Source organism: Hyaena hyaena, unplaced genomic scaffold (assembly GCF_003009895.1).
Source record: "Hyaena hyaena isolate Hyena2069 unplaced genomic scaffold, ASM300989v1 scaffold_103, whole genome shotgun sequence".
Classification (NCBI taxonomy): Eukaryota; Metazoa; Chordata; class Mammalia; order Carnivora; family Hyaenidae; genus Hyaena; species Hyaena hyaena.
In genome coordinates this window covers 493,100-623,923 of record NW_024080735.1, presented here as the reverse complement: position 1 = coordinate 623,923, position 130,824 = coordinate 493,100, and the positions used below count along the sequence as shown (strand labels likewise).

Sequence of the window (130,824 nt, the reverse complement as noted above, 5' to 3'; positions counted from 1 at the left end):
TTTGTAATCTCTTCTTGGTATCTGGTGTGACCGATCTCATTTGTTTGTTTTCCCAAAATTGGTCCTGGCTCTTGTTTTGAATTTCAGAATAATCTTGTCAAACTCCATGAAAAATCCTACTGGGACATTGACAGGGACTATATTACATTTATGAAATCACTTGGGAAGGGAGGACTTCCATTTTTGTAATCGTCTTCTCCTTCACGAACACATAACATCCCATTAATGAGACTTTTGTTAATCAGGAAAGATTGATCCCAGTCTCTTTTTTTTTTTTAATTTTAATTTTTTTTTTCTAGGAGAGAGAGAGAGAGAGAGACAGCGTGAGCAGGGGAGGGTCAGAGAGAGAGGGAGTCACAGACTGAAACAGGCTCCAGGCTCTGAGCTGGCAGTCAGCGCAGAGCCCGACGCGGGGCTCGAACCCATGAACCGCGAGATCATGACTTAAGTGAAAGTCGGATGCTTAACCAACTAAGCCACCCAGGCGCCCCTGATCCCAGTCTCTTTACCTGCTTCTTTTTAAGTTTCATTGCTACCCAAACTTAAATTTCCTATTGCATCTTTTTGGGTATGTCTACCATCTGTCTATTTTGCTCTCATTTATAAATGGTATACAAACTTCTTCTTAGAATTCTCTAGGATGCATTGTATTCTACGCTGTATACTATCTTTCTGATCCTTGTAGTTCTTGTTGTGTGTGTTCTAGCCACCAGAACAAGCCTGAAAAATAGTGATCCCAGGAACCTTTGTACCTAATGTGTACAAAATTCTACTGAGGGCCCATTTTAAAGCTATTCAGTTCCATTGATTGGAAGGTTAATTCTTAGGTTGACCTCCCACTGCCCAATCTATTGCAGCTTTGTATTGTGTTTTCATGTGATGGTTTAGACCCCACTTGTTATTGTTTTTCTTTGGTATTGCCTTAATCTTCCAATAATGTCTTTTCATCTGCTTTACACACAAATAACAGCTTGCCTGTGTGTCAATTGTAACTCATGGCTTCTCTCAAAATCCTTCAGATTTTTATGTTATTCTTAATTTTTCTTGGAGAAAACCCTGTGGTTTATTGTGGTTAGCCTTTATGTTATCTTCCTGGATGTTCCCAGACTTTAGCCTTCTAACCTAGAAACTTGAAGAACACTTTCGATGCCAAATAATTGCCTCAGCTAGTAGTGTTTTAGTTTCTTGGGAAAACCATCCATTCTAGGACCCATCTAATTTCTTCTCTTCCTTGTTATCTTCTTTGCTTTCTGGCCTTTGGCCGTTTGCTCTTTGTTGGATAAATGAACAGTCTAACACCAACTCTGATGGTGACCATGATGCTATGGGTTCACTGAACCCCTTCAATTCCCCTCTGCTGTAAGGAGGGGCTCTCCAGGCATGGCTCTATTTAGGCAAGAAATATTGAAGGTCTTCTTCAGTGCCACAAACTTTAAAAAACTAAGATTGAGGACTGACTGTGGAGTCTATTCGTACAACTCTAATGGTTTGAGGGCTCTGTGCTACATCTGCCAAGTCACCATGGTCCTACATTGAAGGAGTCCCCTCTCTGTTTACAGGAGGTGAACTAAGGATCGTCTGTAGTGTCTGGAGATGTGACTACTCCAAGGTGAAGGCAGAGGCTAGGTTTCTTAACTCCTGGTTCTCAAATCGGCTGATCACTTAGGAAAGTGACTGGACTTTTCAAAGTATCCTTGCTGGGGAACATTCCTCCAGTGTGCTTACAGGAAGCGCACTGGTACCTGGGGAAGGCAGGATTACCTGGCAGCCAGGAGCACAGGCTCTGGACCCTGAGTACCCACTGTGTACCCCAAGCCTCCACTTCCATACCTCTGAGACATAAAATAATAATCCCTCCCCATGAGATGGTGAGGAGTAGATGAATCCATGTGCTGTGGACCTAACAGTCTTCCCCACAATAGAAATTCTTAACCCCCCATGTGACCATATTTGGAGACAGACCTTTAAGGTGGTACTTACAGTTATGTGAGGTCCTGAAGGTGTGGCCCCAATCAATACAACTGCTGTCTCTCTAAGAATAAAGTAGGACCACACCACAATGCACAAGGGAAGGGCCATGTGAGCACACAGTGCTTCTCTAGGAAGCAGCTCTCTGGCACCTTGACCTTAGCCTTGCAGCCTCCAGGACAACGAGAACCTGAATACTGTAGGTGCCTAATACATTTGGGCCACTTTTAGTTATTCTAGCTATTGTCATTATTTATTCCATCTTTCAGGCCAAAAATTAGTAAATCACATTTGGACCACTTACCCCCTTTTTCCAGTCCTTCTCTGTTGAGTAACTTGAGTATCTCCCATTGGATAACCTCCCACATGGATTGTGTGAAGTTACTTATCTGTGTTAGATAACTTGGTTTGTTGGTGATGAATACCATGGTTGTGGACTGTTTCCTAATAGAAAGAGGCAAAGTTGGCCAGGAAATGTGCACTGTGTCCCTGAGAAACTGGGGCTCACACATCGGCAGATCTTAATGCACGCTGTTAAACACACATGAGATTTCAGAATCTGGGTTCTCGTGCATCTGCGGTTACAGACTGGTATTTCACAAGCTTGCCACAACCCATGTGTGTGCCCCAGAAGAAAACTGATGAGTGCGGCTGCACCTTTGCTCCTGAGGCACCACGATGCTTTGAAGTCTCTGTGGATCGGGTACACCAGACACAGTGGCCACAGGGAAGTTTCTCATGAGCCAGCAGCGGTGTGGGGTGTAGAAAGAATATGAGCAAGGATCCTGTCTGTCCTCGAGGTCAAGGGCACAGGCACCCAAGAGCATGCTAGGTTACAGAACAAACCCCTGCTGGTCTACACTGTTCCCCTTGAGAGAATGACATTCCTGGTTTCCTGCATCTCTGGCTTCCCTTGATCTTCACCAAAAGGCCCAGAAGCAATCTTGTCTCTCTGACATAAGGGTGATGTTGCTCTAAGTTACAACTTGTATTCTAATGATCAAATCTCAAGGTTAAGAGACTTGAACCCCAAGCACCATCTAGTCAGTGACTTTTGGGGGAGCTCCCTGAGTCTGTCCATTCCCACCTCCACTACACATACCCCCTTGTCAACCTCAAATATTGTGGTGTGGACTCTGAAGTCAGCTGGAGGTCTTCTTGCCTTCTAAGATCTAGACAAGATGGATTTTTTAAAAACCCCTGTTCCATGTTTGGAAGTTCAAATTACCATACAAAGTCAAAAGACAGCTGGAGTAGCCATACTTCTATCAGACCAGATTTTAAACTAAAAGGCTGTAACAAGAGATGCAAGGCATTATATAATAATTATGGGGTCTATCCAAGAAGAGCTAATGATCATAAATGTTTATGCACCAAATTCGATGGCACCCAAAAAACAATCACAACTGAAGTAATCTGATTGGTAAGAATATACTAACCACAGGGAACTTGAATACTCCACTCACAGCAATAGACAGATCATGTAGACAGAAAATCAATAAGGAACCAATGGCCCTGAATGATACACTGGACCAGATGGACTTGGCGGATATATGTAGAACTTTTGGTCCTAAAGCAGCAGAATACACATTCTTTTCCAGTAAGAAAAGAATGAATTCATGCCACTTGTAACAACGTGGATGGAACTGGAAGTTCCTGAGTGAAATAAGTCAGTCAGAGAAAGACAGATATCATATGTTTTCACTCATACGTGGATCTTGAGAAACTTAACAGAAGACCATAGGGGAGGAGAAGGGGAAAAATAATTTCAAATGGAGGGAGGGAGGCAAACCACAAGAGACTCCTCAATACAGAGAATAAAATGAGGGTGAATGGAGGGGCTGGGGGAGGTAAAATGGGTGATGGGCACTACGAAGGGCACTTGTTGGGAGGAGCACTGGGCGTTGCATGTAAACCAATTTGACAATAAATTATCTTAAAAACAAAACAGCAAAAAAAAGTACCCTACAAAGCTTCCCTATACCTCCAGAGGTTTCCTATGGGTGCGTGATGGCCTCTTCTGATTCTTGAGTCTCTATCCCAGCCTTACTGGGCTGACTTTTTCAGCAGCCAGGGGGGGCTACCTCGCGTTTCCTGTTCTAGTGGGTCTGTGCCCTCACTGGCCAGCAGGGACCTATCAGGTTTGTCTCCATGCTATGTAATCATGGGCAGATTCTTCCTGAGCCTCTTTTCTTCTCACCTGGAAAATAGGAGTTAAAACCTTCCCGAGTGACTTGGACCCCAGGTTAAAGGTAGACTGTCTTCCTTCTCCTGTCTTCACAGAGTTTGTTTTTTACAGGAAGGAGGAAGAATGTGAGTCACCTCCTCTGGCATCTGCTATCCACCCCCAAGCCTATAGCTGTCTTCCAGTAAATTGTTTATAGCATGTGGGGGTCAGCAAACTTCTGCCTGTGGCCCCAATCTGGCCTGCCTCCTGTTGTGTAAATTTTAATTTGAACACAGCCATGGCCTGGCACCAGAGGGGAGTAGCTGAAGTGAAGATCGGTCCTGTGAGGCCAAGAGTATTTCCTAACCAGTCCTGTAGAGGAAAAGCTTGCCAACCACTGGCCAATGACCATTTCTTTGTGAGCTGGGATTTGTGCGATGGGCCTATTCAATCTGAGCTGGAACAATTTCAATGGACCAACTTGGCCAACAAGGATTAAATGCTGTGGGCTCAGCGTTCAGGGAGAAGGTGCACATGTGGGTTGTCCTGGAGCTGTTACCCGCAGCTCTGCTCCCAGAAAGCCTGCAGTCTGTGTGGGTAAGCCATGCATGAGCCACAGCCTGGAACTTGAGTTTAGGTTTGTATGCGGACTGGTTCTGACCTTTTGATCTCCCTGGGCCTCGGTTTCCCCATCTTCCAAATGGCCATAATAGAACTTCTACCTTCATAGCATTATTAAAGACTTAAATGAGCTACAAGAGTGAACTTCTACAGTGTTGGGGATACATGAGCCCTTTCCTCCCAACTGTGGCTGGAAATGGTGTTCATCTTCTGAAGCCTCCCCCTCCTGAATCCATGTGACCTGGGGCCAGCTTCCCCTCCTTCACTTCCCCATACATACTGTCTTCTCTAGCCAGCAGACACCTTGTTGCACTGACACACCCCTCCTTGATCAAGGTCCCTGCCCAGAAGCCCTTCCCTTGGCCCCCCAGTGCAGACAGACCATGGCAGGTAGCCTCGCTCAGTGAGCGGGCCCAAGGCAGTTTTCCAGGTGGGGACCACAAGCTGACAGCATAAGGGCATTGCCAACGACACTGGGGTCCCTTAAGCTCCATCCTCATGACTGCTTTTCTTCCAACTAATTCGGGGTCACCAAGTCCATGTCCTTGTCCTTGTCCTGCCCCTTCCCCCAAAGCACCAGAGCAGATGGTGGTCTTTTTCTCCCTCACCTGTGCCCCTCTTAATGAACATACCTCTTCCCTCACTGGTGCCTCACTCCACAGGTGGTAAATGACAACCCTCTGCCCTGTCATATGTGCCTCTGGGGACAGGGACATGCAGCAGCTTCAAGGAGTACAGAACAGCTTTTGGAGGCTCTGGGTAGGACCTGGTAAAGCAACTGTGGTGAAAGGGATGTGCCACGAACCTCAAACAAGACCCCACCTGCCTCTTTCATTCCTCCAAAGCCTTTGTGAGCAGCCACCACAACCGCCGTGAATCGACACTGTCAGCTGTCAATCATAGTACATTTCCCAAGTTCCAGTCAGTCCCCTACTGTCTAGATGACAGCTCACACCATTCCCTCTCTCCTCAGACTTCCAGTATCTTCTTCCCTGCCCTCAGTCTTAACTGATAACATTGTTTGCTATTTCACTGAGAAAATAGAAGCCATCAAATGAAGATTTCTACAAAGTCCCACCTCTTGATCTTCCCCTTACCGTATACTTTTCATTTCCTTTTATTACCATGGATGCACTGTGTGTCTGTGTTCTAAGACCAGCCCTTTCACATGGCTTTGAATATAATCTGCTCTTGTCAACCAGGGCCATTACTCCAGCAATTCCCTTCCTTCTTTTCTTCTCTTCTATCAAGTCCTCCATCTTAGAGGAATCAGTCTATCATCATTTAAACATCCTGTGTTTCATTTTTTCCCCAGCTTAGGAAACCATTCCCCAAATCCCACCTCTCCCAGCTATCACCTTATTTCTCCATTCCTCAGACTAGTCGTATAGTTGCTCTCCTCTTGATTTCTTTTGAACATACTCCATTTATGCTTTCATTTCAATCACAGTCATTCCACCAAAACTGCTCCTATTAACATCACCGCTGACCTCCATGTTGCTAAATTCAGTGGCACTTATCTTACTTGGCCAACCTACAGCATTTGACACTGGCAATCTCTCTCTCCACTCACCTGTCCATTTCCAAGATATATTCCCCTGCTTTCCCACTAATCTCTCTAACATACTCTCCCAATCTCAGGCTTTTTTATAGGCTTGAAGGTGGTGTATTACATTTTGCTGCCTAGTGAATGATGGCAGGCAATGGTCACTTAAGACAATAAGTGGTCAGTTCCTTTTTAGCATAAAGGGGATTTCTTTCCCAACACAGGGCGTATTTGTATTTCCAATGTGATTCTCCTATGTTATCCTTCATATTCTTGGCTGTTTCCTTTACATCAGTTGGTCTACCATGAAAGAAAGTGGACAAACATTGGCATTGGTATAAACAAACATAGTTGGACTTTTGGCCTGAGTCTTAACTGGATTCACCACAAGACAACTATGAAGGACTGAGGAGTCCCTTGGGAGTAGGTTTATTAGAAGTAGCAAGTATAAACACAGGACGTACAGTTAAATTTAAATATCAGATAAACAATAAATTCTTTTTTAGTGTATATATGTCCAGTATAATACTTGTATTTTATCTGACAAGTCTACCTGGGATAGGACTAGTCCATTTTCAAGAAAGAGCTTGATTCTGTAGCAAACCCTTAGGTGATGGGAAGAAGATTTGTTTTCTCATTATGACAACTTCCTCACAGTTTTGTACCTGCCCATACGTGTAATGAACTCCTAACAGAGTCCAGAAGAAGTGGAGGTGAATGCCTTGCTAGAGGAAAGAAAAAATTCTAAATACACCGGAAGAAGCTTTTGCACTAACAGAATATAGTCAAAAAGTGGGGGCAGGGCAGAAAGTTCTGTGTGCATTCACATAAGAACAGCTTTGGTATCTTGGAACTGTGCCCTGTGGAAAGCATTGGTGCTTGGTAAGAGATACTAGAACCAGTGGTGCCCACCGGGCACTGTCAGTACCCACTAAGGAGAGCAAGGCTTAAAGGAAACAATGGTGCCTAGTAAGTGATGGCAGCTCCTTAAAGAGGCAGGGTTTTATTTGATTCAGCATAAAATAACAGTAAAGGGACATCATGAAGAATAGGCCAGATGTCCTTTGTTTCAAGTTTGGAAATATCTTCTGAGAACTGACAGTGAAAAGAGCGTGTGGATGGTCTATATCAAGCACAACTGACTAATCTGAGGGTATATACATACGAAGGAAACAAAATCACTATGTCAAAGAGATATCTGTACCCACATATTTGCTGCAGCATTATTTACAATAGCTAAGATATGGAAACAACTTAAGTGTCCATCAACAGATAATAGAAGAAAATGTGCTGTCTGCGCTGCATGCGTGGGTATGCGTGTGCGCGCACACACACACACACATGCAATGGAATACTATGCAGCCACAAAATAGAAAGGAAATCCTTCTATTATGACAACATGGATGGACCTTAAGGGCATCATGCTAAGGGAAATAAGTTAGACAGGAAAATGCAAGTACTATATGATATCATATGTGGAATCAAAAAAATACCTCATAGAAAAACAGATCAGATTTGTAGGGAGTGAGAGAATTGGATGAAGAAGGTCGAAAGGTACAAATTTCTAGTTATAAGATAAATAAATACTGGGTATGTCATATACAACATGATACTATAGTTAATTCTGATATATGGTATGTTTAAAAGTTGCTAAGAGCATAAATCCTAAAAGTTCTCATCACAAGAAAAATACACTTTTTCTTTTTTTCTTCCTTTTCTTGTATCTATGTGAGATGATGAATGTTGACTATACTTGTGACAATCATTTTACAAGGCATGTGAGTCAAGTCATACTGTATACCTTAAACTTACGCAGTGCTTTATGTCAATTATATCTCAATAAAAAGAAAAAATAAAATTAATAAGAGTGAAAAGAAGAGCAGGTAGTCACAATGAGGTGAGTAAACTTTGATAATGAAAGATTGCTTTGGGTGGAAAAATTATATCAATATTTTAGAGACAGGATAGAAATGGTAGTTTTGGCTACATTAAGGAGAGTCTTGAATGCAGACTAAGTGATTAGAACTCTATCCTTGAGATAATAGAGAGCTACTAAAATTGTTTAGATAAAGGGGTGATGTAATAAGACACTGGCTCCCTTTACAGGCACTCAGATCTTTTTCCAGAAGTCTGTTGGGCAGGCTGCCCTGGGAATAATCAATAAACCTTGCCGTGGTACCATGGCAAGTCATTCTTAAAATTTCCCCTGGAAAGTCTTTTGTGATGACCTCACTTTTATTCTTCTTTATGAAGACTTCATGAGTCCTCTTTCTTATAGACATCGTCTTCATGGTCCTAATGTTTTATAAAGACAGAGACAGTTATTAGGGGAGTATTCAGAGATGGCACTAACCTCCTGGTGTTTCTTATGCCATGGAGACATGTCAAGAATTAATTTCTTCTTGGGCACCTGGGTGGTTCAGTCGGTGGGGCATCTGACTTCAGCTCGGGTCATGATCTCACAGTTCGTGGGTTCGGGCCCCACATCGGGCTCTGTGCTGACAGCTCAGAGCCTGGAGTCTGCTTCAGATTCTGTGTCTCCCTCTCTCTCTGCTCCTCCCCCACTCATATTCTGTCTCTGTCTCTTTCGCAAAAAGAAATAAACTAAAAAAAAAAAAAAAAAAAAAAAAAAAGAATTAATTTCTTCTTGTGTTTTAGATAAAGAAACAAATACAAGTGTATGGTCCAGTATTCCCTCTACATTAAATTTTAGTTTCTTATATCCCCCCTTTGGAGATCAGGTCTTTGAAAATGGGAAGCTATTAAGGATTTTAATCAAGGAAGAGATGAGATGAAATTGGTGTGCTATGAAAACTATTGTGCTGTGGTATGGGTTGAAAGAATTAGCATTGGTTGAATATGTGTTAGGTGAATTGGGGAATCCTTGATTACAGAGAGAGATAAACAAAGGAAGCAATTAACTAGATAAAGGCAGTGGCAGCACTAGAAGGGTTTGTTTTAGTCAAATATGAGAACAATAAGGAAACATGAATCAAGACCAGACCTTTTAAAGAAGATGAAGGTTACAAATTTACAGGAAATTTTAATATGCAATATTACATTTGAAACTCATAACTCAGTGGGGATAAACAGAACAAATACCAGTAGCTGATTGAGGAGAAAAATATTAGAGAGCTCTTAGTCATTTGATGAAGGGCATGCCCACTATTACCAAGGGCACGAGTCAGGTCTAGGACTCAGGTCTGTCTGACTTCAATTCCAGTGGCCTTTCTAACCACACTACATAACCTGCTCTTTCTTGGATACTTATCTTGACTCTGTGCTGCTGGTTCTGAGATGTGCTTAGTGATTAAGAAATAATAGAGTCACAACACCCTGGTGTGAAGATGTCAGTAAGGTTTCTGTTGCTTTCCCTGAGAGTTTTATAGACATAGCAACCTCTCAGTCAACCAGACTAAAATAAGAGCGTGAGCCTAAGTTTCACTCAGAATACATCACAGTCACCTCCTTGCAGGAAATAAACACATTCTACAGACTGATCATTACTTGTGGCAAATGAAACCCAAAGGTTTATGATCAGAGATCTGTTATTGTCTTAACAGATAGGAAGGGTGGCATTTTCCTTGAATGTTGGGTGTAGGTTTTAAAAGACTGAACTCACTCTTTAGAAAATTCATTCTTAATCATACAATTTAAAACTAAAGTACTAACCTGTGTGAGATTATTTTAAAAGGATGCCATCTTTTAAAAGTGCCCATAGAACATATGGTCTACATTGGTAAGATGAAGTTTCAAAGAAATTTAATTGATGACAAATTTTAACAGGAAAAAAATGGACTTTAGAAGCTTTTATCAGTTTTTGAGCCAGCTTCACATCTGGCTAAGTCACGTAGCTCCATGATTTGGAGTTCTGCTTCTTGGGGTACCATCCACAATCTAGCAGCATCAGCATCACCTGAGGCTTGTTAGAAATGCAGACTCTTGGGGTGCCTACGTGGCTCAGTCGGTTAAGCATCCGACTTTGGCTCAGGTCATGATTTCACGGTTCATGGGTTTGAGCCCAGCATCAGGCTTTGTGCTGACAGCTCAAAGCCTAAAGCCTGCTTCAGATTCTGTGTCTCCCTCTCTCTCTGCCCCTCCCTGACTCATGCTCTGTTTATGTCTGTCTCAATAATAAATAAACATAAAAAATTTTTATAAAGGAAATGCAGACTCTTCTCCTGCCCCAGCACGTAGAAATGACAGAGCAGGTGCTCAATAAATATTCAATGAATTAATGAATTAATATGCTCCCAGTGCTTTTTCACAGACTAGTCCTGCCTGTTAGCACTCAGCTTTCTGCAATTCCAACCCCATTCTTCTATCAGTCTGATGAAAATCCACTTATATTTGAGTCTGAGGTCAAATGTTATCTCTTATGAGAAGCTTTACCTCACTAGGCCAAAAGAATTTCTCCACTATGCTGGCACTATTTCAACACCAACTGTCATGATTGCTATTCTCCTTTGGCATGTGAATAGTATGCTTGCATATTTATGTAAGGGAACTAGTAATTCCCCCTAATAAAATAAAACCCCTAGCCTTTATGATTGGCAGTGAGAGGAAGACTCTAACTAGAGAGAGGAGGAGAGTGTTGTCCTTGCATTCTCCTTATTAGATATATAGATTACTCATCTTCTGCCTGTGGTTCCCCATAGCCTAACTCGACTTGGCAGAGGTCATCTGTCCCTTCAGGACTATCTTATTCCTGAAGTTCAGAGTCAAAAGAAGAAAAGACAAATTTTCTAGCTCTGTGATCAATGTTCCAACTTCTGCTTCCATCTGAAAATCTACCAAGTTGCCACCAACTTGCCAACCAATGATTGATAGTGAGAAATAACCAGTATCCATCCTCTTCTGGTTCCATCGTCTCCCGTGTACACCCCATTGCAGACATACGGTCTTCCTCTATAGCTCAAAGGACAACACAGAAGCCTACACGGAATGTATAACATCTACACAAGAGGTTCAGTAATTGTGTCACTATTTTCACCCTAGATTGGAAGCTCGCTAAAAGCATGTAACATGTCATTTTAACTCATTTTCAAGCTCAGTGCCATTTTCAAGCTTAATGCCTAACACATAATTGGAGGTTCATACTTACTGAGTGATTTTTCCTTCAATTACAACTTATTCCACATAATTGCAAAGTTAAGGACAGTGTTGCAGTGGGTTGAAATAAATGGGTTCACCATATAATTATCATCCAAATTGGTAAACTTTTGAGAGTGCTGGAATTTTAAGCCAGACAGGACAATAGGCATAACCCAGGTCTGCCTCAAACATCCTGGAATGTATGGTCATTCTGTGTATAAAGCTCAGCAGTGTAATCCCATAAACCAACAGTGACTACGATGAAATGCTATGGTCACTGCAAGGTCATTTGGGCTGGCACTCAATGCTTTTCATTGGCTTCTAACCGTAGTCCCACAACTTTGTCCCTTGAGTGGCTCCTCTGCCATGAGTAGCTAGCAATTGCTCCTCTAGTCATTCATTTAAAAGTTCAGCTACTGAGCAAATTCCAGGCAACTCTTGATTCTCTGATTGTCTGGTCTTTTTCCTTGAGTTCCGCCATCTTAACTTTACCAGAACTCTTTTGGCTACTCTAAATTTTTATTAATATAATTCCCTGTGTGTCTCATTATCATTCTTAATTTCTCTCCTCTCCTTCCTACCTTCCCAGGCTTTGTTTGCTTATTTGCTTGCCTGCTGTCATACATCTCTTCTTCTGAGGCTTGAGTCCAAAGCTATCAGTTATCTTTTGTTCTGTGTCCTGTTAGCTAATCTCTGACCCCTTATTAAGTAAATTTGACAAAGCCCTTCAATTAACAAAGGAAATGCACAAGTCACGGTAAAGGGGTACACAGAAGTCAAATATATTTCATCGCATCACTTCTATAAAGATCCAGGAGAAATGGGGTGTAAACTGGAATGTGTTCAGTTACTACACAACATAACATGAAACTTTTCTTACAAGTATTGCATTTCTTGAACAGGGATTATTAAAGACACAAATTGTCTCCTCTATACAAAGTTAAGTACTTGGTGAATTCTTGTTGGAATGAGAACATATTAAGGCTTTAGAGTTTAGGGCAGAATTCTCTGTGATATGCAAGTGTGGGAGAAAATTCGACATGAAGGGATTGGCACCAGGGAGGAGCTCAATTCTTCCTATTACTAAAATATTTCCAAGAGATAGAAAACTTTTGCATGAATGTTTATATATGACCAAATAATGGGCCCATCCAGGATGTCTCTTTAAACCATTTTGGGTAAACTAATTTATCTTTAGGCTCTCACTTTTGGCTTTGTCATTTATTTTAAGCAATTGAGTAAAATGTCTATGTGATAAAATGGATGATAGCAAGGTAAAATTACTAGAGCCATAAAAATCTCTAAATGATTTTCACTTTAACTCAGGTTATTTCTCTTTATGCTAAACTTCAGGGATACAGGAGACAGGGAGGAAGAGTTTCTGAAGTATTTTGTTGGGAGGTCACAGAATATGATCTTTTTCCCACTCTGGAAAAATAAAGGACAATCACAAAATGAAGAGAGTGGTGGCTTTGTGTTTAAAATACAGGTTTGAACATATTCCCTATCAAAGGAACTAAAATTGAGAGCATTAGAAACATCTGTACCACTCCTCCTAGAAAATGTTCTCTGAGGTAGTTTCCTCAGAACAGAGAATCTTTCTGGTTCTTACTGTAAAAATCCTGGAGAAGCTTGAAAACAGCAAAGGAAACAGGAAACACAGTTCAATTTGTGGAAAGCTCTGGAGAGAAAATCAAATCACTGAAAATGCGACTCCATCTGAAGATTCTTAAAACACAGAGGCTGGGTAAAAAAAAAAAAAAAAAAAAAAAAAAAAANGAAAAAAAAAAAAAAAAAAAAAAAAAAAAAAGCTGGCATAGGGATGGGTTAATGAGAATGTGGTGTGCCAGTGACCAACTGGGTATGTTTTGAGTTTGTAGGCTTTATTCTATCTTTTCGCACAAATTCTCCCAAAAAATGCCCCCTACCCTGAACAGTCTTCTTCATGCTATTTAAAACAAGTTCAGAATCAAGTTGAGAGAAATCCGCCAGAAGTTATTTAGCATAGGCTAGCAGGGACCTAGAAGAATTTTGAGTTCTAGGACATTTTATTTTATTTTTTACTTTTTAAAATGTTTATTATTTTGTTTTTGAGAGAGGGAGACAGAGGGTGAGAGGGGGAGGGGCAGAGAGAGAGGGAGACACAGATCAGAGGCAGGCTCCAGGCTCTGATCTGTCAGCATACAGGGCTCCAACTCACCAATGGTGAGATCATGACCTGAGCTGAAGTCAGACGCTTAATCAACTGAGCCACCCAGGCGCCCCAAGTTCTAGGACATTTTAGACACAAATAAAGAATTTGAATGAGCCTAGACCTTTCCTGCCTCAGATTTCCACAAACAGAATGAGGATAATATTTTTTTCTATGTATCTCGTTGACTAAGTAAATTTCTCAGAGCAGTGAGTTTATTGTCTTGTTCTAAGGCATGTGACTTGTTCTTATAGCCTCAGATTGAGAGATGGCTGAATGATGAATATCTATTATATTGGGAGCAGGAGTTGTCCCTCCCTGGTGGGAGCCTGATGGAGATGCCCACTGCTAGAGCTATTGCCCTTTTCGGCTAGCTGGAGATATTAGGTTTCCAGAATTGTGCGGTAGGGCAATAGGGTCGGGTTTTAGTAGCCACCTGACTGCAATGCCCCTTTGATGCCCAGAGCGCTGCGGTGTGCAGTGAAGCAGGGGTGGGTGTGGGGGGTTAAATGGGAATACTTGCCCCTGTAATACTAACCGCCAGTTCAAACATTTCAGATTCTGAGCATGGGCTGAAAGCCATCTGTGCCATTATAGGAATGGAGCTGAGGATCCAGGCACATCTGAGAAATGGGAAATTTAAAGGCAGACACAAATTATGTGGATCTGAGTTTTTAGAAACAACTGTACAAAATGTATTTTTCTTTATCCTTAAAGATCTGTAGTGCCAAAGCATCCAAAGACAGGAACTTGGAAACTGCGAGGTGAAGGGAGTGAGGGGGTAAAGGGAGGGAATGGAGGTTGGAGCTGGGCAGTGTAAGGTCTGGAGTTTTCTTGTTTCTCCAAGTTCTGAACTGGGATTTGTAAACTGTAAAGGCACAAACTCAGTTTAAAAAAAAGAACAAGGCCTCATATTTGAGAAAACAGGATGACTAAATATTATGAGAATTCTTGGAAATAATGGTCTCCATTTATACAAAGGAACCATTTGGAAGGAACCACGATAAGGGCTCAATATTAACTGTTGTTTTTAAAAAGAACTCTGTTAGGGAGACACTGTTATAAACCCTGTTTTACAGATGGGGAAACTGAATTTTAGCCCAAGGTATTGGACTCCAAAACTCATTGGTTTAACATATATTCCTCTTTAAACGGTTAAGTTAAACTATTTACATGAGAAAGTTTATTATGCATCCTTCTCCTGGATTTGTAGCCATAACCCATATCTTAAGTCTTTTTGTTGTGGTATTTACAGTAATGGTACCCTAGGCACCAGTACCATTGTCTACTACAATGGTACTTCTGTAGTAGAAGATAATGTCTACTACATGTCTTCTCTGTCACTACACCTGTGCATTGACCTGGTAAGATAAAAATCATTTATGACTTCCTTCACTATTGTTTTATATACATACATATGTATATATATATATATGATAGACATATGATTACATATACGTAGTGATTTACATACAATTTATTTGTTTGTTTATTTATTTATATACATTCAAGTTAGGTAACATATAGTGTAGTATTGGTTTCAGGAGTAGATTCAGTGATTCAGCTCTTACATATGACACCCAGTGCTCATCCTTAATGCCCTCCTTAATGCCCATCAGCCATCTAGCCCATCCCCCATCCAACAGTCTTCCAGCAACCCTGTTTATTCTCTGTATTTGAGAGTCTTAATTTTTCATGATGTGTGTAATGTGTTTCTTTAACTATGACTTCTGTTTCAGAATAATACAAGGGTGCTAAGGAATATTTGTAATGAAAAACAGACATTGGGAAGGTTAAGAGCACTGGGTTGGGGACAAGAGAAAAGCTTTGAAGAAGATTTTAGTTTGGGGGTGCCTGGGTGGCTTAGTTGGTTGAGTGACAAACTCTTGATTTCAGCTCAGGTCATGATCTCAGGGTTGTGAGATCGAGCTCCCAGTTGGGCTCTGTGCTGAGCATGGAACCTGCTTAAGATTCTCTCTCTCCCTCTCTCTCTGCCCCTCCCTTGCTTGTGCTGTCTCTAGCTCTTTCAAAAAAAATAAATAAATAAAAATAAAAAGATTTAAGTTCAGATTCTGGTTCAAGGTGAGGTATAATTGGGATCAAATCACCTACTTCCTTGAGTCTTGATTTCTTTATAAAATGCAGATAGTAATTATAACCTAATTCAAGGACTTTATGAATACTAAGTGTTGGTCTATGTAAAGCTCTTCAGCTCAGCCTACAGTAAGTGCTGAAAACTGTTCGCTCTTATGATCTTACCAAACTGGGGATGATAATACACTTTACAAGGAAGCAAGGATACAACACTTTATATGAAGCAAGATGCTATATAAAGTGCCTATCTGATGTCCAGTAAATATCAGGCTTCATTGAATCCAAGTTGTAGTGTTATTTTAGGTACCTCTAAGGAAAAAAAAAATCCAATTATGGTATAGTTATAGATAGGAAGGCAGATCCCAACTTCAGGAATGTCAAATATGAAAATTTTCACACTAGAAACAAAACATGTTTCTCTCTTCTTTCCTATTTAACAAGTAAGGAGACTATGCTCCCCAGAATCTGGGGATTTCCTTTGCTAGTCTTTTTCCCTAGGGTCTCCTGCTTATTTGGCTATAATGGGTTAATCATAAGCATTATAAGGTTTTTTTTTTTTTAAACACTATTCAACAACAAAAAGGAAAAGAAAGGAACAAATTATTGATGCATGCAATGGCCTGCATGAATCTATAGAGTATTATATTGGTTGAAATAAAGCCAGTTCTAAAAGGTTACATACTGTGTGGTTCTATTTGCATGACATTATTTAAATGACAAGTTACACAGATGGACAAGAGGTCAGTGGTTTCAAGAAGTTGAAGGAACCAGAGAGGAAAGTGGGTGTGGCTTAGAAAGGGCAAACAGAAGGTATCTCTGTGGTGATGATACTCCTTTATATCTTGACAATATCAATATCAATTTTCTAGTTTCAATATTGTACTATAGTTTTGCAAGATGTTACTACTGGGAGAAAATTGGTGAACAGGTGAAGGTTCTACAAGATCTCTTTGTATTATTTTTCACATGTATTTCTTGCATATGGATACATAGTTATCAAAATTAAAAAGTTTGATTTTCAAAATCTTGCTTTAACACTGTGATACAGAGATACAAAGGCCTAATTCCAAGTTCAATATATCTCTTTTTTTAATGTTTATTTATTTTTGAGAGAGAGCGAGAGAGCAAGGGGGGAAGAGGTAGAGACAGAGGGGGACAGAGGATCTGAAGTGGGCTCAGTGCTGACAACAGAGAGCGGGATGTGGGGCTTGAACTCACAAACTGTGAGATCATGACCTGAGCTGAAGTTGGACACTTAACCAACTGAACCACCCAGGTACCCCTCTAAGTTCAGTATATTTCAATATGTATTTTTATGCCTTTTAAGGTTGTAAGATACTTTGCAAATGTATGGATGCTCACATGTTAGAGTGGCTATCATGAAAAAGACAAGAGATAACAAAAGGTGGTAAGTGTGTTGGTGAGTGTTTGTTAGTGATTATATTGAATTGTATTGATCAATTTGGGGAATTAACAATAGTATGTCTCCCAACCCTGAACACAGTGTTTTTTTTTCAGTTAGATCTTGTGTAATTTCTTTAAAAACTATTTCATTTCTAGAAGGTCATTAGTAATGTCCCTTAATTATGGATTTTTTTTTAAACGTTTTATTTATTTCTAGGAGAGAGAGAGACAGCATGAACAGGGGAGGGTCAGAGAGAGAGGGAGTCACAGACTGAAACAGGCTCCAGGCTCTGAGCTGGCAGTCAGCACAGAGCCCGACGCGGGGCTCGAACCCACGAACCGCGAGATCATGACCTAAGCGAAAGTCGGACGCTTAACCGACTAAGCCACCCAAGCGCCCCTTTCTGGTTTCTTAAGGTGAAAATTTTGGTTATCAACTTGTGATTTTTGTGTTTTTAATTTTTTTTTAGTTTTCTGTATCACTTTTATACTACCATGATTCCCCTTTATTTCCTCCACATTAGCGTAAATTCAACTGCTCAGCATTGTTACTCTTGTTATATGAGATAAATGAATACAAAAATAAAACAAAACAAAAACTTCTTCCTAGTTACCTAAGGCCTTCAATCTAATATTTAGGTCCACTAGAATTTAGTGATGTGTATGTATGCCCTTAGAATGAAAGGCATGGTGATCTGACCAGGCACTTCATGGAAACAGACACTAATGACGCCTGGGAAGAAATTCAAACTTGAAATAAGAAGTGTCAGTTTTCTCCAAGAACAAATGTATGTAATGTGAAAGGTGGTAGAAAGTTCAAATAGAATGAAGGTGGGAACAGAAAATTTTCCCACAAAATAATCTCCTAGATCTCGTCAAATGCTCAGGACACTATTTCTTGTTTCACTTAGTGAGTGTAGTTAGTATATAGCTGGTATATTATTTGGATAAGCAAACAAATATTATACTTTTAGAAAAAATAATAGCAAAGCAGAAATCAAACATTCAAGAAAGTTTTTGATTATTCTCTTTAATTTACTTAGGACATTCAGTGGATATTAACTGGGTTACTTAAAAGTTATTTCAATTAGGTATCTCTTTAGTCCTTCTTCAATTATTTCGAGTGTTCTAGTCTCAAATACATTCCTTTCTTCTACAAATTTCTGAAAGAGATGAATACCTCCACCTACACCAAAATAATGTGCTTTGCTGGCCAAAAGCACCCGTCCATTTTTATCTAACAATCTGAGGAATGTCTGGTGCAATGTACCATAATAATCTGGGTTGTAAATGGTTTCTGAGGTGAGAATGAGATCATATTTTTCAAAGAATTCTTCACTACTTAGTACAAGTTTACAAAACTCAGACCACTCCCCCGAAAAGAACCGGCATTTACATAATTCTTGTGCTATTTTTGATTTCCTGCATCTTTTCACATCTGGTTCACTGATATCATTTCCTTCATCTTCCAAAGCAGAGTTAGCAACTACGTTGGGTAAGGTTACTTCATCAATCACCATACTGTTATAATCTTGAAAATGAATTTCTTTGGCCCCTCCCTTGAGTGCACTTATGCCCAGCAACCCTGATCCACAGCCAAGATCCAACACTTTTTTCCCAGAAAATTTCACTTGGGCCTTTGTGAAATAAGCCAGCAGGTCAAAGGTACATTCCCAGATTTTTAAGCCTCCTTCGTAAACACCTGCAATCAGATCAGAGTGCGAAGAACAGCTTTGTGAAACTATGTTTTCTCCAGGGAAGTTCTCTTTCAAAAAGACGGTTTTCACTACTGATACATTAACATGCTGGGGACCCGATAACATTTCTATGACTTTATTTTCTAACACTTTCTGGCAATCTTTGGGCACAGCATGCTCTTTGGTGAGTCTCATGCAGGGATGTTTTTCACGTGGCTCCAAGTTACCTGAACTGTTAGCTGCACTGAGTGAGTTCTTTGTGTCTTGAGAAGGAGCTGCATTTCCCACTGGCTCATTTTCCAAAAAGTGATCTTGAGGCAAGTCAAGCTGTTCTGTAGAACCTTTTTTGTCCCTATGTTTACCTTTTTCACTTTCTGAGACCGAAGACTCTTTGGAGGAATCCAGGCGCAACGCTCCATCTCCAAGGGGTGTTAATTCACTTTCCAGATGGTCTTCTATAGTGAAATTAAATTGAAAAGTCATTTTCTCATTAACTGTACACAATCCTTAAATTCAAAGGAAGATTCTTCAGCTTCTGGATAGAACTAACAACACATACATAAACCTGCCTCAATTATTCAATGAGGTTTTTTGAGGGTTAATTTTCCTTTTGCTGCTTATACACAGTTACAAATATTTACAGGTATTTCCAAATGACTTCTTAGAGGTCTCTCCTCTTCTTTTGAATTAGCTCTGCAGAAAAAAAGAAAACTGTTATTAAAAAAATAAAATGAGGGATGCCTGGCTGGCTCAGTCCATAGAGCATGTGACTCTTGATATTGGGATCCTGGGTTCAAACCCCACACTGAGCTTGTTTACGTTAAAGTAAACAAAATAAAAAGGTTAAGAAAAGGTAAAATGCCATATTTCACTAAAATTTAACATTCAACAGCCCCCCTCTCCACCAAACAGCTGCTTTTTCTGTAAAAGCTGTGATGGGTGAGGGAGAAAAAGTGATTTGGAAACACAGGGGTGCCTGGGTGGCTCAGTCGGTTAAGGAGGGACTTCAGCTCAGGTAATGATCTCACCCTTCCTGAATTCGAGCCCTGCGTGGGGGGCTCTGTGCTGACAGCTTGGAACCTCCTTCAGATTCTGTGTCTCCCTCTCTCTCTCTGCCCCTGCCTGGCTTGAGCTCTGTCTCTCCCCAAAAAATAAAATAAAAAAGAGATTTGGAAACACAGACACACACCCTTCAGGGTTCAAAAAAATGTAGAAGAGGATAAACTGTAAAAACAAACAAAGGGACAATAGAACAATTAGGAAATAAAAAACATTAAGTCCAAAAGTCTCAGGCAGGAAACGACACCCCTGACTTAGCCTTTCACTTATCATGATCCTGCCCGAACATGTTTATCTCCTAAACCGCCAGAAACTCTCCACTTCAGTCTGTAACTGTTTCAAGCAACAGGTCTTCAAGATTTTACTTTGGCAAATGAGCATCCCTTTAAAAACACGCACAGGTATGCTCTCGCGTGTGTAAATTCATCCAAATGAGCTCACCTACAAACACTTAGTGAAGACCAGCAGCCCTGGGTGTATGGGAGTAGAATGCTGGAGTGCTTAGTAAAGATGAGTTTGGTGTTAGCGAAGCACAAAGTAAGGGTAGGGACTGAAGAGGCCCCTAGAAAAGTGGAAGCAACTTACTGAGACTCTTCACAGCATTTACCGTGCTAGATACTTGATAACGTCATCCGCTTCAATTTGCACAACCCTGGCAGGCGGGGTCTGTATTCCCCTAACCCAAGATGTAAATAAAGTCGGGTTGCCCAGTGAAGTGGGTAAAAAGGTGCCTATTTCTGACCCACCGCCCCCTGGGGCTTGGATTCATTTCTGACTGGAGGTCCCACGTCCACCCCGACCGCAGGTGTGCAGTCTCCAAGCCCCCACGGGACACACGGGACCAAATCTGGGGACTTCTGCCCCCACCTCCCCAAAGTGCTACAGTGCAACGTTTCCGGCATCCAGACCTGACAAGGCTCGCAGCCCTGGAAGGGCCCGCTGGCCGCGCTGAGAAAGCGGGCGCCACGCCAGACACTAGGGTCGGAAAGCGGGTACCTGTGAGTCGGGTCCTCCGCCGGCCAGACAAACCCGGCTCTCTCCCCCGCCGCGCGCCGCCGGAGCTCACCGAGGAACGCAGCCCGCCTCCTCTCTATGGTACTGGTGCCAGCGGAGAGCTCGCAAGGCCTGCCGGGACGGCGGGAGTTTCCGGTCTTGGGGCTTGGCGGGACTGGTTTGAAGCTGCGCTCCTGGGAGAAAGATGTCTCAGGAACGCGCGGTGCCGGCGAGCGCCGTTCCCCTGGAAGAATTACGTAGCTGGTCGGAGGAGCTATGCCGCCGGGAACTGCCGTCTGTCCTGCCCCGGCTCCTTATATCCTTCTTTGTCACCACCTGGAGCGGGGTGTGGGGCAGCCTTTCTGCGGCCTCGTCACATTCGCCGCCGGGCCGTGTTGTGTTCCTGTGGCCTGAACCCTCTCCCTTCCTCGTTGGTGAGAGACAGGAGTAAAGGAGGGAAAAATAGGGCGAGCGAGGACCATGGCTGCCCTGACCAAAGGCACGCCTCCCTCGGCACTGGAAGGGCTCGCAGTGGTGTTCCACGTATGATTTTTGCAGTGGACGTGGAGGGTTTTTTTTCCGTGCCTTTGGGTTTTTCTGTACTCGGCACGTGCAGTTAAATGTAAATACCTTCCCTTGGGGTAGCGGGGGAGGCAGGTGCTCGGACCTGAGCTGTAAAGTGAGCTCTGACTCCTAATAGCTGGATGCGGTGAAGAGGAAGATATTCTTTTTTTTTTTTTTTTAAATGTTTTATTTATTTCTAGGAGAGAGAGAGACAGCGTGAGCAGGGGAGGGTCAGAGAGAGAGAGGGAGTCACAGACCGAAACAGGCTCCAGGCTCTGAGCTGGCAGTCAGCACAGAGCCCGACGCGGGGCTCGAACCCACGAACCGCGAGATCATGACTTTAGCGAAAGTCGGACGCTTAACCGACTAAGCCACCCAGGCGCCCCAGAAGATATTCTGATCTCCTGTGTCTTAAATGGGTGGGGAATCGGAATACCTTCCTCAGTATTAGAATGAAAGGATGTAGGTTCGGCCATGGTGTCAAGTCTGTAAAAAAGTTCCAGTCATTAAAAATGTTACTCCTCTTCTCAGAACTCTGTTCCAATTTTGCTGGTTAGAAGGAGCTGCTTCGTTTTGTAATTGGCTTTCACCTGCTGGGTTTGAATTAAATGTCTCCGTTGTCCAGGGGCGTACTGTTTTGTAGTCGCCCTGTGGTTGGTTGTAAATGCGCCTGGAATCCTACCCTTCCATGTTAAAGGGTAAGTTTTTTAAACATCTTTGAGTCCACTTTCAACATAAAGCCATACTTAAATGAAAAAAATGACTGTCACTTTAGAGAGTCTCAATTTTTTACAGCTAAGTCCAAATATAATGTGTTACCATTACGTAGAAGTCGTTCACATAGGCAATGGCAAAATCCCACTTAGGTACCAAAGCCCTTTCTTAGTCATTGTGCATTGTGGTCCTCAATGATTTTGTCTTGGGAAACACAGCCATCCCCCAGAACATGTACTGGGCACATAATACCTACCAGCCAGGGGTAATGCTTTGGGGGAACAAAGATAAGGAACAGGGCCCTTCTTTTCCCCCTCAAGTTTATGGATGATATCAGTAGTTGAAAGTCAGCATTCCCACTTGGTTTTGCATCTCAAACTTAGCATTCAAAAGAACCCAAAGCTGTTCTTCCTTCAATTTTCAGTACTGTTCAGCAAATGAAAGTTGTTTTTAATCTATAGTCCCATCACCCATACCTAATTATTTTCATGTTTTGCATTTTACATTATTATTTTCCAGTGTTTACCTGCATGTCCAGGTAATCATAACTTATGGTTAATTTTGGAAGAGGCTAGAACTTTCTGACCTTTGCTGAAATTTTTCCATAAAACAGATTCAACCCTACTGAGCTAAAATGAGTTAGAGAGCGCTTGGGGTGGGGGGTGGGGGGTGGGGGCTCAGTTAGTTGAGCATCTGACTCTTGGTTTCAGCTCAGGTCATGATCTCGTGGTTTGTGAATTTGAGCCCCACATCAGGCTGCGCTGACAGTGCCTGCTTGGATTCTCTGTCTCCCTCTCTCTCTGTCCCCCCCCACCCCCCCGCTTGCTCTCTTTCAAAACAAATAGATTAAAGAAAGATTTAAAATGAGTTATGCCTCATTTTGATTGCAGCTGTAAAATTCATATACGCCAAGTAAGATGTCAGAAGGATCCATTCTGGTATTAGTGTGATGGGATTATAGTTTATTCATTTTTCTTGCTGACACATTCTTTAATTTTTATTATGCAGTGAAACATTTCTGACGATTCTTGATGGTAGACAAGTGTACAGTTTACGATTACTGTTAACTTTTATAATGAACATAGGATAATTTTTGGTCACATATTTTGTAAGCATCTGCTATGTGCTAAAGAATCTCAGTCTGATAAGATTGGTAAGACAGGTCCATAAGTAATGTGAAAAGAAGATAGAAGGTGTTGAGTGGCTTTAGACAGGTGTAAATAAAGTACTGGAGAGGTGCTCAGGAGGAAGAAACTTCTTTCCTGTGTTGGAAACCAGAAACCCCTGGATTATAATACTACTGTTCCTCATCTGTCAAAAGTATGTTGACTACACATAGTTGGAAAAGACAGTTTTATCCCTGAGCAATTTTGAAAATATTTCCTTGGGTATTTTCATTATATTATAGTTTGTTTACCTGATAACATTACATTTTTAAAAGCAAAGGTAAGCCAGTAGTTTGAGTCTAATTTCAGTTTCTTACTGATCATTGTTTAAACTTCAAGATTGTTTAGATTGATCTTAGTAGTGAGTATTCTATTACTGTGATACAGCATCTTCCTTAATATTTTACTCTATGTATCAGCATTCTGAGAGTTGGATCGAGCATATTCGTAAGTAAAATCATCTTGTTTGATTTACCTTGATGTCATTAAGGTCTGGGTCCTATATATCTCTAACAATTTTAGATTCCCTTCAAATGTATTCTTGTAGTGCTTACAGCCTCTGTAAATTTCAGTTACTTAAAATGACCAAATTCCTTCCAATTATTTAAATTCTTTTTGGGTGGATACCAAATCTGTTGGTAATGCACATATAAGCACATTGTAAAATTTAAGTGTTAGTTGTTACACTGGTTAGACTTACACAAAACATAATTTGCAGTCTGCTTTCAGGGTGACTTTCTCATCTTCTTCTCTGTTCTTCATCTTAACTTGGCTTATTTACTTATTTAGTTGGGAGAAGGAATGAATAACTTCACAGTTTACTCATAAATTTTGAGTTTATTTACATTTCACTTGGTTGTGGAATATTTATAATTTTCAATCTGTGTTGTCTGTTGGGTTTAAGTTTTTTAAGTAAGAATTATTTTTTATCCCGAATGTAAGAGCTCTACATATTCATTGTAGAAAATTTGAAACGTACAGAAAAACGGAAAAGATAATGGAACACCCATTAATTTGAAATGATTAATAAGATTTTGGCATAGAACATTCTCATCTTGATTCCGTATATTCTTCCCAGGCTGTTATTCATGTTTATATGTATTAGGGTTAGAATTATAATATTTGGGAAACTTTTCACCTACCCTTAAAGTATTGTGAATTTTTTTATGGTTTTAAATGATCTCTAATAATAGTTTTGTTTTATCTATTTATTTATTATAATTTAATGATAGCAAATCCCATTCAGTTAGATGTACCCACATCTATTAAGTGGTCCTCAATGACTGGATATACAGGTTTTTATTTTCCTGAGTTTTTGTTTCTGTTTTATTATTTCGATACTTAATAGTTTCCTACATAGAATGTGACATTCTGAAACTGCACAGAGTTCCAGGTTAGTACATATTCTTGGATTTGGGGAAGGGGCAGTGATCTTTGTTGGCTGATGACTTAGTTTTCTTACAATTATGTTACTGTTTTGCTTTACAGAAATTCTAAAAATTATTGTGGAAATGTTTTTACCTCATATGAACCACCTGACTTTGGAACAGACTTTCTTCTCACAAGTGTTGCCAAAGGTATAGTACTATTATTATTTTAATCAATGTTTACATGTTATAAAGGCTATTTAAATCGAGTCTCAGTTTTAGATAATTTATTCTTAACTGTGGTTCCTTTTTTCCAAATGTGTCACACATATTTGAAATACACATAAGGTAGTAAGAAATAGATCTCACGTGAGAACATGATGGTGTTAGTGTGATCATTAGGTGATAAAAAGCGATTACATTTTCAAATAGTATAGATCTTTTATTAATTGAATTTATATTATTTGTAGCTAGTTTAAATGCTCTTGTATTTTAAAGCTACTCAGTGAAAATTTGAGATGAGTGATGAAGTTAACGAAGTATCTTCTCTATAGAGTTTATTAATAATTGTTAAGTTTTATTGTCTAGAAAAATGGAGCCCAGTTTTATTAAGGAAGGCTTAGAATAACCAAGAATGAACACTAAGCTCACCATCTGCATTATTACCTTTTAGATATGCACATAGTATACTTTTTCTTTGAAAAGCACAGGCAATTTTCTTTTTTTTTTAAATTTAGGGAACTAAAGGTATTTTGCTGCCAAAATGAAACAGTTTTTTTTTTTTTTTACAAATAGTTTATTGTCAAATTAGTTTCCACATAACACTCAGTTTTTGTCAGCATTCAAGAGTCTCTCATGGTTTGCCTCTCTCCCTTTCCCCCACCATTTCCACCCTTCTTCTCCCCCTTGTTCCTCCGTCAAGTTCCTCCTAATCCTCCTATACGTGCAAACATATGATATTTGTCCTTCTCTGCCTGACTTATTTCGCTCAGCATAACACCCTCAAGGTCCATCCATGTTGCTACACATGGCCAGATTTCATTGTTTCTCATTGCCATGTAGTATTCCATGGTATAGATAAACCACATCTTCTTGATCCATTCATCTGTTGATGGACACTTAGGCTCTTTCCATGTTTTAGCTATTGTGGAGAGTGCTGCTATGAACATTGGGGTACATGTGCTCCTATGCCTCAGCATTTCTGTATCCCTTGGGTAAATTCCTAGCAGTGCTATTGCTGGGTCATAGGGGAGTTCTATTGTTAGTTTCCTGAGGAACCTCCACACTGTTTTCCAGAGGGGCTGTACCAGTTTACATTCCCACCAACAGTGTAGGAGGGTGCCCGTTTCTCCACATCCTCGCCAGCATCTCGAGTTCTCTGATTTGCTCATTTTAGCCACTCTGACTGGCGTGAGGTGGTATCTCAGTGTGGTTTTGATTTGTATTTCCCTGATGAGGAGGGATGCTGAGCATCGAAAATGAAACAGTTTTTGAATGGTACCTTATCTCTTACTGGAATGAATTTCTAAATTTAGCTTTGAAGCACATTATCATCAAAATTCCTATTATTCATATTCACTTGATTGTTCTCTATCTAACAGTTTCTTAGAATTTGTTCTTGGTCACAGAAAAAGATCCAGCTGTTATATAGATTAAAATAACGATGTTGGATGTTAACTTGCCTTTAGGAAATAATATCCTCTTTAATTTCATTGTGTTGTTGTTATTGCAATGTTTAGGCCATTTAAATTGTTTAGAAAAATCTGAGTATTAAGATCTTAGGGTAGCTGACTTTTCACAGACAAAAACACATAGTTCTGAGGTCATGTACCATAGTCCTAACCCAGGAATGGTATTTTGAGTTGATCAAAAAGGAGAACTGGTTAGAATACAAGTGAATAGGTAATTCAGCACAAATTCATCATCACTACCAGAAAATAAAGAAAATAACCCTTGTAAATACACTATGAGTGTTGATTGGTTAAGACCATCAAGTTTTACTGTGTAGAGGAGTACTTACCTTTGTTAATAACCAAAAACTGAACTTTGAGTGGGTTTTTTTTTTTTTAATATGTATTTTTTTAAATTTATTTCTAGGAGAGAGGGAGACAGCGTGAGCAGGGGAGGGTCAGAGAGAGAGGGAGATACAGACTCTGAAATAGGCTCCAGGCTCTGAGCTGGCAGTCAGCACAGAGCCCGACGCGGGGCTCGAACCCACGAACTGCGAGATCATGACCCAAGCGAAAGTCGGACGCTTAACCGACTAAGCCACCCAGGCGCCCCTTGAGTGGTTTTTTTAATGGATGTTATTAAATAGATTCAAGCCACAGAAATGGAAAATCAATTTGTCTGAGGCTTTTTTAAAGAGATTGTATTATATGAATACTTTATATATATATATATATATAAACATATTTTTACTTTAGTTAAGTACAGTTGGTAAGCTAGATCATATCCCATGGCTATTAGTAGTGAAAATTGTGTTTTATTTTTTTAACTTTTAAAACGTCTTTCCGTTTCTTGTGTTTTCTGTTACTCCTGTTTATAATGTGCTTTGTTTTCACAGACTGTGAAATTATTTGATGACATGATGTATGAGTTAACCAGTCAAGCCAGAGGACTCTCAAGCCATAATTTAGAAATCCAGACCACTCTAAGGAGTATTTTACAAGTATGTCAAATATATTAGAAATTACACTTAAAGAGTGTAAGAATTTTTATGCTGATATTAATTAGTGATATATCCTTTGTGTAGTGGTCCAATGCTGGAATTAAATTTATAGAATTAAAGATATGAATGCAAAAAATTTTTTTGAATTTTTTAATAGTTTCATGATGAGTAAACATCAAACTTGTATAAGATGACAAATAAGATCGCATGCCCTACCTGTAATTTCAGAGTATATATGGAGGACACCTGTCATATGCTTGGATGTGTGGGTTAGGTTCCAACTTTTTTTTTTTTAACCAAATGGCTAGCCAGTTGTCCCAGTATTCATAGACTGAAGTTCAGCAAAAGGAGAAGCAGAGTGTTCATTGTGTTCACTGGTGTATCCCTAGTACCCAACATATTGTCTGATACCTTTATATGTTTGTGCACAAAAACATACTGTGAATGAAACCTCTTTCCATATTTCCAGACAATGGTGCAGCTCTTAGCAGCTCTTACAGGATGTGTTCAGCATGTTTGTGCCACACAGGAGTCCATCATTCTAGATAATATTCATAGTCTTCCTTCCTCAGTCCTACATGTAATCAAAAGTACATTTGTACATTGTAAGGTGAGTAATGAGTCTAAGTATACTTTAAATGGCCTAGAATCCACAGGCAAAAGGGCTAAGGAAAACAGTGTTTGTAAATAGGATTTTACATGTTAGCCTATATTATTGGAATAAACTCCATAGAACAAAGAACCATGAACAGACACACTTCATTTTATTGCACTTTGCTGATAGTGTGTGTTTTCGCAAATTGAAGGCTTGCGATGACCCTATGTCCAGCAAGTCTGTTGGTACCATTTTTCTAACATTTGCTTGCTTCGTGTCTCTGTGTCACATTCTGGTAATTTTTGCAATATTATTACAAATGTTTTCATTATATATGTTGATGTGTGATTAGTGATTATGACTTGCTGAAAGCTCAGATGATGGTTAGCATTTTTTAGTGATAAATATATATATTTTAAAAATATTTTTATTTATTTCTAGGAGAGAGAGACAGTGTGAGCAGGGGAGGGTCAGAGAGAGAGAGTCACAGACCGAAACAGGCTCCAGGCTGGCAGTCAGCACAGAGCCCAACGCGGGGCTCGTACCCACAAACCGTGAGATCATGACCTAAGCGAAAGTCGGACGCTTAACCCACTAAGCCACCCAGGCGCCCCTAGCGATAAATATTTTTTGATTAAGGTACATACATTGGGGTTTTTTTTTTTTTTTTTTTAGACATAATACTATTGCACACTTAATAGACTAGAATGTAGTGTAAACATAACTTTTATATCCACTGGGAAACCAAAAACTCATTTTATTGCAGTGGTCTGGAATTGAACCTGCAATATTTCTGAAATATGCCTGTATGTAAATATTTGTTTCAAAATAAGTGGTTATAAGGAAGTGAGATTAAAAATTGGCTTTTGTGGTTTTATGTTTGTTGTTTTATTCTATTTCCTTACTATAAAGAAAGAATAGATGCAGATTTGTGTTGAATCACAGGAATCCTGAAATTATACTGTCATGGCATTGGTGGATTAGATGAATTCCTTAATGATTGGGTACGTAATAAAGGACACCAGCCCTTTTTCAGTCCATCACTACATTCCTCAGGCAGCTTTAAAGCACAAAAGCTGGCCTAGGATTTGTGGGTTTCCGACAGTTTTGATACTGGTATCGTTGGGTGAATATTGGTAACATTGGGTGAATAAAAATCACTAGTTTAATGCTTCTATTTGGTGACAGGGTGCTAAAAGTCTGCATCTGACTGAATGTCGTGTATCTCCCTTTTATTAGTAGTTTTTTATTTGCAAGTTCTTGGAAATCAGAAATCCTATTTTAGGGGTACCTGGTGGCTCAGTTGGTTCAGTGTCCAACATCAGCTCAGATCATGATCTCACGGTCCATGAGTTTGAGCCCTGCGTTGGGGTCTGTGCTGACGGCTCAGAGCTTGAAGTCTGCTTCAGATTCTGTGTCTCCCTCTCTCTCTGCCCCTCCTCTGCTTGCACTCTCTCAAAAGTGAATAAATGTTTAGAAAAAAAAAAAAGAAATCCTATGTTATACATGTCTGTATCTCTTGAAGCACGCTATTTATAATGGATGGTCACTAAACATTTGTTTAATGAATAAATGTATGATTCAATAAAAAGCACTAAAATTATGAGCTGTGATAAAATGCGTTAAAGTAAATTTGGCTCTTGAGCTTTTTATGATTTGCTGTTTCTTTTATTTTTATTTGTGATCAGGATAGTGAATCTGTCTATTCTGGGCATTTACACCTAGTTTCAGACCTTCTCCAGGCTCTTTTCAAGGAGGCCTATTCTCTTCAAAAGCAGCTAATGGAACTACTGGATATGGTTTGCATGGACCCTTTATTAGATGAAAATGATGATATTTTGAATATGGTGATAGGTAAGTGAAGAAAACTTCCTACTTAGTATATGATATATATTGACTATACTGTATATCCATTCAGTTATTGAACCTAATTTGTTTCGAATGATTCATGGTGTCTTATTCATAAAAAAAGCTGAATACTACCAGATAAGTGTTTAATCTTCTAACTTTTAGAACTTATAAGATTGGTATGTGATGCCTTAACATAGATTTGTACATTTTGTCAGTGTTTGCCATACATGATTTTTCCACAGCGAGTAACAAAGTTGTACAACGTTATACCTTCTAACGTAGTTTAGATTTTGAGGCAGTAGCTTTTAGAGTTTTTAAAGCATTAACTCCGTAGGAAATGAAGTTTGCATTTCTTCCCAGAACACCTCTAGTTACATAAGTATGTGTATGTTTGTAAATATGTATGTGTGCACATTATTTATTATACGTAAAATAATTCCTGTTTTACGTGTTTCATTTACAAAATTTTTTTAAAATGTTTTATTTATTTCTGAGAGAGAGAGACAGCGTGAGCAGGGGAGGGTCTCTGAGAGAGAGAGGTAGACACAGAATCTGAAACAGGCTCCAGGCTCTGAGCTGTCAGCACAGAGCCTGACGCGGGCTCGAACCGATGAACTGTGAGATCATGACCTGAGCTGAAGTTGGACGCTTAACCGACTGAGCCACCCAGGCGTCCCTACATGTTTCATTTTTAAAGAATTGCTGATTGCTACCTCATAATTCTGTCACTAACTCAGAGTTTGAAAAACAGTAATATAAGGGCAAAGATTGCATGTATAGCTTCAATATAAAGATAAGTTGGTTTTGTGCAGTATATCAGAAGGACCTCTTGGTCTATAACAGACCGCCCCCAAATGTAGTGGATTAAAGCAGCTACTGCTCTATTTATTCACGGTTCTGTGAGTCAACAGTTTAGGCTGAGTTCAGCTGCGACAGCTTTCTTTGCTCCATGTAGCACACCTGGCTCACCTGTGTTTTTGTGGTCAGTGACCTCACACACATCTGACTTTTGGCAGAGGTGGAAGTACTGTGCCATCATCTAGGAGGACAGCCCAGGCTCGGTCGTCAAGAGGGAACAAGCCCCAGTGTGCAAGCATTTTTTGTCTTTGCTGTCCTTATAGTTATTTTCCTATTGAACAAAGCAAGTCACGTGGCTAGGCCCCAGATCAGTGTAGAAAGAAACTGCCCAAGAGTGTTTCCTTCCCAGAAAGGGAAGTCACTGGCCATTTTTACAAATAAAATGCAAGAGTAGAAGCTTTCCTTAAATACTGTGCAGATTTGCTTTCCTTCTTCCCTGTTTGGTGTTCTTTCCTTTGCAGCTTATTTTGTCATTTTGGATTAAAATACCTAGAGAATATTTCAATTATAATAGGGCACAACTTTTATTCCACTGAACATTTTAGTTTTATTGAGATTATTTCATTTTATTTAGGTAGGTATAAAGGTCAAAAATTAATTTTCCATAATTTATAAAAACCATAAATTAGATGTGTGATACTTATTTTTATAAGTATTTTGAAACAGGTTTTTCTAACTGCATTACCTAATTTAAAAATGTCAGAATTGTTCAGTGGATGCATTTAAATATAGGAGAAACTCACCCTATATGACATTTGAATGTCCTAAGAGTTCTGTTATCTTTTTTTGTAGTTATTCATTCATTGTTGGATATCTGCTCTGTTATTTCCAGTATGGACCATGCATTTCATGCTAATACTTGGAAATTTATAATTAAGTAAGTTTTCTTTGCTTTTACTTTTTGTAATATATTTTCCATATCCCAAATCTTAATTATTCATAAATTTTTTTAGATTGCATTTTAAAACATTTTTCTATGAGTATGTATAAATAATGTTTACTGACACAGCTGTCTGATAATTCACATATTGTACATGTAGCTCCCAAACCAAATTGGACTTCTCTGTTCTGCTGCTTCTAAAATTAGAAAAATATTTAGACTTTGTTACTAGTACTTATGAAATAATGGGCCATGGGCCTTAACCACTTGACTACTGCTACTGTTATTTAACCCATCAAGTGTTTTATTTCCAGGCTTAGATAAATAGTTTTTTTTTTTTTAATTTTTTTTTTTTAATTTATTTCTAGGACAGAGAGAGAGAGACAGCGTGAGCAGGGGAGGGTCAGAGAGAGAGGGAGACACAGACTCTGAAATAGGCTCCAGGCTCTGAGCTGGCANCATCCTCATTGCTTGGATAATATTCCGGCAGGCTCCTGCCCATCAGTGCAATGCTTTGAAATGGGCAAATGATCCTCCTTCACATCAGATCTGGGCACATTTCAAAGGCTACTCCTGTGTGAGTCCCTTAGGAGCTATTTCTTGTTTTGCCACAGACCCTTGGGTCCCTTAGGTGTGAGCATGGTTGTTTTTCAAAGTTAGAGTATTTGGGTGCTCATATCTCAGTTGCAGGTCTTAACATTTGTGGGGGCTTTGGGGGATTAACATTGCTTTGGGGGATGAGCTTTTCATTCCTCAGACAGAAACTTTGGGTTTTGAGTTCCCTCCCGTTTGTGGGTCGCCATGTGGGTTAGGTAGGTGAAGAGGTCAACCAGGGAGGAGTTGTGGCAGAATTGCATCTCGGCCTTCTTTTTTTTAATATTTTTTTTATTTCTAGGAGAGACAGAGACAGCGTGAGCAGGGGAGGGTCAGAGAGAGAGGGAGTCACAGACTGAAATAGGCTCCAGGCTCTGAGCTGGCAGTCAGCACAGAGCCCGATGCGGGGCTCGAACCCACGAACCGCGAGATCATGACCTAAGCGAAAGTTGGACGCTTAACCGACTAAGCCACCCAGGCGCCCCAACATAAACAATTTTTAAAAGTAATTTTAGTTAGAGTGTTATGAAGGGTTACCAGGGAGAGTACCCATCAGATTCTCGGGGGATGGAGGCGGAGGGGGGTGGCGGAGGAGATAGAATTGAGATGTAAAAGTGGCTAAGAATCTCTACTTTATACACATGCATAAAACATGAAACGTCATTGTAGAATTTTTAGGTCTTGGATGCTTCTCTTGTACCACCAGGAGGTTACTGATTTGCCAACAATTAAAGGTACAGTGGTTAAAGTGTCAACCCAGAGCCATACTGCCTGTGTTTGAATCCATTCTGAAATCATTTCTTCTTCCTGAACACTTGGGCACCATAGTTAACTTCTCTGAGCCTTACTTTGCTCATATGAAAATGGGAGTAATAACAATAGCACCTTCTTGGTGGGTTTACAGTGAGAATTAATTTGAGTTTATTGATATGAAATGCTTACAACTCTGCATGACACATAGTGAGTGCCCAGTGAATTACCACATCACCATCATTATCATCAAATATCTTCTACTCTTGTACCCTTCCAGTTCATTTGCTAGCCAGTGTTTGGTGTGATCTTTTGAAAATGTAAATTTGATCATGTCACTCTACTGCTTTAAATCCATCCCATTTTACTAAGAGATACAACTTAATCCTCTCTGGCCTCTGCCTTCTTCACCAGCTCATTTCTGCTGCTCTCTCTCTGCTCTTAGTCCCTCATAACAAACTCTCCCATCCCAAGGCCTCCTCATACCCTTCCTTCTGCCTGGGATGCTCCTCTCCCATACTGCACACCTAGCTGACTCCTGCTTATCTTTTATTTAGTTTATTGTCAAGTTGGTTTCCATATAACACCCAGTGCTCATCCCCACAAGTGCCCTCCTCCATGCCCATCACCCCCCTTAACCCCCCCCGCCATCTGCCCTCAGTTTGTTCTCGGCATTCAGGAGTCTCTCATGGTTTGCCTCCCTCCCTCTCCTCAACTATTTTTCCCCTTCTCCCCCATGGCCCTCCGTTAAGTTCCTCCTAATCCGCCTATACATGCAAACATATGGTATCTGTCCTCTGCCTGACTTATTTCGCTCAGCATAACACCCTCAAGTTCCATCCATGTTGCTACACATGGCCAGATTTCATTGTTTCTCATTGCCATGTAGTATTCCATGGTATAGATAAACCACATCTTCTTGGTCCATTCCTCCGTTGATGGACACTTAGGCTCTTTCCATGTTTTGGCTATTGTTGAGAGTGCTGCTATGAACACTGGGGTACATGTGCCCCTGTGTATCAGCACTCCTGTGTCCCTCGGGTAAATTCCTAGCAGTGCTATTGCTGGGTCATAGGGGAGTTCTATTGTTAGTTTCCTGAGGAACCTCCACACTGTTTTCCAGAGGGGCTACACCAGTTTACATTCCCACCAACAGTGTAGGAGGGTGCCCGTTTCTCCACATCCTCGCCAGCATCTAGAGTCCTCTGATTTGCTCATTTTAGCCACCCTGAGTGGTGTGAGGTGGTATCTCAGGGTGGTTTTGATTTGTGTCTCCCTGATGAGGAGGGATGCTGAGCATCGTTTCATGTGTCTGTTGGCCATCTGGATGTCCTCTTTGGAGAAGTGTCTGTTCATATCTTCTGCCCATTTCTTCACTGGATTGTTTGTTTTTTGGGTGTGGAGTTTGGTGAGTTCCTTATAGATATTGGATACTAGCCCTTTATCTGATATGTCATTTGCCACTATCTTTTCCCATTCCATCGGTTGCCTATTAGTTTTATGGATTATTTCCTTTTCCGTGCAGAAGCTTTTAATCTTGATGAGGTCCCAGTAGTTCATTTTTGCTCTTGATTCCCTTGCCTTTGGGGATGTGTCAAGTAAGAAATTGCTGCGGTTGAGGTCAAGGAGGTTGTTTCCTGCTTTCTCCTCTAGGGTTTTGATGGTTTCCTGTCTCACATTCAGGTCCTTTATCCATTTTGAGTTTATTTTTGTGTATGGTGTGAGAAATTGATCTAGTTTCATTCTTCTGCATGTTGCTGTCCAGTTCTCCCAGCACCATCTGTTAAAGAGGCTGTCTTTTTTCCATTGGATACTCTTTCCTGCTTTGTCAAAGATTAGTTGGCTGTATATTTTTGGGTCCAATTCTTGAGTTCTCCATTCTGTTCCATTCGTCTGTGTCTATGTTTTTGTGCCAATACCATACTGTATTGATGATGACAGCTTTGTAGTAGAGGCTGAAGTCTGGGATGGTGATGCCTCTCATTTTGGTTTTCTTCTTCAATATTACTTTGGCTACTCAGGGTCTTTTGTGGTTCCATACAAATTTTAGGATAGTTTGTTCTAGTTTTGAGAAGAATGCTGGTGCAATTTTGATGGGGATTGCATTGAAGGTGTAGATTGCTTTGGGTAGTAATGACATTTTAACAATATTTATTTTTCTGATTTATTTATTTATATTTATTTATATATTTATTCATGAGCATGGAATGTTTTTCCATTTCTTTGTGTCTTCTTCCATTTCCTTCATAAGTTTTCTATAGTTTTCATCATACAGATCTCTTATATCTTCGGTTAGGTTTATTCCTAGGTATTTTATGGTTTTTTGTGCAATTGTGAATGGGATCAATTTCTTGATTTCTCTTTCTGTTGCCTCATTGTTGGTATATAAAAATGCAACTGATTTCTCTACGTTGATTTTGTATCCTACAACTTTGCTGAATTAATGGATCAGTTCTAGTAGGCTTCTGGTTGATTCCTGCTTATCTTTCAGTTCTTGGCGTAAGTGTTACATCCTCATGATAGCTTTGATATTCTCCTCCTAAGAATAAGTTATTTCAGGTCTCTGTTGTAGCACCCTGACTTCTCTATCTAAGCATTTATCACCACTGTAATTACTCTTGAAATTATGTAATGTCCTGTCTTTTGTTAGACCAGAAGTTCCATGTGCCTCCGTTTACTTCTCCACTCCCAGAACCTCGCAGAATACCTGGAACATTAGTTAGAGTTCAATTAACATTTTATAAGGAGCCATAAAAAATTATCTACTTACTAAGCTAACACAACAGCTTCAGAGGTAGTGTCAGCACATCTTAATTATGCCATGTCTAACATATATGATCCATTGTGATTTTTACATGTTACTTCAAGTCCTATTTCTATTGTCCTATGTTACTTGATGTATAACTTGTGATTGTTTCTTTTTACTCATTTAGGCAGAGCCTTAAACACCAGTCGGTTATAAAGAATCAGCTGAAACACAAAGTTGTAATTACCAGCTTGTGTGATGACATCCTTTTCTCCTTCCATTCGTGTTTACAGTTAGCTGAGCAGATGACGCAGTCAGATGCACAGGTAAAATGCAGTCTAACAGCACATTGAGCAGTAGCTCTTTTCCTTTGGCAGTTACTAAATCTCATTTGAATCTATGGATCAGTTTACCTTAAGGATTTTCATTTATTTTGTTTTTGTTTTTTTCAATCTAGGATTATTTACAGCCCATGATTACTTTTTGCCTCAAACGTTGCATTAGACTCCTGCCTGCTCTTTTCCCTCTAGAGACTAATCGTTCCCTTTATACATAATGACGGGTTGGTTGAGGCACTCCCCTCAGAATCCTTTCTTTTCTTCCCTAGGACAAAAACCTAACTCCTTGGTCCTATATTTATTTAAGGTTATCTTGATACAGTCACAGTCAGCCTTTTCTTCACCAATCCATTGCAACCTACAGTGATGTGATATATAACTTTCCTGTGCGTATGTGTGTTTTAGTGTTCTCAAATTGATGTGTGCTTACATTTATTTTGATTTCAGAAAGTTACAGCGTTGAATGGGCATCCCATTCATGAAACATACTGTACTCTAAAAATTTGTAATAAGCTTATTGGGAATCATAGTTCATTTTCCTAAAACGATTTTATACATAGTGCCTGTTGTTCTCAGACTAGCCCTTTAAATTTTATTTAACTCACAATGACCCTAAATTATAGGATTGATAGTAGTCAGGACCTAGGAGTTATATGTAATAATTTCAGTGGGAAAATGAGTTAAATATTTCTTCCCTAAAGTGACCGTAACCTCCTTTCCTGTTGTAGCCTTGCTAACTGATACAGGCATTTCCTTTGTACTTATGTTTTTTCCTGCACAACCTTCAGGCAGGTGGGCGTGTGAGGATTCATCCCTTTCCTTTGCACTGGTTGCAGTTCCTGGGGCAGAAATGATCTGGGTAGACAGACCCTAGGGGAGGGATGGATGTATGAAAAGGAGTTCTGAGGTTGGGAAGAAAGAACTGAGGAGTGGCTTTAGGAGGGGGCTGACCTTTTCCTTCTTGCTTCTCTTTCTCTTAACCATTCTCCCCTTACATCTGCTTTCCCCTTTTCTTTTCTGTCCTTCCTTCTGTCCTTCTAGTGCCCTTGCCAGTTTCCCTCACCTTTCTATGAGGAGGAGACATTTGGTTGGGTGTCCTGTGTCAGTGGCAGGAAGGTTGTTCTCTTCTCCACCTTTAATCCTCAGCTCCTACCTCCTCTTTTCCCAGTCTCCTACTTGATTAACTTGACCCCACAGATTCTACAGCTAGTGCTGGGAAAGTAAGATGAGACAGAGATTCCAGGACAGGGGAGAGACCGGGAAAGCCTGAGCAGCAGTATAGTGAAAGAGAAAAGTCCTGAGTTTTTTTTGGTGTTGAGTTGTAGGAGTTCTTTATGTATTTTAGATATTAACCACTTATTGGTAATATCACTTGCAACTATCTTCTCCCATTCAGTAGGTTGCTTTTCATTTTGTTGATAATAAACATGTACTTCTATATCTATATCCCAACGTTTACCTTTATTGTGTGCTGCATGTAGTATTTTTGTTTTATTTAAAGAAAGGATGCTCAGTATTTTGAAACACTGAAAATGACCTTCCTTGCTTATATTTTCACCCCTTCTTTGTGACATTGGGATGCAAACTTTTTGATTTAAACTATTCAGTAAATCAAGATGAGATAAGCAGTTGTGCACTTCTGAAAATGTCTAAATAAAAGCTCTAGATTTAATTAGTATGCTTAGTAATGAAGGAAAACTAGATCCTTCAACCAAACCTGCACAATTTCCCCTTGAATGAGAAAGAAAAACTGAAAGTAGGCAAATGTAATAAGTAGTGTGTTACTGGCCATTCATTTCATAAGCATTTCCAGAGTGCTTATTCTGTGTAAGTTAGACTTTCTGCCTTCAAGAATTTATAGTCTAAGTTGGGAGAAATATAAATAGTTAATTATAGAATAGTGTTATCTTTGGAGAACTGTGTGTTGGCTCGTGGGACTAAAGGTAGGAACCCGATCATGAAGTCAGGGAAGATTTCTTGCTATATGACATCAAAGGTTAACATTTCTTTTTGTTTTTTAATGTTTATTTTGAGAGAGAGAGAGAGAGAGCAAGTTGGGATGAGGGGCAGAGAGAAAGGGGGAGATAGAATCCCAAGCTGGCTCCACACTCAGTGTTGGGGGGGGAGGGGGAGAGAGATGGAGATGGAGAATCTTAAGCAGGCTCCATACTCATCGTGGAGCCTGGCAACGGGGCTCCATCCAACGACCCTGGGATCATGACCTGAACCGAAACTGAGAGTTGGGCACTCAACTGACTGAGCTGCACAGACACCCCTATGCAAGCTAGTATTTTTATAGGATCTATTTCTAGAAGTGGAACTGCTACTGTGTCAAGGAAATTCAACACTTTAGCTTTTAATAATAATAATGCAAAGACTATTTTATGCTCCCATGAATGGTAAAACAAAGTGCGTATTATCCCACTTCTTCAGCAACTTTGGGATATTATCAGTCTTTTTCATATTTGCTAGTAGCCCTCCCCCTTTGCCTTTAAAAGATATGTAATTAGTTGTAAATTGAATTTTTTCAGTATTAGTTTATTGGCAACTTGTATTTTCTTTGAACTGACAAGAGAAGTCTTCTACCTGTTTTCTTATATCATTCTTTTATTGTTTTGAGACTTTTTTTCTTTTGATCATCTGTTGCGCTCCATATCGCAAAGAATAATAAGTTATTTAAATTTTTTTAACTTTAAGATCAACCAGGAATGATCTATTATAAATTAAAATTTTTTGCTATCATAAATTAAAATTTATTTTCAATAGAGTTTAATTTTTTGAAGTATCTCTATCATTTAATGTTTATGTTGTTCCTAACAATTCAGAGAAAAATTATATTTACTTGGAAAACGTTTATGCTCTCTTTATTAAGAAATCTTCTTAGAAAAGATAGTCTCATTTACTAGTTTAGCTAATTTCTTATTTTCTTATTTATTCTTCTTTTTTCCTTTTTTGGAACAGGATAATGCTGACTATAGATTATTTCAAAAAACACTCAAATTGTGTCGTTTCTTTGCCAACTCCCTTTTGCACTATACTAAGGTAAGGCTTATTTTTTTTAATGTGTAAATGTGAAATCTACAATAAATTACAAATTGTCCTGTTTTTATCATTCCTACCCAAAAAAACCAATCTGTTGAAGTTATTTTGTGAAGAATATGTTTTATAGGTTTTTAAAAAATGTTGTTATTAAATGTTGAGCACCTGTTATATTAAGTTGCTACCATTATCATGTTATTATTTTTATTCAGTTATCTAGAAAAGTTATTTCTTTAAGCATAAATGCTAATAAAATTATTTCTATAAGCACAAGTCAATTTTCAGAAGATAATTCAATTTGGCTTTAAATATTGTTTATAAATAACTTCATTTCTAAATTTTTAAATTATTAAATTTGAAATGTTTAAAGCTGTAAAGCTGTATAATAATTTTAAGATGACTTGCATATTTGGGAGTCCTCAGGATAGCAGTGATAGTTGAAGATATTTGGATGGAGTAGGTAAGTTATCAAGGCAGATTATTTGGAGAGAGGAATAAAGAATGCTTATAGCACCCGGTCCAGGAATCTTCACTAATAATAAATATTGGTGATTAAAAAAAAAAAAAAACCTGTTATCTATGTTGAATTTGTCTTTAACTTTGTCTTCCTCTCTTTGGAGGAAAAGATGAGGGTCTCCAGTGACTTGATTATAGTTGGGGCTCCTCGGCAGGCACCCGGACCACCAGCGTGTCGCCCTCCTGTTGGGTGCGCTGCGCTGCCCGAGCTGGTCCTCTGGGCATGTGCCACTTCCTGGTTGGCTGCTCGAGCGCTGGGTTCCCTACAGCTGGCAGGCTGTGCACTAAAGTGGCAGGAGCCCGTGGTGGGACAGCCCTGGTACCAATGGCACTTGATGGGTTGTTACCATCTGGTAATTTGCTTGGTGTGTAGGAGGCAAAATTACACCTAATCATGCCATTTTTAATCATTTCTTTTCTGTTGAGAATTTTTAATTTTTAAAAATTAATCATCAGCCTTTTTCTTTATCCTATGATATACCAGGAAGTATTTATTTTACTTCCTGAGAGGTAGCCTAGCCATAGTGGGGCCGTCACAACTGGACTTGAATCCTAGCCATGCCGGTTTTTAGCTGTGTGACTTGATCAAGTTACTTGATACTTTAGCTTTAGCTTTCTGTTCTGTGAAATGGGGATAATGATATATCATAAGATTTTTGAGAAGACTGAATTAAAGTGATATACACAAAGTCACTTGCTACATGTCTTCTGAGCACTTAGTAGGTTCTCAGTAAGTGATCGCTGCTAATTGTGGTTGTAGTGAATGTTTTAATGGTAAATCAGGTGCTTATTAGCCTCATCCTCCTTGTCCTTATGCAAGACTGTTTTTTTTTCTTTAATGCAGCACATCCAGGATTTTATTTTACTTTGCATGTCTTTGTGAGGGGATATGTATTAGAAAAGCACAGTGCATACAGAGAATGAATAGCATTGTTTTATTTTAGGAATTTCTTCCTTTACTCTCTGATTCTTGCTGTACATTGCACCAGCTTTACCTTCAGATACACAGGTAAGAGTGCTATGTGATCATAAAAATGTAACTGTCATTTGAACCATGCAGAGGTCAAGCATATGCCATTTAAAAGAAAACATTCAGTAAATTTTTAACTGCTTGCTTAAAATAATTAGATGTGGAAACTTTTAAAGAATATATTCCGTGTGAGTTTTACTTACTCTTAACCAGTACCTTATCCATACCCAAGTGATGGATAATTGGTATGGTGATAAATACTAAAGGCAAAAAAACAAAAACAAAACCCCAAAATCTGTTTATACATGGATATATTGTTTTTTATCTTTGTAAATTTTTATTTTAACTTCTGTGAGATTTAAGAGGAGTTAACTCCATCTGAGGGAAAACACTGAATTATAGAAAAGTATCTTAATTTAGATAGGGGCTCAGTGATGTGTGAAAGTGACAGAACCTCTGAGGAGCCCTCAGTTTGACACTACAATACTCTGTCATCTCGTTTGTCCCACCGTCCTCTCTAGTCTCCTGTACAGCTTTTTCATACGTCTCCCTTGAATTCCCCACATCTCAGACACTTCCTCCCCACTCCCCGTTGCCAGGTACCATCCTCACTGCGTATGTCACTGAGAAGGCATGGCTTCTTGCGCATGGCCCGTGTGGCTGCTGTCCCCGTGCGTGAGTGTCCAGCCTGCCTGAAGCTGGCCTCTGCATGCTGGTCCCCTGCACTCAAGTGCTCAGGGACCTCTCTCTAGCAGCTGTTGCCTTCCTCCTTGCATCACCAGTCTTCCCTCCTACTAGGTCTTTCTCATCCGGATACTAGCACACTGTTACTTTCCCCGTGGCCGTCATCGTTAGAATACAGAACACCACCTCTCAGCTCCACAGCCCCCTCCAAATACCTTCCCATTTCTCTGCCTTGTTTACAGCAAAAGTCTCAGGAGTTGTCTGTCTATACCACTGTCTCTACTTTTTTTCTTGAGGATGTTCTAGTCAGGCTGTCCGTGCCACCACTTTACCAGAACAGCTCTTGTCAAGCTCTTCAGTGATGTCCATGTTGCTACATATGGTGGTCAGCTTTAAGCCTCCTCTTATGTAACCTGTCTGCAGTACTCGACCCTTCCTTTTGCACCGACTTCCATTGGGTTCTAGGCTACCTCTCCCTCTTGTTCTCTTCTAACCTCACTGGCTGCTCCTTCTCAGCAGGTCCTCTTCTCCCCAGCTTCAGCCGGTGTACCTGAGTGGCTAGTCCTCAGGCCTCTTCTCTCCCTGTGGTCATTTCATCTCAAGATACTAAATTTGTCATCCCCTTTACTGTCTAACTGCCATTCAGGGCATCTACACTTAAATTCACCCAAACTGATTCCTACCCATTCCATCTCCACCCCCCACAAGATCAGCTTCCCTTGTAGCTTCCTCATTTCAGTTTAAATGGCAACTTTGTTCTTCAAACTGATGAGGCCAAAAAACCTTGTCATCTCTGACACTTTTCCTTGTTTTCATATCCACATCTTGCTCAATAGCAAATTGTCAGTATCACCTTCATTATAACTAGATATATTCAGTATGTGTTCAGTATGTATGTATACAGAACCCAGCCATTTCTCACCACCAGAACTGCTCACATCTGATGCCACCCATTATTGTTTCTTCCCTGGGTTTCCACAGAGAGCATCCCACCCACTGTCTGCCTCCTCCCTTGCCTCTCTCTAGTCTGTCGTCCACACCGTAGTCAAAGTGAGTGATAAGACATAAAGGAGATCATGACACTTCTCTGTATAAACCTTCCAGTGATTAACATTTGTTATATTATGGATTTACTTGCTTGCTTGTTTGCTAACTGCCCTCTTTCATTAGCATAGGAACTTTGTAAAGGCAGTGATCTTATACATTCAGTTTACCATTGTATTACCTGCTCCCGGAACAGTGCATGGCATGTATACACAGGCATGTAATAAACAGTTTTCACATAAATCGATTTAATAATACACCATTTGATTGAAAAGCAAGTACTTGCTTTGATGCTTAGTAGCTGTAGTTCAAGTCTGTGGAGTTTCACTATCTGTCTTTTATTTATATATGTCTTTTACGTTACTTATAATTTAATCCTCACAGCCACTCTGCATCAGCACCACAAATGAAGAAACTGAGGTTCAGGGAGGTCAAATGAATGAACCAAACAGGCAACTAATAATTAACAGATTGTTGCTTTTTCCATCACACTACAGAGGCCTCAAATGTTTATCTTAAGTGCATCCCTTCAAATGCTATTATCCCCTACTAGACAGGGTTTTTTCAAGTACCCTCAAATTTGCCATAATTAAAATAACATGACAAAAAGTACTGAGTATACATCTTTTTTCACATAGGTTTGACTGAAGTTTCATGTCAACTCTACTTACTGAGATGTCTTCCATGAAAAAGTTTGCATATTCTCAGGACTAGTATACTGTTTAATTCTTACAAAACCCTCGTTTCTAGCATTATTTCCTAGTAAATTCAGTGTTCTGCATGATTTTAAAAGAACTTTTAATAGAAGTGTATAAGCCAGTATTTATCAGAAGTATCTTTCTATATATAGTGTTTTTACTGGTTATTTGATAATTCATATTTTCATGGTCTTTTTTTTTTCAAGGACACTGATGTCAAAATGGTATTAAAATGCATCCAAACAATACCAAAGATTTCTCTAAGATTGTAAAACTTTTAATTTTGTGGAATTACAGTCATTTAGTTTGGAGGTCCTCATAGAATTGTGGTATCCATTTAGTATATTGAATTTTTTTAAATAAAATACATCTACTTATTTTTTATATATTTTCACTGCTAGAAGATCAATTTGCAGTACTTATGTCTACCTAAAATTAGAAGAGACCTATTAATGGATGAATTGTTTTCCCTGCCTTTCCAGCAAGTTTCCTCCAAGCCTGTATGCTGCCAAGATTTCTAAAGCCCAGCAGGAGGAAGTAGTGGGGACTTTCCTGGTTACACTGGATCCACTCATCAGCCAGCTTCTCACCTTCCAGCCTTTTGTGCAGGCGGTTTTGGACAGTCAATTAGGTAAGCTTCAAAACAGATTTAATTTTAAACCCTTTAATAACTATGATGTTAGAGATAGGGTTATTTCTCTTACATAATCAATCATCCCTTTTAAAAATTTTGTTTAAAATTCCTTGTTTTTTTAAATGAAAAATACTTTCCAACAGTTCTGCCTCTAACTTCTTTATGCATCGCAATCAGATTCTGTTGAAATTTTGTAGGGTGTATTTTTACCAATTTGTTGTAACTTAATGTGTTTTTATTATGTGTGAGAGCTGCCATGCGAACTGCAGTTCCCACAGTGCCTCCTGCTGGTTGTTGTCATGGACAAGCTGCCCTCTCAGCCCGAGGATGTGCAGGCCCTGTGGTGCACGGAACGCCAGCTCCTGGGAGCGAAGCCCAGGTAGCTGACATGGTGGTGGTTACATTCAGTCACTGCAGATGGTTCCGAATGTTCTGTCGTTTGGAATGATTTTGAAATTAAGATCTTCTAGTTAATAATTCTTGTGTAGACTTCATATATATTGCTACTTATAAATATAGATTCAAAATATATAAATCTGGGATGCCTGGGTGGCTCATTCAGTTGAGCGTCCGACTTTGGCTCAGGTCATGACCTCACAGTTCGTGGGTTCAAGCCCCATGTCGGGCTCTGTGCTGACAGCTAGCTCAGAGCCTGGAGCCTGCTTCAGATTCAGTGTCTCCCTCTCTCTCTCTGACCCTCCCCTGCTTACGCTGTCTCTCTCTCTTAGAAATAAATAAAAACATTAAAAATATAAATCTGTAACAGATGCTAAACATATTTTCAGTGCTTTAGAAGATTATGCCTAATACTCAGTGTTATAAATGTTGAGTGTAATAGGCAGATGTGTTTACTAACATTTAAAACTGAGCTCTTATAAACAGAATGCTAGGTGCCCGCAAGTTCTCTCCCGGGAGATTTCACTCGTTTTTATCTTCCTTGCCACTGCCAGGCGGTAGTTTCCTACTCCATGTGTTATACCTACTGTATGTCCACCCTCTTCTCTAGCCTGTGCCATGTGCCACCTACCAGGGTCATCCACCTGAAGCTCAATTGTGAACCTTCTGTTCTCAAAAACAAGCGTGGTGGCAGAACTGCTCAGCTTTGCATCTAAAATCCATCCCAGTCTGCCTCCATCACCCATTTTTGCTGCTCATCCTGTCGCTTGCTCTGGTCATACTGGTCACTCACACCTGCTTTTCCTCATGCTTTGTCTTCTCTACCTGTTTACATTTTGCCTTTTCTAATTTGTTATTTAAATCCTCTATGAAGATGTCTTAAGCCATTTCAATCTTAAAATGACCCCTCTCTCTTTTTATTTTAATGTTTGTTTATTTTTGAGAGAGCGAGAGACAGAGTATGAGTGAGGAAGGGGCAGAGAGAGAGACACACACACAGAATCTGAAGCAGGCTCGAAGATCTGGGCTCAAACTCATGAACTGTGAGATCATGACCTGAGCCTAAGTTAGACACTTAATTGACTGAGCCATCCAGATGCTCCAAAATGACTCCTCTCTTATACATATTTTCTATTTTATATAGAGTATCTAATGTATATTTAAATTTAAGGTTCCTTGATAAATTTTGTCTGTGACTTTGTATAGTTCAATACTATGATAAACACTTGATTTAAAAAAAAGGAAAAAAAGGTACAGAAAATTCTTCTCCATTAAGAAGTTTGTCAAACAATGGTTATATTTTATTTTTATGGTTACAATATTCACACATATTGGAAACTGTTGATATATACCTCTTGAGACATTTTGCTTTGCTAAAAGAACCCCCCCTATGTTTTTATATTATTATTATATTTGCTAATTATTAAAATGTTAATAATGTTCCGTGTTCTCAATATCCCTGCAGGGTATCTCTGCTCAAAGCCATTTTCTACAGTTTTGAGCAGTGTTCTGGTGAACTCTCTCTCCCTGTTCATCTACAAGGAGTAAAGAGTAAAGGGCAAGCGGAGGTTGCTGTCACCTTGTATCAGCATGTTTGTGTTCATTTGTGCACATTTGTCGCTTCCTTTCATCCCTCACTGTTTCCTGAACTGGTAAGTTTGCTATCTGCTGGGCTAAATTGAGACCGCACTTCTACTTTCTTTTCACTGAAGTTTTGATTTATATACAGAAGACAGGAATAGTTATGTATATTCTTTTCAAATGTCATTCTCTGAGTTTGCACATTTCACCCTATAATTCAGTTGTGTTTTAGGAAATGGTAATCCTGGAGTCCTGTAATATTCAGATGTAGTGGTCAGCCAGAACATTTTAGGTGGCAAGATATGGAAAGATCAAGTGAAAAGGGGAAAAATGTTTGGATATTACCTAATTCAGTTCCATAAAGAGAAGAAGAAGCAAATAGCAGATTGTAGTACCAAGTCTGTAGATCTTAGGCAAAATGTTGATTTTCTTTAATGGAATTAAATTAGAAAAGATTTTGACAATTGTGGGGAAGAAATTCTTAGAATTTACATAGGGATCAGTATTCTTTAACATGTTTTACAGAGGTTAATATCTAGCACTAGAATCTTTGTGGATCCTAATGATTGAGTAACCACATATAAAATCACTTTTGAGTCTCCATAGCTCGGTATAATGCTTAATATACGGTAGGTGGTCAGGAAATGTTGAGGGAATGATATTTTAGGTTCTTTCAGATACTAGAGTTGAGCCTTCCCATTGAGTTTCCGTTATTTAGATTGTGATGGTGTTTTGTTGTTTTATTTTGAGAAATGTAATGCTAATAATAATTTATCATGAACTTTCTGTTTTTCATTAGGATGTTGCTCTGTTGAATGCTGTGCTTAGTGCTAATCTGATCACCTCTTTGTTAGCTATGGATGTATGGTGCTTCCTTTCCCGGTACAGTGTACTTTTTTGGTTTTTATATTGATGTACAGTAGTAACTGAGAGTAAATGATGTTCTAATGTAAGTTTGAAGAAAAATTCTGTCTCAATAACCCTTTACTGGCTCCCTGAAATGGTTTGGTTTCGTATCCTAGCATTAAATTAGGAACTAGGTTCCCTTTTTCGTTTCTGGGGTTCAAGCTGATAGATACCTGTTGCTTAGGTAGTTTTGTATATCGTGATGTTCCTTGACCATGGATAAAATTGCAATTTAGAATACTTAGTGCTTTTCAGAAGTTCATCTCATTACTTTTTTGAATAATTGTATAAATTATTTCATAAAGACTGTTTTCTCTTAAATCACAGATATGGGACTGCTGAACTCTGTGCACACCATGTCACCATAGTGGCGCATCTGGTGAGGAGAATAACAAGGCCTAAAACATGCAATTTTTTAAGGATATGATAATCTTAAAGAATGTGAATATCAAAAGGAGAAATAGTTTGGTTGCTAAATTGTTTTGACAGTTTCTTTGCTGTGCTTTAATTTTGATGTTATTGAGAAAGATGTACCAGAAACAGTGTAAAACTGGGGAAATTGTCTCATATTTTCAAAATCTTATAGAATTTCATTAATTGTACTGGGGAACAAAGACTAGGTTAACTGAGAATAAATTTAAAATTGAATGCAAAGTAGAAAATAAAAAGGTCGTAATATTGCTTACTGAGAGTTCTTTTTTCTTTCTCCCTTGAATATGACTTAGACAAGGTGCTTTTTAATTTTATTGTCTCTCAGAATGATTTGAGAGGAACTGATGTGACAGGGATTTATGCCTTTTGGGAAAGAAATCATGCTTTGTGAGTGGATATAAAGAGAAAATGATGTAGTGATGATTTAACCTTGTCAGTGTTGATCTTTTCTGTTTCCAGGTTTTGAGATGTTTGATATATTCCATATGATATGGTCATGACTTGTTTTTGTTTTCAGGTTTTTGTCCCTGGCATGTGATAAAGATCTTATGTCGGTCCATGTGTCTTTCATTTCTTAGTAGCTACTATGTCATATATTTCTTAGTTTACGGTTGAAAGATGTTGTAGATGAAATGCAGTGAGATGTCTGATGACCTGGACAGCTGGTCTGCATGTCTCCATGGCTAGCGGTCCGGAGTGCTTACCCACTTCCGAATCCTTAATACATCTTGCACAAGACAGAGCCAAAGTAATTTTTATGTTATATGTATTATTTTTCAAATAAAATAAAAGCTCTCCTAGTATATTATGATAGGAATTGATTGCCAGAAAATGGAGCTTATAAAATCTTTTAATGGAGCTTCTATCTTAGAGTTATATTTACCTCTGCACTGTTGTGCTTTAGATCTTACAAACTTCCATGAATTGTCTTTGAGTAGAAGATTGACATACAAAGTTATCATCAAAATAGTGATATGAAATAGAAATCCCAAAGGGTTGGTTTTATTTTTCTTTATTTTTCCTTCAGATTTTTGTGTATATTCTAGTTAGTTAGCATATGGTGTAATACTGTTTTTAGGAGTAGAATTTAGTGATTCATCACTTACATATAACACCCAGTGATCAACACCAAAGAGTTTCTTTTTAAATACAATGTCAAAATCCTTTTCTCATAAAAATAATCTAGGTTAATGGAAGAAAAACAACTTATTTAAGAAAAGCTCTAAATAAAAAATCTGAATTATTTATAATCTTAATTTCCAAAAGAGGTGCTGTTAATATTTTGGCATATGACAGCTTGTAAAAGCTATGACTTTAAGTCGACTCTCCTCTTCTGTCTTTTCCCAGATAAAATCTTGTTCTGGAGAATGTTACCAGCTCACCAACCTGTCAATACTATTAAGGCGACTCTTCTTCTTCATGGCCCCAACCCAGCAGGCAAGGATATCATCTTAGTCACTGTCTTTGGGTAGCTGCTGAGAATTGGATTTCAGACTCTCTGAAAGCTTCTCATTGCCCCATTTATTATACATTTAAATGTTGATGTAATCTGAGTATAAATTTTTAATGTATTTTGTTTATTGCTTTTAGATAGGTTTAGACTTTGATGTTGTAAAAGAAAAATCAGAGCCACACAGTGTGGTTAGTGATAAAATGGATAAAAGTGGATTGTTGCTATAGGGGGAAAGAGGTGTCAGTGTAGAACTGGGCTCGAGTCTGAATATAGCACAGACTGGTAGGGATTCACATTCAGGGAGCAAGGTGTCGGTCAATGGGTGAAAACTACTAGGAGGAAGTGGTGGTTCTTGCTTAACTGACTAGGTAAGATTCTTGCTAAACACAGACCAAGGTGATCAAATAGCAAGACTGAGGATGCTTTCTAAGTGGACTTAGCAGAATTCTTGCTAAACCTGGATGCTGCAAGCCCAGGGATGGACACAATTCCAGACGGAAGACTAGTTGAGAAGGGGCATGGAAGAAGAACCAGACTTGAGTTTGGTCAGGACAGTGTCTTTGTCACTGTCTTTGCTGCAAGTTACAGACAGTCATTGTCTTCCTGAAGTATATCTTTCCCCTTGTTTCTCAGACATTTAAGATACTGACATGAGAAGGTTCTGTATGCCCTTCCCCTTAGACCTATTGTGAAGACCTAGAATATCATTTATGCCCTTAATGGTGTCTCTTATTTTTTACAGTAAATAAGTTGAACTTTTGGGGAAAATGCAAAGTACGATGAACCTTAGTTGTTTGCTCTTGTGAGGGAAAACTAGCTCTGCCATGATAAAGGAGACTCTCCAGTTATGGAAACCTGTGTAGGCCAGTGCAGTCCCTTGGACTGGTCACTTTGCAGCTGTTTCAGGAGCTGCTTTAGGAGGTTTTTTAAAAATATAGGCTCCTGGACCTTCTCCTGTGAATGGTGTGGGTGCAGAGTAGAGGCAGTGCAGCGAGGCCCAGTCATTTGTGTTGTTATTGCTGTTGGAATTTGTACATGATTCTGACATGGATACAAGCTTGGGAACCAGTAGGTTAGTGAAGGGGGTTTGAATCCTGTCTAGCTGTGACCTTGGCCACAGCATCCTTTCCAGACCTCTTTCCCTGTCTGTAGAATGGCAGATATGTGTTAATCCTTTTTGAGAAATTTCGTAAGGAGCCAGATGTAATATATGCAAAACACTTAGCATAGTGCCATGCTTAGAAGGGTGCTCAATAAATATTGTTAGTCGTTTCTGAATAGAGTATTTGCAAGTGTATTCTGCTTTCCTGCCCAAGAGAAGTTGGCCAAGCACCAGAGGAGCCCTTCCGACCTCCTCGCCGTCTTCCTTGCAGGTGGTGCCGAGGCCGAAAGTGCACCGGGCCCACCTGCTGGCCTTTTAGGAGACACGTAAGCATTGCTGTTTTCCCTGTCAGAACCCCAGAAGAGTCATCTGTTCCAGGTCCCTTCGGATTTTAGTCCCTTTATTCCCCTCTCAGGGGTCTTTTCCTCGGTTTCTGGTACACTGTTCTTCATAGAGGCCCCATGAACTGGGAGCCCTTCCTGAGGGTCCTTTTAACCTCAGTTTTCCCATTTGTTAAATGGGAATAATAAAATTATCCTTTTCCTAGGGTTGTTGTGAAATTTTAACTTGTAGAATAATTCCACTCAGGACGAATGATCTCTAAGTGAGGTCTAGAAACATGGTTGTAAGTGAACTCTAGTTAGTGTTTAGATATTTCTTAGATACTCCTCAATTTTGTAAGTTTTTCCAAATAATTGAGGCTATCAGATTTGGAAGTTATGGATATTTGAATACTTACTCTTAACTTTTTCCTTCAATTATCAAATACTGGTTTCCTGGTCAGATTACCGTGCTTAAATTTAAAGGGATGTGTCTGAATTTGAATTCTTGTCTGAGAGTCCGTGGGAGTTAGTTAATCCTAAAACTGAGGTACTAACCTTCTCTAGACATAGCTGGGACTTGAAATGAGGAATGTAAGCTTCTCCAAAGGATCATTTAACAAGTGTTCCTTCTGCCAGGCTCTGCTCTTTCTCCTTTCCCCCCCATGATGTGATCCCTCCTCCTGAAGGAAGAAGGGAGGGAACGGGCCTTCGCTGAGATGGATGGGGCTGCATTCTGGACAATCCAGTTCTTGGAGTTCCCGCATCAGCCTGGGGTGGGGTACTTTGGGGTGTGTTCATTCTGCACACGAATAAACAGTAGTTCAGGGAGACTCACTGTGACAGACAGCAGGGCGGGGGGCGGGGGTCCACGCCACGTTTGTCTGACTCCTCCCAAAAACTGTGCTTCCCTCTCTCCCGGCTCGTCCCCCAGCTCTTCTCTGGGCAGCTGCTCTGGGGCTTCTTGTTTCCTGGCTGCCAGGCTGCCTCCTTGTTCCTATAGCTATGAAATCTGCTTTCCTTGTTGAGGTGTGTAGAGCTTGCTCATGAATTTTAAATAGTGTTTTGTTTAAAAAAAAAACTGGAAACCGCTGTGCTATGTCACAGTACCAGAAAGAACATATAATCTAGTAGAAACTACAATTTATTAAAGTGAAAGGTGCTACAAAAAGAGTACCAAAAGTGGCACAGGTCAGGTTTTGTTAGGTGTTCATAGCTTAGAAGATCACTTGTGGGGGGTGGGGGGTAGGGGGAAGCACGGGGAGAATAGGGGAAGCTGTTGGAGATGGAGACATTTGTGATACAGGCTAAAGGATGGGGGGGAGGGGCAGCTGGGGCAGGGGTGAAGGCGGGAGAGCATGTGCTGGGGAAAAGGAGAGACAAGCAGCAAAGCTGGAAATAATTACTTGTTTGCATGCAGGATGTTCTCTTTTTAAAAGGTGAAATAAAAACCCAGATTCTCTATCAGTGATGCAGCATTAACATAATTGAAAATAGTTAATCCCAGTACAGTGATGTTTTACTTTTTAAAAAAAAAAGTGTGGCAATAATTTGGGGGGAACTACCAGTAAAAAGAAGATTAAAATGTGTTTCTGTTTCAATATAGAGAGTAATAATTGATACCCAGTTTCTTTCAGTGTGAAACTGTTAATATTTCCGTTTTGTAGAAACAAGCAAAAGTACAAGGTTACTGAGAAGAAAAGATTTAGCATACCTGGTTTAAGTATGCTGATAGTTGTGCTGCCATTTTTATGTAAAATAAAAAGTACTGTCAAAAGAAAAAAAGTACAAAAAGTATTTGAGCCCACTGTTGTATTTTTCCTCTTTTCTCAATTTTAATAAGGGAAGTCCTAAGTCTCTACAAATTATTCACTTCTATCTCACTAATTATGAACTGTTATTAGCACTGGCAGTTTTAAATATATTTTTTTAAATTTTATTTATTTATTTTGGGAAAGAGAGTACGTGGGGGAGGAGCAGAGAAAGGGGGAGAGAGAGAGAAAACCAAGCAGGTTCCACACTGTCAGTGCTCAAACCCATGAACCAGGAGATCATGACCTGAGCTGAAATCAGGAGTCAGACACTTAACCAGCTGAGTCACCCCAGTGCCCCTAAATATTTAAAATTGTATTGAGACCAGGGTTTTCAAACTCAGAATAGTAAATAAATCACTTTCTCTGTAACAAAATTTGTCAGCATCTACCCTTTTATGTTGTCCAGGGCTTTCTTATTTATGATTTCCATTTTGGGAAGGGAATTAGTTCATTCACTCATTGGATTTTATTATAAAGTAAGGTCATGTTCGATGTTTATCAGTTGGCACAATTCTCTTGGCTCTCTTGGTGCAGTTTGGTGTCATGAATAAAGCCACTTATTATAATAGACACAGCTCATCAGAGGATCCATTTTTCTGGCTTTATCAGCTATCCCAGAAGATAACCACACAATTTCTCTCTTGTTTTGATAGCTAAATATTATCTGCAGACAAAATCCAAATATAAATATAACATATAATGTAAGAGAATTACTCTGTAAAATTTAATATGGGTTTTTTTTAACATAGAAAGTTTTCATTAATCAAGTAGATTTGAGATATTAAAAATTGAATTATTTTTCTTAAAAAAATTATACTCCTAGATTTATACTTTAGAAACTCATTGCACATTATTTTTGATGTTTTTCCACCAGAAACTTGTATTTTAACTTTTTCTTTTTGAAGGTTTGTGTTCTGTTTTTAGCTACTTTGCTGATGCTTCATTTTTAACAAACCAATGCTATTTTTCTGTTAACTTGGCAAACTCTTTTAATTATTTCAGTGGGAGAATGGATTTGCTAGGCACATGGCTTCGAACTGGTGGCTTGCATTTGTGAAACAAATTCCATGTGTCCTCTGAGAGCAAAGCCAGCTAGCCCAGTGGAAAATTGAACCGATGACCTTTGGTTCTTTTTGTAGGTCCTCTGTTCTAGTCAGCTGGAATAACAATAAGCCGCCAAGGTTGGCCGAATTGGTCTTTTGGCGTACCTTGGAATATTACTGTTTTTTTTTTTAATTGTTTTTAATGTCTTTGTTTTATTTTGAGAAACAGAGACAGCAAGCAGGGGAGGGGCAGAGAGAGAGGGAGACATAGAATCTGAAGCAGGCTCCAGGCTCTGAACTGCCAACACAGAGCCTGACATGGGCTCGAACCCACGGACTGTGAGATCATGACCTGAGCCGAAGTCGGACGCTTAACTGACTGAGCCACCCAGGTGCCCCAATTACTTCTGACCTAACTGAACAAGGTCATGAGCACACATGTTCTTAGGAAAATAATAACTGGGTAGGATAGTATATGTGCTGCTGAGGCCAGCACTTAATAGGATAACATAGCTACCTGACTTATAATAAAATGCATTATTTTTAACATCTCTCAGTGTCTTCATATCATGTTCCACTTAAAAGTGGTGTTTTGCATTTGCAAACAAATGCAGCAACAGCAAATATAATAATGAATGTTCATGTAGGTTACTTTGGTCCTTGTGATATTACTACTCAGTTAAAAACTTTTTAAAATTATAAAACACAGAGCCAATTCTCAGCTTTTTTGCATCCATTCATCAGATCATCTTATGTTACTCTTCAATTTATTTCAGGTGGAATTTATCCAGGAATTTTCCCCAAAAGAAGCAGAAAATCTGTCTCTGTGGCAATATATTTCCTTCCAGGCATTACCTGCCGAGCTTAGGAAACAGACTGCACAAGAGGTCATCAGAGTAGGCATTGGACAGTGTAAGGAGTGGCTAAGCAATAGTCGAACTTTGGGAGAACTTGAGTCTCTGGTAAGAAAAGAATTTTGATTGGTTTGATTCATTTGGTAGCTGTTTATTGAGCACTATTGAAGATACTAGTGATGTGTTAGGTACTAGTGATGGGTTGTTAATGAGAAGGATGCAGTCTCTCCCCTCAGGTTAGAAACTAGCAAGCTTTTCAGATTCTACATTGTAAAGGGGTCTGTGAGAAACTTACTATTATCTTGATGTAAATTATATTGGGGGCCGAGGTTCAAGACACATTGGCCCAAGATGCAACTCAGTATAAAAATATTTTATCTGCAGTATTTTTGCTGACACATCGTCAGATTAGGCAGACATTCTTCTGACAAAATGCAACCCTCATTTTATACACACCAATTCTGAGTCTTTATGTAGCTTTCTATTGTTCTCTCTTAAAATAATGAAATGTAAAAGAAATTAATCTATAAGAAGAAATACATGATTTTTAAAAATTGACTGAAAAATTGACTACTACATGTGATTTAGTTGTCCACTTTAGTATTATTTCCTCCTTTGTTCATTCATTCATCCAGTAAACATATTTTGAACGTTCTTATGTGCCAAGCACTGTTCTAGGCTTTGGGGATAGATCAGGGAACAAAACAAAAATTCCTCTTCTCATGAACTAACGTTCTAGCTCAGCTGTGGACAGTAAAATAGGTAATAAATATATATGTAAATGTATAGTTACATTTGGGATCAGTTTGGGATAAGTAGAAATCAAGCAGGGATGGGGACTGGGCATTCAAGGGATTAGGGGACTATTTGCAATTTTAAATTATGAGGTCAGGGTTTTCTCAAGGCTTCGATCTCCACACAGTGTAAATGTTCTGACACTGTTATATTCATGGCACTTGATGATAATTATCAGGATAATTTAAAACATATACATATATTCAAAGGAAATACAAGTTTTATTTGCATTTATTTTGAGAAAAATTTGAAATACACAGGAGTAGCTTAGATTGTTCAGGTTTTGCATTTATTGTGCACTGGTTTTTGTAGTTAAAAATAGAAAGTCTTTTGTATTAGGTAAAATAATGTACCGGTTTTCTAAAATTGAATATATCTTTGCCCTGATCAAAACTTTTATTTCAGCAGGTCATTTTACATGCTTATTTGTAGAAGGAAATAGGTAAATCTTCACTAAAAAGCTGTGTGGTAATCCTTCAAACTTAAGCATTGTTGAAGTATAATGGATTAAAGGTGTTGTTACTAATCATTGTGTGCTCAGTCCACTGCACTCCTGGCGAGTCAGAGACTGAGATTCCAGATATAGATAAGAGTGAATCCATAAAAGATAGTTTTAGTTTCAAATTCTAGATAGTGGACTTCTCAAGTATTGTATTTACTTATTGAATGCAGAGTGTTGCTGAGGAGTTTTAAAGATTAATTATGAACCCACAACAATACAAATCTAGTAATGTTAAAAGATTTCTGGGCACATCTTGTGAAAAAAATAGTATTTTTAGTTGATGAATATTATAAAATTAGCTTGGTTACACTGATAGCCTGTATCATTGTATTAAAATACAGTACTGTTTCTATTTTGATATTAAATTTTAACCTAAAAGGAAAAATATGTAGAAAATGAAGTAGATATTTCTATATATAAGGAAAATTATTTTAAATAAAATGTATTAATGAAGTAGGTGAAAAGATGGCATTGGGTCTTAGAATATAAATTTGACACTGGGTTTTATGCAGAGTTATGTTAGTCATAACCTCTGGGGCCTCAGCTCCCTTAGACTGGGATCTAACTCAGTTCTTTCCCTCTGTCTTCCCTGTAGAACACACAGCTCTCTGCTTTGCTTGCTGTATGTAACTCTGCTAGTGAAGCTCTGGATACTGCACAGCAGACTGCAGTTACAGAGATTGGGAGTCAGCTTTGGGCGTTTTTAAACGCTAAACTGGTAAGGAAAGCAGCTGATCGTTTCCCTGAAGAACAAATAAAATATTGAAAAAAGAGAATAGCACCTAAATTTTCCTGTAGAGTGAAATGTATGTAACTTCTTTCAGTGCTTGTAGCACTTGCAATTAGAACTTAAAATACCTATTTGTGCTCTGTCAACCAGTTCTTTTTGAGTGTGACAGGATTCCATTAGTAAAACTAGAGTCCAGTAGAGTGACCATGACCATCTAACTATTTTCATGACCATTTGGACCCTGTTTAAAAAAAAATCAAACTCTTCTTGTATTTTTCTCTTCCCTGTTGGGTTAGTATAGCCTGTTTCTGTGAAATCTTTAGGGCAGTGGAGAGTGACCTGGAGTAAAGGCAGCAGGGACAAGTGGATGGCTCTGGCTGTGTCGGGTTCTTATCCCCAGCGATGGCAGAGGCCGGGTGACGGTCAGGCTAGGATTGGGATCGGTGCCCCACAGATTATTGTGGTTTACACATGACATTTAGTTTAAAAATATAAGCATGACATTTGTTTTCTTTGGGTGAGTAGTGCCAGCCACTGGAAGCTCAAGGCACCTTCACACTTTTGGTAAATAATAGAAATGGTTTTGCAGATGATGTTTTATCATTAAAGTTTACGTATGATTAAATTTACCTTCTGTAGTATTTTAACTTCAGGAAGTGCATTCCCCTGGTGTTCACAACTCAATCAGTAAATACTCACTGAGGATGTCTCTCCTGGTGATACAGCTTACCGTATCATGATAGAAACAACAGTTACGGAGAAGAGGAATGGAATTTTTAAGAACATAAAGGCATTTGCAGGTTTTTCAGTGGCAAGCAAAAGCAATTAGATCTCCATCTGAATTCAATTTCCTGGTCGTGATCTTGAGCAAATTATTTAACCTCTCTGCTCCTTTTTCTTAATTATTAGTAAATTGAGGGTAATAAGAGCTACTTCATAGAGTTATAAGGTGTATGTGAGGTAGTATCAAGCATATTGCTTGGTGTATAATAAATGCTCATCTAAAAGATAGTTATTTTCATGTAATTGAAAATTTTCACCATAATTATTTTGTGCTTTTATTTAAGGTAACAGGTCAACCTTATGTTCAGCAGACACTTAGCCTTTTACTGTCACTGTTGGGATTTTTTGTTCAAACTCTAGATCCTCATCTGATAAGTCAGGTAAGAACAGTGAACAAATTGATACTTTGCTGAGGAAATTGTTGAACTGGTATGACTTAAAATAGCTTCTAGAAAACCATCCTTTTTAGCAATTTGTCGCTCAGTTTGCTTCTTACCCCTTTCCTGTTGAACTGAATGTAAATGTCACAAATTTTCTTTTACTCGTCCAGTAGACCATGGTTAGGGTACAGGGCTGTTGATTCAGCCTGTATCTGTTCTTCTTTATCTTCCTGATACCAAATAGTCCAAACTTTAACTGCCCTAGAGCATCCCTGAGGCCAGGAGGCATAGTTCATGTGTGAACTCTGTGTGCATGCCATGTTCAAAAGTATTTCAGCAGCTGTGGGAATGCGGACTGTAACCAATGTGGAATTAAAGATAATCTTCATGGTTTCTTTGAAAAAAATGATTTTGAAGTAAAGGACTACTGAATTTTCTCTCTGGCTCCCAGCTTGCATGGCTGGGGCAGGCAGAGTGAGGTCACTGTTGGGGTGATCCTTTTGATGTTGCCTAGATATAGCCTGCTTTTGGACTGTCTAAGCTGATACAGAGAGGAAAAGGCAAAAGGCCTTCATCTTCTCTGAAATGACTTAGAGGCTTTGGAATTAGTCCATCCTGGACAGAACTGATCCCCTAATAAAGAGCTGGCTTAAGTTAATAGGTACGTTAAGAAATAAACAGTTGTGAGGTAAAACTAATTATTCTTGTTTAGGAGGAGGATGGAAAAAATAATACCCTGTCACAGGACCGTATATGCTGGAAAGCAGAACTACTAACGCTTGGTTTTAGTAGCCTGGTTAGGGATTGTGCACATTCACAACTGAGTATTAACAAATATGTACTAATTAGCTGTAGTTTTAAATTACGATAATGTGTGTAACATGGATTAACAAAATTACACAGAATGAGAATACAGTAAGATCATTGACTCAGACTTTGTGGATTCTGAAGGTTTTTATAGTCTTTTGAAAAATCAAATATGGATAATTTTGATAGAATTGTGTTCACGTTAAAAAACCCAAATAACTAAAGTTCTAAAATTTCAACATAAGTAAATTGTTCATTTAGGTGTTACTTCTTTTATAGGACACTTTATCTCTGTGTTCCTTTAAATTAGGGGCTGGCAAACTATGGCTTCCTGGCGAGGTTCTCTCCTGTTATAGGACAAGAGCTAAGGATGATTTTTACATTGTTAAAGGTTTGCAAAATAAAAAATAAAAAATAAAAAACAAAGAATACGCAGCAGGGAACATATTACCTACAAAGCCTACAAAAAAGCCTACGTACAAAAAAATACTTTTACCACTTGGCCCTTCATAGAAAGTTTGCCAATCCCTGCTTTAAATAATGAACTTGCCTCACTAGAATTTAAAATACAGAACAACTTTTTTTCTTACAGCAGTTGGTAGGATGAACCCTGTAATAATTGGGTCAGCCATTTGTTTGTTTTATTCAAATTGCACTTGTGAGTTTGTAGAGTGTTCAGCTGTTCTGGGTTTTGTTGTGTTTTCCCTCCTACACACCCATCAAAATTTTACTCATCAGGCCTCTACAAACTATTTGTTTTCATTTATAACTGTTCTTTGGTCTTTGCCACTTTAGGTAGTAACCTTGCAGAGCTCACTGCTTAAATTAGAGCCTCCTGACCATGTTTGTTTGGCAGTGCTTGATTTTGTATCTTCTCTGGGAAAATGTTTTATACCTCAAGGTCTCCAGGTAATACTCTTCACTCTTTTGTCCCCCCCAAATTCCTTTAATTCTTTTGTTCATAAAATCTCTGTCAGAATTACTAAAATCTTCAGACTTCTGATTTCTGTCTGAAATTCTGTGGACTGTTGACAGTGAAAGTTGCGGGGGGGAATGTATTTTGTGAAGAGAGGGTGACTTTGTCAGAATGGAACTCATTTTAAGTTTTTTTCTTTTTAGAAAAACATATTTTGACATGCAGATTACTTAGAGTTGGCAGTAGTCTGAGAGCTTCGTTCCAGTGGAGCTTTAGCACACGATGCCCCCGAGGAAGGAAGACATTTATGTCTAATAGGGAACAGTATATAATGAGGAATTTGGGTAATTTATCAAAGCTATATATACTCTCCATTTTATATCCGTGAAAAAGAACTTGTTTTTTAACATACTATTTTTGAAAATGTTGCCAAGTATATATAATTGACAAATGGATATTTACTTATAAATTACACTGAACAGGCCTGGCAATACACTACTTAATTTCCAAATACAGCTCACAGCGAAAGATTATCCTCCTAAACTGAATTTTCCCTTTCTTATTACTGTGGTCAATCTAGATAGTTGGCTTTTTTCTTTTTCACCTCCATGGGAGAGATTATAAAAAGCTCACTGATGAGAACCTTGTCATGTAATTAGAGCAAAAATATGATGGATGTTATCTCAATAGCTACTAAAATCTTTAAAATGAAAACATTTAACTGGCTAGTTTCTAAAGGACTCTTATTTGGTCATAGGTAAATGATATCATAGTGTTTTCATCATACCAGGTTATGTTTCATGAGAGAAATGTAGATGTTGACAGCTTCTTTTAAACTCTGGACAAAAGTATACAAAGATGCTTGCATTTGAGCTGTCTTCTTTTTAGCCTAAAATAAATTCCGAAACACTGTTTCATTCATGCATAGCTGTGGACCCTGATGGGCCCAGACCCTGTAGAACAAATGATTTATTAGCAGAAGTTATATATTCCCCAGAGCGAAGGCCTGAAAAATTTGGTGGATTCATCAGCATATAAGAACCTTTAAAGCCAGGAGATGAGATTTTTTTTTTTAATTCTTTTTTTTGTTTAATGTTTATATTTTTTTGAGAGAGAAGGAGAGAGAGACAGAGCATGAGCACGGGAGGGGCCGAGAGAGGAGACACAGAATCCGAAGCAGGCTCCAGGCTCTGAGCTGTCAGCACAGAACCCGACGCAGGACTTGAACTCACAAGCTGTGAAATCATGACCTGAGCCAAAGTTGGACTTTTTAACTGACTGAGCCACCCAGGTATCCCTGGGATTTTATTCAAGAAAAAAATTGCTGAGTTTTTGCTGTGTGTCAGGTGCTGTTTTAATCACTGGGGATTCATTAATGAACCATACTAATAAATATGTACCCTCAGCCTGTTGGAAGGCAATTAAGAAGGAGTGATGTAGCATATGAAATATTGTAGGTGCTCTGGAGAGAAAGAAAGCAAGGATAGGGAAGAGAGAATGTATGTGGGGGTACATTTTTAATTGGGTTATTGTCAATGGCATCCTCACCGAAGTGAGCTGTGAATAAAATCTCGAAGCTGAGAGAGCAAGCCATGCAGGTATCTGGGGGAAGCGTCCTGCAAGCAGGGGAAATAGTCAAGCCTGATCCTTCTTGAGAGCATGTCTGATATATTGAGGGAAGCCAGTAGAGCTAACACATGGGTAATGGGGCTTTCATTGTAAGGACTTTGACTTTTACTCTGAAGGAAAGGAGAAGCTCTTGGAAGCATTTGAGCAAAAGAGTGACAAGACCTAATGCAGATTAATATGTACTCACTGGGACAGAATTATGGAAACCTCACAACCTTAAGAATAATGAACGTTGGAGCACCTGGATGGCGCAGTTGGTTAAGCATCCGACTCTTGATTTCGGCTCAGGTCATGATCTCACAGCTTGGTGATTTCACGGTTTATCGAGTTCCGTGCTGACGGTGTGGAGCCTGCTTGGGATTCTCTCTCAACCCTCACTGCCCTTCCCCTGCTCGCTCACTCATGCTCTCTCTCAAAATAATGAATGTACTCTATTGAGATTTTCCTCTATTTAATAATATTTGGTTCTCTTTTTAGGACAAAATTCTGCCCAACCTGTCTTCTATTTTTGCCTCACTGCTAGCTGACAGGAATTGGATACTAGAACAACATACCTTAGAGGCGTTTACTCAGTTTGCCGAGGTAATTATAAGACCAGGCTATCACAGTGACCTCCAAAACAGTTTAGTATTTGTGGTATTCCAAAACATTCCAGAAACATTTATTGATCTACTTTTGATCTTAGTCATTAATATTTTCTACTGGAGGAGATATTGCTAATGATCTATTTTGCAGGATCTAAAAATAAAGCATAGAGAAATAAAGGGACTTTCCTAAGGTCAGGGGCAGTAACCAACAGAACCGAGCATTCAGACCAGGTCTGCTAACTTGGACACTGTCATCCAGACAGTATTTTTCAGTTTGAAATGAGTAACACACTTCATCTCAAATTATTGTAGAAGTTAGGGAGACGAACACAGACCTGTGAGCTCAGGTCCATGGAGAAGGTGAGCCTGCTGCTCTCTTGCCTGTCACTGTACAGTCAAGCCTGGGCCCAGAGATGGAGCAGAGGTGACTGACGCTCACAGTGCTGTGCTTGTGCAGAACCTGCATTGTCCTGAGGTGCCTTGAAAGGACTGTGAGCTGACGGACTTCTGAGTGTCCTCTGACAGTTTTCTTTTAAAATGTATTACTGATGGACACTTAGGCTCTTTCCATGAATGGATCAAGAAGATGTGGTTTATCTATACCATGGAATACTACATGGCAATGAGAAACAATGAAATCTGGCCATGTGTAGCCACATGGATGGACCTTGAGGGTGTTATGCTGAGCGAAATAAGTCAGGCAGAGGACAGATACCATATATTTGCATGTATAGGAGGATTAGGAGGAACTTAATGGAAGACCGTGGGGGAGGAGAAGGGGAAAAATACTTGGGGAGAGGGAGGAAGGCAAACCATGAGAGACTCTTGAATACTGAGAACAAACTGAGGGCTGACGGGGAAAGGGGGCTGATGGGCATGGAGGAGGGCACTTGTTGGAATGAGCACTGGGTGTTCAACTTGACAATAAACTATGAAAGAAAAAATATAAAAAATGTATTCTTGATTAAAGTAGCTTTTGAAACTCACGTATTTGTCTTTGCTAGTTGTTGACATATTTTAAAATTGATCTCATTTATCAATCTTTTAATAGGGAACAAATCATGAAGACATAGTTCCACAGTGTCTCAGTTCTGAAGAAACCAAGAACAAAGTTGTATCCTTTCTGGAGAAGGTATTTATGTAGATCAGAATAGGGTACCACATATTTTGTCATCTTTAAAAATTTTGGTTGTAACCATGTTAAGTACCTTCTTAAATTGTTCATAGTGCTCAGTGCAGAGGTGACACAGTTAACAGGTAGGGCAGGTCGCAGACCAGGCTGGGTCACTGTGCTCACAGTGGGGGTGGGGGGGCGCTGAGTTCAGGCAGGGAGGGGACTGGAGGGCCCTGGATGTTAGCCTAGATTCATGTGGAGAACTGCCTGAGAGGCCATGTTTATCCCTCTCATTTACACAGAACTTTACATGGCTTTCCTGCACCAACAAAGACTTTGTTTTCTAAACTGTGGCATTTTTAAAGCTGTTTTTAATAATTAGAACCCAACTGTTGAGTCATTTTGGCTCCCGTGTCTATGCTCACCTTGGAACTTATATGGGGGAAGTTCTAGGGCGTAAGGGGCTAATTGCAGCACTAATAGAATAGTTAAACCACAGATTTAGAAGACCAGAGAAAGTGAATTATGCTCAACTACTGATTTTTTAATACCATGCCCATTATTTAACTGGCCATATGTGGATGTTTATATGCACGTATACATATAAGTATATATACCTTATATATAAGCTGGTGAGGTATGTGTGTGTACCTTGTTCTTGCCAGTTTTTCACCTTGTACAATGAAGGTTCAGCTTTTCTGTAGGGGGAAGGAGAACACTGGACAGTGACTTTATCCAAATTACATGAAGATGGTACATTTACAGACGAATCCAGCTTCCAAAACTTGCCTAGCTCACAGGCTAAGCCTGAATAGTTTGATACTGGGTGCTTGTACACACAAACACACACACCACATACACACACATACACACGCACGGCATCTTCTCATTTTCTGAATATCACACCATTTTCTGTCAGAGAATGCTTGGTGTTTACTTGATTTTTCACGATTTGTGGCAGACTGGGTTTGCAGATGAAACCGCGACTTCCAGGGTTGAACGTGTGAAACAGGAAAAAGTTATTTTCTGGGAACGCTTTGCTAACGTTGCTGTAGAAGCAAAGTGGTCATCTTTACAGGTATGGACTTTATAGTATGAGTCAAGCTTTAAGAGAAATTCTTACTGATAAAAGTAGAAAAAAACCTAGATGGTTCCTGTCCTATTGAATATCAAAATGTAATCAAATCAGGGTGCCTGGGTGGCTTAGTCGGTTAAGTGACCAGCTTTGGCTCAAGTCATGATCTCACAGTTCGTGGGTTTGAGCCTCACATCAGCTCTGTGCTGACAGCTCAGAGCTTGGAGCCTGCTTCAGATCCTGTGTCTCCCTTTCTCTCTGTCCCTCTCCCACTTGCACTCTCTCTCTCAAAAACAAAAATTGTAATAATCAAATCTAGAAATGTAAAATTCTGTTTTACAGTAGCTGCTCTCTTAACAATCATATTTCCTCTTTTTGAAAGGTTATCAGTACATAGAACAGAGGTGAGACCACACAGAAACAACAAGGTTTTTTTGTTTTGTTTTTTTAAATTTTACTTACTTTGAGAGAGAACAGAGGTCACACAAGCAGGGGAGGGGCAGAGAGGGAGGGGGAGAGGGAGAATTCCTAGCAGGCTCCACACTGTCCGCACAGAGCCTCATGTGGGGTTTGAACCCATGAACCGTGAAATCATAACCTGAGCTGAAACCAAGAGTCAGATGCATAACCAACTGAGCCACCCAGGTGCCCCTACAAATAGGTTTTAAACATCATAATATCACTACTCTTTCAATAGGACTTTCAATTGTTTATAGTAACTTTTGGGAAAGTTCTGTATTTGTATCAGTGAAGCAACAAATGTAGTAGCTTCTGAACCACAGAAAACCAATGAACTGACCTTCCAAAATGCTTAGGCTAATCCCTTGCCTAATTCGTCAGTCCAGCCTGATAATTCTTGGCAGTGTCTAGAAAGCATATCTACCTATAAAAAGGCAGAAATCTGATACCACTAAGGATATTCAAAATACTGTTTTGAGCACTGACGTATATGTGTATATAGAATTGCAATCCATATAAGAAATAGCACTCTGGTGAGTTTAGTTATAACTTTTATAAAGAAGCAAGTTTGTTAATAACTTGTTTTCAAGAAAGACTTTTACAGATTTTACACCTAACAGTTACATATCGGTGTAAATAAACCCTCAATAATTTATTCTGACCATGGGGCACCTGGGTGGCTCAGCCGAGTGTCTGACTCTTGATTTCGGCTCAGGTCATGAACGACCTCATGGTTCAGGAATTCAGGCCCCACATTGGGCTCCACACTGACTTATGGAGCCTGCTTGGGGTTCTCTCTTTGTCCTTCCTCTGCATGTGTGTTCTCTCTCTCTCTCTCTCTCAAAATAATTAAAACTAAAAAATTTAAGAATCATAATTTATTATGACTTTCCTTAGGAAGGCCATGATTACAAAGGGTGTCTTGGCCCCAGTCCACACCCCAGTGCGGTGATGTCAAAAGCCTGACAGTTTCTTGAAGTGGCTCTAAAAGCTTCTGAAAGACCACAGCTCTCATTTATAAACTTAGCAGTAAAAACTAAACTGGGACCATTTAGAAAATTCATACTTGGGGCTTTTTTGTCAGGACAGATTGTAAGATATTTCCATAGATGCCTACTGGAAATTACTGGATGAGGCAGGCGTTTCTCTTGGTTTCCTTGGGCCCTAATGTTAGCGGGACTCATGGGAATTCCTTCCCATATTTTTCTAGATTGCAGGGGTGGTGGTTCCCTCTTCCCCTTGTGAACCAATGACTAAATAAAGTTTGCACATAACACTTTGACACAGGTTTAGAACTCCAGAACGAAAGTTCTTTACCATCTTTGGGATGGGTATCGCTGTATCACTTATCACAGGCTTTTCTCATTTGCCAGCCTTGTGCAAAAAGAGCCCGTTGTGAGCTCCCTGCGGCAGACGCGTGCGAGTCAGCACTGCAGGCAGCATCAGGGGCCTTGGAGGCAGTGGAGCTGCTACTCCAGACGTCTCCTGCTCCAGACTGGCTTCCAGTGAGACTGGAGATGCTCCAAAAGAGGATGGACAGCCTAAGACGACGTGTACTCTCCGGTGGCCTCGGAACGGACTGGACCCCCTCCCACTAGGTAGCACTGAGTATCACCTTTGTCCGCCTGCTCTCTGGTTTGTAAATGAATGCATTGATGGAACTGTGCATTTCCTAACACATATAAAACAACTTTTGTAAAGTTGAATCTAGTGAAAATAGTCTTTATTGGACAGAGAACAGGTCGAGGGGGGAATATTTCTCATGAAGAACTTTGGTACAACGTGATACATGTGGAACAGTCCGGAACTGCCCAGGTCCCCACGGGGCCCCTCAGATGGTACATCTGTAAACAAATAAATAAGCTGCCCAAGGAAACCTCAGCAATCTAAAATCATTTATATACTTTATAGCTAAAACTTTTTCAGTAAGTTGTATTTCATAATAAAGCTTACTCTTCTGTTAAAGAAATGGCACAAAATTAAGCTAATCAGCTTGAATTTTTGTATTTATTTTCTTTACTTCTGGAATTGTCCTGGAAAAAAATCAGTCAATTCAACCTTTCCACGGCGACTTGCTCTTCACAGAAACTGGCCTCAGGCAGATGCACACAGGCCCCTCCACAAACCAGCGTGGAGCCTCCTCACCGCCAGGGCCCGCCGCCACTCGGGGGGGCTCACACTTCAGTTGGCACAGACGGGAAAAACGGTGCTTTTTGGTTTTCTGGTCTGCAGAGCCTACTTTTGAGGTATTAGTTTGATTTTTTTTTTTTTTTTTTTTTTTTTTTAAGAAATCCTTTGCCCTAAAGTTTCACCTGTTGTCACCAGTTATGATCTTCCCAGTTCAGCTCCCCTTCGTCTCCCCAGCCTTCGGCCTCTCCCTGTAGCGAGATAAAGCAAACCAAGGGCAGCCTGCTGAAACCAGTCATTTCTGAATTCAAAGGAGCCTGACGCTTGCCTTTTGATGCCAGAATAGATTTCCTCGTGCTAAACTCGCCTACTTACTGTGACAGGAAGCTGAAGGGAGGAGGATTACTTTGGTTCCAGAATTACAAAACCGCAGCATTGTAAAGATAACTAACTTCCCAAGGACCATATCGATCGAAAATCAATCTGATGACATCCTGTTCTTGGCTTAATCCCTCTCTAAATAAGTTATCCTGGTAATAACCAGTGGCCCATTAAACACTTAACTAAGCACGGGACATTCTTCTGGGGAAGGAAAGATCTCATGTGTAGGAACTGAGCGTCTCCTCCTCTTAAGCAGCTGTGTGCATTAGTCTCTTCCCTCACTGGGAAAACAGCAGGTTTGTTATAAATGAGACCAGGCAACCCGTATGTACAAGGGCACCCTTACACTAGCAGCACCTAGCAGCACGATTTACTAATCCTCACCTCGGTAAGTTCTGCTGCAGCGAATTTTGAGGAAAACTGCATCACTGATGAGACGTCATCCTTGCTGGAAACCATCATTTCTGTCCTCAGTTCAGGCAAAATGAGAATAGCAGCTGAAGGCTTAATTTCTGGGATCATATCTGCAAACCAGTCCAACTCTGGATCTTGTACCGGCTTCTTTTTTACTTGAATGGTAAACTCCTCTCCTAAACCCAGTTCTGATGGAGCCTTAAGGCGTCTTTCTTGTGACACTTTTGGTGGCTTGGTTTGGTCTGGGTCATCCCCACTTGGTGCAAGACCTGTCTTCTGGTGCAGGCAGGGTTTCAAAGGCTTGGACTCTTCAGTGAGTGAAAACAAGGCAGGAGTGGCCTCATGTCCCCCTGCGGTCCCAGGCCTCACAGTGGGGACTCCTCCTGCATCTGTTTCAGTATCTAAGCTGCTGGGCTCAAAGTCAACCCGTGCCACATCCTCCGCGTTCAAGTTAGAGAGCGGGGACGTGGAGGCATCGTGGGGTTCTGCAGGACAAATCTGTATGCTGACAGCTTTGTTTTCAGGCTCCTCTGGCTCGCTCCAGTCAGGCCACTCCTCGGACTTTTTAGAACTTGATGGGAAGTTTTCACTATCTCCTGAGGTATTTTTCACATTGGAGAGTCCATTCATGTGAAATTTAATAGGCTGAGAATATTGATCACCTGTGGGGATATGTACAAAAATTATCCTCATAAAATGTTAGGAGTAAGCAATATATTTAGGAAAAGGTTAACACACAAACACACACAGTATGGCTTTCATTTCTTAGAAATATCCAGGTTACTAAATTGTAGCTACAAGAGAATCCCCGCAGAACATGACAAAGATGTAAGTTACTCAAATGCCTAAACTGAGCTTTGAAGGCAGCACACCAGGCAGCAACTGGAGCATCTGATCCTTTCCCAAATATTCAAGCATGTTTACTGATATGATTGTCTATAAACAGAGAAATGTTCTAAGCCAGGCAGCGTCACCCCCAAACAGTGGTGTGTGCTCAACTGGACATACCCTCATTTTAAACAGATTTCCTTAAATGTGGGCAAGGCTGTGGAGTCTTGTGCAGTGTGGCTGGACGCGACTCCTGACACTTCCCGATTTAACCACATGACTCTCTCTCGTGGCAAACCTACTGCCATCTAACAAAACTGTCCTCCCAGGATACAATTTGGAAAATGCACCAAAGTCACATCAGTGACTGACACGTCCGCCAGCTCTCCTCACCAGTCACAAAGAAATGGTAAGTATGTGCCCTGTAGTCCAGGAAAAGCAATGAGACCCCAGCTGACTACAAAGTCCTAAGTGAGAAGAGAAATCAGCCTCATTATTTCCAAAGTGCCTTTAATTTTCAGAATTTAAAACTTCATACTCAGGAAAACATTCACCCAAACAGTGGAAAAGCTACTGTAAGAGTACTGTAGCAATCTCTCTATATTATAGCTTCTTGCTGCTGGGCATGTCGCCAGAAAAGAAACATTTAGGGACTGTGTGGGGGTGGGGGGGACGGTTCTCCAAGACCGGTGCATCTGACTCTGCCGGCTATAGACGAAGTGTGTGGGACAATCTGAAGATACATAAAACTCCCCAAATAGAAGGGATAATAAATTGCTTCTTGCTCTGACAGGGGAGGTGAGCAACAGTTAAGGGAAATGGATATATTTAACACAGATAAAAGAGATGTTGTATACAGGGAGAGCATCTTCAAATATCTGCAGAATCACCTGCTGCAGAAGGGATGGCCTGTCCCCTGGGTGTTTATGGGCGGGCTAAGTATGTGGTGGTAAGGGACTCGAAAGGATTCACGCACTGGCTGAGAAGCTGGATTAGACAGAACCTTTAGGACCTAATTACAAAACCGTAATTGATTCTAAGAATAAAAGTCTAAAAGTACAAGCACACCAATGTGAATGTGCTTAATGCTACAAAACTATACAGTTAAAATTGTTAAATTTTAGGCTATAGAATTAACTTCCAACTGGGAAAAAAACGGTTTCAATAAAATGTTGTCGTTAACAGTTTACCTGAAAGTTCATACTCCAGAGTGGACACTGGTCAAAAGGATTCTAGCACAATTTTTGGCTTAGTACTTCCGTTTCCTAGGAGGGTCTGGGGTAAGTCACCACTCTGAGGCTTGCCCGGCCCCGCAGGGTCTGACCTCTACAAGCCCAGCACCTTCTTGCTTGCTTCTGCCACCACCCTCCCTGCGAGGGCCACCAGGGTCTCCTACCCAGTGTCCCCTTCTCCAGTTCTCTTTCCTTTCCATAAACCTCACTAGTGTCCCATATTCTTAAGTCTGACCATATAGCAAACTGCAAAGGAATAGGAGGAGAAAGAAAACGTCCGGGGTGCCCCATGTGGATGTGCCCTTCCCAGCATTCCCCCATGTCTTTCAGAAGAAGGTCCACTCTTACCTATAAACTTGAAATGCAGGAAACAATGAAAAGAAATGCAGGCTGCCTCCAGGGCTCAGCAGCCATCTTGGATGAAGAGCTTAACTAATTTGGGAAGTCACTAGGATTAGGCCTTGAACTATCTCAGAAAGTTTTCAGAAAAATCTATTTAATAAAAGTTCAACTGTTACTTCTGATTTGGTGCCTTTTTGGTTTCTAAGATTATAGGTCAACAGTAAATAAAATGTCCAGGACTAGGAAAGTGCATCTAATAAAACAGATTTGAGTGGGGACTCTTGCTAACTCAACATGCAACAAAGTTGCCCCTCAGAGACTGACGCCCCCACCCTTATCTCAAAACTGTGTGTACCCTCCCTCCCCCAACAAATTCCTCTGCTACGAATTATAAATAAATCTCTCATTTGCTGTTTGGTGTACTCTGCTAACACACACACACACACACACACACACACACACAAACTGGTAACACAAAGACTCCATTCACTCGATAGAGTATGAACATATCCTGGTCAGAGGGAGCAGCTTCATCTTCACCCTCTTCAAGCTCCTGACTGACCATGATTTCATTAGCACCAAGAAAAGTAAGACCTGTCGAAACTTCAGGAAGCCAGCGTTGCTTTAAAAATTCTCCTGGAACCATAATGAGATACCACCTCACACCTGTCAAAATGGCAAAAATTAACAACTCAGGGAAACAACAGATGCTGGCAAGAATGTGGAGAAAGGGGAAACCCTCCTGCACCACTGGTGGGAATGCAAACTGGTGCAGCCGTTCTGGAAAACAGTGTGGAAGTTCCTCAAAAAATTAAAAGTAGGACTTTTATTTTGTATGTATGACCCAGCAATTATACTACTAGGTAATTTATCCAAAGGAAACAAAACTGCTGATTTGAAGGGGCATGTGCATCCCAATGTTTATATAAGCAGCATTATCGACAACAGTCAAAATATGGAAAAAGCCCAAATGTCCACTGCCTGATGAAAGCATCAGGAAGATGTGGTATGGGGCACCGGGGTGGCTCAGTCGCTTAAGCGTCCCACTTCGGCTCAGGTCATGATCTCATGGTTCGTGGGTTTGAGCCCCGCGTCAGGCTCTGTGCTGACAGCTCAGAGCCCGGAGCCTGTTTCAAATTCTGTATCTCCCTCTCTCTCTGATCCTCCCCTGCTCATGCTCGCTCGCTCTCTCGCTCGCTTGCTCTCTCTCTCTCTCTCTCTCAGAAAAAAATAAAAAGAAAAAAAGAACTAGAGTATATTATGCTAAGTGAAATATGTCAGAGAAAGACAAATATATGATTCCACTTGTGGAATTTAAGAATCAAAACAGATGAACATAGCGGAAGGGAAGGAAAAATAAAAACAGAGGGAGACACACCGTAAGAGATTTTAAATACAGAGAACTGAGAGTCGCTGATGGGGTGTTGGGTGGTGAGATGAGGTACATGGGTGATGGGCATTAAGGAGCGGACTTGCTGGGATCACTGGGTGTTATATATAAGTGATGAATCATTAAATTCTAATCCTGAAATCATTATTACACTATAGGTTAACTAACTTGGATTTAAATTAAAAAATAAATTTGAAAATATAAAATAATTTTCCTGGCATGAGAATTAGAGAAAAGTCTATCTCAGAGTTCCTTTCTACTGTAACTGTTTCCATGCTATCTAATTCACTATCCATGAGAACTGAATCAGAGATTCGCGTTTTCTAACGAGGTCACCACCCTATTTGGGGTTATACCAAGGAACAAAGGAGAAATGACATTGATATAACATTTTTATTCTTGACTTTTTACATTCTATAAAAACCAGCAATTATTGCTATGTGCCAATGGGAATATACCAGAAATAAGGATTTTTTAAAAGTACTTAATTTACCTAAGAGGTCATCAAAATCAAAAGAACTTAAACATCTAGTGTTGTCAAGAGCTGCTACAACCGTTTCAGAAGCTGACAGACAGTATCCATTAAAATTTTAAATACATTCTTTGATCCAGTAAGTCTACTTCTGGGACTTTATCCTCTAGCCATAAAAGGCAAACTACATAAAGTTACAGGTACAAGGATATCTACTGCAGCAATGTAGTGGTTAAAAATCCAGAAATGAAAGCAATATCCATCAATAGGGAAATCATTAAATGAATTATATTCAATAAAATATTAGGCAAAACTGTCAAAAAAGGTGACATTTCTGTGTACTGACCTGGAGGCCAGTCCCTGAAAAGACACTACACGAAAAAAACAATTTTCTCATTGTTTTGTTTAAAAATCCTCTTTATGGGTGTGTGTGTGTATATACACACAGACATCTGTGTATCTTTGTGGGCCTAAAAAAAGGGAAGAAAACATTTCCACTAAACTATTAAAATTGACTACCCTGTACACCCGGAAGGAATTGGGAGAGGGAAATTACACTTTCTTTAGTTGTCTGTACCATCACACTGACGACAACCTACCTGCACTATTTGTATAATGTTAAAAATCTCATTAAAACAACAATAAAAAGCTATACCTTTTAATCATTCTTACCTTCTGGGGAAAGATCCACCATTTTTGTAAAGCTTGGGGCAGTACGTTTGAAGATTTTGGTTCTTTCACCTCCCACAACCACCTCTGGTCCAAGTAAAGACACCAGCACTGCTAGGCTATGAAGAGTAATTGCCACAATGGAATCACTGGTATCACGGAGGCCCAGTAACACCTAGGAGTAAATCAGGTAATAAGTGTTCACAACCACATTGCCTGTCTTTTTTTCCCCATAAACAAGCAGCTGGGCTGCAATCAGACTGGTTGTTCAGATGATTTCATTTCTTACATACATGTTCTAAGCGGTTCTCAACTACTGGTGGTCAAGGACCAGTAGTTTCCCCACCCAATCACAGACTGATACACTGTTAAAAACAATAAAAGCAAAAATAAATATATTGGAAATAACATAAAATTACTGTGTTAAACTGCTATAAAAGGTTCCAGACTTGCCTGTCAGTTCCCACCCCAGGACCAAAGGCAGCTGAGTGCTCTGGAAATCTATACCCCTTTAAGATGGCAGCACCCAGTATTCCCAGGAGGCCTCCCAGCAAATACCAACCAGCCCTGACCCTGCTTAGTGTCAGATCAGCTAAGACAGGGTGTTCAGGGTAGTATTGCTGTAGAGGATTTTCCAAATTCTTGGGAGAATCTAAATACTCCAATCAAAAGACACCAAGTCTTTTGGTTATGGACAAGAGCCCATAACTGTGGCAGAGGGGCTAACTGCAGACATCTAGACTAATCACTGGCCCTACTCACTGACAAGTAGGATGAACTCAGAATTTCAGCAAAGAGATGGAAAATATAAAAAAAAAGAACCAGTCAGAGATAAAGAATTCAATAACTGAAATAAAAATACACTAGAAGGAATTAAAAGCCATTAGTGGAGCCAGAAGAATGGATCGGTGATCTGGAAGACAAAATTATGGAAAGCACCCAAACTGAACTGCAAAAAGAAAAAAAATTTTAAATGAAAATAAAGGAATTCAGTGACATCATCAAGCATAATGACACTGACATTACAGGGATTCCAGAGAGGAGAAAAGGAAGCAGAAAACTTACCTGAAGAAGTAAATAGCTGAAGACATCCCTAATCTGGGGAAGGAAACAGACATCTAGGTCCAACCAGCAAAGAGAGCCCCTAACAAGATTAACCCAAGGAGGTCTACACCAAGACACATAATAATTAAAATGGCAAAAAGTAGCAATCAAGAGAATTTTAAAAGCAGCAAAAGTAAACAGTTACATACAAGTAAAATCCCATAAGGCTGTCAAGCTGATTTTTTAGGAGAAACTTTGCAGCCTGTAAAGGGCTGAAAGGAAAAAATCTGTTGCCAAGAATGATCAACCCTACAATTATCTTTCAGAGCATAAGGAGAGATAAAGAGTTTTCCAGAAAAAAGTTAAAGGAGAACATCACTACTAAACCAGCCTTATAAGAAATGTTAAAAGGAATTCTTTGAATGGAAAGAGTCAGGAGTAAGAATATTATGAAAGGAAAAAATTTCACAGGTTCAAGCTGTGAAAGTAAAGTAAAGACAGTAAATTAATCATTTATAGAGACAATATGGAGGTTAAAACTCAAAAGTAGTACAAACCAACTATATCCACAAAAAATCAGCCAATGAATACACACAATAAAAGATGTAAAATATGACTTCATATACACCAAAGTTTGAGGGGGGGAGTAAAAATTAAGTTCAAATATCTTCTGAAAAAGCACTGAAGTGACTATCAATATAGACTGCTATACACTTAGGATTTTATATATAAACCTGATGGCAATCACAAATCAAACACCTGTGATACACAAAAAGTAAGAGAAAGGAGAAAACCATCAAACCACAACAAAAGAGAGCAAGAGAAGGAAGGAACCGAGGAGAACTACAAAATTAACCAAAAAAACAATTTTAAAAATGGCAGTAAGTACACAGCTATCAATAATTACTTTAAATATAAATGGATAAAATGCTCCAATAAAAGGCACAGGATGACTGAATGTATAAAAAAACAAGACCCATCCATATGCTGCCTATAAGCGACTCACTCAGACCTAGAGCCACATACAAACCAAAAGGGAAGGGACTGAAAAAGATATTCCATGCAAATGGAAGTGAAAAAAAGACGAGGTAGCAATACTTTATATCAGACAAAACAGACTTTAAAACAAAGACTGTAGCAGAAGACAAAGGGCATTGTCTATGCACCCAACATAGGAGCACCTAAATACACCAGGCAAATATTAATAAACATAGAGAAATTGATAGTAACAGTAATTGTAGGTGACTTAAACACCCTACCTACATTAATGAATAAGTCAGGCATAAAATCAACAAGGAAACACACATTAGACAGATGGGCCTAACAGATACATAGAGAACATTCCATCCAAAGCCAGCAGAATAGATTTATTTCAAGAGCACATGGAACATTTTCCAGGGTAGATAACATGTTAAGCTACGAAGCAAGTCACAATAAATTTAAGAAGACTGGAATCATATTAAGCACCTTTTCCAACCACAATGGTATAAAACTAGAAATCAATTACAAGAAGAAAACTGGAACATTCATAAATACAGAGAGGTTAAACAACATGCCAATACATGTTGCCATAGAGATTAAACTGAACAACCAATGGGTCAAAGAAGAAATCAAAGGAGAAAATAAAAAACTTTGAGATAAATGAAAATGGAAAAAGAACATACCAAAATATGTGGGAAGCAACAAAAGCAGTTCTAAGAGGAGAATTCACTGTGATAAATGCCTACCTCAGGAAACAAACAAAAAACCCTCAAACATTAACTTTATACCTCAAAGAATAAAGGAATAAATAAAATAGAAACTAAAAAGAAAACAAAACAAAACAAAACTAAGAGCTGGTTCTTTGAAAAGATGAACAATATTGACAAACCTTTAGCTAGATACATCAAGAAAAAAGGAGGACTCAAAATCAGAAATCAGAGATATATATTACAATTGATACCACAGAAATACAATGGATTATAAAACACTACTATGAACAATTACATGCCAACAAATTAGACAAAGCAGAAGAAATGGATACATTCCTACAAACATACAACCTACTAAGACTGAATCATAAAGGAACAAAATCCGAACTGGCTGACTACTAGTAAGGAGATAAAATAATCTAGGAACTCTCAACGAACTAAGTCCAGGACCAGATGGTTTCACTAGTGAATCACACCAAACATTCAAAGAAGAATTAATACCAGTCCTCAAACTGCTCCAAAAATTGGAGAGGAGAGGACTCCTTTTATAAGGCCAGCATTACCTGTTATCAAAACCAAAGACACTATTAAAAAAATTACAAGTCAATATCCATGATAAGCACTGATGCAAAATTCTTCAAAAAATATCAGCAAACTGAATTCAGCAATACATTAAAAGGATCATACATCAGGATCAAGTGAGATTTATTCCAGAGATGTAGGGATGGTTCAACTTTTGCAAATCAGTATAACCACATTAACACAATGAAGGATAATCATACAATCATCTCACCAGATGCAGTGAAAGCATTTGGCAAAATTCAACATACATTTATGATACAAACTCTCCACAAAGTGGCTACATAGGGAAGATACCTCCATATATTAAAGGCCACCAATGACAAGCCCACAGCTAATAATCATACTCAACAATGAAAAGTTGAAAGCTTTTCCTCTAAGATGAGGAACAATACAATGATGTCACCATTTTTATTTCACAAAGTACTAGAAATCCTAGCCATGACAATTAAGCAAGAGAAAAGAAAGGCATTCGAATCACAAAAGAATAAGTAAAAACTGTCACTATTTGTAGCTGACATATATACATGACAACATATATACATGTATAGTCAAACTCTAAAGATACTATCAAAAAAAACTGCTGGAATAAACAAATTCAGTAAAGTTACAGCATACAAAATTAATATGCAGAAATCTGTTACATTTCCATACACTAATAACAAACTATCAGAAAGATAAATTAAGAAAACAATCCCATTTACAGTTTCATCAAAAAGAAAAATTAATACCTAGGAATAAATTTAATAAGGATGTAGAAGACCTGTACACTGAAAATTACAAGTATTTAATGAAAGAAACTGAACACACAAATAAAAGGAAAGATATTCTGTGGTCATGGATTAGAATAAACAATACTGTTAAAATTCCCATATTACCCAAAGCAATCTATAGATTCAGTGCAATCCTCATCAAAATACCAATGACGTTTTTACAGAATTAGATGAAATAATCCTAAAATTTCTATGGAACCACCAAAGACCTCGAATAGCCAAAGCGATCTTGAAAAAGAAGAACAAGGGGCGCCTGGGTGGTTCAGTCGGTTAAGTGTCTGATTTCGGCTCAGGTCATGATCTCACGGTTCATGGGTTCGAGCCCCATGTCGGGCTCTGTGCTGACAGCTAGCTCAGAGCCTGGAGCCTGCTTCAGATTCTGTATCTCCCTCTCTCTCTGACCCTCCCCTGCTCACGCTGTCTCTCCCTCTCTCATAAATAAATAAAACATTAAAATTTTTTTAAAAAATTAAAAAAAAGAAAAGGAAGAACAAAGCTGGAGGTATCATACTCCGTGATTTCAAAGTATATTACACAAAATGGCAGTAATACAGTATAGTATTTGCATAAATCAGACAAATACATTGGTAGAACAGAATCAAGAACCTAGAAATAAAGCCACACAATGCAAATCAAAGCCACAATGAGATATCACCTTAAATCTGTTAGAATGGTTAAAAGCAAAGATAAGAAATAATGAGACAAGAGATAATGGCAAGGGTGTGGAAAAAAAGGAACCCTCATGCACTGCTTGTGAGAATGTAAACTGGTGCAGGTACGGCGGAAAACTGTATGGAAGTGCCTAAAAAAATTAAAAATAGAAATACCATATGATCCAATAATCCCACTACTGGATATTTACCCAAAGAAAATGAAAACATTAATTTGAAAAGATATATACATACCTACGTTTATTGCAACATTATTTACAACAGCCAAGATATGGAAGCAACCTAAGTGTCCATCAATAGACAAATGGTAAGAAAGATACAGTGTATACACACAATGGAATACAACTCAGCCATAACAAAAAAGGAGGTCATGCCATTTGAGACGACATGGATGGACTAGAAGATGTTACGCTAAGTGAAATAAGTCAGGCTAAGAACACAGCTACCATATGATTCCACTAATGAGTGGAATCTAACAAACAAAACAAACACAGAAATGAATAAACAAACAAAACAAAAAGCAGAACCAGACGTATAAATTACAGAGAAGAAACTGATGGTTTTGGATGAAGGGGAACAAGGTTGCACAAACTGGGTGAAGGGGAGAGGGAGGCACACAGGAGTTATGAAAGGAGTAAGTCACAGGGATAAAAGGCACAGCATGAGGAGCGTGGTCAATGATACTGTGTGTAACACTGATGCATCAGGGCACACGAGATCTCACCTCACACCTCTTAGAATGGCAAGTATCAAGTGTTGGTGAGATGTGAAGAAAATGAAATCTTTGTGCACTGTTAGAGGAAATGTAAAACAACAGGGAGGCTCCTCAGTAAGTTAAAAAAGAATTACCATAAAATCCAGAAATAGCATTTCTGAGTATTTATCCAAAGAAAACAAAAACGTTAACTTATACTTAATTTGCACATTACACGCTCTCATATTCACTGCAGCATTATTTACAACAACCAAGATATGGAAACTTAAGTGTCCATCAATGGATGAAGCAATAAAGAAGATGTGATTTTAAACACACACACACACACACACACACACATACACACACACACGAATATCATCGAGCCATATAAAAAATGAAATCTTGTCATCTGCAGCAACATGGATGGACTTTGAGGGCATTATGCTAAGTGAAATAAGTCTGAGAGAGACAAATACCATATGATCTTACTTATATGTGGAATCTAAAAAAATTTTTTAAATAAAAACAGGGGCACCTGGCTAGCTCAGTGGGTAGAGTTTACGACTCTTGATCTCGAGGTCATGAGTTCAAGTCCCACGCTAGGTGGAGAGGCTTATGTTAAAAAGCAAACAAACAAAAAAACCCAAAAACTCTAAAAGGGGTACCTGGCTGCCTCAGTCAGTGGAGCAAGTAACTCTTTATCTTGAGATTGTAGATATGAGCTACATATCTACAGTGTGTGGAGGTTACTTTAAAAAAAATTCAGTCTTTAAAACAGCAACAATAACAACAAAAACAAACTCATAGAACAGTCTGGTGGCGCCAGAGGTGGGAAAGAGGATGGTGAGGAGGGAGAAAAATGGATAAAGAGGTCAAAAGATACAAATTTCCAGTCATAAACAAGTAAGTCAAGGGGAATGTAACAGACAGCATGGTAACTGCAGCTAGTAATACCGTACTGCATAAAGTTGCTAAGAACATAAAAGTTCTCATCACAAGGAAAAAGAATTTTGTGAACTATGTACGGTAACAAGTAGTAACAAGACTTGCTGTGGCGATCATTTCACAACATATACAAACACTGAATCATTACGTTGTTCACCAGAAACTAATATAATGCTACATGTCAATTATGTCTCAATTTAAAAAAACGTTTTCAGTGTTAATTCTCATGCGCACTCACGTCATGGCAGAACCATAACCTCGGTTCACGGACTGGCATTGTCCTGCGGAACACACTGGGCACCACTCATCTCGGCCCCGGATGCTCACGATCCCAGCCCTGCCTGCTTCCCAGATTTGCACGCACACAAGGATAGGACTTCGAAAACTATCTTTCTAGCTCATGTATATACTTGTCCCAAATGGAGCCAATTATGATCCTTTTCCAGCATAACCAGAATGGAGAAAACTTAGTTACTTCTGCGGTTGCTAAAATGAGGACACTGAACTTGGAAGCTATGAGCACAACCGTGTTTGGCCATGTGTACATCAAACAATGAAAGCTGATCTTCAGAGTCAAAAGTGGGAGAAGATGCAAAGAGAAAGGAAAGGATTGAGGACCACATGGCTGAGCCCCAGCTGCACCTGATTTCTATGTAAAGTAGTTTTTGCTTTACCTCGTTTAAGTAGGTTTCAATTATTTAAGACAGTCACAGGCAGATCTCAGGAGAAGATTTACTCTGAACCGACAAAGACATGTATGGGGAAGAAGGCATGCAGGGCCTTTGCACCAGCTGGATATACAGCCAGGGACCGGCGTGCTTGGTGGCGGCAGGCAGGGCATCGTGGGTACCAGGAATCCTGATCCCGGCTCCTCTAGGAGTTCTCAATATGACTTGACCAATCGCCTAATTTTTCTGCTCTAATTTCCTCATTTATCTAAGATCAAGACTTCCACCAAGACTAAGATCCAAATCTAACAAACCAGCCATGTTCTCAGAACAAAGCTGTACAAATAACATGTTTCTTTCACAAATGATGAGAATTCCATCAACTAGGGAAATCATATAACACACCACTGAGACACAAACGCAAGTCATCCTCTCTCATAAGCAGCTGGGTCCTGCCCTTCTGCCCGTTATATGTCCGTCTCCCATAACCACTGCCGCCACATGTCCCCCGGACGTTGCCATCTCTTAGCTGGACTCGTCTAATAGCCTCCCTACCTCATCTCCCTTCCTTTAGTCCATCTTCCACACTGCTACCAGAGTCAACTTTCTAGCACATAAAAATCGGCCAAGTTATTCCCCTACAGAGGAAGGAGCTCCAGTGAGAGCCTTCATGGTCTTTCACGCACTGAATCGCAGCTCAGGGCCAGCTCTGGGACACAGGAGGGCTCCTCTCAGAGGGGAAATGCTTCGTCCCTTGTCTACACGTTCAGAGACAACTACAGTAGGGTAACAGTTACTGCTGCAGATGTAAACACAAAGCGCTATGCTGTGCTCGTTTGGCCCTAAAGCCAACCAGCCCCCCGTGGTCCCCCAGGATCCATGCCCTATGCAATCCCACACTTAATGAAACTCAGTGGACTTCAGTGACTCACGTGAACCAGGAGGATGCAACGGAAGTCACACTGCCCATTCCTAACCCATGCCTCCAGAAGGCTGCTCTGGCACATCCCTGCTGGAGATGGGATGAAGGTGAGTAGAGGCCCTGAGACATCCCGAGCTAAGCCCAGCCATCCCCTTCAAGGTGCCAAGGGACCATTTTGCATGCTTCAGTCCCAGCGGGCCCCAGGGGACTTCTCATCAGCTGACAACATGTGGAGCAACAGAATTCCCAAACTGAGCTCAGTCAATCCAAAGAATTCTGAGAAAAAAATGATGCTTGGGGCACGTGGGTGGCTCATGCGATTTCAGCTCAGGTCATGATCAGTGGTCCAGGAGTTCCAGCCCCACGTCAGGCTGTGCTGACAGCTTGGAGCCTAGGGCCTGCTTCATGTTCTGTGTGTGTGGCTCTCTCTCTGCCTTTCCTCTGCTCATGCTCTTTCTCTCTCTCTCAAAAATGAATAAACGTTAAAAAAATTTTTTAATAAAAAAATGTTTTAAGGCACCAAGTTTTGGGATGGTTGCATAGCAACAGGTGACAAACACCTATCTTTCCCTCCTACCAGCTCCTTGAAAGCAAGATGTGTAATATACCTTTATGGCCCCAGGACCTATGCACAAGATCTGACATAAAATCAGGCCTTACAGGGGCACCTGGGTGGCTCAGTCAGTTAAGCCTCTGACTTTAGCTCAGGTCATAATCTCGTGGTTTGGGAGGTCAAGCCCCCCCCACCCCGCACGTCAGGCTCTGCACTGATAGCATAGAGCTGGGATCCTGTTTCAGATTCTGTGTCTCCCACTCTCTCTCTCTGCCCTCCCTCCCTTGCTTGCACTGTCTCTCTCTCTCTCTGTCTCTCAAATAAATAAAAACCTTTAAAAAATTAAAAAACCAGGCCTTACAAATAATTTGTAAATAAATTAATCTCACAGGAAAACAAGTTATTTGAAAGATACCACATGGCTGACAAAATCTTTTAAAAACTCAGACTGAGGGGAGGGGCCAAGATGGCGGAACAGCATGAAAGTGCAGCCAGATCAACACTAAACCATCTCGCACACCTAGAAAACCGGTTTGAGGATTAACACAACAATCTGCACAACCTGAAACACAGGACCCAGCAGTACGTGGCATGGAGAGGTGAACTGGGGGAGAGAGAAGCCGCAGAGGGCAGGAAGCTGTTTCTGCTTGCAGAGAGAGGATGGAGACGGGGTGCGGGGGAAGGGGAATACAGAAAAGCACCCCCACTCGCCCACCGAAAGCAGCTGGGGAGAAAAGGAAGAGTACACGGGGGACTGAACAAAAAAAGGGAGAAAGGAGAAAGGAGAGGGTATAAATTCTATTACGACTCTATAAATAGGGGGCGTGCAGAGTCTGAAACTCCACAGCTCGATACCTGGCAGCGCTCTGGTGGGAAGGTCGAATCCCCAGGAGCAGAGAGTGAGGTCCACGGGCTCCGAGGGCCACTCGGGGAGAGGCGGATCCCCTGCTGGGAGGACAGTCGGTAGAGGCTGTGCAGCCTTCCCTCAGGCCAAGGTCCCAGTGGACCCTGGAGATCAAGCACATCTGCTGGTGCTAGAACAAGGACATTAAGGGGGAAGCCTGGCGCCAGATGTGTGTTGTGATTTACTATAATTCCTGAAACAATGCTGCTACATGATTGTGTGAACTTTTTCTGGGGTGCAGTCAATGGGCACTGGCAGCAGCATGGTCTTGCAAACATTCCTGGGGTTGGGTGGACACCCCGCCATTGCTTGGTGAGTGAGACTGTCCTCCAGAGGGTCAGAATGGATCAAAGCCGTAGTCCCTCAGAAGTGAAGGGTTGGGAAACACAGCTGCATCTGAGATAAAACTCAGGAGGGAGGTGCCACCTGGCTGCCCGATGTCTTGGTCACAGAGTGTAAAAGTGGGGAGTGGATAGGGGCGCCTGGGTGGCTTAGTCGGTTAAGCGTCCGACTTTCGCTTAGGTCATGATCTCGCGGTTCGTGGGTTCGAGCCCCGCGTCGGGCTCTGTGCTGACTGCCAGCTCAGAGCCTGGAGGCTGTTTCAGAGTCTGTGTCTCCCTCTCTCTCTGACCCTCCCCTGTTCACGCTGTCTCTCTCTCTCTCCTAGAAATAAATAAAAATTAAAAAAAAAAAAAAAAAAAGTGGGGAGTGGATGAAGCCAGAGACTAAGGAGGGATGGTTGATTGCGGGTTGGGGAGAGCACAGAGTTCTGACACTAGAGACTGCGTAGCTGGGTGACGCCGTATCTGCCCCACACCAATAAACCCCAGCAAGCTAAGCAGCGCCATCTAGTGGAGAATGGAGCACTACACTAAGCTCTGCCCAACTGGGCCAACCTCACTCCTGAGGACCACCACAAGTCTCTCTGCCTGCTTAGTGTATGGACTACAAAGTGTTTCAGAGTTTGACTTCTAGGGGAAACCAATGTAATTTCAATCATGTTTCAGTCTGTTCGCTGATCCATATATTCAATTTTTTTCTTATTCTTGAATACAGAAAGAGAAAAATGTTTATTTTTCATTTTTATTAAAATGATTTTTAGTTTTTTTCTACTATATTTTTTATTTTTGGTAATTTTTTAAAATTCTATTTTACTTCCTTCATTTCATTTTATTCTATTTTATTCATTTTTTCAAATTTTCAAACATGTACCTTTTTTCTTTTTTCCTTTTCTTATTTTTATATTTTTCCTCTAATCTACCAAGCTCTTTTCAACAACCAGATCAAAACACACCTAGGATCTAGCATCCTTTATTTGATTTTTTGTGTTGTTTTAAATTTTTAAATTTTTATTTATGTATTTTTGCTTTATTAATTCTTTTCCTTTCTTCAAAATGATGAAATAAAGAAATTCACCCCAAAAGAAAGAATAGGAAGAAATGATAGCCAGGGACTTAAGATACAAGATACAGATACAAGCAAGATGTCTGAACCAGAATTTAGAATCATGATAATAAGAATACTAGCTGGGGTTGAAAACAGTTTAGAATCCCTTTCTGCAGAGATAAAAGAAGTAAAAGCAAGTCAGGATGAAATTTAAAAAATGATATAACTGAGCTGCAACAGAGCAGTGGATCAGCAGCATAGAGAACAAACTCATGGAAAACAGTGAAGCAGGAAAAAAGAGGGAGACTAAGGCAAAAGAGCATGAATAAAGAATTAGAGAACTCAGTGACTCATTAAAAGGAAATAGCAACAGAATCATAGGGGTCTCAGAAGATGAAGCGAGAGAAAAATGGGTAGAAGGTTTATGTGAACCAATCATAGTGGAAAACTTTCCTAACCGGAGGAACAGACACCGACATCAAAATCCAGAAAACATAGGGGATTCCCATTAGATTCAACAAAAGCCAACCATCAACAAGGCATATCATAGTCAAATTCACAAAATACTCAGGCAAGGAAAGAATCACGAAAGCAACAAGGAAAAAAAAAAGTCCTTCACCTACAAGGGAAGACAGATCAGGATTGCAGCAGACCTGTCCACAGAAACTTGGCAGGCCAGAAAGAAGTAGCAGGATATATTCAATGTGCTGGACGGGAAAAATATGCAGCCAAGAATTCTTTATCCAGGAAGGCTGTCATTCAAAACCGAAGAAGAGATAAAAAGTTTCCCAAAGAAAAATTAATGGAGTTTGTGACCACTAAACCAGCCCTATCAGAAATTCTGAGGGGGACTCGCTGAAGGAAAAAAAGACCAAAACAAACAAACAAACAAACAAAAAAGACCAAAAGCAACAAAGACTAGAAAGGACCACAGACCACCACCAGAAACTCCAACTCTACAGGCAACATAATGGCAAAAAATTCATATCTTTCAGTACTCACTTGAAACATCAATGGAATAAATGCTCTAATCAAAAGACATAGGGTAACAGAATGGAGACGAAAACAAAATCCAGGGGCGCCTGGGTGGCTCAGTCAGTTGAGCGTCTGACTTCAGCTCAGGTCATGATCTCACAGTTTGTGGGTTTGAGCCCCTCGTCGGGCTCTGTGCTGACAGCTAGTTCAGAGCCTGGAGTCTGTTTCAGATACTGTGTCTCCTTCTCTCTCCGACCCTCCCCTGCTCACATTCTCTCTATTCATTTAATAAATAAAACATTAAAAAAAAAAAGAAAACAAGATCCATCTATATGCTGTTTACAAGAGACCCATTTTAGACCTCAAGACACCTTCAGACCAAAAGTAAGGGGATGGAGAACCATCTATTATACTAATAGTCATCAAAAGAAAGCTGGAGTAGCCATATTTATAGCAGACAATCTAGGCTTTAAAATAAAGACTGTGACAAGAGATGAAGAAGGTCATTATATTATAATTGAGGGGTCTATCCCCCAAGAAATCTAATAATTGTAAATATTTATGCTCCAAATGTGGAACATCCAAATATATAACTCAATCACAAACACAAAGAAACTCATTGATAATAATACCATAATAGTAGAGGACTTCAACACTCCACTTACAGCAATAGACAGATCATCTAAACAGAAACTAACAAGGAAACAGTGGTTTTGAATGACACACTGGACCGAATGGACTTAACAGATATATTCAGAACATTTCATCCTAAAGCAATGGAATATACATTCTTCTCCAGTGCACATGGAACATTCTCCAGAATAGATCACATACTGGAACACAAATCAGCCCTCAACAAGTACAAAAAAGACTGATATCATACCATGCATATTTTCAGACCACATGCTATGAAACTCAAAATCAACCACAAGAAAAAATGTGGAAAGATAACAAGTACTTGAAGACTAAAGAACATCCTACTGAAGAATGAATGGGCTAACCAAGAAGTTAAAGAGGAAATGAAAAAGTACATGGAAGCCAATGAAAAAGATAACACCATAGCCCAAAACGTATGGGACGCAGCAAAGGCAGTCAAAAGAGGGAAGTACATAGCAATCCAGTCCTTCCTAAAGGAAGAAAGGTCTCAGATATATGACCTAGCCTTACACCTTAAAGAGCTGGAAAAAGAACAGCAAATAAAACCCAAAACGAGCAGAAGACAGGAAATAATAAAGATTAGAGCAGAAATCAGTGTTATCAAAACAAAACAACAAAAAAAAAACCAACGAAACAAAACAAAACAAAACACCCTGTAGAACAGATCAATGAAACCAGAAGCTGGTTCTCTCTCTCTCTCTTTTTTTTTTAAATTTTAACATTTATTTATTTACTTATTTTATTTTATATTAAAACAATTTTTTAATGTTTTTATTCATTTCTGAGAGAGAGAGAGAGAGACAGCGTGAGCAGGGGAGGGTCAGAGAGGGAGACACAGAATCCAAAGCAGACTCTAGGCTCTGAGCTAGCTGTCAGCACAGAGCCCGACACGGGGCTCGAACCCATGAACCGTGAGATCATGACCTGCGCCAGAGTCAGACTCTCAACCGACTGAGCCACCCAGGCCCCCCGACATTTATTTATTTTTTGAGAGACAGAGATGGAGCGTGATCAGGACAGGGGCAGAGAGAGAGGAAGACACAGAATCTGAAGCTTTCTGTGCTGAAAGCTCAGAGCCAGACATGGGGGCTCCAACTCATGAACCATGAAATCATGACCTGAGCTGCAGTTCGATGCTTAACCAACTGGGCCACACAAGCGCCCCTGAAGCTGATTCTTTGAAAGAATTAACAAAATTGATAAGCTCCTAGCCAGTTTGGTCAAAAAGAAAAAGGATCCAAATAAATAAAATCAAGAATGAAGGAGAAGAAATCACAAAACAGCAGAAATACAAAAAGTATTAAGAGAATATTATGAGCAATTATACACCAATAAAATAGGCAATCTGTAAGAAATCAGACAAATTCATAAAAATATATAAACTACCAAAATTGAAACAGGAAGAAATAGAAAATTTGAAAAGACCTATAACCAGTAAAGAAATACAATTAGTAATCAAAAATCTCCCAAAAAACAAGAGTCCAGGGCCAGATGGCTTTCCAGGGGAACTCTACCAAACATTTAAAGAAGAGTTAACACCTACTCTCTTGCAGCTGTTCCAAAAAAAATGGAAATGAAAGGAACTTCCAAACTCTTTCTATGAAGCCAGCATTACTTCGATTCCAAAACCAGACAAAGACTCCACTAAAACGGAGAACTACAGACCTACAGAATTACATTTCCTAATGAATATGGATGCCAAACTCCTCAACAAGATACTAGCCAACCAGATCCAATAATACATTAAAAGAATTATTCACCACGACCAAGTGGGATATATTCCTGGGATGCAGGGCTGGTTCCATGTCCACAAAATAATCAATGTGATATATCATATCAATAGAAGAAAGGACAAGAACCACATGATCCTCTCAACAGACGCAGAGAAAGCATTTGACAAAATATAGCATTCTTGCTTGATAAAAACCCTCAAGAAAGTAGGGATAGAAGGATCATACCTCAAGATCTTAAAGCCATATATGAAAGACCCATCGCTAATATCATCCTCAGTGGAGAAAAACTGAGAGCTTTCCCCCTAAGGTCAGGAACAAGACATGGATGGTCACTCTCACCACCGTTATTCAACATAGAATCAGAAGTCTTAGCCTCAGCTATCAGACAACACAAAGAAATAAAAGGCATCTAAATTGGCCAGGACAAAATCAAACTTTTACTCTTCATAGATGACATGATATTCTATGTGGAAAACCCAAAAGATTCCACCAAAAAACTGCTAGAACTGATCCATGAATTCAAGGAAGTCACAGGACATAAAATCAATGCACAGAAATCGGTTGCATTCCTATACACTAACAATGAAGCAACAGAAAGAGAAATCAAGGAATCGATGCCATTTACAACTGCACCAAACACCATAAAATACCTAGGAATAAATCTCACCAAAGAGGTGAAAAATCTATACACTGAAAACTATAGAAGGCTTATGAAAGAAATTGAAGAAGACACAAAAAATGGAAACATATTCCATGCTCTTGGATGGAAAGAACAAGTATTATTAAAATGTCAATACTACCCAAAGCAATCTACATATTCAATACAATCCATATCAAAATAATACCGGCATTCTTCACAGAGCTAGAACAAACAATCCTAAAATTGTATGCAACCAGAAAAGACCCTGAATAGCCAAAGCAACCTTGAAAACCAAGGCTCGAGGCATCACAATCCAGACTTCAAGATGTATTACAAAGCTGTAATCATCAAGACAGTACGATACTGGCACAAAAACAGACACTCAGATCAATGGAACAGAATAGAGAACCCAAAAATGGACCTACAAACGTATGGCCAATTAATCTTTGACAAAGCAGGAAAGAATATCCAATGGAATAAAGACAGTCTCTCCAGCAAACAGTGCTGGGAAAACTGGACAGCGACATGCAGAAAAATGAACCTGAACCCCTTTCTTACACCATACACAAAAATAAACTCAAAATGAATGAAGGACCTAAAAGTAAAACAGGAAGCCATCAAAATCCTAGAGAAGAAAGCAGGCAAAAACCTCTTTGATCTTGGCCGTAGCAACTTTACTCAACACGTCTCCAGAGGCAAGGGAAACAAAAGCAAAAATGAACTATTGGGACCTCATCAAAATAAAAACCTTCTGCACAGCAAAGGAAAACAATCAGCAAAACTAAGAGGCAACCAATGGAATGGGAGAAGATATTTGCAAATAACATATCAGATAAAGGGTTAGTATCCAAAATCTATTAAACTTATCAAACTCAGCACCCAAAAAACAAACAATCCAGTGATGAAATGGGCAGAGACATGAATAGACATTACTCCAAAGAAGACATCCCAATGGTCAACTGACACATGAAAAACTGCTCAAAATCACTCATCATCAGGAAAATGCAAATCAAAACCACAATGAGATACCACCTCACACCTGTCAGAATGGCTAACATAAACAACTCAGGCAACAGCAGATGTTGGCAAGGATACAGAGAAAGAGGGTCTCTTTTGCACTGCTGGTGGGAATACACACTGGTGCAGCCGCTCGAAAACAGTATGGAGGTTCCTCAAAAAATTAAAAATAAAACTACCCTATGACCCAGCAATTGCACTACTAGGTGTTTATCCAAGGGATACAGGTGTGCTGTTTTGAAGGGGCACATGCTCCCCAATGTTTACAGCAGCACTACTGACAACAGCCAAAGTATGGAAAGAGCTCAAATGTCCATTGACAGATGAATGGATAAAGAAGCTGTGAGTACTACATACAATGGAGTGTTATTTGGTGAGCAAAAAGAATGCAGTCTTGCCATTTGCAACTACGTGGACGGAACTGGAGGGTATTATGTTAAGCGAAATTAGTCAGTCAGACAAATATCATATGACTTCACTCACATGAGGACTTTAAGATACAAAACAGATGAACATAAGGGAAGGGAAGCAAAAATAATATAAAAACAGGGAGGGGGACAAAACATAAGAGACCCTTAAATATAGAGAACAGAAGGTTTGGAGGAGTTGTGGGAAGGGGGATGGGCTAAGTGGGTGAGGGGCATTAAGGAATCTACTTCTGAAATCACTGTTGCACTATATGCTAACTAATTTGGATGTAAATTAAAAATAAGTAAGTAAATGAATGAATGAATGAATGCATACTGAGTGGAATATCGTCTCCTAAAATTTCCCAGCGACTCAGAATGTGACCTTCAAATGAGGTCACACTGGATTAGAGTGGCCCTAGGTCCCATGCAGCGGACTGGCATGACACAATTATGAGGCAAGACTCACAAGGACACCAGGAGCCACCGGAAAGCTGGGAAGAAGGTGCGGAGGGCTCCTCCACAGACCCCCTACCGAGAGCCTCCAGAGAGAGTGTGACTGGCTGACTCCTTGAGTTCAGGCTTCTGGCATCCAAAACCAGGAGAGAATTTCTACCGCTTTAAGCCGTGCAGTTTGTGATCATCTGTTATGTCTGTGGCAAACTGACATAAACCGAAGCCCCCTGAGTGGGTGACTCATTGCCAGGTTCCCCAGTGGCTGATAAACAGTCTGAAAACCACTGATACGAATAATCTCATCTTCCTCTCGGTTATAATTTAATTTATTTGTAGTATTTAATTATGGACACGTATAGTTTCTGTCACAAACATCCACAAAGGATTCTTGTTCCTCTTCCCCAAGGAATTACGCCTGGGTGGCTCAGTTAAGTGTCTGACTCTTAATCTCAGCTCAGGTCATGATCTCACAGTTCGTGAGTTCAAACCCCAAATCAGGCTTTGCACTGATGGTGCGCAGCCTGCTTAGGATTCTCTCTCCCTCTCTCTCTGCCCCTTCCCTGCTTGTGCTCTCTCTCAAAATTAAAAAGAAAAAAAAAAAAAAGAATTAGCAAACAGAATTACAGGTTTTCCCAAGTTAAGACCAAACACCTTAGTTTAATCTATTAGCCTACATGAATGATATGGAAACTCAGTCTGAATTGCAGCCCTTTGCATTCCAGGAGCTTTTCAACCCGACTTGCTGCCTCAAGACCCCCTAACTTATTATCTCAATGCTGCAAACCCTCCCCCGCCTTTCAGTCCCCAAATTAGCAGCGCGCGCTCCAGCCACCCCCTTGTGGCTGTCCTCTGGATGGCCTGGGCCCATCAGCCGCCTCTGACCTGTGGCAGGATGACTTTCTTCAGCTGCTCCTGAGTGAAGTGCTCCACGTAGGCCTCGAGGTGAGACAGCAGCACCATCCGCACGTGCTCCTCATGCACCTCAAACAGCTGGAGCAGCACAGGGATCACCCGCGACCTGAACAGGGCCGGTGACAGCAGGCAAGGCGCTTCTCCCCTCGCGCTGTCTACCCGGCGATCAGAGGTGGTTCCGCATGAGAAAGCAAAAGGTCATTTCAGCGAAAGGAGCATGAACGGTAAGTTAGAAACTGAGCCCAGACCTTCACACATATTCTAAGAGCTCTTCTAAATTCTTAAGCCCCAAAGCAAAGGAAACCTTTCTGGTTGACCCAAATTACTCAAGGCTCAATGATCTTAAATCATTGAGGCCTCGTGAAATAGTGTATCACGCTGAATCTGCAACAAAGAAAGCTTATATTTAAATAGACTCCTGAACCAGTAACTTTTTATATGCTTGTGTTTAATCAACGAGGAATTTCATATACTAGGTTAGATCAATAACTTGTTATAATTTCATGTGCAAAACCAGGAGGCGTTAAATGTCACAATGGGATTTGACGCTGGGTGGTCCTCTCTTCCTGCTACTTACGGTAGTGGTGATCAGAGATCCCCGTCACAATCATTTGGGGACCTTTATACACACACACACACACACACACACGTATTATATATATGTATTACGTGTGTGTGTGTGTGTGTGTGTGTGTGTGTGTATAGTCCTGCCCTGGCTATCACACTATCAGTAGATCAACTATACAGGCAAATTTTCAAAAAGCTCCCCAGGTGATTCAGAAGCACACCCCCATCTAACATCTACTGAGTAAAGGGATGACAGAGCTGGAAAGAAAAATTCAGGGATTGTCCAATCAGCAATGCACACCTGAAACTATGTAACCTGTGTCAGCTACAATTCAACTGAAACAACAACAACAACAACAATAAAAACCTTTAGGCAATAACGAAGGATGTAAGGAAATTCTACGTTGTAAAATAGTTACCTATGATGCTGCTTTGTTGGATTGAGATCTTTTTAAGAAAATAAATTCTCTAACCTGGTATGTTACTATTTATATATTTATCAAGTTACAGAGTATCAGAATAATAAGCTTAATTTTACATTCAGAAAAAAACTGAAGCTCCAGGTAGGAAAGTGATCTCCTTGCTTTTCAGTCTTTCCACTGAAAATACAAAATAAATGGGTTGCTCTTGGGAAGTCAGGAGGCACAGGCCTAGGGGAGCCTGGGTGGCTCAGTTGGTTGAATGTCTACCTCTTGATTTTTAGCTCAGGTCATGATCATAGGGTCATGGATGGAGCCCTGTTCTGTACTGAGCGTGAAGCCAGCTTAAGATTCTCTCTCTCCCTCACCCCCTTCCCCATTCACACTCTCTAAAAAAAAATTAAAGGGGTACCTGGGTGGCTTAGCTGGTTAAGCTTCTGACTTCAGCACAGGTCATGATCTCACAGTTTGTGAGTTTAAACCCCACACTGGGCTCTCTGCTGTCAGCACAGAGCCTGCCTCGGATGCTCTATTCCCCTCTCTCTCTGTCCCTCCCCACTTGTATGCGTGCTTTCTCAAAAATAAACATTAAAAAAATAAATTAAGAAATAAAGAAGGCTCAGGCCTAACTGCAAATGCAAAAGTCCCCTGAAGACATATTACTTATCTGAAAACTTCACATGCATTACACACTCTAATCCTACATGTTTATGTGCGTATATGTTTGTGTATGGTTTTTCCAATATGCCATCTTCTATAACAAATCTGACTCTCTAAGACGATCTTCCTTATTTACCCTGTGGGCTCTCGTACCCAAGTTTGAGTCCAAATAATCACTTCAGGGAATGATAATTGATTTTAGAGCCATACTCTAACTACACCATGCAGTAATCTCAGTCTGCTCAAATAAGGACTGAAAATGCCCGAACTCCTTAATTACTAATAATCCTTTGAAAAAAACTCACCTTTCTTGGGGCCAAGCAGATGAGGAAGAAAACTCTTCACAGCTACTGGCTCTGCAAACACCAACTGGTTAAGTAGAAGAGGCACCAACCGTGAGGCTATTAACTCCTCAGACAAGCAGCTGACTCTGTCCAGCAGGAATCTGAGGGGAAAGAAAAGCCTGGGAAGCCAGCTGTGCCACTGTATCCACTTCCTTGTCCAGTGTAGACACACACAGCCCTCCCCAACTTCTGTCAGAGGGAGGCACTGGGAGATGTGGCCAGAGAAGGTGAACGGTCAGCACAGGGGATGTAAGAAAAATGCAGGGGGCACGAGACAAGGCCAGCAGCATGCACGCAAGGTCCCATCCACGCTATGGAAGATGCAGGATGTTAGATTATCTGAAGTTTCCACAGTAAACAAAATTCAGGCTTTTTGTCACACGTGTCAAAGCGTTCTGTCAAGAGCACATGGGTACGAAGGGTGACAGTGGGAACCGCCCACTGCACAGACCCCTGAACAGACAGTCCTGCCCCTGCTGCATGGAGAGGCCACTGTGAACAAACAGGGCCCCGCCCCCCCCGGCCCCCGTGCTCATTCCGCCGCCTCTTACAGACGGCCGCCCCCACACAGCTGTCACCCCAGCATCCCGGCCCCTTCCAGACTCGCAGCAGGGCTCTCCTCCTCTGCAAGCCCAGGTCCTCCTGGCCCACAAATGTGCTCACAGCTCTTCTGCCCTCAAAAAACTCCTTCCCGACTCCATCCCCTTCTTCAGCTACTCTCTGTTCTCTCTTCTCCAACCTTTCCAGGAGGTCTTCCCCAGAGTCTGCTTTCTCACCTCATCTCAGTCCACTGCGACTGGGCTCCCACCCCCTCAAACAGCTCCTCAGACGGGGTGCTCTCCGGATGCCTACCTGAACTGTCATCCTCCAACCTTCCAGAACTTTACTCTGCCAGGAACATCAGCCTTTCCAGCTTTCCCGGAGCTTCCTCCAACCACTGCTGCTCTCATTCCTCAGCCACCCACCTTACAAGGCTGGGTGGGGGCCCCAGGGTTAGTTTGGGTGCACCGTCCCACCCATGCTATCGCTTTCTCTGGGAAACTCACCAATGCAGGCCAGTGCAATACTCACCTCTGGCTCATGGGCTGCACGCGTCTCATGTGGGCTTCAAGCCCTCTGGTCAAAGGCCCGTGCGCCTATCTGTCTATAGTCCCACGGCCCCTTCAGGCCGACACCCTGAATGCCCAGCTCCTCACATTCCCTACGCATGAGGCCCCTCCTCAGGTATTCCCTAGCGCTCTGGGTGATGACTGCTACAGTCTTGCCAGTGTTATAAGTGGTGCTTATCTGTGTCTTCCTCCTTGTACCATCGCTGCCTCACTTCAGGCCTCCACAGTCTACCAACCGATCTAAGTCCCGGAAAAAATAAATCTGTGCCTTCCATGGCAACACAGCGAGCCGTCCCCGGGGAGATTTGGCCATTTCACAGCCCACGTCCACTGCTTACAGACAGTGTCAATGCTCCTCACGGCCCCGTCCGAGGGTGTCCATCTCTCACATGTTGTGGTCTTGGAACCTGCAAGCAGGCAGGGCTGCAGGACTCACCTGCTGCCTGTTGTTCGGTGTACGAGACACGCATGCGGTGCCCCTGGGCCTTCATGTGCATTCCTTTCTCCCTGCAATACCGCTTCTCTAACTGCCTCTGCCCTCGACCTCTGGGTTGTTGGGACGCCCCCGCTGCAAGCCCGGTCACTGTTTAAGGACTATCCATCCCAAGGCCCGGCGGAAAGTCTGACATGCAGGAAATGTTCAAAAAACTGTCCAAGAAAGTAAATGTTGGACACCTCTCTGAAGATTAGTGACTACGCAGGCTTAACCCAAGTTACTGAATGTTAAGGCCTTTACTCTCTGGACTTACTTGAAGAATTCAGTTTTTTCCTCTTCACTCTTCAATGTTAAACTTTTCAAGAAATTCACAACTTCTAGAAAATCATTCCTAAATGGCAAAAAGAAAAAAAAAACATGCAGGACAACAAATTAGAGAAGGTGTGTTCAATACTGAAGCCATAACCACAGATCACGCTATACAAATATTCAAGGAAACATTCTCCTCTGCCAATTTGAAGACCCCATTAGAACTAGGGGCACCTGGGTGGTTCAGTCAGTTAAGCATCTGATTCTTGATTTCTGCTCAGGGTCACGATCTCATGGTTTGTGAGATCGAGCCCCGTATCGGGCTCTGTGCTGGCAGCCCAGAGCAGACTTGGGATTTTCTCTCCTTCACTGCCCCTCCCCACTGCGCAAACACTCTCTCTCCAAACAAATAAATAAACAGTAAAAAAGATAACTCTTAAAAAAAGAAGACTCTATTATAACTAAGTTGCTCATGAGACAAATACTATGAACAAGCCCATGGAGCACCCAGCATTTTAACAGCAAAGAGATGTGTGAAGAGGATTCAGGCTTCAGCACACACGGTGTGCACACAGACGCCCACCACCTCGGCGGTTTTCATAACCAACATCATGGGAACTCGTGTTGCCACAGGACATGGTGAGCAGAGCCATCCTGGCAGAAATGGGGCCAATGTAGTGAAGTACTGCAAAACAGCCGCTGCCCCTCAATCCACTCCGCTGAGGTGAGAGCCGTGCAAGGGGCTGGGAAATAGGCATGTCTGGTGCCAGTCATGGGAGTCTCCCCATTTCTCCTGCCGGAAGCGGTGCGTCATCTCCTCAGTCAGGTAGGGAGGAGAGTGGGGGGCTACGGCCCACATGGGGGGTAGTGTGGCTCATGTCCTCGAGTCCTGTGGGATGAGGCTGCCGGGCCGGGGGCCGACGCTTCATCATGCAGCCCCACCACACGGCCAGCCGCTCAGGGCTCCACATCTTACACTTACACGCCTTTCCCTCTGGCTTTAATAGCAGAAACAAAGCACAAATGTCACAACGGAAGTCTAATCAGGTTGGTTCAGCTGCCTCAGCAAGGGATGCCCGCCTGGGTTCCCCTTATGTCTCCCCCTGGGCGGCTCCTCACACGCAACCATCAGATTTCAGGAAGGGGGAGGTGTGTGTCTTGCTTTGTGTTCCGGCTTTCTCTCCTGTCTCTGTTTAAAACACAGTTTTGAGGGGGGCACCTGGGTAGCTTGGTTGGTTAAGCGCCTGACTTCGGCTCAGGTCATGATCTCACGGTTCATGGGTCTGATCCCTGCATCAGGTTCTGTGCTGTCTGTGCAGAGCCCACTTTGGATCCTCTGTCCCCCTCTCTCGGTCTCTCTCCCACTTGCATGTGCGTTCTCTCCCCTCTCTCAAAAATAAACATTAAAAAAAAAATAAAAAAAGGACAATTCTTACTAAAGAACTCTTTATTACATAGTGGAGAGAATCTATTTGCTATAAAGGATTCTTTGTAGAAGACTTTGTGTCAAGGTAAATAAGATATTGCCATGAATCATTCAAAAAGACATAGAAATACGTTGGTTAAAAGACTCTGTTAATGGGAAAGGTTTTGAACGGTTTCTTTGAAACAAAAATGACCAATAAAATCCTAATAATTGTAGTGAAGCTACCCCTCTGTCCCATTTAATAACACGGACCCTAGTCCCATGGCCGCGGTAGTTCACCCCCTCGAAGGAGAACACTGGCCTTCCCTTCGTTCTGCTCGTCTGCGGCTATCTGACCACAGACACATAAGGATCTTTACTTTCAAAAGGACAGAACTTCAATTTTGCTACTAGAAGTTGCAAATGTGAAATTAACCCATGCAGAAGTTCTGCGATCATGGAAATGAGGAAAAGGAGGACACATAGTTAAAACTAACCTCAAAGAGAGGCTCAAAACCATCTCTGAATCCAGTGACAGTATTAACATTATATTGTGCCCCTCCCTCTAAATCGACTTCGGTGCTTTTCCACCACGTATTACTAAACAAAGACGACAATCTTCTGCCTGAAGAAAAATGAGCTCCTTCCCCCCCACCTCCCATCAAGAAAACATTTCAACAACAACAAACTCCTAGAACGCAATGGCAGCAGAAAGGAGAGGCCATGTTTATTAAGTCTCTAGATTACCTGACAAGTGCCACCCACTGGACACAGCCTGGCTTCCTCACTGTTATAGTTCCTAAAGGATCTGGCTTTAACTTCTAGACCCACGAGTTCACCACAGTTAAAAGATTTCTAGAATTTCCTGTGATAAGAACCTAAGACACAACCCACTTTCAACCCCTATCCTTCCATGTGGACATGACTTGACCTTTCCTAGGCCAACAGAAGGGATTGTGTGATCCAGGCCCCCAAGCCCCACCACCGGGACGCGGCACCCGCGAGCGGCCGGGGAGGCCCGCCGGGTGCCCTCACCTGAAGAAGTCATGGGACAGTAAGGTGTGGAGCGGCGGCCGACATGTGGGAATGGGACTCAGCAGGGTTGAGTGCAAGGTCTGTTGGAAGCTGGAGATAACGTCCGCTGAAACTGAAATCCAGAGGTACAGTTAGTTTCCAAGCTTCTCCCTCCTTTCAGGACCTCTATAGCTGGAGACTGACGAGGGCAAAAACCAACCTGTAAAAAGCCCAAACAAACAAAGCCCTGGCTGTTGCTAAACAGCTTCCAGCTCACCTGAAGCCACACTCCTTGGCAGGTGTGGAAAATTCATCTGCCAACACATCGGCCCCACCCCCACGAGCCTCACCTCTGTGCCCTCATTTCCCAACGGCTGGTGTAACTCGGCTCGGGCCTAATGGAGATTTAATGAGTGACTGACTGGAGGGTCTTATCAACCAGGGTTCCTCACCCACAGAACAAGAAAAGTTATCTGAATGACTGTATTTTCTATTTTCGACAGGATGGTACATAATTACCACCATCCTAGACACAGGGGAGTAGTGAGTTCATTCCCCACAGGGCATGCCTTATGGCCTTATGGGTTTAATTCTCAAGTATTTAGGCTGAGACAATTTAGAGCTAGCAGCTGAATGGTACTGTTAACTTCAGAATGCTGCAGAAGCTGATAAAAGAAGCTGCGTTAGAAGTGCACAAAGCTTCGGTAAAGTGTGACCCAGGCCAGTAAGGGGCCTAACGAAGCATGTACCCCCAGCCCCGTTAACGGGTAGACAAGTGAAGGCCTGGGGTGGCTGCAGAATGAAGCAGGCTGCCAGGCACGCCACCAGAGAACTCGACAGAGAGGAGAAACCAATGTACTCAGGAGCCTGGGCTCTCTGAGGCAACAAAAGAAAAAAGGTAATGAGTAAATTACATTAAGAAGAAAAAACTCAAAAGGACTTTGAAAGAATAAAGATAAGGAAATGTTAAGCTTGATTTAGATTATATAAAAAGTGTCAATTCCTCCTCAGTTCTTCAGATTATTACATATAAATCAATAACAGCATTCATTTACTTGGCTGACTCAATAAGGAATAGAATCTTTAGACTTATAAGTACCAATACCAATTAATCAGATAATAACACGTGATATAAACAAAGTAGAAAGTGGTTCCTACTTAAAATTCTTTTAATGATGCAAAGGAAAGAAATCAAAGCTTCTTTCCTCAGTGCTGTCAAGATCTGCTGCAAACAAGCTATCTGGTAAGCAACAGGTTCCTTACTATGGTCAAAGACCGTGGTCCTCTGAATCCACACAGAACAGGCTGTGAATGGCCTTCCTACTTATTCTGTGGATGTAGCAGTGTAACTCCACTCACCCTGTTTACTTAAGATTCTGAGCAAACTTTCCACCAATGTCCCAAATGAAAAGGCATCCCGGGCATGTCCATGTGACTCTGGCAGAGTTGTGAATTCTGAGGACTAAAAGCAGTAAAGATCATTAAACCTAGAGAACATGCCTTATAAACCTGATCTAAATTTTCTCTAAAGCATTCTCTCCCATTTTTGCATTTATTATACCTAAAGCCAACTATACAGTACCACACACTCACTTACAGGCTCTTAAAGCCATGAGGGAATGCAATTTATCAAAGATTTAAAAACATCAAACAAGGGCAAAAAGAGAAAAAGAGCCTAAATGTGATATATGCCTGTGGCTTTCAAAAGTATTTTTGACTGCAACCCACATTTTAGAAATTATTATTACTGGGGCACCTGGGTGGCTCAGTTGGTGAAGCGTCCGACTTTGGCTCAGGTCATGATCTCACAGTTCGTGGGTTCTGGCCCCGCGTCGGGCTCTGTGCTGACAACTAGCTCAGAGCCTGGAGCCTGTTTCAGATTCTGTGTCTCCCTCTCTCTCTGACCCTCCCCTGCTCACACTGCCTCTCTCTCTCTCAGAAATAAATAAAACATTTTAAAAAATTAGAAATTATTATTGTTGTTAGTGGTGGTAGTATACACACACACACACACACACATAAATACACATAATGGAAACTAAAATTTCATAAAACAATACTCAGCCTTACTGATATTTTCTATTTTATTCCTCTCCCCCCCCTCAATTGTCAGGACCAGTAACCTGATTTAAAACTCACAAATCAGTCTGAAAAACACTAGTACATACACAAAGTACCAATCTGGAACAACTTGATTTATTTCAAGTCTTAGGTCTTTTTTCAAGTTTATAGTTGGATTGGCATTTCCTGTAAAGCACATTAAATACTGTCTTTGGGGGATTGCAGTGTGTTTACAGTAACTGTGAGGACAAATTTAGAGGGAGCTACTGCCTTCGCATTTCCTGGTAAATATAATCTTTCTTCACCAGCAGCCGGTGGTGAAGGTAAGAAACAAAAACAGAACTGAAAGGTTCATCAACCTAGGGGAGAAATGTGTAGATGGACCTTTGTCAGAAAAGATCATTAACGTCAATAAGCACTCTTGCATGCACCCTGGAGCCCTAATGACCGATGGGCAGATGCGTACTTAGGGTGAGGCACAGGGAAGGCGAGGGCTGCTGCCCCCCCAGCTCGTAGGGCTTCCAGCAAAGTACGAAGACTGTGAAATGAGGATGAAGCACCAACCCTGCTCACACTGAGGCATTTACTGGTGACACAGGGGTCTGTACGACCCAAAAATGTATGCAGACTGTCCAGAAAAAGGCTCCCTGCTGTGGTGATAAGATTAAGCTCAGAAGCCATCATGGCCAAAGGAATTACAAGGCACCCACAATGTAGCCAAGAAAGAGGGAAACAGACAAAAGGTTCTTTTCAGTTTCATACAAAGAAGCCGTCGTTACAGCTGCAGTATATCGTCTTACCATCTCTTCAGGAGGGATAGATGCTGGGTCTCTTACTGACTGAATACTCCTCAGAAACTAGACAGAGAAATAAATTAGGGAAAATAATTCATACACAAGTTTGGTGAACCAATCTTTCACACTAAAGTTACACAAGCAACCAGCAATGCAAAAAGTAGCAATGAAGCCTTCAAACCAATGCCACATTAAATACATAAACTTAAAATCTTGCTACTTAAACAATGTGAATACAGTACACGGCACAGCGCAAGGCTCAGTAGAAGATACCTGTTAAGTTCCCTTTCCTGTCCCCTGCAGCTGGTTAAAGCACCCTCTGCTGTTCAGAGGCGCCTCTGCATCTGCTTTCCTTACATTGGTAATTAGGAAACTTCTTTGGCATCCTGCAGAGTTATTAACAAGTAGAAGGCTTTTCTAGCATAGAACAAATCTATCAATAATCTTCCTGCTGAATCAGGTCAATTTTAGGGCTTGCTGCCACGTGCGATATAAAAGTTGAGGACCTTATGAACTATAGAGAGAACATCCACAAACAAGTACTTTCATTCACGGATTCAAAGAGTATTTTTCAAGCACTTCTATGTCCTAAACACGACTCAGGGCACTAGGAGTACAAAAGGAATATGATACATTCCCTGCCGCCGGCCAGGTGCTCACAACCTAGAACAGAAACTAAGAACTGCTGTGATGTGTGCTCAGTGTAGAAGCACAGGAGAGACTAATTCCGTTGGGCAGGGAATACCGGGGGTGGGGGGTTGGGTGGTGGGGGAAGGTTCACAGACAGACTGAGCTGGAACACAGACTTCAGCTTCATCCTACATGCTGCAGAGAGCCTATGAGAAGAAAGCATCCCAGAGACAGAAAGGCACACAAAGGAAGAAGGGGGTGAAAGGCACCACCCGGCCTACAGCACAGCTGAGTGGGGTGAGCCAGAGTGGAGCTCAGTGACTGTGAGTGTAGGTCAAGTTGAAGGCAGGCTCGGGAAGAGACGTGAAGGGCCTTATATACCATGGTAAAGAATTGTGAAGAGAAACCAAAGAATGAATTACATGCTGTTACACTAATGAGATGTAAGGTAAGTTCTGAGACAAAAGGGACCAACTGGGGCAGACGTCATCAGAGGAACACCTCTGGGGGGGAAGGGGGAAGTAGCATTTGGCCTCAGCGAGAGCCCATGACGGTGCACATACAACAAGGCCCCCTTGTGGCGGCCCCACAAGAGAACAGAGGGAACTGGACTGGGTCAGTATGCCAGGGGGCCAGCCCTGCCGGAGGGCTGTCATCATGGGGTTGGGGTTGTTGTTGTTGTTGTTGTTTTTAAGAAAGAGCAAGTCGAGTGGCAATGTGCAAAATGATGGAAACAAGAAACAAAACAGAATAGAAAGGTTCATCCACCTAGGAGGGCAATTTGTAGAACCCGGTCAGACAAAGCCATTCAGGGGTACTGGACGCAGCAGCCACACAGCCCATAAGAAGAGTTAAGGTGCACACGTCCTAACTCCGGCTGTTAGACCACAGTGGGGGCCTTCAGATGACCTGGACACTTGTAAATGAACTTTTCTTGACTACCTCATGCGTGCCAGGCACTATTCCGGGTGGAGATGTAAAAATAAGTGAGAGAGACTCTCACACCCTCAAGAAGCTCAAACACAGGTAAAGAAATCAGACGCACAAAGGTAATTTCAGTATTAAACATTAAGTGGTGTAATTAAATAGAGGGTATTACAAGAATATAAGGGAGGAGCATTTAATTACAAATCAATCTGACCAAGCCATTTTACTCCCCAATCTCGAGTTCCTCAGCTACAAAACGAGGAGACAAGAATAAATGAAGCCTCTGAGGAATAAACTCCTACAATTCTGTGACTATGGCATTGACAAAAAAGTCGAGTCTCCAAAGCTAGGATGACCGAGGCACGAACCACCCGCTACAATGCTATCACGTTCCCTGTAACACGGAGGGCCTGTCCCCCGCCTTACCTCAGGTGTGGCCTGAGGAACTGTGCAGACGGTCTCCATTCCCCCCAGTTTCCAGTGGCCGTCCTCACTCACAAACACAGATGACAGGCAGACATTGTTGTGGGTCAGGTGTCCCTGGAAGAAAAGAACAGGAAGAGGCTGCCCCTAGAATTTGTGAAGCTGAAGTTTTAAAGAACTAGATGCTGACCACCCAGAGAAGGTGTGGCAACTCCGCCCCCCTGTGGCACAATAAACGAAGTACAACTCTAAGGAGTGACAAACCGAGTCAGTCTGTGTCTGCGTACACATTACGAGGTTAGAGGAAAGGAAAAATGCGATGGAGAGGCTTCTGTTCTCTCCCCTGCCCGGTGAAGCAGGCTAATGAACTAGAGGCATGACAGCCGGGACACAGATTCCGCACATCCCACTTCCACACCCAGCAGGAGAGACGGCACCCCACATACACAGGTACGAGTCGTTACGGCTTGGGTCACTTGTCTCCAGCCCTTAAAGATAAAGTTCATCTTTGCACCCACAGGCTGTTGTACTAATTTTCTCCTCTAAATTCTTTCTCGCCTACATTCTAATGCGAACCCAGATCCATTTCACCTGAAATCTTGTCAGGAGGCATTCAACAATTCTGCCTGAAGAAGAGGAAAATGGAATGGTAAGGGCCACCAGGAATATCCCCCCGAGCACGGAAGTGACGGAATTGAGGACTACAAAACACAGTACAGGCAAATAAGTAAGAAGGAAGAAGAAGACAATGAGAACAGAATTCAAGTACGTGTGTGTTTTTAACCCCAAGCTGGAAGTCATTTCAGTCGACCGTGCATTTTAAATATCCTACTCGCCAGAGCAAGTGTGTACATATTTTGATATGAAACATTCCAAGATACATATACATTTTAGAGGAAGGTTCAGAATAGCATGGATGGTATATTTTTGCATTTGAGAAATAAGGGAGACTAGGCTAGTAGGAACGTTTGCTTTATGTGCACACAGAGCATGTCCGAACGACTGGGCTCATCACCATCACCGCGGTCGCTTCTGGAGGGAAGTAGGGCCCTGGACTCTGGGTGGGGGGCTTGCTCCTCCCTCTATGTGCTCACACGCTGTCCAAGCTTTCCACCACATGCACACACTTTTTCCAACAAAGAAAAGATTCCTCCACATGAAGCATGAACAATTTGTCTTTATATGCATCTTAGACAAGCTTTTAAGAGACAATAAATCCAAAGTGATATTTGGAATCTGTCTCCCATTAACAGGAAAAGTTAACAAAAAAACAAACATACACTGAGATGAATCATATGCAAATGTTTCTAACCTGTGACTGGTCATTTTAATCTGGGAGGATGGCCACAGGCTTTCATAGTTCAGAATGCAAATTCCATTAAGAAATAGCTCTGTAACACCGTCCAGAAACAGACCAGAAGTAAACAGAGGAAGTACCCTTACCCCTGTGACAGTGAACCTGACCACAGTGTGAAGAGGCTGGCTCTCAGGGACATCACCTACTCAAAGGAGAAGGAATGTAAAACTGCCTCTTTCGAAGACATGGTCATTTCTTTCTTCAAAATCTAACATGGAACAAAACCCCTAGAAACAAGTTGGAATTCGGCCCACAGCAGCATTATGTTAAGGCTTTATCCCTTTCTTAAGAAATGGAATACAACTGCTGCTATTTTTAGGTAAAGGCTTACCCCAAACTGGAGGGAGACCATCGTCAAGTGAATAAAGGCCTATGAAACACTGCCCAGGGTCAGAGGCCACAAACCATCCGTCTGTGGCACTGCCGTGCCTTCCAATGTGTGCGTTTCCCTTGGGAAGCTTTTGACTCAGAACAGTGCCTTATGCTTTCCACATATCCCATAACTACAGCATCAGCACGCACACCAACACCCCCAGCCTGTACCAAAGTATGCGAGGCGCACTACGTGCGGGCTGCTTACTCTGTCGTGAAGGAAGACGAGGGCCAGCAATATGTCATAGATGCCAGCACAGACTTCCGCAGAAGACAGCACTTCCAAAGCCACTTCCAGAGGCTGCACTCGCTCAGTGACAAGATGAATCCCATCCGCCTCCACGGTGCAAGATAAAAATCTCAGCAGGCAAGGGTGGCGAAGTGTCTTCAAATGCTTTAAAAATACAAACAGAAGGGGTGATGAGGTTAATGACTCAAGACCCGATTACTGGCAGTTTCATGTACGTCAGGGTGAAAGTCAGAAACTGTATCCTTTGCATTCAAGGTCCTTTCCAGCTCCCTACCTTCCTCATCTTCCCCCGAAATTTCAAGTAAGGTGAAGACACATCTATGAGCTGCTGTGACTTTACCAATGTTTAAATCACTCTACAGAGGGCAGTGTGGGCCCCCCAGGAGCCCAGGCCTCCCAAAGATCACTGCTATTGACTCTGAACCGGGTGCCCAAAATAGTGACCGGAGACCTTCACAAAGCACTCAGGTTCTGGAGCCGGGTCAAAATGAGGAGAAGAGACAGCGTGGGGATACATGTCCTGGGTGAGGGATGTCCTTTCTCACAGCTGTGCACCAATGGCGATGGCGGGCCCCGCGTGCACAGCAGTGGAGCAAACGTGGCTAAAACTCCGACAGAGACCCTGCCACCTTTCTGGCCAGAAGAATGACAGGGAGGAACTGAGGCCAGCCTGAGTCTGAGGACATCCCAGAGGGGAAAGGACCGGAGAAGAAGATGCTCGGAGTATCTGTCTACCTACACAGGTCTCAGACTAACTCCTGAACCCACACAGACAGAGCAGACCCACACCAGCACAGCAAAGGTTTGAGAAATGACCGCGGTTTGAAGCAGCATGCACAGGAATAGTGGGCGGAGAGTAGTTAGAAAACTTGAAGCCTGAACCTAAGCGGATTGACTGCCTGCAGTCAAAACATCAAAACATCGAAAATGGAAAACATTAACAATCTCCCAAGGATTAAAACAGAAACAAGAGTCTATGCGACAGGACATTCAAAATGTCCAGTATTCAATCCAAAATGTTCTCACTTAACAGACAAACAAAAACAAAAACAAAAAAGTGAAAAGACAAGCAACAAATATCAACCCCAAGATGAAACAGGTATTACAATTATCACAAAGAATTTAAAACAGCTTAACTATTATATTATAACCATTCTCCCCTAGAGGTAAAGGAAAACAATTAGGAAATAAATAGAAAGAAGTTCTCAGCAGAGAAAGAACTTTTATTTAAAATAAGTAGAAGTTCATTATTATTTTTTTATATTTGTTTACTTTTGAGAGAGAAAAAGAACACAAGCAGGGGAGGGGCAGAGAGAGAAGGGGACAGAGAATCCAAAGCAGGCTCTGTGTGGACAGCCTGACGCGGGGCTCAAACTCACAAACCGTGAGATCATGACCTGAGCTGGAGTTGGACACTTAACTGACTGAGCCAACCAGGTGCCCCAAAATAAGTGGAAGTTTTAGAAAGGAAAAATAAAATATTAGAAACTAATCCAATGAACAGACTCAACAACAGAATGCAGATGGTCGAGGCAAGAGCCCACGAACCTAGCTGTGTTAACAACCTGAAGAACAAACAGAAAAAGTTTTAAAAAATTTTTAATGTTTATTTTTCTATTTTTGAGAGAGGAACAGAGCATGAACAAGGGAGGGGCAGAGAGAGAGACACTGAATCTGAAGCCGGTTCCAGGCAGAGCCTGACTCAGGTCTCAAACCCATGAACTGTGAGATCATGACCTGAGCCAGAGTTGGATGCTTAACGAACTGAGCCACCCAGGCACCCCAAAAACTCTTCTTTTTAAAAAATGATCATAGCCTCAGGAACTCATGTGACAATAACAAAAGGTCTAATGTATATAATTGGAGTGGTCCCCCACCTCGCAAAAAAAAAAAAAAAAAAAAAAAAGGGGGCATAAAAAATGTAATGAACTTTCCAAATTCAGCCTAATACTAAAGTTACAGATTTCAAAAGTTCAATAAACGTCAAACAGGAAAAATCAAAGAAAACCACATTTATACACATTGTCATCAAACTGGTGAAAATCAGATAAATAAAAAACCTTCGGAGGCAGCTCTTAGAGAGAAAAGCCCGTGCAATCCGCTGGACACTGAGGAAGGCTTGTAAACCAATCATCGCACAGGACGGAGGCCGACGGAAGATTCACTTGGAGAAAAACCCTGAATATAACGTTGGGTTTCATTTTCACAATTAAACCCTCTGAATGGAATATTCCAAAATACCTTCTTGGAAGAATATGAGCTCGCGTGAGAGTCTGTAACACAGCACTGGTTCAAGGTTTCTATCAGTCACTTCAAACTAGCCTATTAGGTGAAACCACAGGAGAATCATCTGAGGAAATGAATTCATCCAGTTTCTTTTCCTCTCTTATAATGATCCCAAACTTTGACACCTCTAGGAATAGCTTCAGTAGGATTTCTTGTTTGGTTTTAAGAAGAAAGCTGTTATCCTCCAGAGGTCACTCTAATAAAAATTAAGAAAACTCTTGGGATGTCTGGGTGGCTCAGTCAGTTAAGCATCAACTCTTCATTTCAGCTCAGGTCATGATCGCGCCATTTGTGGGTTCGAGCCCCACATTGGGCTCTGAGCTGACAATGCAGAGCCTGCTCGGGATTCTCTCTCTCTCAAAAATAAACAAATAGATAATAAAAACTAACAAAAAAAAGAAAAAGAAAATGTTTTAGCTAGCAAATAAGAACTACTAATCCGTATGTATGCCTTTAATATAATCCATTCATATGCATATAAATACAGTAAATACCCAGAAGAGCCAAGAGCCATGCTAGCGAGCTGGCTCAATGCCTGAGCACAAGTGGATGGAACTTCTTGCACGGGTCTTTTAAGCTATGGTTTTGAGTAAAATTATGCAACCTCTTTCATATTTTTCCATTTTAAGAATCACCTCAAGTAATTTGCAAACCCAAAATGAAACACTTGACTTTGTACTTCTGCCTGTTCGGGAAAAATTATTCATGAAGCTCTTATTTCCTAGGACTCTAATTATTTTCTTTTGGTAGTATGTACCTTCTTTTATGCTTCTAGTACTCAGGGCAGACTAGTAAGTCAGAAGACATACTACCAGGCTGAGCACTGGCATTAAATACAGAGTCAGTAAATTTCACCTGATTAATAAATGAAATAATAAATTACATTCTGCGCTTTTTGTTTTCAACCCTACATTCCCAGCAAAATTCTTGGTCCAAAGTGTCTGGTTTGTTTAATAAAGGCAGAAAGGAGTAACTGATAGTATGATTCTGAACAAGGCACTTAACCGAGCAAGAACATCATGTGTCTCCCCCACTTCAGCACACACAATATTTTGCATAAATTATGCATACAGATTCACAGGAAGTCAGCAATTACGAATCAAATAGAAACATTTTTTGACTCAAGCTCCAAAGAACAGAGGGAGCGACGAGATGCACCTGCTAAGATTTTCTCAGTAAGCATTAACCAAAGAGAGCAATGACTCTTTGGTGGTGGAGAGGGCGGCTTTGTGGAAGGAGTGTCGAAAGTATCTGTCCCTGAGTCACCACAACCCTGTTCCACCTGTGTTCTGCTCCAGGTGAATACTCTCAGAAAGAAGAACCTGAGTAACCTTTATCGTTAAATATGAGCAGCACTGGCTAATCTGTCAATATCCGTACTTATCCAGACCCGCACAGAAATGTTAGGTGTGAGAGTCAAGTTGTGAATATAAACTTTCTACTTTTCAGGAACGGGTTAGGACTGAGTATCCAGAGAATTAATTAATTCAAGCCTTAGCGGCTTAACTTGTCATTACTATAGGTTCTCCCTCTGGTTCTCTATTTCACTTTGAGAACTACACAAGATAGTAGTTATTAGCTCAAATCCACCTGCAAGTTTTTAGACAGGAAGCCAGCCACAGTTTCACCCAGTTAAGGAAATATAACATCATCACCAAGATGCCTAAACTAGAGAGCAAGACCTCTAAGGGAGAAATACTCTTCCTTCTTCCACGGAGATGCAAATCTGAGACAAAGACGTAAGGACACTCTGTCTTTTTTTTTTTTTAAATGTTTTATTTATTTCTAGGAGAGAGAGAGAGAGACAGCGTGAGCAGGGGAGGGTCAGAGAGAGAGGGAGTCACAGACTGAAACAGGCTCCAGGCTCCGAGCTGGCAGTCAGCACAGAGCCCGACGCGGGGCTCGAACCCACGAACCGCTAGATCATGACCTAAGCGAAAGTCGGACGCTTAACCGACTAAGCCACCCAGGCGCCCCACTCTGTCTTTGAATGTCCAGGAGCTAGAGGTTAGATGAGAAACTAGGAATGAAATGCAGGAAGGGAAAGGGGTAAAGAATCCTGTGTTGGAAAGTCTGCGCCTGAGGTGCTGCTGGAATAGCCAAGCGGAGATATTCCACCAGGCAGGTGGGAATGTGGATCTGGGGCTCAGCCCAGAGGGTTCAGCAGATACTGCATTGGGGGCGGAAGGCCAGATGTAAGCACCAGGGGAGAAAGGACGAGAACCTGAAGTCTGAAAATTGTTTTGGGGTGGGGGGAAAGGGGCCTGCGCCATCTGGAGGCGCACCTGAGGGATGGGGGTACTTCTGACGTTCTTCTGAATGGATCATGATCAGGAGCCTCATAAGAGAATCAGCTCTTGATTATGAAGGAAACATTTTTTTAAAAGCTGAAAATGTAGGACAGCTGATTTATTAGAATAACAGTTGTAAATGGCACAGAAAAGGGTGAAGAGGGAGAGGAACAGAAAGAGCAAGTCGGTATATAAGGACGAGCAGTGAAGCATTCCCCAAGTGGAAGGCAAGCGATATTCTATTTCTTCCTCATGACCATGCATTGTGCATTCTCAAATATGTTGACCAACCCTTTCAGAAAGCGGCCTGAGTCATGGAGAAGAGCATAATGTCTCCCAAGGCATGTGCACAGCATCCGCACACGCATTCCTAGAGTCAGTGTGACTGCTGTGTGGTATGAAGAGAGTTGTTCATGAGCTTGTCCTTACCACGAGGCCCCCCCTAAGCACTGGGATTAGAGCAAGCCACAGGAACCACACTCTGATTTATGAGCTATCATTCCTTACTATTCATCAGAAATGAGTCCTTAACCACCAGTAAGAAAATTATACTATTATAGCTAATGGATTCAAGATAAAATGATAGGATCTGATGGACTTGAGGAATTTCTAGTATTATTTTGTAGCCAAAGGTTATACCATATTTCATCTTATTCCATTAGTTACACTGCACTGTGCCTGTAGTTTTTTATTTATAATACTAGAGGAACACTACACTTATGACCTGACAATATTTGCAAGGAAAACACTGTCCATCTGCTTGAAGTGGTCATCAAAACCACCGAAGGTGGTACTGGGAGCCTGAACTCTAGAGAAAGTGAGGTGAGCTGGCCACATTTAGTATTTCAGGAATCTAGGAAAATCAAGGTCCCAATGCAACATGATACATGTTTTCAAGAACTGTGACCTTAACTGAAACTCCTTGGGGCACCTGGGTGGCTCAGTCGGCTGAGTGTGTGACTTTGGCTCAGGTCATGATCTCACGGTTCGTGAGATCAAGCCCCACATGGGGCTCTCTGCTGTCAGCACAGAGCCTGCTTCAGATCCTCTGTTCCCCTCTCTCTCTTTGCTCCTCCCTGCTTGTGCGTGTGGTCTCTCTCAAAAATAAATAAGCAAAACGGTGTTAAAAAATCTTATGAACTTATTTAAAAAAACCAACTAAAGAAGTTGATAAATCTCTAGTACTTCACTAGAAACAGTGATCCTAATTTTTTTTACTTGAAAAACATGCTACATTATGAAATGAAAATAACAAGAAGTATGTCAGATATTAACTGCATATAAGAATAGAACAGTGAGGCAAGGCATTTTATCTTTTGCAAAAATTACAATAAAAAAAGTATTAACAGGGCACCTGGGTGGCTCAGTTGGTTGCGTGTCTCACTCTTGATTTCAGCTAAGGTCATGATCTCGCAGTTTGTGGGTTCAAGCTCCACGTCAGGTTCTAGGCTGACAGTGTGGAGCCTGTTTGGGATCCTCTCTCACCCTCTCTCTTCTCTGCCTCTTCTCCACTCATGCACACTTGTGCTCTCTCTCAAAATAAAATAAAATAAATAAACTTAAAAAAAAAATAAAGACACTTAGGGATGTTTTATTGAATTCTATTTATATTCCGAGGTACAATCACATTTTCTTCTAAGAGGCCGGGGGTGGGGGTGGGAGGGCGCAGTGCACAAGCACCTGCTAATGCACTGGTCCCCTTCCAGGAGCAGCATCTGGAAGGTGTGAGCCAGGAGCAACTTCTCCCTGAAGAGGAAACTGAAGCCTCTAAAAGTCAGTGATGTGACTAAGGTCCCTCAGTAAGAACCAGAACCCAGGCCACCATTCTTTCTGGGGCGTCCTGCTCAACATTCTTTCTGGGGACATGACAATACCGTGGGAAAAGAAAAAATAGTACCTGCAGTTTCTAAAATATTTTATTTTAGGCCCATCATCCATACACTAATGGTGAGCACAACATAAGGTATAGAGAAGGTGAATCGGTATGTTGTCCACCTGAAACTAACACTGTGTGTCAACTATATTCAAATTTAAATGCAAAAATTAAAAAGTCAAAAATTTAAAAGTAAAATACGTAAAATACACAAAAATAAATAAAATTCACAAATTAAATAATATGCTTCCCAAAATGTCAGTACGTACAGATTTTTGCTAAGCGACACTAACTCTACCTTATATTAGCCCTGGAAAATTACCTTCCGAACCTTCTCACTGAAACAATACGATGAAAGCTACGGCCCTGGGTTTTATGAAGCTGCTTTGGCTCTGCTCGTGGTACTTGATCGTGTCACAGGGAGTTGGAGATTTTCCCATGAGGGAAGGACAACCACGTTCTTTTTTTTTTCTTAATTAAAAAGGATTTTTAATGTTAATTTTGTATAGAGAGACCGCGCTCGCGAGTGCGTGAGTGGGGGAGGGGCAGACAGGGAGGGAGACACGGAATCGTGGCAGGATCCAGGCTCCAGGCTGTCAGCACAGAGCCCGGCGAGGCGCTGGAACAGCAACTGCGGGGATCCTGACCTGAGCCCAAGTCTGACGCTCAACCGACTGAGCCCCCCAGGGGCGCCGGGACAACCACCATAAAAGCACGATTAATTAGGATCTCCCCCCCTCCCCCCCCCCCGTGCCCATCATTAATTCCCATTTCGTATTCTGTAACGGGAGCCAAGACAGTAAAAACCCCCGAAGGAGACGGGCGGCGCCCACGCGGGTACCTTGGCGGCCTTGTGCACGCGGTCCTCGTTCTCCCTCCGGTACACGAAGACCGAGGCGCGCCGGCCATCCTGCAGCACGGCCGGGTGCACGGCCAGGCCGGCCCGCAGGGCGCGCGCGGGCTCCATCAGCGCGTAGCTCTTCAGGGCGCTGCTCTCCGAGCCCATGCCTTCCGCCTGCAGGCGGCGCCGCGGCTCCTCCGCGAAGGCCCGCACAGCTGGGGGAGAAAGGCAAACACCTTCACCCACAAGCCCCCCGCCTGCGACCCCGCCGCTCCGACGCACCCGGCCCTCCAGGCCCCATCAACAGGCTCCCACGACAAAAACGGTAAGTGCTCCCCAAGTCACCGGGGGTGCTTTTCAAGGAACAACTGAGGGCTCTGGGGAAGATGCGGCGGCCCCCTAGACCCCCTCGCGCGCGCGCACGCGCGCGCGCACACACACACACACACACACACACATTCAGGGGACTGTCACAGCGCCAGGTGATCCAAACCAGAATAAGATCACCCGTGCTCCCTAACTTGCTCACATATCCTGCCTCACAGGAGAGCGCTGTAAACCCCCTTATTCAACGAGAAAACTGCTGTGTGTCTACAATAACTTATAATTACAAAGTGTACCAAACAGACTGGAGCGTATTTCTATCAATGATGAAAAACATGTTAACAAATGGAGAGTTCATGCAGGCCGAGCAAAGTGCCCGGAGCACCAGGAGAACAGTGCGGAAGACACCCCCCGCTGAACACAAATGATAATAAACATAAAAAAGAGGGCGCCTGGGTGGCCCAGTCAGTTGAATGTGGAACTCTTGCTGTCCGGCTAAGGTCATGATCTCAGGGTTTGTGGGTTCCAGCCTCACATCAGGGTCAGCACTTATAGTGTGGGGCCTGCTTGAGGTTCTCTCTCTCCCTCACTCTCTGCCCCTGTCTTTCTCTCAAAATAAATGAAATAAATAGACAAAAAAAAAAAAAAGAAAGAAAGAAGAAAAGAAAGAGCACACTCCCATTGCTCTTCAAAGTCATGGCTAAGTAAAAAGGGGAAAGTGCAAAACTGTATCATCTCAGATGCTAAAAACAAAAAACAAAACAAAAAAAAACCCACCTAGAGGGGAACGCCTACAAAACGCAAATTACTCTGTAATGATAGAAAACAGCTCAGTGGTTGCCTGGGTTACAAGCCCAGTAACAGGGACCAGGGGAGGGGAAAGGACTGCCAAGGGATGTAAGGAGACTTTTGGGGGAATAGATATATTCATTAACTTGCTTATGGTGAAAGGTAATAATAAATACCAAAACTTACAGAATTGTATGCTTTAAATATGTTCAGTTTACTGTACATCAATTATACCTCACTAAAGTTATTTTATTTAAAAAAAATTAATGTTTATTTATTTTTGAGAAAGACAGAGTGTAAGTGGGGGAGGGTCAGAGAGGGAGACACAGAATCCGAAGCAGGCTCCAGGCTCTGAGCTGTCAGCACAGAGCCCGACATGGGGCTCGAATCTACAAACTGTGAGATCATGACCTTAGCTGAAGTTGGCCACTTAGCCAGGAGGCCGTATAGTTGTTTTAAAAAGAAACACTTTATTTCTAGGTGTGTATCTATGAATGTATCTATATACAGATACATACATAAACAGACAGACCTGAAAAAATGCTCAAGTATTAACAGAGATTTGCTGTTGGTGTTGGATCACGAATAAGTCACAGACAGACATATGCCTGCACTTCCCAAACCTTCTACACTGAGCACACACCTTTCTTTACAATGGGGATACATTCCCATGGCTACAGCAGGCACTGCAGAGCGGCCCCCACAGTACTGGGGTGGGGGTGGGGGCAGCAGAGGCCCTGCTGCATGTAAGGCACCTGCTGACAGGGCCGTCACTCTGCAGGGAGCGGCCCTCACAAGGTCCCAGCCAGGACTGCCAGATTGGCCCGTTTATCAGAAGGATCCAAGAGCCTGAATATTTATATGGAAATGTCCATATTTTTCAGTTCTGGCTCGAATGTACTTAAACCTGTACCGGCCAAATAACACACGCTGGAAAAATCTGTGGCAGTCAGTCTGCAGTTCTGGCTTTACCATAATGTAAAAAATAAAACATAAAAAAGAGTTCTGACTCTGGTGACATGGCCAAAAAATCTATGGAGACCTTTAAAATTTTCAGTTTAAAAACTGCACCCTTTGAACAGACAGACACCCAACAACCATTACAACCAGATCCTCCACTTGGATTTTTTTCCGCTTGAGCGAAGTTCCACACAACCCTGTGTGTTACCAAAGTATGAGGGGCTGAAGACACATGCCTAAAACAGAGAATTCCAAGTGCCTCCAGACCCACATGTATCGTTACATAAAGAACACAACGTGGACAAAGCTAAAACTATCTAAACTTGAAATTGTTCAAAAATCCAAGAATACATCTGAGGATAAGTAGTAAGTCATCTTCGTAACAAATCCACTGCGCCCCTCCCTACTCTGCACTGGATCTTAAGAACAGCAGGGGGGAAACAGTATTAAAAGTGCCAAGTATCTGAACTATGTGTAATGTTCACCTTTCTACTGGGACTCCAGGTAAAGTTAGCGTCTACGTGGGCTCATGGAGAAAAGCAGCTCCCGTTAACTCCCCTGTTGTGGAGCTGGGATGGTACCTGTGACAATCTGCACCCTCCCCCCCCCAACTGCTGAGCAGTGAAGGTCATGTTCAGTAGTTGGATCTCGCCCCTCTCCTCTCGGGCACAGTTAATGGGTCAGTGAATTCACACATTAGCCTTGTCTAGGACCCGTGGCCCAGAGGAAGAGTTAAAATGACCAGGTCTTTAGCTGTCTCAGGAATCTGAAGGCACAAAAGACATTTCTTCTAGCTGAAGGTAAAAGGATGCCATGAGGTGGAGTCAGGGCTGCAGAGAGCCAAAGCCCCGAAGAGGCAGAAACTTGGCAAGCACAGGGGAAGGCAGCGAGCAGAAGGAAGAGCAAACACCGGGAGCAGGTTACTCAGATTTACAGGGGCGCGTTACCACCCTCCATCTTGAGGCTTCTGGAAGCCCAGCTGCGAACGCACTTCCTGCGAACAGCCACACTGACAGCCTTACACAACCGGGGCTGGCGTGAGATACACCAGGGGTAGCTTGAGTGGCCCATGGTGTCTAGCACCAGCTGCCATTTCATTAGCAGAAACTGCCTACGTCTCTAGAACTCCTCTGTCTGAAAAACCAGTCAGATTAGAGGGATTAGTCAGAGCAGTGTTACTCTGAAGAGTGTGGAGCTGAGGCCAGTCTAACTTCCTTTTCTCCTAGCCGCAAAATACAGCTTTCCAAAGTCAACACGAGGAACTGCAGAAAAATGAAAATCCTCTTGGCAGAAAAGCACAGCGTCTGTGCAGTTTTAGTATTAGTCCTCAGAGGAGATAAGACAGTCACCAGGACTCAGGCGCAGTGCTCTGGCTGACTGAATGGCACTCAGCAGACGCACAACAAGGGACATTTGGTTTACTTAGTCATTTCTTGATAGCAAAATATGTCCTTGTGAGAACACTGGGCCTGAAACCATCTAGAGTTAGGAAAGCTTTAAGAGTTGGTCATTTTTCTTAGCAGTGGCTCTATTGGGTCTAAGACCCCAAGAAATACAACTTAAAAAAAAAAAAAAAAGAAATGGGGGTGCCTGGGGGACTCAGATGGTTAAGCCGCCGACTTGTGGTTTCAGCTCAGGTCATGATCTCATGGTTTGTGGGACCAAGCCCTGTGTCAGGCTCTGTGCTAACAGCACGGGGCCTGTGTGGGATTCTCTGTCTCTCCCTCTCTCTGCCCCTCCCTTGTTCGCACTCTCTCTCAAAATCAATAAACATTAAAAAAAAAAAAAAGAAAGAAAGAAAAGAGAGAAAAGAGAATAAGAAAAGAAAGGATTCCCTTTCTTGGGACAAAGACGCCATTTTACTGTTTTGAAAGCATGATTATCGTTGACAGAAGTCTTCCCATGCCAGAACTGCAATGCTCACAGTTACTATTACTGTGTAATAGTAGGATTACAGCCTAAGTCCAGTGCAAACTTTATTAGGTGACAACAAAAAGATGTGCTGTTGACTGCTTTCAACTCAAGAAGTCACAAGAAAAAAAAAGTTACAAGGCAGAAAAGGATAGTCTAATACTGTGCCATTAGCATGGATATTTTGCAGAATTACCATCCCCAATCTCTAGAATACAGTGTTGGGTCGGCAGTATCTGACTTGAGTATGCATCAAGGTCTTCTCTTTAAAAATGGGCTCACCTACCTTCCTCCACCCTTTTGCTTCCTTGGGCAGCACATCACATTTCTGGGCCACCTGTGGAGTATGCAGGCGCCGGTCTAGGTCACCGGGAAACTCACACTAAGAAATCCATGTCATCTCTCTCTCCCCGTCTGTTCTTCCTCAGCAATTAATCGAGATGATCTTGGTTCTAGCTCTCTTAGCTTGGAGGTTCCAAATAATGGCTTGCACGGTGAGTTCTAAGGACACCCTATACTGATTGATACTTTGTTATCTGGTGCTAGTATTACTCGGGCTCTGTGCTCTGATCTGTTTCAAGTACACATTCCCTGTAATGAACTCAGCCCAGCATTGCTAGCTGACCCGCAATACATAAAGAAGCCTTTATGGACCAAAAGAAGTAAGTATGACTTCAGCTAGGATTTGAGATGTTACGTGGGTATGCACACAGGTCCTTAAAAACAGCAGTAATAGGGATTCCAGAATTAAGGACCCGACTCGTATTCACGTGGTTTCCTCAACACGCTCTTCCGAGAAATGTTTCATCTTTATTCTAAACAAAAAGCAGTATGCAACGGCAGAGCCGGCTGGGCCTCCGGGGGCCCGGCACTCGTCTTGGAGCAGGAACGCAGGCGACCCCCGGCTCCCACGGCTCCGGCAGCGCCGCCTGGCTCCGTCCGGCCGCGCCGCGCACACTCACCCTCCCCGCAGAGGGGAGGGCGGCCCGGGGGCCAGCAGGGTCCCACCGCGACCGCTCGGAGTGGGCGGGGACGGCGCTCCCGCTCGCTGGCCCCTCACCTTCCACACCTGCCCGCGAGGCCCGGCTCCGCGGCTTCCTCGCTGGCTCCGGCCGCCAGCAACGCGCCGGGCGGGGGTCGCCCACGAAGCCCAGATCCGAAGGGCGCCCCGCAACCAGCGGGGGGAGGCTGGCGCGGAGGCGGAGGGCGCAGCTCAACCGGCAGCGGCGCCGCGCCGACGGGGCGCGCGCCCACCGCCTCCGCGCCCGGCCCGGCCCCTCCCCCGCGGCCCGGTCCCGCACGGACGGAGGACGCGGCGCAGGGCTCCCTGTTACCTGCGGGAGGGCGGCGGGGGAGGCGGCCGAGGGTCTTTGCTCCGGTCCCCTCTTCGCCCCCTGTTGACACCAACCACCCTCGCCTACCCTGTGAGGTTGTGGCCAGTACACCCACAAATCTTCGGGGGGTATGCTCCCTCCAACACCATAGAGACGGGCCCGGAAACCGGACAGAACGCCAGCCTTCAGCCCTCCGACGCCACCACTGAGGCGAACGAACCCGGAACCGAGACAGAGAGGTGGCACAGGTGACGCTCAGGCCGGCGCCATCTTGAGTGTGGGCGCCGTTGCCGGTCGGGACTTCGCTCTTTGCTCTCAGCGGCCTGGTTGGCCTGTGAAGATCTTTCCTCTCTTGGCGTTTGAGCTGAGCTCGCGAGTTTGTCTTGATTTTAATTTTTAGGCCTTAGCCGTGCGGTTTTAATTTGATGCCCGCCCGAATCCAAAATGGCCGCCGTCGCCTCTAACAAACAGAAAAGGGGCTGGGAGCGGAAAAGAAGTATGGAAATTGCCCCGGACTTTTAGGAGAGTGACGTCACTCAGCCCCGCAGCCGTGATTGGTTGCGTTGCGTGGGCGGAAGTCGTGAGGAACTGCTGCTGAAGCTGGCGGAGGTGATGGTGGTTTTGGCTTCAGCGTTTGAGACGGGAAGTTTGAAGTTAGGCTTAATTCAGCGTACATTGAATTTAATCATATTAATTGTACCTATTAATGATAATGGTTTCTACTTAATAGGATTCTGTGTGTTTCCCTGTTCTCATCTGTATGATCGCCGTAGTAGCAGTCATTACTACTGTGCCTAATGCTCTACACCCTCGCAGTTGACAGCTGACCTCAATAATTTGATCATCCCAAACTTTTAGTTTCTTTCTGGCAGCTGAAAAGTTTCTCATAGCTGAAAAGGTTTACACCACAATTTCTTCTTGAGGTTGAATGAAAGTAAACAGGCCCAAATTTGCTCCTTATTCCGACGTGTATTAAACAAATGTTTATTGGGAAGTAGGCACGTATAGGATTTAATCTGCTGGATAAGCTTGACAAAGACTGAGCTCTCTATTCTGGATCAGCACTGTCCTGTAAAAACTGAGGTCAAGCCACATACTAACTTTTCTAGTAGCCGCATTAAACACTACTGTTTTTTGTTTCTTACTAAAGAAAAAAATGAGGTGAAGTTAATTTTAATATATTTTAATACAATGTATCTAGAAGATTGTCATTTAAATATGCATTCAATATAAAAAATTAGTGTATTATTGTACATTTTTGTACTGTCTTCAAAACTGATATGTATAGTTTACAGTTTGGACTCATCATATTTTAATGCTCAGTAGTCACCTGTGCGCAGTGATCAGCGTATTGGAGAACACAGCTCTGGGCATTGTGACCACCACCTTGCGCTAGGAAGTTGAAAAGCAGAAGTGCAGTGCTCCAGAGGCAGGATTCGTTTGTCTGCGTAGTCACCATCTGGCAGCCAGAAATCTTACAGACCAGTGGTAGAGCCAGCACCATTAGGGATGCAGCCTCCAATGGCATCAACAAAGGCTGAGGGCACCTTGAATTTTTAGACCCTGTTCATCCAGATGTGGAGAGCATTTTCTAAAATATTTTAAACAATTCACCTAACTTGCATCCTTTTGAGATCCCATTTCTAGTATTCATCATGGTAATTAATAAGTTGTTACTTTTGCCAGTAAATACTCACTTCTGACACTCGTTATGATAATTAGCAAAACGTCCAGTGCCATCAGAGATCCAATTGGCTAAAGTATCTGTAGCTCCATCCCTGGAATGTGGCCTTTCTGGTATGATTCCAGCCAGCTACCTCTGGAGTGTGGCTTCCTGATTACTAAGAACGCTGCGTCTAGGGCATAGCTTCAGCCAATTAACCCACGCAGAATATTCCACTGTCAATGCTGAAATAATTTAAAGTCAGCAACAGACATCATGACATGCATGCTTTAAGGAATATTGGCATCACTTTGTAAACTGTAAACACTATACAAATGTTGTACCACCTCATGTTACACACTCATATTTATTCCACAAATGTTTGACATTTTCTGTGTCCTGTACTATGCTGTACATGCTGTACTATGCTGACTGCTAAGAAGGAAGAAGACACAATCATTGCAAAAAAGTGAGTTCAGGGAGCCCAAAGAAAACTTTTTTTTTCTTTTTAAATGATTGAGGATGTGGCTTAATGCTAGTAATGTTATCTTAGTTTTGCAAAGTTCCCTGTCCCACCATCAACATGTAAGTTTCAAGCTACTGTTGTGTGAGGCTAGATAATGAGCTAAATGACTCTATACTTCCCTGATTCCTCGAAGGCTTTCCTGACATTTGCTCCTTGTTTACTTACTCAATACAGCAAGTACCTTATTTTTTTTTAATGTTTTATTTATTTACTTTTGAGAGAGAGAGAGAGACAGAGAGCACACAAGTGGGACAGAGCGGAGAGAGAGAGAGAGAGAGAGGAAGACACAGAATCAGAAGCAGGCACCAGGATGTGGGGCTTGCACCCACAAACCATGAGATCATGACCTGAGCTGAAGCTGATGCTGAACTTACTGAGCCAGGCAGGTGTCTCAACCAAATACTTTATAAATGTTCATGGTGTACCAGCCTCTGCTCTCAAGACTGAGGAGACATTGGGAAACAAAATAAGATTAATTCCCTGTTCTCACAGGCCTCAAATCTTAGGGGGTTAACAGGTAAGGGGAGAAATAGACACTAAGCATATAAATGAACAAAGGTTAGTTTTCACAATGATTAAGTAAGTTCTATTAAAAAATAAAACAAGGGGTTGAGGAGGCAGGATTCTATTCTGCCCTTCAAGATTCTTCCAGCTCTACTAAGGATTAAACTGACATGAAACAGATTAACAGGAGAAAAATCAAACAAAAGTTTAATAACATGTATACCTCCTCTACACGTGGGAAAGACCCAAGAAAACAGTAACTCACCAAAATGGCCAAAGCCATCACCTTAAATCCATCTCCAGCTAAAGACAGTAGGGTTTGGGGGGGGGGGGGAAGCATTTATGGAAGGTTGCCAGGAAAAGTCCAGTAAACAAGGATAAGTTAGTGGGTAGATTTAAATCCATTCCTTCTCCACTGATAACAGTTTCTAGAGATTTAGGGTCATCCCTCTTTCATGAACGGAGATTTCCTTTCTACATGTAAATATCTCTTACAAAAGGGTAACTTATTGTTTGTTTATTAAATCTACTTTTGAGAAAGGGAGAGAGAATATGCAAGTGAGGGAGAGACAGAGGGGGAGAGAGAATCCCAAGCAGGCCCTGCACTGTCAACATTAGAGCCCGATGTGGGGCTTGAATACACGAACTGTGAGATCATGACCTGAGCTGAAACTAAGAGTCGGACCTTTAACTGACTGAGCCACCCAGGCGCTCCACAAAAGCGTAATTTCTACTCAGTTTTCAGACCTTTTCCTGTGTCTGTGGTTCCTTAGAAATAACCAGTTTAGAATAATCAAATATGCCAAAAGAGGTGTATCTTGGAGTTTAATTCATTTAAGCCATGTATCAACACCATTTTACACCTGAGGAAACTGATGCAGACAGAAGCTGTGACAGAGTAGGCAGTTAGCTAGATATGAGCAAGGAATGGGACTTATCATTTTATCATTAAAAAGATAAAAATCAAGAAATTGCCAACCATCCCCAGAGCATAAAGAGCTGGAAAAGACCCCGGCATATGCATTCTCTCCTATGACCTGCCGCTCTACAGTAACCTATAGCTTCATTCTAATATATTTACATTGTAGTTTTGATACTTCCTGGGGAAGATGGCTGCCATGACACTTCTGACAAGGGCCATATAGGACTAAAACTCCCCCTCTTGACAGGTTATAAGGAATCCCTTAGATGATTGGACGCATACCCAGCATTGGAAATAAATGAACTCTGAAAGTTAAGCTAACTGAAAAGCAACACTTCCTTAGCCAGCCCTCCTGGGATCTAGGCCTTGATGGGCAGCTCCACGTCCACCTGGTGCAAGCTGTAATATTCATGCTCTGTGGGGTTTGACTTCACAGTCACACACTAGCTCAGTGCTCATTACACAGCAGACTTGAGACACTGGTAAATTGCCGGTTAGGAGAAAAAAGAGCTGACTCATAAGAGATATTTATTCTGCTTTTAAGTAGCAGTTACCAACCTCCAGATCATTTACTTCAATTCTCCAAGCTACCAACCTAGCAAGATTAGGAGGTTTTGGGAGAGAAAAGGAGTAGAGGAGGTGATGTACATGTTAAACATTTCTTCTCACAGTTAATGAACTGCAGGGTTTCTATATTGAGAGTTCATGATGATCAAATACAAATTATTTTTTATAGTGGAAAGTCCTATATATTGGACCTCTGGCAAACAAAATCTTTCCAAAAGCTTTCAGAGATCATGATTTGTAGTAACTGATAATTTTGCTGAGAGATGAGTTTAAATTATCTGCACTTCAGATGGGTATGTTGTTCTCCATTGCTCTTCATGTAGCTTATAATGCTCTTGGATTCATAATCATCTTATCTATGGAAAATACTCGTAGCGGTGATAGCTGTGAAGAGAAAGTGAAGAGGATTAAAGAAGTCCTAGCACTTGTGATTTGGAGGATTTCTATAGGTCTTTGGATATATCCCTGATAGAAGCAATTGCATCACAAATCATCACAAAATCCCTGATAGAAGCAATTGCATCACAAATCATCACAAACTTAGTACTTAAAACACCATGTATTTTGCTCACAACTTTGCAGGGGTTTGGGCAAGGCATGACAGGGCAGCTCATCTTGGCTCGTGTGGCCTTATATGGGGCGGCTTGAGGGCTGGGGGCTGGAATCATCTGAAGTTCATTCACCTCTGGTGGTTGACTGGTTGTCTGCTGGGACCTCAGCTGTAGCCACCTACTGAAGCCCATATACGTGGCCTCCTTGTGGCTTGGCCCTCTCACATCATGGCAGCTGCCTTCAAGAATGAGCATCCCAAGAAAATGAGGCAGAATTGAAAGTATTTTTATGACTTAGCCTTTATGACTTCTGTTTAACTCTATTGGTTGAAACAGTTAAAAAAAAAAAAAAAAAAAGGCCCACCTAGGTTCAAGGGGAAGGGACATAGATTCCATCACTAAATGGAGAAGTATCAGTATCAGTTTGTAAGATGAGCATGTGTGATGGAATATATGGGGGTGGGCATCTTTTGAAAATACAACCTGCCACATCAGCCCCAAACTCTGAAACTTCAGACAACAGTGATTTATCATTTGTCACAAAGAGTCAACTTTCTGCAGTTGGCTAGGTAGTTCTTTTTTGGGTCTTGCTCGAATTCACAAGATTGCATTTTGGTGAGATGTCACCTGAGGGAGGGAGTGTGCTCAGCTGAGACAGCAGGGCTTCTCTGCCCCTGTTTTTCACAGCAGGGTGGTCTCAGGGAGCTATCCTCAAGGGCAAAGGCAGAAGCTGCAAGACTTCTTGAGGTGTAGGCCTTGGACCCATAACATCGTTTCTGCCACATTTTGTTGGCAAAGCAAGATATGAGGTGAGACCAAATTTAAGATGTGCTAAAACACAGTCTGTCTCATGATGAGAAGAGCCGAAGAATATCGCGACCATCTTTTTCAATCAATACACATTGCCTTCTGGCCCCAATTACTGACATTCTGTTCCCATGCAAAATATGCTCACCTCTTCCCCCCAAAGTCTCATATCATTATGGCATTAGGCTCCGGCTTGTAGTGTAAGATACCATTATAAAGTTATATTCAGTTTAGGATGAGGCTTCTTGGGTATGGTTCCTCTTGATTGAGAGACTTGCAAAATGAAAGAAGTTATCTGCCATCTCCCCTGTCCATTCCCACCCAACACACAAAGGTGGGATAGATACAGGATAATCACCAAGGATACTTGCATTCCAAAAGGGGCCCGATGGGAAGTTATTGTTCATTGCAAATTTGAAATCTTGCTAGGCACACCTGCAACTTGTAAAGTGCCTTTTGGGGTCAGAGGATGTTCTTTCGTTAGGGCCACTTAATGTCAAAAGTCTGAGGGCAGTCTATTTCTTGGAAGGCATTTTGTCTTTCTCTTCAGGACTCTTATGGAAATTTTAATTCATTTTCTCAAGAATTTTTTCCAGAATATATCAAGATAGATGTCACACCCATTTTTTAAAATGATTCATGGGGCGCCTGGGTGGCTTAGTCGGTTAAGCGTCTGACTTTCGCTTAGGTCATGATCTCGCGGTTCGTGGGTTCGAGCCCCGCATCGGGCTCTGTGCTGACTGCCAGCTCAGAGCCTGGAGCCTGTTTCAGTCTGTGACTCCTTCTCTCTCTGACCCTCCCCTGCTCGCGCTGTCTCTCTCTCTGTCTCTCTCCTAGAAATAAAAAAATAAAACATTAAAAAAAATTAAAAAAAAATAAAATGATTCATATGTTGTAGGGAAAAATCCTTTTTAGCTCAGGGATGTTTTCTTCTCTTTTTGGTTATTGTTCCTATTCCCTTTTATTATTTTTTTAAAAATATTTTTGAGAGAGAGAGAGACTGAGCATGAGTAGGGAAGGGGCAGAGAGAGAAAGGAAGACACAGAATCCAAAGCAGATTCCAAGCTCTGAGCTGTCAGCATAGAGCCCAACGCAGGGCTTGAACCCACAGACTGTGAGATCACGACCTAAGCTGAAGTCAGATGCTTAACTGACTGAGCCCTCCAGGCACCCTGTTCCAATATTTTTTTAAAAGGACTCTTTTATTGGAAAACCAACCAGCCAAATGTTGGTGCTCTGATTTTTACCTTCTATATTATTCATACCTAATCTACGTTCTTCTCCTCTGCTTTCTCAGAGAGCTTTTAGAATTTTTCTATTACTGATTTTTTTTCCAGTATAATTAATTCGATTCTTTAATGACTATTTCAGGCAAGTCTTTATCCCAAACAGTAGGGAGGTTCTGCTATACTCCAAAGAGAACATACGTTGAAGCCTAATGCATTATCACTTCAATTTAGTAGACTTTCAAGAACCTGGCTGGAATGTTTATGTGGGATTTTTTATATTTGAGGACATACCAGTATTTTCTACATTCCCTTTAAACTAACAAAAACAGAAAACTAGCGAAGACACAAAAGAACCCAACAACTCACCTCACTGAAAACCTCAATGTGTCCTCAAAGAATTTGGGAAGACTTGCCAATAATCAAGACAGTTGGGTGGATTTAGGGGGGGAAAAAAAACCCTCCAGGAAACACTTGGAAAAAAGTAGGAAGATCAGTTTTTCTCTTATTCTGTTTCATAACTGAAAACCAGGAGGCTAGTAAAAGCTAATCTTGTTACAAGAAACAAAGACTCTAAAGGCAGCCCTTCCACTGTGTTGAAGAAAAACCATTCTTTTCTGTGGGACCTTCTGACAGTCAGCTCTGATCAGAGCTGTAAGTAGTAATTGTACCAAGTTATTTTGTGTGATGGACCTCGTCTATCATTTCTGAAGCTTCTAAAAGTCATGGCAAAATTTATAGCTTTCAGTTCTCTTGTGCTGTGCAGAACTAAACACTAGGTACTTATTCCACATATGGAAGGCAATAGGAAAGGGTAGAGAGTGTCTTCTTCCTCAAGTCCTGACTGGACATGGTGGCTCTCCCATGGGGAAGGCAGCACTGATCTTATGATGACCAACACAGATGCAGCTGTTGGGGGACAGGAGGAGGAAACAGAACATGAGGAACCTATTCCTGGCCCTACAGACCTTAGGGAACTCTCAGAAACAACAAAAAACTCATGAGAATTAATTTCCAGCTATACACCGAGGCCTAAAGCCATGGCAATTTAGTCATTAAAGTAAATGTGACTTTAATTTGTAGTCAAAATTTAGTGAGGCCAGGATATTTGACTTACATATAAATGGTGTTTCTAAAAATGCCCACGGCCAAATTCTTTGGTTCTCTGAAGTATGTAAGAATTTTAGATATTCTTCCGTATTCCTTTAGTAAAATGTTCCTTCATAAATAATGTAAAGATAAACCAGCCCATGCCTGAGTGGAGAGTTCACGATTTCTAAATTTGTGAAGTCTTGAAAGAATGCAAAAAATACACAGAGTGTGTGCATGTGCATGTAAACCTCAGTGAGCACAGCCCTGGAAATGTTAGGAATTGCTGGTGACGTTCTTCCTGAATCAATGTACAATAGTAGGTGGGCAGTTACGCACTAGAATGTTTGGTTTATGTTACTATTAATGCCATTTATTATATACATCGTGTGTGTGTGTGTGTGTGTATATATATATATATATATATATATATATATATACTTTGTAGGTATGATAAATAATGTTTAGTATTGAGCTTAGTAGATTGGAAACATGGAAACAGGGCAGGTACTGACCAAATATATAAGCTTGGTCAGGTCTTTTCATGTCTCCTGGCCAGTTTTTTCACCTGCAACAGTATGACAGGGTTTTGCCTCAAAGATCCTTAGCAGCTTTAATACTGTGTGGTTAAAATGGAAACTAAGACAAATAAATGTATGCTTTTAGAAAGAACAATTAGGTTGTTGAGGTCAAAGGTACAAATCATATCTTGAGACTCACATATTCCCTAAGAGCATATATACTTCTTATACATAGCAGGTAATTAAGAAAATCTGTTTATGATATTTAACATTTTATGTGTTTGATTTCTCAAATACATAGACTGAGTTATTTAAAAGACCCTATCTAGTTCTATTATTCTACTTAAAACATAAATCAAGCCAAATAAATAGTGTAGCAGATCAGTGAGATTTTCAATTCAAGGACAGGAGTCTTATCTTTGATCTATATATTCCTTTCAAGGCCTCATATAATTCCTTCCATAGAGGCACTCAAGCAAATGTCTCTAGATTACAGTTATTCATTTTGCTTTGTTTTTCACGTAAATCTCCAACACTGTAACATGAGTCACTTTCAAAACTCATTATTGATTATAATGTCTATTTCTAACTACCTAAATCTTAGAAAGACAAGTACACAAATGGGAAATGGGTGAGAAAAATATTCTGTTCCTTAATTTTCCTCAGTGGGACAAAGCTTTTCCATACTTTAGATTCCATGAGTAATAAGATTTAGAAGCCGAATATGAATCTAGTTTCATGTGCACTAACAGATGTCTCAGCTTTTCAACCTTAAAATCAGAAAGGCAAGAATTCAAATTGCTGAAGAGACTCTGTGCATACATAACATAACCTGTGGCACACATTCCACTGGAAAATTGAAAACTCCTAATTAACTTCGGGAAGCAACCCTGAAAAGGCAGACTGGAATGGAACAATGAGGTGACATTTTTTTTTTACAAACTTTAAAGTAGTGCACATCACATGAAACACTTAAGAGTTTACAAGGGGGAAAAAAGGGCAGGGAAAAAAGAAAATTCATATGCACCCTATATAAGCATGAAACTCTTAATGAAACACATTAAATAGAAACACATGACTTTTGCTAATTCATTTGTACTTTATCCTTTTTAATAGAAATTAAATTAGTCACTTCATGTACATAATGTAGTGTTTGTTTTCCAGTCTAGTTGTTCTTCAGCTTTTTCTTTTGCTTCTCTTTGAATAACACGGGCAATGTTATTCAGCATCAAGAGGTGGTTTGATGAGTGAACAGTGTCAAACATCAACAGGACTTAACAGAGGACAGAGGGGTCAGAGTTAATTTGTAGCTACCAGCATGGAAAAAATAAAAAGAAACACAGACCCACAATAATATCAACATGCATTATTAGCCAAGATTCAAAGTTAGCCCAACCCCCACAGATTTCTTCTAAGCTCAGAGTACACATGGAAAGGGGTGACTTTATCGAGTTCCAAAGCTGTAGTAGTAAGGTTCATCAGGGCGGAATCCATACGCGGTGGCTGGCCGTCCGAGAAGGCCAACTGGTTGGCCAAAGCCATCCATTCCAAGGCTGAAAAGAGAAAAAGGAATGATAAGTTGTATTTTTCATCACACACCAACAATGTCAGGCCAAGGGGAGGCCGGGAACTTTCCACCTCCAAGATTTTCTTCCTAGCAGCAGAAGAGCTTAATGTGGCTATCATTAAGCATTTTTCTTCTTCATATATACATACATGTTATGTATATATATACATACATGTTATATATATAATATATATTAATTTTACTAAATTAATACAGCCACAAAAATGTGTATAACAAATATTTCTAACTTTGTGTTAAAAATGTTGGAAACCTCTGTCATCAGGTACTATTCAAGACAGAGAGGAGGACAGAGCAGGAAAGTTTTAATAAATTACATTCATATATGGCTTTTATGCCAGAATATGAAAAGATTTTATGTGCTAGCATTATCAGTAATACACTGCAAGGGAACAACACCACAAAAACTAGTAAAATGAGTTTTGTTATTTATAATAAGATATTTTCATATAGGATTGTTAACCATATGCATGCATTTTGAGTTTTAGCAGTAAAATGCTCACTCAGGGTCAAATCATACTATAAGCCTATGACTAGAACAAGACAGAATTTTACAACATTTGAGTTAGTCAGATTTGATCTGCAAATCCTTCTCTGACTCCTCAAGTAAAAAAAATCTTACATTTCTTTTAAATTACAACAGATAATTATAAATTTTGTTTCAGTTTACTTTATAGAAATAATCAAAGCCTAAAGATGACCTTCAGCGTTATGATGACATTTGATGCGTGGATAAACTTTATCACTTTAAAAATTATTCTTTCATCTATTAGTAAATTTAAAAGAAAATCTGTTCTCCAGAGCACTTTTTAAGGATCAGAGAATTATCCAACACTTAGCCAAATGACAAGCTACTTATTTAGCCAGACACAGATGGCAGGTAGAGCATGCTCATGCACAGCTCATGCAGTGAATGCTTCTGAGCTTGTATGCAATCAGAGGAAAACAATTTATAATATAGAAACATAAACTTTGAAAAAAATAATATATTTAAATGATTTAAGATTATTTGAGGAGTATACTAGGTGGAAACATACTTAATCAGTGAAATCTCAGTACGATTAAAAAATACATTCATGTAGGCACTACCTTGCTCTCAAAACTCAAAACGAGGTTAGGTTAAAATACAACTGAAATAACTATTAAAATGTTAAAGGCTTTAAATAATCTGAGTGTGTATGTGCACGCATGCGTATCCATGTTCGTACTGAGGTAGGACTAAATAAATATAAAGAACCATAACACATATAAGGCATATTATTCAGGGAAACAGAATTTCTGAGATACAAGTTTTAGGTTAGCATTTGTAAGTGAATGATCCTGAAGAAAATGAACTTTTTGGGCTCCTTCTAAATATGTGTCTATGATGCCTGAAATTTGGTTGAAATTTTTAAGTCTGAATTTTATTTTGAAATGGCAAAATAGAAGCACATCCTTCCTGGGAAAGATCTCCTGGTGTTCTGGGAAGAAAGATTAATTTTATGATGAGGGCGCCTGGGTGGCTCAGTCGGTTAAGCGTCTGACTTCGGCTTAGGTCATGATCTCACAGTTCGTGGGTTCGAGCCCCACAGCAGGCTCTGTGCTGACAGCTCAGAGCCTGGAGCCTGCCTCAGATTCTGTATCTCCCTCCCTCTCTGACCCTCCCCTGCTCAGGCTGTCTCTCTCCCTCAGAAATAAATTAAAAACGTTAAAAAATTAAAAAAAATTAATTCTATCACGTAGGAAAACATTGCTCTAGAGGTAGCTTTAAAGATGTTACAGAAATTAATGCAGTTTATGAACTCAGATACACCTGCATCAGTTTAAAGTGAGAGGAAAAGTTGGCCATTGACTTTTTTTTCTCCTGAAGCACTAAGGCTAACAAATACGTATCCAGACAACTCTCAATTACGTAAACGCTGACGTATAGCTTATGCATTTCAACTCCTTCCTTTTTCATCTTTCTACTTATCTCCTGCCTTCAGACACTGCTTACATTTTTTAGCATCTCTTCTGGGGCCTAATAGCAGGAGACTTAGGTTGAGCTCTAGTTAATTTTATCTTTGTTTCTCAATCAAACCTAGAGGCTTCCAAGGGCTTAGAAACACGAGGCACAGGGTAGATCAGTAAAGAAATACGCAAAGACACCTTAAAGACAGAACATCTCCCAGAGGAACTCATAGCAATATTACTGTACTTTTATCTAAAAGAAGAGAATCCTCAGAAGGGAGACTGGCAGCCATGTTGGCGCAGAACAAGCTGCTCCCCAGAGGCAATGTTGGTACCAACCCAAGAAATTCCTTGGGGTGACCTATAACACTATTGGGAATATCTGACTTTTTGGCAAGCTTGTCTTCATTGAGGAAGGGACCTTAAAAAAGGTTATGAGAGCCTGAGGTCATTATAGATGCAAACCGCAAAACTGTCTTTTATTTCTGTGACCAGTAGGCGAGCTTCTGATCATTGTATTCCCATGTGGCCAGACAAGACGATAAAGAATACACTTAGACATTATCCAATCTGCCTCATGTGAATTGACAAATGGATGTTCAGATTTTGTTTTTTTAATTCTCAGTCACATTGTTGGTAAGGATTTGCACACCAAGTCAAGTTAAAGTGAGATCCAAACTTGAACACCGGTGAGTTCCAGTTTCTGAGCCTGCAAGTTTACTGAAATAAAGTTCAATTATTTATGTGGTCAGCAGTTCACCCCAGGACATTTGTGTGTTCTGGCTAAATTGTTTGAACTTCCACAGATATGTTATTTGGGGAAAAAATTTAGGGAGAAAAATCGGAAACTCTTAAAATGAGTTTTTCTGTAATTATCCATCACATATCACAGACAAACTTGCTGTTTAAGAAAAGAATATCTGAAACATTATGGCCAGTTTGAATGGTACTTTGACATAAGTCCTAGGTCCTTTTTGTACTGTGAAAGAGCAGCTATATCTACACAAGATCTACTGAATAAAATTCACTCTGGAACAGAAAAGCCTGATTCTCTAATCTCTTATTTGGTTCTAATATAGAGGGGACACTGGACTTTTCAGGATGCTAACACCTGAAGCTAGATATGCTTCTGGGACATGTGGACACTTGCTGCACTTTCTCCCTTGGAATAAAGATATATAGTCTTGTTATTTTTGAATGGGGTTCAAAACCAGGAGTGCCTAATCATGAGTTTCCTTTAAACAGGAGCAGATAGATTCTTTATGTGAGTGTGTCTAGAAGGAGACAGAGATGTGAACATAAAAGGGAAGTGTGGCAGCAAAACTTGTGCTTTCCTGTTCCACGAAGGACCCAGAGTACACAGTAACGAGGCATTTGCATGCCCTCCCTAGGGATCCTGAAGACCCAGAGAAACTAAGCTGTGACACAGTGCATCTGCTCTTGCCCCGTGTGACTCTTCTCCTTCAGATGAGAGTCTGTATATTTGACCGTTTATATTGGAATTTAATCTAACAGTGCACATGTTTCCATGTGTACATACTTTCTTCCGGGCCCTCCTAACCTACATAAAATGCTGTGTGTCCTCTAGATCAGAATATGCCACCACTAGACCACTAATTTTTTTTTTAATAGGACTGTGTAGTGTCATGTAATCATTATCCTCAATGTCTAGATATTATTTTTTTAGACCTTTAAATTAGAAAAATAATGAAATGCAATCTCTTCTTAAAAATTTATTATTTCTAGTTCAAAGAAAAATGGTTACTGTGTGTTGTGAAAAGACAACTAGGAAAGGTAAGGGCCCCCCAAATCCATCTACTACTAAGTTTTCTGTTTCAAGAACAATGATTTGGAGGTGCCTAGAAAGGAAAATAACAAATTCTTTGTAAGTAAGAAATTGCATTTAAAATTCAACAACAAATATAAATCACATCAGGATTTTATTTTTACATGAACATTTAGAAATCTAATTAGCATTCAGCAAGCAGGAGATGGAATTTGCTATAATATTTACAAGGCTTCAAACAAATTTTTAACAGCATTCATTATATTTCCAAACCTGCGATGATTCAGAGAAGGGAAAAAGGGGAATCAAGGCATGACAAGTGGCCCTTCACATGCAGCACATGACAAGGGGACCAGCAGCCAGTAAAGAATCGTAAGCACTCTGGGGCTCTACTTAGACTTCTGTGCCAGGGTTGACATTCCCGTAGGGAGGGAAGAAAATCACCTACCTCTAGCTGTTTGTGAGGCTTAATTAGTGCATATTTGTAAAGCACTTTGAAATCCTTGGATGAAAAGTGCTGCATAAGTGAAAAGTATTATCATTATTTTATTAAAGTTCGATGAAAGCAACACAAGTCTTTATCTTCTTTGAAATTCCCAAGTCAGCAAAAGGAATGCAGAGCAAATGATGAAAATATTAGAGGATGCTACAAAAATAAAATAAAAAATAAGTTCAAGCCAAGTTCCTTTTTCACAGGTCCACAGAATCTTTGGCTTGGAAACCTTTTTAGAAATAAGCTAGACTACGCTTCCACTCACAGCATCCTTAAAAGGGTCTAATGAATTCTTTGCAGAACACCTCCAGGAATGGGAGTATTCACAAGGCAGTTCCTTCCATTTATGGACCCATCAAACTGTTAGAAAGTCCTATATCACAACCTGTAATCTGGTTGTATTAGTTTTAGAATTGCCCTCTGGAACCAAAAAGAAATTTAATTCTTCTTTAATATGGTTACTTCACAACTCTTATCTACTCAATCCTCATGACATGGTCTCTCAAATCTTTACCATCTGATTTGCTCTCTAAAATAACTTTTGAGGACTGCCAGCGTGGCTCAATCGGTCAACTCCAACTTGGGCTCAGGTCACGATCTCGTGGTTTGTGGGTTTGAGCCCCTCATCGGGCTCTCTGCTGACAGCTGTGTCTTCCTCTCTCTGCTCTTCCCTTGCTCGCTGTCTCTGTCTGTCTCTCTCAAAAATAAACATAAACTTAAAAAAATGGTACCATTTCTCTTTTGAAATAGGTGTTTTAGTTATACTTTTACCATTTGGGAACTGAGAATGAAAAGAAAGAATATCAAAACTGGCTGAAGTTTTAGAGGTTATAGTTCATTGGAATGAAACAACTTTACCATGGGAATATGCTTCATCAAATAACTAAGAGGCTGTAGTTGAATACCATGTAGATGTATGTAGATGAATACCACAGGCTGTAGAAATAGCTTGCCTTTGTATTCAGTAGGAAGAACTAGACCATTCTGGCAGAAGAGAACATATTTTCCTTGAAATTCTCATATATAGTAACAAGAGAAGTATAGACTGAATGAGATAAAGCCTATAAAATTGCACCTAACATTAGATGTGTGATTAAATCAAGATCTAAATGCTTGTAATTTACAAACCAACCACTAGATGGAGAGCTTGTCTTATCACTGAGTCTCATTTACTTTCACAAGGTTTTTAAGCAAGTTTTATCAAATTTGACCTTCTCATCATATTTAACATTGAATGTGGTTTCCATTGCATTTATCATATAGTCAATGTTCTCATTTTTATAAATGTGAAATAATTTAGAGCTAAATAGGAATGTCATTCATATGCAAAAAAGTTGTGACGGGCGGGGGTCTATGAAAATGAGAGAAGATGCTGATGGTCTTGGACACTGGAAAATGTAATGTACATGAATGTTAAGTACTGCTACTATAAGGGCAGTTTCTAAAATTGTCACTGAACCTGTCAAAAGCATCTTGTCTAATTTATATGCAATAAATGCATATTTTAGGTTGCTAAAAGAACTGTTACTGATTGAACTTGAGCCTTTGTATTATTGAGGTGAGCACAATTAAGCAGTCTTCTGATGAACGTTACCAATATATATCAAGGTTAGCTGTCATTTCCCATTTAGTTTTTATTCTTAATCTTTTAGATGCATAAGTATCAATTTTCCTTTTATTCTGATAAAAATGGCTAATGACTCTTAAAGAATATTTTACTGAAATTGAACCAAGTAATTTTTTCCCCAAAATCAAAGGAAAATGATAGGAGTAGTGGGGGGTTGTACTTCAAGTACTCATCTGGAATTTATTTTTAAAAAATTTTTAAAAAGACATCTGTCAGTTCTAAGGGGGAAATATACCACCTTGGGGACAGATCCTTTCAATTTAGTTACTATACTAAGATGCTTCAGATAAAAACTAATTTGTAGTAATGATGGAAGAAGCATGTGTAAAATAGTCACTGATTTGTTCCAAATGGTAAAGAAATTCCATTTTCCTGATGCTCCTCTAATTTCATTTAATTCGCACTTCTCTTATGCTTAATCTGCTGTTTAACCCATCTCCAGGACCTATTTTAATAATTGTATTTTTTACTTGGAGATGTTATAGTTGGCACATTTTCATTATTATGCCATTGCATTAATTTTCAAAATGTGTATTTTAAAAATGTTATAGTCTTCTATTAGCTTTAGTTCCTGGGCATGCTAACCCTCTTTCTTACTGTTATGCTTGACAATTCTCCTTTGTGACAATACTTTCTTCATGAGCTTTGCAATTTTTTTTATTGTGT

At 40.9% G+C, this 130,824-nt stretch overlaps 4 protein-coding genes and 1 long non-coding RNA gene across 15 annotated transcripts in view; 2 read left to right on the top strand and 3 right to left on the bottom strand.

Moving 5' to 3' along the window:
* Positions 1-18,095: 18,095 nt before the first annotated feature.
* Positions 18,096-20,937, bottom strand: METTL18 (methyltransferase like 18). Of its 3 annotated transcripts, XM_039235781.1 has the most exons (3): positions 20,838-20,937; positions 19,145-19,475; positions 18,096-18,787 (listed from the first exon to the last, which is right to left on the bottom strand). In XM_039235781.1, exons 2-3 carry the CDS (start codon positions 19,263-19,265, stop codon positions 18,153-18,155), a joined length of 756 nt encoding a protein of 251 aa, XP_039091712.1. In that variant the 5' UTR covers positions 19,266-19,475; positions 20,838-20,937; the 3' UTR covers positions 18,096-18,152. The 3 variants fall into 3 exon arrangements, with proteins under 3 accessions (XP_039091712.1, XP_039091709.1, XP_039091710.1); XM_039235778.1 differs by having other exon boundaries at positions 18,096-19,475; XM_039235779.1 differs by lacking the exon at positions 20,838-20,937 and adding an exon at positions 20,750-20,814 and having other exon boundaries at positions 18,096-19,475.
* Positions 20,938-21,004: 67 nt separating this feature from the next.
* Positions 21,005-64,812, top strand: CUNH1orf112 (chromosome unknown C1orf112 homolog). Of its 4 annotated transcripts, XM_039235786.1 has the most exons (24): positions 21,005-21,150; positions 23,686-23,725; positions 24,767-24,855; positions 27,212-27,316; positions 27,786-27,926; positions 29,600-29,765; positions 31,413-31,497; positions 35,778-35,916; positions 38,890-38,970; positions 40,428-40,492; positions 43,362-43,510; positions 43,763-43,892; positions 45,375-45,561; positions 46,290-46,372; positions 46,724-46,775; positions 48,176-48,265; positions 53,337-53,522; positions 55,307-55,429; positions 56,509-56,604; positions 58,207-58,320; positions 60,434-60,538; positions 61,595-61,675; positions 62,619-62,735; positions 64,565-64,812. In XM_039235786.1, exons 1-24 carry the CDS (start codon positions 21,040-21,042, stop codon positions 64,787-64,789), a joined length of 2,760 nt encoding a protein of 919 aa, XP_039091717.1. In that variant the 5' UTR covers positions 21,005-21,039; the 3' UTR covers positions 64,790-64,812. The 4 variants fall into 4 exon arrangements, with proteins under 4 accessions (XP_039091717.1, XP_039091720.1, XP_039091719.1 ...); XM_039235789.1 differs by lacking the exon at positions 27,786-27,926; XM_039235788.1 differs by lacking the exons at positions 21,005-21,150; positions 23,686-23,725 and adding an exon at positions 22,041-22,096.
* Positions 64,813-65,449: 637 nt separating this feature from the next.
* Positions 65,450-114,562, bottom strand: SCYL3 (SCY1 like pseudokinase 3). 4 transcript variants are annotated; one of them, XM_039235791.1, is made up of 13 exons: positions 114,363-114,562; positions 109,045-109,259; positions 101,712-101,897; positions 99,778-99,891; positions 97,801-97,857; positions 96,299-96,401; positions 94,961-95,072; positions 92,525-92,602; positions 90,628-90,767; positions 88,647-88,831; positions 71,050-71,221; positions 66,084-66,775; positions 65,450-65,569 (listed from the first exon to the last, which is right to left on the bottom strand). In XM_039235791.1, exons 2-13 carry the CDS (start codon positions 109,207-109,209, stop codon positions 65,510-65,512), a joined length of 2,064 nt encoding a protein of 687 aa, XP_039091722.1. In that variant the 5' UTR covers positions 109,210-109,259; positions 114,363-114,562; the 3' UTR covers positions 65,450-65,509. The 4 variants fall into 4 exon arrangements, with proteins under 4 accessions (XP_039091722.1, XP_039091723.1, XP_039091724.1 ...); XM_039235792.1 differs by having other exon boundaries at positions 114,450-114,562; XM_039235793.1 differs by lacking the exon at positions 114,363-114,562 and adding an exon at positions 114,089-114,212.
* Positions 114,563-114,568: 6 nt separating this feature from the next.
* On the top strand, positions 114,569-116,538 carry LOC120234130. Its single transcript, XR_005528997.1, has 2 exons — positions 114,569-114,971; positions 115,658-116,538. It is a non-coding gene; the product is annotated as an uncharacterized LOC120234130 (long non-coding RNA).
* A 7,288-nt stretch (positions 116,539-123,826) lies between these two features.
* Positions 123,827-130,824, bottom strand: part of KIFAP3 (kinesin associated protein 3) — a 162,962-nt gene continuing 155,964 nt past the window's right edge. For all 3 annotated transcript variants that reach the window (XM_039235857.1, XM_039235860.1, XM_039235861.1), the window contains one exon: positions 123,827-124,291. In XM_039235857.1, coding sequence (XP_039091788.1) covers positions 124,183-124,291 — 109 coding nt within the window. In that variant the 3' untranslated portion in view covers positions 123,827-124,182. The remainder of the gene's footprint in view (positions 124,292-130,824) is intronic.

Bases quoted from the DNA above. Each gene is read 5' to 3' on its own strand.
- METTL18 (XM_039235778.1), bottom strand. From the start codon at position 19,265: ATGACTTTTCAATTTAATTTCACTATAGAAGACCATCTGGAAAGTGAA.
- CUNH1orf112 (XM_039235786.1), top strand. From the start codon at position 21,040: ATGTCTCAGGAACGCGCGGTGCCGGCGAGCGCCGTTCCCCTGGAAGAA. The intron at 46,776-48,175 runs GTGAGGAGAATA...GTCTTTTCCCAG, and splicing joins TCACCATAGTGGCGCATCTG to ATAAAATCTTGTTCTGGAGA. The intron at 60,539-61,594 runs GTAATTATAAGA...ATCTTTTAATAG, and splicing joins CGTTTACTCAGTTTGCCGAG to GGAACAAATCATGAAGACAT.
- SCYL3 (XM_039235791.1), bottom strand. From the start codon at position 109,209: ATGGGCTCGGAGAGCAGCGCCCTGAAGAGCTACGCGCTGATGGAGCCC. The intron at 90,768-92,524 runs GTAAGTCCAGAG...CTTTCCCCTCAG, and splicing joins GAAAAAACTGAATTCTTCAA to ATTCCTGCTGGACAGAGTCA. The intron at 65,570-66,083 runs GTGAGGATTAGT...ATCTCGCTACAG, and splicing joins CTGCAGCAGAACTTACCGAG to GGAGAGGCCGAAGGCTGGGG.